Genomic DNA, 104,928 nt, shown 5'->3' with positions numbered 1-104,928 from the left:
AGTTCATTTGCTCTTCCCCTAAGTTCATTGAACATCCTTATAACCAATGTTTTGAACTTTACATATGATAGATTGCTAGTCTCCATTTAGTTTTTTTCTGGAGTTTCGTTCTTTAATTTGGGACTTGCTTTTTTGTCTCCTCACTTTGGCTGCCTCTCTGTGCTTGTTTCAGTGTATTAGTTGGAGCTGCTATGTCTTCAGATCTGATATTGGTAGAACAGCCTTATTTAGATGTCCTGTAGGGCTGAGTGGCACTGCCCCCGGTCACCTGAGCTGGGTGCTCCAGGTGTGCCCCCCCCCCCCATGGACAGTGTGGACCGTCCTGCTGTAGTTGAGCCTTGATTGCTATTGCCACATCAATGGGAGGGATTTATCCCCAGGCCAGTTGGCTGTGAGCACTAGCTGTGACCAAATGGAGGATCTGCTGTGCAGGGGTCCATCCCATGGAGCAGGACTCCCTTCAGTGGGGCTTTGGTGCCCGCCAAGTCCGCCCCTCAACTGTGTCACTCATGGAGGTGCGTCAGCATAGTCTGAAGCTGTCCACTAGGTGCACTGGCTCTGGGGCCTCCTGGGAAGTGCAGCCTAAGGTCACCTGCCACCTTTTTAGGAATGTCTGAAGCATGAGCCAAAAAAGGACATTTTTATGGGAAAGCCCCTGGAAATGGCTTGGGTGGGCCCACAAGTTGGGTGGGGCAGGGTCACAGGGAATCACCAGGGCAGGGTAAACTGTGTGAGCTAGGTTGACAGAGACTCAGATACGGTGCCCACCTGTACCTGCAAGGGAAGGGTTCAGCAAAGAAACAATGGCCTCTGTCAGCACGTCTGTCTGGGAGAGAAAGCTGCCCCCTCACCCGCAGCCCTCATCCTGATGCCAGACAGTTCAGTTCCTCCCTGTATGCCCCTGGCAGCTTTCAAGCTGTTGCCCAGTGCTAAAACTCAGAGCTAATGAGATGGAGAAAGTCTGGGGGGGGGGGGCCTTTCCCAGGAATGCCTGGGACTCCAGCAGCTCTCTGGCTCATTCAGACGTAACTCCAGCTGGTTTTCACAGCCAGAAATTACAGGGACTTCTCCTCCCAGCACTGGAACCCTGGGATGGGGATCTTGGTGTGGGGCTGGGACCCCCTGCTCCTGAGGGAGACCTCCACAGCCAAGATATCCCTCCCAATTTTTAACCATCATGTGTGGGTGTGGGGTAGCCCTTTCCTAGTCTCCACTCTCCTACCTGTCTCAACATGGCTTCTTCTTTATACCCTTAGTTATAGGACTCTGTGCAGCTAGGCTTCAGGCAGTTCTCAATGATGGTTGGACTGTAGTTTAGTTGTAATTTTGATGTGTTTTTGGGAGGATGTGAGATCAATATTAGATTTTAAACTAGGTAATAGGTAGCCATCAAAATTCAAAAGTTATGAAAGGAATGTAGAGTGAATCCTGGTTCCAAGCTGCCCAGGAACCCTACCTGACACGGCTGATGTCTCCAGCCTTGTATATATTTGTAGATACTGCTTTTTTCTTTTTTAAATACGAATACTAATAGACTATGTGTATTGAGTTGCCCTTTTTTTCTTTGTTTTGTTTTGCTATTACAACAGTGCTCTTAAGAATGTTGTTGTAAATTCCTGCCATGATCAATCAACCCTCAGTCCTATGAGATAGGTATTTTCTTGATTTTACATTTGGGGAAACCCAGGCTTAGAGAAATGCCTTGATCATTTTGTTTGGTTTTGGTTTTGGTTTTAAGTTGGCTAAATGGTGAACTCTGAGGCCCCTGTTTAGGGAGGATGGGTTTGGGCAGGACAACCCTGGTTAGACTGAGACTGGTGAAGCCCTGATCACTTGCTACCAGTTTGACCAGGGAGCCCGCTCCTGACACTGTGGCAGGACAGGCCAGGCCAGCACTCAAGGCTACTGGGAAGCAGGGCAAGTGTGGGTGTGGGCAATTGAGGAGCCACATGCCAGAGCCCTGTGTGGGCAAGGCAAGACACAGGCAGGTCAGAGTCTTCTGGAACTAGGAGACAAGGATGCCTCCCGGTCCCAAACCCTCACTCTCTAATTCATTAGAGATTCACAGCAGTTAACAAGCACCTCTGCTTGGTGGTGGGGGAAGCCCCCTCTAGATAGTGTGGTTGGCAAGAGGCCACATTTTCCTTATTTCCCTCCATATCACCTGCAAAGCCCAGAGCCTGGGGGTAGTGGGTGCTCAATAAATTCCTGTAATAATGAGTCAGCTGATTTGGCCTGACAGCCAGGAGACTTGGGTTCTAGTCCCAGCTTTCCCTTACCTGCACGATGTCCTGAAGTTAATGGCTTTCTCCTAGGGCCTCATTTCCCTTATTTGTTAAATGAGGGCTCTTTCATTCTGTAATGCTAGGCATTCGGCTGGCAAGAGGAATTGCGATAACACACAAAGGATTATTAAAACATAGTGTGCTTGTCAACTACATCTTAATAAGGCTGAAGAAAAAACACATCATGAGATCTTTAATGAACATAATCAAGACAACTGCCAACACAGTATTACTGAATGGTTCCATTTCCTGCATGCATCAAAGCCCAATCAAACGCGAACAGGAGTTGCAGCCAAGAAAGTAAAGGCTTATTTTTAAGGGAATGGCACCACAAATGGTGTCACATGTGAGCTTGTGCACAAAGACCTTGCTCCCCAGTAGTTTCCAGGAGATGGGTTAAATATGGGGAAAACCATTAATCATGGTAGCCAAAAGAGTTGGAGTGGTGGGCTCTACTGACTGGTTGAGGCCAGGGCAGGGAATAGTTCATCATTGTATCAGGTCCTGATGTCAGCCGTGGCATTGTTCTGTCTGGTTTCATGAGGGCATGGTTTGTAGGGTCACTGCACTTTCATGAATCTGGGGGTTGACACACTGAGATCAAGATGTTATCTTTAGCTTGAAGGGAACTCTTTCTGTGGTCAACAGACCTGGGGCTTTGTTCTGAAGAGAGTTTGGTGCTGACCAGAATCTTATGTTCTAAGAGCCTAATGAGTAAGGGAAGCATCAAGGGATGGAAAGGAGAAAGGGTCATATTAAAGAAAGGAACTTTCTGCATGGTTACAGCAGCTCAAACAGAGTTAAGCCAAAAAGAACCTGAAAGCTCATGGAGCTGGGAAGAGTGGGATCCGGGTGCTTACCTGATGTCAGCAGGGATGTGTTTCTGCTTTTCTGGCTCTGCCGGCCTCTGACTTAGCTTCATTTCCAAACAGAACATAAACAGCTGCAGGCTCATATTCTTTTTAAATGCCATAGTGTGCATGTTTTCTTTAATGTATGTGGTTTGAATTCCAAAAGTTCCTAAGAGTATATGGAGGAAGTCTCTCTCCGACCCTGTATCCCAGCCACCCAGCTTCTGCCCCTCAACAACCAGCCAGTCCTCGCAGTTCCCTGGGCCTCCTTCCAGAGATGTTCTGTGCATATAGATTTCCACTTCTTTACACAAAGGGAATCAAACTATATCTGGGTCATGTAACTTGGGGATCATTCCATAACTGTATAAAGTTTGCCCTTTTTTGCATGGTATTACACTGTAACATAATTTAACAAATCCCTTGTTGATATTTTGATTGTTTCCAATTTTTTGCCAATACAAGAAAGCTACAAAAACTAATTACACATTCCCATTTTACCTGTGTGCAAATATGTAGGGCTAATTCCTAGAAATAAAAATCCTAGGTCAAAGGGTGTGGGTATTTGTGATTTTTATTGATTTTGAAGGATATTGCCAAATTGCTCCTTGCGGATATGTTACCAATTTTTTCTCCCATCAGCAAACAGGTGAGGCCTGTTTACTTAAACTCATACCCTTTCCAACTTTTCTATGAAATTTTTTTTCGTCATTACAAATATAAATTAAACATGATTTGCATTTTTCTTTTTAGACTTTATTTATTTCTAGAGAGAGGAGAAGAGAGGGAGAAAGAGGAGAGAAACATCAATGTGTGGTTGCCTCCAGCTCGCCCCCAGCCAGGGACCTGGCCCGCAACCTAGGCATGCGCCCTGACTGGGAATCGAACTGGCGGCCCTTTAGTTCACAGGCCGGCGCTCCATTCACTGAGCCACACCAGCCAGGGCAGACTGCATTTTTCTTATGGTTATTGAGGTTAGGCAACTTTCCATATATTTGACAGTTCTTTTGTTTCCTTTTCTGTAAAATGTCCATACATACTTTTTGTACATTTTTTATTGGGTTGTTTATAGACATGTAGGAGATATTTATATAATAAAATTAGCCCTTTCTCTGCAATATGAATTATAGTTGTCCAAGACTGTAATCTTTTAATTTTTTCCTTGTATACTTTTTAACATTTTAATGTATATTTAAACATTTTAATGTATATTTAAATGTAGGTCTTCTCTTTTATGACTTCTGTGTTTTGTTATCATACTTAGAAATGCCTCCCTCGTTCCAAACTACTGTGGTATTCTTGCCCAAAATGCATTACTTCAATCTAATCATGATAAATCATTGGACAAATCCAAACAGGGACATTCTGCAAAATAACTCACTAGTATTCATCAAGTGTGTCAAGTAAAATAAACAAACAAAACCAAGTGAGGAACTGTCTCAGATCGGAAAAGGCTAAGGAGACATGGCAACTAAATCCAGTGTGAACCCTGGCTGGTGTGGCTCAGTGGATTGAGTGCTAGCCTGCAAACCAAAGGGTCACCGGTTTAATTCCTGATCAGGGCGCATGCCTGGGTTGGGGGCCAGGTCCCCAGTTGGGGGTGTGTGAGAGGCAACCACACATTGATGTTTCTTTCCCTCTCTTTCTCCCTCCCTTCTCCTCTCTCTAAAAATAAATAAATAAAATCTTTTTTAATTTTAAAAATAAATAAAAATAAATAAACCCAATGTGAAACCATGGATTAGATCCTGAATGATAAAAAGGGCATTAGTTGGAAAATGGCATAATTTAAGTAAGACTTAGAGATTAGTTAATAGTATTATATCAATGCTAATTTCCTGGTTTCAATAATTATACCATGGCTATGTAAGATGTTAATATCTGGAAAACTGCATGAAGGGTATACAGGAACTTTGTACCATTTTTGCAGTTTTTCTGTAGGTCTAAAATTATTCAAAATAAAATGTCAAGATTTCTTGGAGTGTATGGTTTAATTTTTTACACTATAATCTTTGATCTATCTGTAATATTTATGTAAGGTATTGAGCCATATTTTCCCCCAGATGGTTACTCAGTTCTTTTATTGACTAACCCACTTCCAACCCCACCCCCATGGTAAGAACACAACATGAGGTCTTCCCACTTACCACAATTTTTGATTTTTATTTTTTATTGAGTTTAGAGAGAGAGGAGGTGAGAGAGAGAAAACATTGATTTATTGTTCCACTTACTGATGCACTCATTGATTGATTCTTGTTTGTGGCCTGACCGGGGATCAAACCCACCACTTTGGTATATCAGCACAACTGAGCTACGCATCCAGGGACTAACCTTACTTTTTACCACTGACATTTTTATTGTTTATTTATCTATTTTAAAAATTGAAGTAAAAAATACATTTAAAAAATTTCCCATAAGTGCACAGTGCAGTAGTGTTAAGTTCATTTGCATTATTGTGCAAGCAATCTCAAGAACTCTTTTCCTCTTGCAAAACTGAAACTTGGTACCCCACCTCCTCCTTCCCCCAGCCCCTCGCAACCACCATTCTACTTTCTGTCTCTCTGAATTTGACTGTTTTTGGTACCACATATAAGTGCAACCAAGCAGTATTTGTCTTTTTGTGACTGGCTTATGCTGATTAACAAGCCACTAATTTCACAATAAAATGAAAACCTATTTCTGATGCTAACTGGCAATGCCTTTCGTGTTGACTAAGAAACAACTAGCTGAAGTACTTGTAGTAGCTACTTCTAGTACGGATGCGGGAATCAAGGCACAGAAAGGTTAAGTGTGTTGCTGATCACACAGCCAAGAAGGGTAGAGGGTGCACCTCGAACCTAAAATTGGCTCCACAGCTTGCTCCCATAGCTTTTGCCCTGGACTAGAGTTCACATAGGAGAGTCAAGACTTGGAAACCAGCAGCATCTGATTGGTGTTTGAAGACAAGAGGTAGATGAAGTCACATGACTAGTGACCACCAACATTTAAGGGGCAAGCAAAGGAGACACCCCAGCAGTATGTCCCCAATGACTGACACACTGTCAGTCCTCAGCATTCATTGGATGAGTCTGAGAAGCAGCAGCCAGAATAGTGGGAGATAAACTAGGGAAACCTCTTTTCAGAAGCCAAGGGAGGAAAACTTTTTAAAAGAGAAGAGTGGTCAATATATTTATTATATGCTGGAAAGGGGTCAAGCTAACGTCTGAGAACTGACCTCTGGTTTTAAACAAGGGACTCATTGATGATGAGGGGCAGGATGTGCTGACAACTCTGTAACAACCAACTCTCCAAAAAAGTATCCAGTTATGTGTGTTTATTATAAATTTTACTGATATAAAGGATATATAACAGAATGTACAAATAATAAGACATACAATATTTTAAATAATAGATTCCATTCTTGTATCCATGATTTCATGAATAGAGTTGTATCCTAACTACACGTGTAGTTCCAACATGAATATTGGTTGATATGTTTATTCACATTTTCAAGTAAGAAAAAGTGAAACAATGAAGATATGTTGAAACTTCTGATCTCTCAATGACTTGAATGACTTCTTTGGTATTCTTGTCTAAAATGCATAAACTCAATCTAAACATGAGAAAACTGTGGAGAAATCTGATAATAGTTTACAAATCCCAGAAGAATATTTCCTCCATTTTTTTGTGCTATTCACAATGCAACAGTTACAGACATGAAACTTCTAAATACAACCTGCATTATTAGTATTTTCTCCATCACTTTCTTAAATCTGTACAATCAACAAAGTATATGTTGTGTTTGCCAATTTCTACAGTGTAAAATACTCCCACCAAGGCCAATTTCAAACTTTTAGCTAGATGTCATTAAATGGGTTCGGAAGAAATACACAATAATAGTACAACATTATAAAGTGTCTCTACCATACAGATAAAATAAATGTAAATAACCTTAAAAGCATATAATAGTAAAATGTAAAATGAACAGGAAGTAATGAATTTTGAGTATTTATTACCTCTATTTTAAAATTAATTTATTTAATTGTAAGTTTACATAATTTAATTTTTGAAAATAGTTGCACTTAACAACTGGTTTACGATGTTTCTGTAAAGCAAAAAGTTGGTTTTCACAAATCACTAGAACACACCCTGGGTAGGGGTGAAAGCCAGACTGGAGTGGAATATGACTTTCCTGGTCAAGTCTCTAACCATTGCCAGCCAGTGTCCACCTCCCTTGCCCTCCCTCACAGTCTGCTCCCCTACCTCTCTGCTCTAGCCACACTTCAGGACCTCACTCAAATTGCTCCTGTAGAAGCAACACTTCTGCTACCTTGGGCAAATTAATCCTTACTCCATAGCATGTGTAAATCTCCTTTATAGCACTTGACACAAGTTGCTATTAAATTACTCTGGAAGTATCGGAAACTGTTTCTTTTCTGTCTCTATGAGTCATAACAGCTGTGATGGCCATGGCTGAGTATGGACCATATTCACATTGGTTCCCTTAGTAACTACTACAGTGCATTGTACATGGTTAGTGCTCAAGAAGTATTCATAGAATGAATGCTCAGGATGAAGAGCTGCCAGAAGAAATATATGGTTGGGAAAGAAAGGTTATATGTGTGAGGCATTACCTGGGAGGCAACGCCAGAAAGCATCTCCTTGGATGCCTTTAGAATGGCCTGGGCTCCCCACCTTCCCAGTATACACTATACCAGGAAACATGACTCTGAGAACTTCCATCCTGTGACAAGTTAGAACTTTATACCCTTGTAGTTTGTATTATACCTAATAGTGTGTACATGTTTTAATAACATGTTGTCATGTGTTAGTACGCAGAAGTGGGGTGATGTTCCCCTGTGAACAACAGGTTTGCCAGGCTTCTGGGTGAGAGCTCCAACCACCAGAAAAGACCCCCCCGGAAAACAAGTGGCCCTTCTTGCCATACTGAAATAGATTTGACAATAAGGTGTTTGTGACACTAAGTAGGACTGAAAGAAACAACCATTTCATAGAAAAACCAGATACACAAAATCACCTGGCTCCAATATTTTGAATTTAGATATAAAATTCACTGGCAGTTAACATTTCTGGAAAAACCCTGATGTTCTCTACCCGTTAAATCAGCTCAGAGGTAAACTTTTCATAATAATGAGATACCTAATCTAAAAAAAAAAAAAAGGAAAACCAACACAAGCAGCTCTCAATCAAACCTAAAAAAGTCCTCATTACAGGACCTACTAGATAAATCCACTTAATACTGATACCACTGAAACACACAAACGAAACTACTTATACAAGGAAAAAAATTAAATGATCGCCAGGAAGAATCAGATAGGAGCAATCAGGGTGTTGCGAGCCCTGACTACGCAGAGACGTTAATCACGAATCATGCGAACTCCAATCATCATATTCAAATCTGTTCTCCAAATGGAGAAACAGGTAAGGATTATCCTACCTGACGATAACTAACACGTTGGGGCGTTCCGAACTCCATGAAAACCATTCCGCTTACAGTTAGGGTGAGAAAATAACACATAACCTGAACTATCTAAAATTTAGATTCTTCCTTTCTTGTTACATTTATTTGCAGATCTTTCAAAAACAGTTTATTTCCCCATTGGGCTGCAGAAGGAATAAAACGATTCCTCCCAGAATGCTTTATTCACGAGTGTGCAGCACTAACTTAGCACCATTTATTTACATATCTCCGCCCACTTCCTTCTGCCAGACCTCTACCGTAATAACCAAAATAAAAGCGATACATATTATCTTACAATCTGCAAGGCTGGAAAACAGCCTTCCGTTTCTCTAGTAATTTGACTACCCCAATTCTCCCCTGAAATTTTTATAAGTTTTGATGTTACTCTAAAATAGATTTCATTACAAAGCACTAATAACGCGAATAATTCCAGACCTGACATTTAATTAACACTAAAATCCTTCACCAAGTGCAGTTTTAGGGGGCTTCCTCCTTCCAGGAACGGTGACTGGTCCCTTGCTTCTCCAACTTTCTTCCAATGTTCCGACAAAAGTAATCAGAAAGGTTTCTTTTTCAGCCCAAAGACGCTGATGAATAATGCCACTTCAGTGACTGCTGGGAGGGCACTGTGAAAGTTAGGTGGTCAGTTTAGGGCCGCTTCCAATAAAAATACCCAAATCCTCAAGCCAGAGACCCACTCCCAAAGTATAGGTGAGACAGGACTTCAAAAGACCAAGCTTGAGCTGATTAGGTGGAGTCAAGGGCTGGGTGGGGGAAACCTTCAGATTTAGAGTGAACTTCCCCCCCACCCCAAACATTGGATATTACTGTACCTGCAGAAGACAAAAATGTACCAGTACATGGTGCACTCCCAACGCTCAAATATGAAAAAGGATAGGGCCACAGATGCACTACAGTGAGCCCCGATGGCTTGGGAACACACCTCAGTCAAGGAAAGCCTTAGGATGGATAGGTAGTGATGGGCCAGAAAAGGTCAGAGGCAGGGCTGGCATCTGCACTCAGGTTCACTTCTTGCTCCCTTGACAATAGCAGCCCTGCCTTCTGAGGTTTAGGATAGCCATGTGAGTAGAGGCCAGAGCTGAGCCAGCTGGGATCCCAGGCTACACCCATTCCATATCTAGAGGCCAACCTGGACACTTCAGATGAGGTAGGAATGGGCTCCCCATCTACCACACAAGAATGCTCAGTGACTTGATACATTCTGCTGGTTCACCCTCCAGCATCCTGGTGCTCTTGGTCCAAATTCAATTGTCAAGAGTCTTCTCTGATCCATCTTCCTCACTTCCTCTGTCTTTTCTGAGTTCCTATAGTGCTCTGTATCTTCACACACTCCTATAGCACAGTGCTTATTACACTGAATTACAGGGTCTGCTTCCTCTTCAAGGTAAAAAAGCTGTTTTACCCCATTTGGGATATTCAGTGCATATCAGGGGTTTAAATGATCTCAGATTGTATTAAATCTGCATTGCCTAAGATCTTTCAACTGCAGCAAGATTCTGTTTGCTTTCAAGGGCGGACACTATTGTGTCCCAAAGTGCTAGTTAGGTGGCTGAAGGGAGTCTTGAGGGAAATAGGCCTTGTGGGAAAGGTACGCAGGCAGAAAGGATACAGAGGAGGCTCTGGGTACTGTTGAACATGGAAACTCCTGAGAAGAAACCGATCAGCTCCACTGCAAAGAGGCCCAGAGTGACAGAGAGCGCTGCCACCAGCCTGCAGAGAGGAAGGGAGTTGGCTCAGGCCTTCTGGACTTCTAAGACCCGTCCACTCCCACTACTCCTTAATTCTGACACACACACACACACACCCCCCCACCAAGTGCTCACTGAATGTCCTGCTTCTCATACTCCTCGGGGGTGAACGTGAGAGGCAAGCAGGCCTGGATGTTGCTGTCCTGGAGAGCAAGCCGGGCAGAGAGGAAAAAAAAAGTGAAAGAGGAGTGGGAGGACCCGACCGGGTCAGGTCCTTGGGGACGAGAAGGGTTGGGCTGGGATCACCCGAAGTGGGAATGCGGACGGGAGGAGGGTGGTCGTGGGTCTTACCCGGGACCAGAATAAGGTGATGACGACCACCATGTGCGCCAGGAGCGTGAGGAAACGAGAGGGCACGAGTCCCGAGATCTGGCCCATGGCCCCCAGAGGCAGGGGCACCGCCTGGAGCAGAGGCCGTGGTTTCTAGGGTTGGAAGCTGAGCGATGGCCACTTCTGAAGTCTCCCAGGAGAACTGGCAAAATTCATGCGCCTCTTCCCGCCGGCGTTGGCACTGCCCAGTTGCCTTGGCAACCGTGTAAGAAGGCGCGCTAGGAGCGGGTCTTTGAAAATCTCGCGAGATCAATACATTCTCTAGCGGCTGTGAGCCAACTGGAGAGCACAGACCTGGGCTCCGTTGGGGGTGTTCCCAGCAGGTAGGCCATCGCGAACCTGCTCCCGGTGCTCTGCTTTAGACAGCTGTGACTGTGCGGTGTGACGCGGCCCGGCATCGCCGAATCTAACCACGCAGGGCTGGCAAACGGAAACCCGCCCTGCCCTAGGTGCGGACACCCCTTTCTCCGCGTTGCCCACGCTAGGAGCAGCCCGGCCCCCTGCCCTCTGCTCCCGCTATGTTGCTCACAATGATCCTCTGCGTAAAAGTTGCTCGCCGCAGACCTCCGTCATCTGCACGCTGGGCTTAGGGCACTGCTATGCCCAGGCAAAGGCACTCTCCCCTTCACTCCTCCGCATCCCTCTAGCTTTCCACTGCCCTGGGCCAGAGAAGAGGAAGGGAACGAAACATGGAAACATGGCTGTCCCTATATTGTTTGGCTGTCGCTTATTGTCACGGAGCCCCTGATGGTCCCAGGACCCCAGATCCGAAATTTCCCTGATTCTGGCCCACCCCACCGGACTCTCACAACAACTTTGCACAGTTTGGTGAGGGATTGCAGAGTGCAGAAAATGGCCAGCTGTCTTGAACTAGAATGTGGAAGAGAGGTGTGTTCTGGGAAGAAAGTAGACACCGCCTGGAAAGGGGGGTGGGGGTAGGGCGTGGAGGAAGAAATTAGTACGCAGCGTTCCTGGGAGGCAAGGAGGAGGTGGCTAGGCAGACTCTACTCCGATTTCTTTAGCTCTTCGGGGTGTGGATAAGGTAGGATAGTAAGAAGTTAGGAAAATTCCCTGGCAAGTGGAAAGAAGGAAACAGACAAAATAGTTAAACAAGACCAGGCAATTAACAGGCCGCTAATAAATTGCAACATCTTATCTTCCCTAACCAAGGACACTTAGGAGCATAGTTATACCTTTCCTCTCCAACCAGAGAGTGAGCAGCTTGAATCACCCTGGTCAGAGAGATAGATAACAGAGACCCAGTTGATGTCATTAGTGCCAGCCAAACCCCAGGATGAATGGATTTAGGGAAATAACAAAAAATGCCCAGTTAGAGCCAGACAAATCCAGGATGAAAGTAAAATACTGAGCTGACCAGAGAATAATCCCAAACTCCCCTATAACCCCATTTTGATGCATCAACATATTAAAGACCATACCTGGAAAACTATGAAATATCCTGTTGAGATATTCTCTCCCCTAAAACTCTGGACCCAATGGGTTCTCAGTGCCTCTCTCTCTCTCTTGTACTTTTTCTTTCTTTCTCCCAAACTCTAAGGGCCCCACTAGACTTGGAACTAGGGGAGCAGTGGGCAGCAACAGCTCGTCCAGGGCTAACACCCTGAACCTATTTCTAAGGACTCTCCTCTTGCCTCTGTAACTTGTTTCCTGAGTCCACTCAGCCCAGTATGGCTCACTTCTGTAACTGTGACTTCCTTTCCTGAATCTAGGCATCTCGGTCTAGGTTCACTCCTGTTGTGATGCTTCTGCCTCTTCTACCTTAAGTCTTTCCTTTGTTTCACTGTCCCCAGCTTCAATAAACATACTATCAAAATCACCTGCACTAATGTCATGAAATCTTTTCTGCACAAAGTGAAGAACCCACACATTCCAGACTATGCCAGGGCAGACCTGCCTCAGTCCTAATGCAGTTGTATCCTAACTACACGTGTAGTTCCAACATGAATTTTGGTTGACTTGAATGACTTCTTTGGTATTCTTGTCCAAAATGCATAAACTCAATCAAAACATGAGAAAACACTGGACAAATCTGATCAGTTTACAAATCCCAGGAGATTTGTCCCAGTCCCTGTCTGGTGACATGGGCACCTGACTTCAGCCAGCTGCAGTCCAAGAACATCTTACTATGGGCAACCTCACTAACCTTTGGGCCTCAGTGGGGATCCCTGGAGAACGGAAACTTCTCACCTGCAATTATTATTGCTCAGAGTCCAATCCCATCCCTGTGAGGATGTCCCTGTCCCAGAAGAACCATCTCTCTTCCCACTCTATCTTAGTGCCTTTAAGCTGGCCTAAACTACAAGTCTAAGAGACATTTCTGACTTACTACTTATTCATTCAACAAATATTCATAGGCCAGCTAGTAAGTGCCAGGCTCTGTGATGGACTCTTGTTCTTGAGGAATAAGAGGGAAGTGTCTATCTTCATGGAGTTTATAGTCTAGTCAGGAAGACAGACAACAAACAGATAATAAATCTGCATGATAATACGTGCTGTAAATACATTTATTTTATTTTTTCAAACTATAAGAAAACGTTTATTTAAATAGTCACAGAGGTAGAATAAGTGAGATGTAGAAGAAATGGGCTCAGGAAACAAGTTACAGAGGCAAAAGAAGAGACCTTAAAGTTTAGGGGAAAGAGAGGCAAGGAAAATGTGCCTGGTGGAAGGGGGCAGGGAAAACTATTGGTGTGCTTCATAGAGAGAGCTGCTGTAAATAAACATTTCAAAGGGAAACAGTAGAATAATACCAATCAAGGAAAGGCTCTTTGAAAATGGGTCATTTGTTCTTAATCTTTGTTTTAGGAAATGTGGTCAAAATTGAGAGGAAACACATTTCTCTCTCCCAGGCCTCCAATGTAATAAATGGATTTTCTTTTCCTAAACCAGTGGGTGAAAAAAAGTCAGAACTCAAAGACATAGTCAAAAGATATTTCCTCAGGTCACTAAAGACAAAAACAGGAACAATTCCAGATTAAGGAAGACTAGAGAGACATGACAAATTTAACATGATAGTTTTCATGTGTTATTCTATGGATCTGGACTAGAGAAGAAATTATAGAGGACATTTGCATGAGAACTCTAGCTTAGATAATAAATAGTATTGAACTATGTTAATTATCTTATTTTTAAAAATAATTCTACCGCCTTTTTGGAAGAAAATGTTCTTGTTAGAAAACATACACTGCACTGCTTAGGGATAAAGTGGCATTGTGTGTAATTTACTCTCAAGTGGTTTAGAAAAAATATGTGTTTCTGTACTGACACGCGGACAATAATAAAACAAACGTGGTGTTGATGAAGGCATGTAGGAATCCTTTGTATCACTTTTGCAACTTTTTTGTAAATAGAATTATTTTGAAAGGTTTTACATGATGAGCCCTTTTAAAGTTTTCCTTCCAGGTCTTACACAGTATTATCATTGGGATATTAAGTTGCTTCATAAAAAGAAGAAATAATTTTTAGGACTGAGGGTTTCTAAATATTGGACCACTATATACTGAAACCATGTAATGATATTTTCATATAAAACCACCTCTTTGGAGGGCAGCACAGCCTTTTCCTCATAATGGAGACAATAAGATCTCTAAAACTCATAAAATAAAAATTGCAATCATTTAGACTTTTCAGAGGAATTAATTTTATAAAGAATGAGGGGTTCAGCAAAGTATTATCTACTCAAAAAAATGTTGGATGATAATAAAATATTACCCATACTGGTTTCTCAGCTGTCAGATATGTAAGGGAGTTTCTCCCTTTTAACTATTGAGCCATTTCAAAGTTCTGAAAATATTTTCAAACCTCCTCCATGCTAGGGGGACAGGCAGACTCATCAAGTACAGTGGACCAAATTGCTTCTCTCCCTTGAGGTGACCCTTATCCTTATGAGACTCTCAGAATGACTAACAATGGTGACATCTAAAGTACAATGAGAGGTGGGCTTCCGGTACTCTCCAACATGGAAATTACAGCGGAGCACACACGAAAGTGTTCTTAGCACAAGCAAGATGCAAGGACTCAAGGGCTCCTCGTGCTCCTCTTCCCTCTCTAACTTGCATGACTTTCTTCCTGGGAATAGAAAGCCCAGGCCTTCAGAGCCAAGTTCCCCCAGTGACAGTTCATCAAGTCTGACTGTTCACAGATGAAGGGAGCACTGTCATAACATGAAAGTGAGGAAAGACCCAGACCTCCTTTTGCAAAGTGAGGTCCTTGGGGGAAAAAAAAAAAAAAGAATGCAGAGCAGTCAGCTGACTGAAAATCTGGGGAAAGAGCATTCCAGGTGGAAGAACAGCAAGTGCAAAAGTCTTTAGGTGGGAACAGGCCCAGTTTGTTGAACAGAATAGAAGCGAGTGTGTCTGAACCCTAGCAGTGCAAGGGGAAGAAAAGATCAGGGTGAGGTGAGATGGGTCCGATCATGTCTGGCCTTGCGTCCATGGGGAGAGATATGTTCAGATTTGTATTCTAGAAAATGTCTTTGGTTGCAACACGGATAATGGATTTTAAGAAGATTTTAAGCAGAAGGCTAGTGAAGAAGCCACAGAGTCATCCAGAAAGGACAGGACAAGATTGGACCAGGATGGTGTCAAGTATAGCATGAAATGGAAGGAACCAAGAAGATAAGAAGGTCTGAACATGGGGCTGTGGGTGGGTAAAAAAAAAGGGAGGGGTGCAAGGGTGACAGATTTTGGGCTCCAGCAGCTATAAATTTAGGGGATTATTCTGCTTCTAGTAGGCGTCCTGCCTGGGGATCTGCTAGATAGTAAGAACTGGGTAGTCACATTTCACACTTCACACTGTGAATTCATAAACAGCGAGGAGGCATTCAGGTCTGTCCTGTCATTTTCCATGACCTTGATTCACGGAAGCCCGCCCTGAAGGTCTCAAAAACATTGAGTTTTGGAGCCGGCCTGTGGTCATAGAAGGTACTGCGGGTGACTGGGTGTCCTTCACTCACTCTGGAATCCATCCACATGTCATAACATTTGAACTGGTCAGACAAGAATTCAGAAAAAAAATTATCATGGAAAATTTAAACATATGTAAACATAATTTAAACATAGTATAATGAGCCCCTTTGAAGTCTACTATTCTGCTTCAACAATTACCAACACGTGGTCAACCTTGCTTCCTCCATACTTTCCCATTCAGCCCTACTAAGTTATTTTGAATTAAATCCCAGACATCACCAAATAGTTCAAATTGTCCACCCACGTATTCTTTGTAAAGTTGGAATCAGGCCCAAATAAAGTCCACACATTTTACTTGGTTAATGTGTCTCCTAAGTCTATTTAAATCTTAGATTCTTCCTTCTCCCTCCTCCTTCATGCTGTTTTATTTCAATTTATCTGTTGAAGACACTGGGCCATTTATAGGCTGTATTCTGGCCCGGTCATTTGACTTATTCCTCTGTCCCTGTGTTCCTTGTAAACTGGTTGTCACATTAGTCTCATGTTCAATTTTCTGGCAAAGATACATCATGAATGGTGGCTTGTACTTATTCCATTACAGGAGGGACTTAATGTCTGCTCCTCTCTCTTTTTCTCATGTTAAATCTGAGCAGTGGGTTCATATTGAGGAAACCATTATGAAGTTCCCCATCACTTTTCACGTACAGGTTTAATTGATCATCACTGCCTACCTCCACTATTTTATGAGGGGTTATAAATAAGGATGTCCTAATTCTATCATTCCTTCTGCATTGATCACTTGGAATTCTGATATAAATAAGAATGTGTCCTCATCAACTCATTGTTTACATTGAGATACAGGACATACAGGAAAGGCTGGATAAATACGAGTTTCCCCCCATGTTTTCAGAACAATTAGTTGCTTCCCCAGCATCCTCCATAACTGACAGGTTAGTTGTTTTTAGCACCATTGTAGAGTTGTAGATTTTATCATCTTTTGTATGTTTCAGTCCATTGCAGTTATAATTTTTGATGCTCAAGTTGTCTCTGTTTTGACTAGTGGGAACCTCTTCAAATTGCTCAATAGTGCTTCTTTTCTGTGTGAAATTCATGCAACATAAAATCAATCATTTTAAAGTATAAAATTAAGTGGTATTGAGACACAAATAAGGAAACTGGAAATATAGGGCAACATATTTACCTGTCCCAGGTCAATGGTCCTGTAATTGATGACACCAGGCCTCAAACCCAGGCTTAGCTCTTCACCACCAGTCTCTTAGCTCTCACTCACTAGTCCTCATTATAATCTGTAAACATTTGGTTTATTACTTTACTCATTTATTGTGTCTCTTCTACTAAAACACAAATGAGTGCAACACATAAATGAAGTTTCTTGAGGTCAAGGGGGAAAAAAAAACAAAGCAAAGCCCAGGAGGAAAGCCCATGCCCATGCCCATTCTGAAGTCTGTGTAATAGCTGGGGTGGGGTGAGGGGTGAGGGGAGTGGTCAGCAGCTGCTGAGCTTCAGTCAATTGTCCTGAGGGGTCAAAGTCCAGTGTTGCAGGATGTGTGTGTGTGTGTGTTTTAGTGAGAGGCCCAAAATCCAGATTCTTATTCCAAATATAAATGTTGGTATCCAACTTAAAAATAAGAAAATGAGGAGGAAAAAAAGAACCTTGATGATGATAGCATACAGGCCTCAGGTCACCAGCTTCCAGTCTCTGGATCAGTGCTGTCCAATAGAATTTCCTATGATGATGAAAATATTTCATATTGTCTCTGCTCAGCATGACAGCCAGCTGGCTCCATGTGGCTCTTGAACACTTGAAACATGCCTAATAAGATTAAGGAACTGAATTTTTTAAATTTAATTTAATTTGAATAGCCCTATATTGAATAGTCACCCTAGTGGCTACCATATTGAGCAATGCAGCTCTGAACAGAATAATTTGTTGGCTTCTAAAGTGTGGAAACTGGTGGGATGAATGGAGCAGTTTTAAACATTAGTGAGTACTCTGAATGATGACATTGGATTGATCATACTTCACACCTGCTGCAGAACCTCTCTGAGCCTAGAGATCAAGTCCACATTCCCCATTACCATGTTGATGGACCCAACTTCCATTTCTAGCAAAAATTTCCAACTCACCCATGCTTTTCACCTACCCAGACATGTCAATTTCCTTAATAAGCCAGGATCTTGCCCAGTATAGTGCTTTGCTAAAGCTACCCCTAAATTTTGCAAATGCTAATTGAATATGCACTATATTCCGGGGGTTGTAGTGTGTGGTGGGAATACATATTTTCTACTCCTGAGTAACTCAGAGTGTAGTTGAGGGGAACATTCAAGTAAACAATTTAAAGATAGTATTTTAAGTGTAATCTTTGGGAGAGACACAGGAAGGGCTTCTTCCCCCAGTTGGGGGGTGAAGTAGAAGAAGAGAGCTTCTGAACTGAGTCTAGAGGGTTATGTAAGGGTCAGTCCAGGTAAGGAAGGACTGGGAAGACCATTAAGCAATACTACCACAGATAGTGGCACAGTGACAGTTGGGATCAAGGTGAGTTTAGCAACTGTAAATGAGTCAGCATGGTTGTCACATGGGAGATGAAGAGGCAGTGGCTGAAGAATTAGGCAAGAACAAGATATTAAAAATAGTAACAACTATAATAATCGTGTGATTATTACTGGCCAGGCTCTGAGTACTTTATCTATAGTAAATAAACTAACAGTAATCTATTGTAAACTTCACTGTTTTACAGATGGGGACATTGATACAGAGGGAGGTTCAATAATCAACCCAAGTTACATAACAAGTAGCAAAGGCTGCACGTGAACCCTGGCAACCTGGTTCCAGAGCCCACATGCTTAAGAAGCTCTTGGCCCTGAGAGGGCCCTGGCCGGGTAGCCAGGTGGTTAGAGTGCTGTCCTGATACACCGAGGCTGTGGGTTCCATCTTCAGTCAGGGCACATACAGGAAGCAACCAATTAATGCATAAATAAATAAAACAACAAATTGATGTTTCTCTCTCTCTCTGAAAATCAATAAATAAAAGAAGAAGAAGGAGAAGAAGAAGCTCTTGGCCCTAGGGACCAGCCAATAAGTTAGGACTTAATCCCAATTTTAAGTCATGTTTCCATTTAAAAAAGATGATTCTATTTGGCTCCTTTGGAGGCAGAGAAATCATAAAGGGGTCTGTTACAATAATTCAGTGAGAGATGCTAAGGGGATGGCAATGGGAATGAGGAATGAGGGCTGACAGGAGAATTATGAAGGAAAATGGAATTGACAGGATTTGGTGACTAGAAATGAGAAGTGAGGGAGAGGAAGAGTCAAGGCCACTGACTGGGAGTGCAGGACTAGAAAGAATGACAAAGTCAAGTGAAGCTGTCCAGCAGGCACTGGCTATCTGAATCCCTCAGCATACAGGTGATGCTAAATCAAGGGAAGATGTGTGAGAGAGAAAAGTCAGAACTCTGAGGAGAAAGAAGGAAAAATAGACGGGAGAATTAAGAGCCAGGGGAAGGCCAGCAGATGAGAGTCAAGACAACCAAGGGAGAAAAAGGCTCTTAAAGAAGATGTTGCCTGGGTCGAATAATGGCTGCAGGCTTTGACATCTTTGTAGTCCTTAATAACTTTCCGGAGAGCCGCTGCGCAGAATGTGCAAATATTCTTTTCCTAGAAGGAAAAGAGTGAAATACAGCATGGCCTCTTTCGCCATATCGGCGTGTTAAACTCTTTCTGTCCTTCGAGAAGCAAATGGAATTCTCTCCCAGCTTCTGTTCTAGTAGCCCTCTTCAGAGGCTCCCAACTCTATTTCGCCTGGGGAGGTTTTTTTTTTTTTTTTTTTTTTTTAAAAGACTGCTGTTAATGGTGACCAAAATCAGAACAGTGATTGTCCCTAGAAAGGGAGAGGCGGGGATCGCTTGGGAAGGGACAAGAAAGAATTTTCTGGGGTGAAGAAAATATCCTATATCTTGAAAAGGTTCTAGGTTGCCTTTGTCAAAACTCATCAAAATACACACTTAAGATCTATGCATTTCATTTGTACGTAAATTAATGTTAAACATTGTCAAAAATGACAAAGTTACCGATTTCGGGGTTCTACTCTGGACTTTTAAATCGGACTCTTCGAATCTGGAGCTTGAGCGTGGCTGTCTGGGAGGCTCCGCAAGCGATTGTAATGTGTGGTCAGGTAGGACACGCTTCGCTGGAGTAGCTAATCTCAGCGCTTCAGGGACCCTGGACTCTGGCATGGCTCTGTCATTTTGGGTCTGGTATCCGTCCTTCCATCCGTTTCTGCGCAGGTCCGTCCCCATTGTGCTGTGAGTTGTGGGTCTCCCAGGAAACCAGCTCTGGGCCACCTGCTCGTCTGCAGAACGCCCGGAGAGCGGTGGGAGGGACCGTTGAGCCGGGAGCTGGTGTGCCCTGCTGGTCCTACAAGGGGGGTGAGAGAGCGCAGGCACCAAACCACAAGTTCAGGGAGGTCTTAGGCTCTTGTTTCTCTATCGCTAGGACCCCGGTCACCTAGGAACCAAGCCATTAATTCGTTATGAGAAAATCTGACAACGCTTGTGGCCGGTCGACCTCGTGGCGCAACGGTAGCGCGTCTGACTCCAGATCAGAAGGTTGCGTGTTCAAATCACGTCGGGGTCAGTTTTTCGATTCTTTTTCTTTATTCCCATCATTTGCTACTATATTCGAGCCTCAGCTTCCCATAGGAGAAGACGCACCTTCTGGCGGCCAGGAGGAGACGGCTCTTAGCTCCAAGCTCCGCGCCGTCCCGTCGGATGAGCCCGACAATCTCGCGGTGGATTTTCCTGCAGGTCCAGTATCATGGATCTGGGCTGATTGCTGCGTTCCTGAGGACTAGTGCATGTTCCAGATCGCTCAAGGCAGAAAGTCGGGCGCTTACTCAGGCGAGACGTCGCTGGGTCAATTCAACGCCCTGCGTATAGTCTCCGCAGTGCTGGGCAGGATCTCAAGGAATGAGGCTCTTTCGCAACGTGAATGGACCCATTTTTTAAACTGAAGAGTAACAGCTCAGACCTCAGAGAGAAGAGTCGAACGCAGTGCTCTGTGGACGAGGTGGCCGAGTGGTTAAGGCGATGGACTGCTAATCCATTGTGCTCTGCACGCGTGGGTTCGAATCCCACCCTCGTCGGCCTGTGGTTCTTACGTTTCCCTCTGGTTTTGGAGGAAAAAAAGGAAGAGTTTCTCTTAGCTGTGTCCACGTTCAATTTCCGTGTTACCCACTTCATTCTTTCTCACTAATAATCAGTGCTGTGTCACTCTTTCATTCTTTCTAGCTAGCAGTCGTGATTTTTTTTTCTTCTGCTGCATTTTCCAGGATACGCAAAGTTTGGTCCGAAAATTAACCCACCTATCATGGAGCTGACCTGGCCAAAGAAAGAGGATTGGGTAACTTAGCGTTAGGCGCCGTGGCTTAGTTGGTTAAAGCGCCTGTCTAGTAAACAGGAGATCCTGGGTTCGAATCCCAGCGGTGCCCAGGTGTGTCTCTGTTTCTTTTGCTTACAACACTGCGAAAGAGGAGTCGCTGAGCTTCCTGGCACCCAGCATATAAAATTTCCTTCATATCCATTCTCAACTCCGAGAATCAATCAGCCTGTGTTTTCAATTTGTTTGTGTTCCTGAACGCTACGTACAAGTTGTCAGTGTTGAGCTCTTATTTGCACCTCAGCCTGCTACCAAGTGCTAAAGTCGCATTATCTGTGCTTGTTAGTGCTGTCTTGGCCATTACTTCCTGAAATGCTTGGTGATTTAGTCTTCGTATCTTGTTCCTTTCTCCCAAAGCAATCATACCTATTTCAGAGTTTTTCTAGACGAGTTTCATCAGTAATGGAAATTCTACACAGTATTATATACCACTAAAGAACCAAACTGGCCGGTTAGCTCAGTTGGTTAGAGCGTGGTGCTAATAACGCCAAGGTCGCGGGTTCGATCCCCGTACGGGCCAGAGAGGAATATTTTTAATGACCTCACTGAGTAACATTTTGTTACTGAGGAAGGCTTATGTAACTTTACGTATAAGAGAAACGTTTTGAGTCACAGTGCTAGTTTTTTCAGGAAGAGGAGGAAGGTTCAATGAAACTGGAGCTCTTTCTGTGATCTCTCTTTCTAAATCTCCTGACCATAACATGGTGGCTGTTGGAACTTACTGTGTGAACTGTAAACAGAAGGGTGCCAGAAGTCGGAACAAAGATTTCTCAAACCATACATGTGGCACTGATCAGTGCAGTGTGGGATATGGGGTCAGAAATGGAGCAAACAAGATTTTCCTGTCTTTCGCCACAGACAAGATGTCCAATTCACCCAGTCCCTGACTATCTACGCTAGGATCTGAGAAGACAATCCCTTCCCTTTCTCTTCTGGGGCGCCATGCTTCCATTTCTGCTTTTATTGGATCTCTGGGCCATACCTCTGTTCTGCAGTTCCCCTCAGACCTGCTGTCTAAGAGCACAAACCATATCTTTCCCATATAGCCTTGAACTCCCACCTCACTCCCAGCACCAGCCCCAATGGAGTGCCACAAAAATGATGTACCTTTATTCCCATTCCTTTGGTTCATCAATCCCTGTAATGCCACACAGACACAGCCTCAGCCTTAGCCTTAGCAGCAGCAGCAGCACTTTAATTCCACAAAAACTCAGAAAGCCAAAACTGATTAGAACACTCCACAACAGGTGGACTTCAAAACCAGCAACAAGTCTACTGAACCCTGAGAGCATTGAGACCCCTCCCAACTCACCCCCTCTACCATGCAATGCATTCCTTCTAGCTACCCCCTGGTTCTGGCTGAAATGGGATGGTGGGGGGCCAGCAGGCAGAAGCAGGAGGTTATCTATCTGGCAGGTGTGCATTCTTGTCTGCATGGTGTGTGGCCAAGGACCACTCAAGCTCCCATTGCACTAGATGTGGCCACTGGAGTCAGAGTGGCCACAGTGGGGGCTTGGGCATCTGTTTCTCCTTCCTTGATCACATATGGCAGTCATGTCTCCCAGGTCCAGACCTGAAGACCTGAGTTCCCAGGTACGGTGCTCTAGCTAGGGGAGAACAAAGTAGGTACAGATGGCCAGATGAATAGGAGCTGAGCATTATCCCCTCCCACCAGGAAAGCCTTTAGAACTTTCCCATATACACCTGCTTAAGACCCAGCGAGTGGACGCTGGCCTACTAAATGTATCCGAAAGAGCTTCCAGTATATTGGTCTCCCCACCAGAGTTCCTTGAAGAGTCCTTAGGATCCTGCTGGGCCCTGGCTTGGTCTCTCTTGTCCTCACAGTCACTTGCACAGAGCCTCCAACACCTCCAGAGTGCGTCGGATATCCCGGACTTGGCGCGCCAGCCCCTGCACCGGCTGCAGAGCTCTCTCCAGCTCCTCGCAGCGCGCCAGCAGGGTGTACATCCCCTTGATGCTCATGTCCACGGCTTCACCTAGGGAGTCCACGGCGTCGCGGTAGGTCTGGATGCAACCTACGCTCAGTGCTGTCAGCTCCTGCACCGCGCCACCCAGCCCGCGAAGTAGACGGTCCACCCTGCTGCCCAGCTCCCGACTCAACCGCTCCAGGTCCCGCAGCACATCAGGGTCGATGGGGGGAATGGCGGGAATGGATGAGGGCACTGAACAGGGAGGAGCAGGGGCAGGTGATGGGGCTTGCGATGTGCCGCTCAGACGGATCTTGAGTTGCAGGTTGTTGGCGACAAAGTGGGTGAGGTCGCCCTGGCGGCTCACCGTGCCTTCGAGCTCCAGGGGGCTGGAAATGGTGGCGCGACGCCCGCCTCCCGAGCCAGACTCTGCACCCACCGAGGACCCGGAGCCGCCGCACGCCCCGCTCAGCCCGTCCAGGCTGCGGCTGTCCTGAAGGCGGCTGGAGAACGATCTGCCAGCCCTGCTGGCCGCCCCCTCGTCGTTGTCGTCCTTCTGCTCAACATCCATCCCGCTGCCTCCCTGACTCCCTAGACGGCAGACCCTTTCGGATGCAGGCTTGTCCTCGGGCGGCTCAGGGTCCTTGCGTAGGGAAGACCTGTGTAAGTCGTGCTCGGGACCTGGCGCCCCCCGGCGGCTCGCGGGTGCACAGGGCGTCACTGCGCGGCCGGGCTCGTTCTCCGGAGCCTCCTCTTCAGGCCACTGGACGACGCTGCAGCTCGAAGTCTTCGGTCGGCTCGAGCCTCCAGCGTTCTCGGCCTCTTCCTCCCCCAACACCCGGAAGCCTGAGGGCGGCTCGGAGGGCGTTCGGCCCGGTCCGCCGCCGAAGATCGCTGCTTGCTGACCCCCCAGAGGCAGAAGATCTGCCTCGGGCCCAGGCCGCCCCCGGGACGACTCCATACTGCAGTTGGGGGCAGGAACCGGGGAATTGGTTCACCCCGGCTTCCGAGGCATTGGCGGCGCCTTTAAGGGGCGTTGGTAGAGGCGAGCCGATGAGCTGCGGGCTGACAATGGTAAGGACGGGAACAGCACTCTGATTGGTCGTGGCGACCAGGAAGTCCCGGAAGAAGAGCTGTTATTAAACAGCCGTACACAAGTGAGAGCCAGCGGGGTGGAGATAAGGAGGCGACAGCTGCTCTCATCGCCCTGCCCTTTGAAAAAGTTGTGGGGGCGGATCTTAAAGAAGAAGGTCCTGAAATTCCGGAGTCCTCCAGGGGCCGGACTCAGACTCTCTCACAATGGTCACACCCACAGATGTTGCTTAGCAACCACACCACGTAAGGATCAGACTTAGGGTTCCTAAGAGAGGTTCTTCGGGTGGAAATAGTATATCCTGCTTGGACCATCGGGATTGAAACGCGCCTGGTTGATGAGGAAGGATAAAAATTCTCAGCAGAACAGGAATGGTTCGTACCGTCGTCCTCGGGTCACGGACCTAAGCAGATGAACTATCCAGAGCGACTTACGGAGGACAGCGAAGCGGATTTAAGGACTTTCCTGGGCTTTTGCCACTCTGTTCTTCCTCCTGCCCCCTCCACGTTTTAGTCTCTTCCCTGGAGGATGGCATGTGATTTTGCCACTAAGTAAAATAGTCAATAAGTGAATGTCCCTACATGAAGGTCAGATCCCTGGTACCATTCTGACCTCATCCCTTCCTTCTCTTCCCCTTACTGGCCCTGCTGGAGCCACACAGGCCTGCTCCTCACTGTTCCTCTGACAGGACGGAGAGGCTCCCGCCTCAGGGATTTACACTTGCTCTTTTTATTTGAGGCTGAGTCTACCAAGAAAAGTTTTCAGCTTGGATATTCCTCCTTCTCCCCTTTAGGTTCTTATTCACATGCTATCTTTTCAGTGAGGTCTCCCCTTACAACGTGTTTAAAATTGCACCACTTTACCCAGCAATTCCCAGTCTACCTTCCCTGCCTGTTCTCTGTAGCACTTATCACCATCTGACATACTATATATTTTGCTTACTTGCTCATATAAGCTCCATGGGGGAAAGGCACTTTTTTTTTTTTTTTTTTTTTTTTTTTTTTCCCTGGAATAACATCGTTTTTATTCGCCTTCATTTCCTCGTTTGGGAAAATATAATCTATTCCATCCAGGTGCACTGTGTGGAGCTTGCATATTCTTCCCTTCTTTAGGTTTCCTCAAGGACCCAAGTTTCTTCCCACATCCCAAAAGATAGGCATGTAAAAATTGGTGTCTATAAATTGCCTGAGTGGGTGTGGCTATGAATGGGCCCTGTGATAGAAGGGGCCCCTGTCCAAGGTTGGCTCAAATAGGCTCCTGTCACCTACAGCCCTTAACTGGAATAAGTAGGTTGGAAAGTAATCTTACCTGTTTTTATTTATTCCTTAACTTAAAAAAAAAAAAGTGTGTATAGCTCATATTTATTTCAGTGTTTTATATTAGAAGTGTTGAGTGATGTTTTTGTGACCAAAAATAGACCATAGGAACTTATCTCTTGGCTACATAAATTAGCCTATGGCAAAATTTTGTCACAGTACTCAAGAACATATGACGTTAAGTGAGGATTTACTGTAATTTATGGCATCTCCCCTCCCTGCCCTGGTAGTCTCTAGGTCACTTTTTCCTCTTGTAGATCTTGTGTGCTAGCCTCAGGAAGATGGCTGGGGGCAGGGGCGATGAGTACTGCTCAATGAGACCCATAAGGTGGTTGTAACTGTCTTCCTCATGCTGCATAAACACAGCCTGCAGATTCTGCTCCTCGTAGAGCGCCTTCACTCGGGCCACCTTCTCAGCCTCTTTCTGCCCATAATTCTCCTGCAAGATCTGGCGCTGTTCCGGAGAAGCCCGTTGTAGACACTGAACCACCAACCAGCTGCATTTGTTGTCCTGGATGTCAGTGCCAATCTTGCCTGTCACACTGAAGTCCCCAAAGAGGTCAAGGTAATCATCCTGAATCTGAAAGAGCTCCCCCATCTCCAGCAGAATCTTCTTGGCATTGGCATGTTCCTTCTCCCCATCAATGCCCGCCATATACATGGCAGCTGCTACAGGAAGGTAGAAGGAGTAGAAAGCTGTTTTATACTTGACAATAGATTTGTATCTCTTTTCAGTGAATCTGCCAAGATCCACATTGCCTTGTGGGGCTGTGATGAGGTCCAGAGTCTGTCCAATCTCAGTCTGATAGGAAGTCTGCAGGAAGAGCTCGATCAGGTTCAGGTAATAGGGCTGCTCCCGGCAATAAAGCTTCAGCAGTCGGTAGATACATGCTTCCAGAAGCATAGCATCATTGATGGCATCCAAACCTATGCCTGGCTTCTGATACCAGCAGATCTGCCCCCGTCGGGTAAGGGATGAATCCATAATGTCATCTGATACCAAGAAGAAAGCCTGGAGCAGTTCCACACACCAGCCCACAGTCATGGCCTGCTGGAGACTATCAGCATCCAGCTTTCTTGGTTCCACCAGATCCTGGAATGTTATCAGCACTGTCATACCCCGCTGGTACTTGCCTCCAATGACATTGTACTCCAGGACCTCCTTGAGCCGGGCAATAGCATCTCCTATTTCTGGGTGCCCCGTGTCATCCTCAGTCAGGACCCTGACAATCTCGGAGAAGTGCTGGATGAAATCCTTCTTTTTTTGGTCATAAACATCCAATTTCTGGTCTCCATTCATTCTGAGGGAGGAGTAAAGTACTCTGTTGCTGGATGCCGGTTCTTCGGCACTTTGTTTTGTGCTCACTGTATCCAAAGTGTCTCATATGTATTAGATGCTCAATACATATTTATTAAGAAAATGACTCCAAGTCATCAAGTTCCCCTTTTTTGACTTGAACTCTTTCAAGGTATGTTTCCGTCACTTGCACCCACAATCTTGACTAATATACTATGAGACCAATCGTCCACTTTAAACTTTTCTCCCTTTCTCTGAGACTGACCTTCTGCCTTATATTCCTTTTACCCCTCAGCAGATGGATGCTCTTTACTCAGTAAGTGACAGAAAACACAAGATGAACCAACAAAAAAAAGGGGAGGGGATTTGTTATGTCACGCAATAAAGGTCTTGAGTGCACGTCAGAGAAGCCTGCATTCGGTTCTCTGAAGCTGTCCTGAAGGGCTTGGTTTCTGTCTGTGAGGCAGCTTTATCCCAAGTGGAATTCCTCATGGTGTCAAAATGGCTATGTCATTTGTCATTCTTTGGGGGTTATATTAGTCTATTTGGGATGCTATGATAAAGTACTATAAACTAGGCTTCTTAAACAACAGACATTTCTTCCAGTTTTGGAGGCTAAGCCTAAGGTGCCAGCTGATTCAGTTCTTGGTGAGGCCCTACATCCCAGCCACCTTCTAGGTGTGTCCTTACATGGTGGAGAAAGCTAGCTCTCCTCTTGCAAAGACACTAATCCCATCATGAGGGCCCCACCCTCATGACCTCATCTAAAACTTATTACCTCTAAAAGCCCACCTCCAAAGTCATCACATGATGTTAGGACTTCAACATGTGAATTTTGGAGAGACAAAAACATTCAGTTCATTAACAGGGGTAATTTTTCATTCTTTTTGGCCTCTCAGGATCTCCATCTCAACATATGAGAACTCTTCCACATCATTAGGCAGAGGCCATCTCCTACTACAAAAGCCAGAATACCAAGCAGTCCTTTTCCCAGCTTCCCTAGTACACAACTCAGGCTCCACCATGGTCTACTGGACCACCTCTGCAGTGAAATTCTTCCTGCTGTGCAGACTCAAAGTATGGTCCTCCTAGAAACTCCTGACACTCCTAGAGATTCTGTGGATTGCCCTGGATGCTTAAAATAAGGTCCTTTTCTGCTTCAATTAACCTGGATTATTTTCTGTTGCATGTATTGACCTTATAACAGACAGCCAGTATTTCTTCAGGAAAATGGGTTGGTTTGGGAACAGCACAGAACTGCAATTTGGGACGTGGGGTTAATGGCAAACCACATGCAAGTCCAGGGAAACAAAGTAGAGGAACTGCTCTTCTATGGATTTACAAGGGGCTGTTGTAAATGAAGAGTCCATTGGAGGAAACTGGAAGTTGGAAGTATAGTGACGTTTAATTGGCTGAGTTATGACAGTCTCCCAGCCCCCCTCCCCCACCCCCCAGTTTATGTAGTAAAGCAGTACCATGTCCTGTCTGGGAGCAAGGTATGTCTCTTTCTTTTGGGGTCAGTAGTGTGTTGAGTGACATCTGCATGAAAATTCTTTCAGCCTCCTGACTCCATTTGAAATGAGGTCTCTGTTTATTAATTTTTACACGTGCAACAGGAACCCTGGCTGATACACTCCCAAACATTCCAGAAGGGGAGAAAATAGCTTCCATGAGTCTTCACAGAACAAGGATGCATCTTTCCCCAAAGCCCCAGTTAATCTCCCTTCACATCTCATCAGCCTAAACTGGTCCATATACCCAACGTAGTCACTTTGGCTGGTGTGATACCATGTTCGATTGACTTTGGCCTGGGTCTGGAAGCATTCACTCTGGCAAGGTGGTAAGAATTAACTGATTAGGTTAAAACAATTATTCTCCTCTTAGATCTAGGGGTAGGGTCAGTTCCCCCACTCTCAAGTAGCTGCAACACAATGGAGGAAGGAGGAGAGGTTGTGGGTGAATGACCAGTGTTCACTACATTAGGGGTCAGTAAACTATGGCCGATGGGCCAGATTCTGCTCCCCACCTGTTTTAGGTGCCTGTGAGCTAAGAATGGTTCTTTACATTTTTATTTATTTATTTATTTTTAATTTTTATTTTTACTGTACATTTATTAAGAAAAAAAAAAAAAAGCCGGACAAACCCAAATTATCCAGGTAAATAAACTCGATTCTTTCTTTCTGTCATATCTGATATTATAATCTTCTATGTAAGTTTTTAAATTAAGTTAATCCTATATGCTTGTGTTGTCTGATTTTATTATGTGCCACCTATTCATGGCTCAAAACTTTCCTAAGCAAAATAAACACAAATATTGAGAAACAAAATTTTACCTTATGTAGAAGAAACCAAGCAAGCTCTATTCCCTGCTTAAGTGTTAACATTCTTATTTTTCAAATCTTATTACTTAAAACTCAAGTGTAGCTAGAGGTTTAATGACACCAGTCCTGTTATTTCTTGCCATACGTACTACAGAGCAAGAGTATTTACAATAATGAAGTGGCTGACACATATTTGTTATCAAAGTATGATTTGGGAGTTTTTTACATTTTTAAAAAGTTGAAAAATAATGTAAAAATATGAAAATTTATATAATTATATGAAATTTAAAATTTAATGTCCATAAAGTTTTATTGGCATCCAGCCAGGTTCACTCATTTGTGTACTGTCCATGGTTGCTTTTGTGCCATAAGGCCACAGTAAATGAATTAACTCATTTGTGTAAATTAAAACAAAAAGTTTTAGAGATAATAGAGGGCTCAAACCCAAGCCCTGAGGAAGTGAAACCTGGGGCCCAAGGAGGATTAGGAGTCACAAGCCCAGGGCATTTGCATGGCAGGCTTGGTGGTAAGGGTAAAGGAGAAGTGGAGCAGGGGAAAGCCCATGTGTTTGGAATTTTAAGAACACCTTTGAACCCTGACTGGTGTGGCCCAGTGGATTGAGCATTGACATGCAAACCAAAGGGTTGCTGGTTCGAGTCCCAGTCAGGGCATGTGCCTGAGTTGAGGACCAAGGTGCTGGTTTTAAGAGGCAACCACACATTGATCTTTCTCGCTTCCTTCTCCTCTCTAAAAAAATAAATAAAATCTTTAAACAAAACAAAGCACCTTTGAAATACTCCTGCTTGAAAGAGAAGCCATAATGGTAATTAGAGAATACTGAGAACAGAAAAATACAAAATACTATATTCCATATCAGACCTGTGTGATGCAATGAAATGACACTTTGATGGATGTCTGATAGCTTTAAGTATTCACACGGAAGAACTTGGAAATGGATTAGTGACCTCTACAGACCTATATATAGGGGATTGAGCAAATAAGACAACTTCAGGGACAGTCAAAAGTTGCATGAGCCAGCTTGGCTAGCATCTCATAATGAAACATTGGACATTGGATGTTGACCCTCTAGATTTGCAAGGTCCATGAGCATAGAGGATTTTTCTTTCTTTTATTCACTGCTTTACCTCCAGCCTCTAGAATGAAGGCTGGAATGTCAAAGGCACTCAATTACTATTGTCAAATGAATAAATTGAACCAAAAGTATGACATAACTACATTAGAAGGATGCAGGGACAGGACATGTGTGCATAGATATAGAAGCAGAAGGGTAAAATAGTTAATCCTTAAGTTTCATAGCAAGTAAACAACAGGTAATACCTAAAATGGAAACTTGTGGAATAGCAACAGAAGCATGTGATTTGGAAATTAAGATGGTAAGTACTAAAAGCAAAGTAAAACAAAACAGCAAAAAGATTTGGAATTAGATGTCTTGAGGAAAAGAGAAATGAGCAAACTGCTTTTTTTCCTCCTTATAACACCATTCAGTTGTTTTAATCTATGGGCACACTGAATGGATTGCATGGTGGCCCCCAGAAATATGACTATGTCTTATGAACCTACAAATGTGCAGTTTTTTGGATAAGTGTCATTGCAGATGTAATTAAGGATCTTGAGATCATCCTGGGCTATCTGGGTGAGTCATAAATCAAATGAATTATGTCCTTCCGACACAGAGGAGAGACAGAAGAGGGGAAGGCCCTGTGAAGATGAGAGCAGAGATGGAGTTATGCAGCCACAAACTAAGAGATTCCTGGAGCCACCTTAAGCTGGAAGAGGCAAAGGTTTTTCCCTAGTGCTTTCCGAGCGAGTACCGTACTGTGGACACCTGGACTTCAGACCTGCCAGAGTACAGTGCCATTGTTTTAGATCACCAAGTTTGTAGTACTTTGTTACTGAGGCTCTAGGAATCTAATACATCATGGAAAACTGAGGAAAAAAAATCAGAAAATTTATTGATGTATTTCACCACACTGATTAAAAGAGCAAATAATCAATACACGAAAAGCATTTAGTGAAAAGTCAATACCTACTGATACAAAAAAAACCAAACCCCTAGCAAAGTAGAAAGAGAACAGGCCTCCCTTAACCTGCTAAAGGATTTTTTTAAGGCTATACTTAGTAACAGCAAAAACTGTAATTCTTGTTCCACTTTGTAATATATATATATATATACATATAAAATAAGTGTGTGTGTTATGAAAAGACAGGATTATACCATTCTAGCATGGTATTAACTATGGAGTTTTAAAATTGGGCTCCCCTTACTAGTTGTGTGACTTTTGACAGACCATGTGTCTCAGTTGCTTTACCTGCAAAATGAGGGTAAACCTACTGCAAATAATCTACTGAGCAGTGAAACCTGAGTCAGAAATGAGACACCATCTGTACTGTTTCTATCCACTCCTGTATTAGATCCCAACCAGAGCAACAAAATAAACAGAAAAAGACAACCTCTAGGGAACAGCCCTGTTCAGTTGCTCCGAGGTTGGCAGGGACTGAACTGGGAGAAAGACTAGAGGTCGGACGATTGAGTGAGAAGTAAGAGGTGGGCAGAGATCAGGCTTAGCAGAGTGGGAATCAGAGCAGCGGAAGGAAAAGACAGTGGGGACAAGGTGGTTCGCAGCTGACCAGGTTGGTATCAGAGCTGAGGGCAGATGCTACCAGGGTCTCGGGCATGCACCCAGCATGGGCAACTCCCCAGCCTAGTCTCCACTTGTAAACATCTATACTCATCATTATAAAAAGTTTCACACTTTATTAAATAAAAAGGAGGTAGAAGACAGTTAAGGGAACAGGCCAGAGACTCCTCCTTCCAACTATACATATACAGGTATACAGACACAACTGAGTAAATGACAGGGATGATTCAGGGGACAGACCGAAGGGCTGAGGGTGGCAGCACCCTCCGAGAGTGGGCCCGGACCCAAGGGTGGGCTGAGACCTGAGCCAGGGGCAATCGTTCTGAGGGGTTGTGTTTGAGCAGCTTAGAAATGAGGTCCTGGGCTCCCATGGGCACAGAAGCAGGGAACTTCAGGTCCACCTGCAGAAGTAGAGAAAGAAGAAAAGACCCATTAGTTTCATCCTGGCTTTTTCCTTGACTGCTCATTCTATTTGGACAATTACATAGGCCCCACAATGACATTCTTTGCACTCTCAGCCCACAACCTCCGCAGCCAGCACTAAGCCCCAGCCAGACAGTTGCAGTCAGCCCTCCCACCTTGACGATGCGCCGGTAAGTTTCATTGTGTGAAGCACTCTCAAAGGGGGGGTTCCCCACCAGCAGTTCATAGCAGAGTACTCCGATGCACCACAGATCCACCTTCTCATTATGTGTGCGCCCCTCAATCATCTCTGGGGGCAGGTAGTCCAGGGTGCCACACATTGTCTTCCTCCTGGGTGGGAATTCCAGACACAAATGGCCTCTCCTTTCCCGGCTGCCTGACGACAGGGAGCTGGGACCCGAAGATGCACCAGGGGAGTGCTCCAACCTGGTTCTGACAGGGCTTTTGGGGTAACAGTGAGGGGAAGATATAAACCAAAGCTGCAGAGGTGGGTTTACACCCTGCCTCAGCATTTCCACACTGAGGGATGTGTCTCAAAATAATCAGATAAGAGGGCAATGTTCACCTTAGAATTAAAGGAAAAATTGGAGACATTTTTAATGTCTATCAAGCATGTCCTGCTTAAATAAATCACATTTCATCTCTACTATACAATACTAAAAAGCCATTAAAAATGACATGGGAGCATTCTCAATATGGCAAGAAGGTCCCAATGTATTGAATAAGAAATCTGGGCAACAAAACTATGAGTCCTGTACTTTTGTAAAGATATTGTCGTGTCTATATATTTACAAGAGGGCAAACCCAAATGTTTCTGGGTAACAAGATCTGGAGTGGTTCTATTCTGAACGTCCTAGCCTCACGCCCAGGGCTGGCCTCCTGGTACACCATACCTCAGGGAGGGGGCATGCACAGACCAGCCAAAGTCAGCAATCTTCAGCTCTCCCTGGAGCCCCAAGAGCAGATTCTCCGGCTTTATGTCTCTGTGAATCACCTTCTTCCCATGGCAGTACGTCAGTGCATCTGCCAGTTCCTCCATGATCTGGAAGGGCCAATGACAAATGGTCAGACAAGGATGGGCCTCCAGCTGCAAGCAGCATCCCCCCAGCCTCAGGCCTGCTGTGGGCATCCCAGGTGCCCACCCCTTCCCAACCGTGGCTGTTCGCTGCTCGTCAAAAGTGCGGCTCTTCTGTAGCTCCTTGTAGAGCTCCCCGCGGGGGGCATACTCCAAAATCAAGTAGATCCTTCGCCGGTCGTAGAAATAGTTGTAGAGACGCAAGATGTTAGGATGCCTGGAAAAGAGAAAGAGAAGGCCTCAGGCCGCATCCTGGCACGAGGAAATGGGAAAGATGACGGGTCCATGTGGGGTAAACTGGGGTTGGACTTGGACCAGGCTAGGGACACCAGGGCTGCAGGTGGTAAAGAGGAAGCAGAGAGAGCTTTCTGGATTCAAGGCTCTGGTTGGAAATGAAAGCTCAGTGGGGCTAAGTGGCCACAGCTACAGAGAAAACAGACTGGCAGTGGTGGGGGTAAAAGGGGGAGGGGGGGTAGCGGCAGCGCGCAAAGGGCTCTGGCTCAGAGCGCATTGACCGTACTGCAGATGGGCCTGGATTTCGATCTCCCGGCGAAGCTGGTGCTCCACACCCTCCTTCTCTATCTGAGACTTGAAGAGGACCTTGAGCGCCACGATGAAACGGCTTTTCTTCTCCCGAGCCAAGTACACATTTCCAAACTTGCCTTTGCCCAGAGGACGCCCAATCTCAAAGTCGTCGATTGTGAAGGTCCGCCTAATTAGAGAGTGAGGGGGAAGGCAGCTGAGCACGGGTTTGTGGGTCACCTGAGGTGCTGGCCTTCTCTCTGCCCCTCAGCCCATCCCTCCCTCAGCCCCATTCTCTTCCAGGGGAGTTGAAGGTGGATCAGGTTTTCTTTCCTGCATCGCTATTCCTCCTGCCCTTAGCTTCTTCCTCCCTCATTTCCTACCTGTTCACTGTCCCACCCCTTCTCGTGCCACCCCATGGCTTGGGCACTTACATTAAGTTGGGTGTCCCACTGCTGTCCTGGCCAGAGGCAGCTAAGAAAAGAACAGGCAAGTTGAGGCTCTCCTTTGACATTTTAATCCCTGCACCCTCCCCAGACTCTAGTCCCCTCAGGTGAATCCTCTTCCCCTTACCCCAGTTACCTGTGGGCTGGGCATTGGAGCGGCTCATGAGGACAAGCGAAGATGGGGTGGTAAGCTCCTTCCGGAGGACTCTCTGTGGCAGGGTGTTCAGGCCAGACTGAGCCTGAGAAGGAGCACAGGGAGCGCTGAAGATGCCTTTGTCCCAGGGACCAGGTTGGAATGTTCTGCAATCAGCATTTCAGTACTTGCTATAGAGCCGCCCACCCATCCACCCAACACCAGTTCAGAGAGGAGCACTGAGACCACAGTACTGCTACTCAGCCCCGAGAATCTGCTCAGAACCCCTTATAAATGGGTTACTAATACACAAGCTAAGCCAGCTTAAGATAAGGAGCAAAGACTTACTCCAACACTTAACATTTCACCTCTTTGGCACTGGCGGACACCACATTCTCAAGCGTGAAGCTGTCTAGCCTCTAACAGTCCTGTCCCTCACTCGGTCTGATTCACCCAGCTTTCCACCCCAGGGGGCGGCAGAGGGCTGGGGTAATGAACATCCACAATTCAAGGAGTTTTAGCACAGAAACATTCTCACAGTTCCCCCCAAATCTGAGTCTTTTAAGGCTTGGATAAGGTCCTTGAGGCCTTGAATGTTCAGCAAATACCCGTATTTACCCCTTTGCAACAACAGGCTTTAGGGACACCGAGGGGTACTCTGATGACCTTGGACCACTTCTTATTTTCAAAGTCTGGCTAATATACAAAAATTTCTTTTGGGAGTGACCAATGTACAAGTGACAACGGTTTCTCCTTCAGCCTCCGCTCTTGACAGCCTCACTCAGTGTTCCATGAGGGAGGGAGCTGGTGAACAAGGGGACAGACTGATGGACCCTCCAGGATACCCAAGTCCTACAGGCAGAGCAAAGCCTCTGTGGCTCCTTCCTTCTTCTTTAGCCAAGAGAGGAAGAAAGCCTCAGTGCCCCTTAGAACCTGTGCCCAGAGATATTAGTATAGAATTTACAAATAAGCCAGTTGAACAAAATAGAGAAAGAGACCCACATACATGTGAAAATTAGATATAATAATAAAGGTGGCATTTCAAATCAGAGGGTAGACTATTCAATGAAAGTGCTGGGACACCTTCAATTTAGATCCTTCTCTCACACCAGTCATTAAAATAAGTTCCAAATTATAAAGTCAATTTTTTTTCAGAATTTTCAGGACAAGGGTTGGGAATCATGGCCTAAAGGCCTAACCCTGCCTGCTCAGTCTCAGTTATCATTTGCATACAAGTAGGTTCAGCCCTGCAGAGGTCCTCACAGACTGGTCAGATTCAAGTTGGCAACACTTGTCAGGATGTGGCTGCAAATAACCAGACCAAGGTTGGCCTGCAAACTCTTGGAGAATAACGGAGAAGAAAGTGCTTAGAATATCGCCCTGTGCAGGACCTCAAATCTCCAAGCCGTAACTGACCATGCGGGTGGGGGGAGGGTAAGTGGGAAAGCCCTTACCGTCTGCCGGCAGTAGGGCCAGGGGTAGGCGTTCTCCTTCTGAGTCATCCTTAGAGCGAAAGGGGGAGGAAAGCTGAGCAAAGAAGGGAAACAGAGCCGTGAGAAGCAGGAAAGAGAGGGAGCGAGAAAGGGAACGGTCGGACCGATCTAGCTGAAAGCGAATGCCCGGGGCTGGTGAAATGGAGCACGCCTACGCGTTGGCCGCCTCACGGCTCACCCCGGCTTAGGCTCCGACGCCCCTGCCCTTCTAAACGCCCCACCCCTTTCCAGGACCCACTCTCTACCCTTGAGCGCTCAGCAGCCGTACGGTGTTTGAGCGGGCCCGCCCAATGGACCCCCGACCTGCCTGATCACCTGCCCTTTCCTGGCACGAAAGAAGGTCAGCTCACCTGAGGCCCGTGGCACTGCCAACCTCCTGGGCGCTGGCAAACAACTGAATCGTCCCAGCCGCGCCCCCGCTGAGGCCCTTTCAAATCTCCTGCCCTGACCCTATTGGCCGAGCGCGCGTCTATGCTCAGTTCTCATTGGCTGGATGTCCCATGACGTTGCCCACGGGGGCCCAATGGAGGAGGCGGGATGAGAGCAGCTGTATGGTAGGGTTCTGGGTTAGAAGGTTTCTTACTCCCCAGCTAAATCGTCCTATATCTTTAAAAATAATTTTATATCTTTAATATAGCTGGAATGTATCCCTGTGTATGTATGAACTAGGGTCTAACTTTGTTTTCTGCCAGATGGAGAACCAGATATGCCAGCACCATTTGTTAAGCACACTACACCATTCCCACAGGAATTTAAGTGCCACTCTTGATATATGAAGTCATCGTAGATACTTAATCTATCTCCTCTGGACTCTTCATTCTGTTACATTGTTTGTTCGTTTGCTTGTGTGTTTATTCTTGTCATTACTTTAAAAAAATTTATTTATTTATTTATTTTTAGAGAGAGGGAGGGAAAAAAGAGAGGGAAAAGGAACATCAACATGTGGCTGCCCACGCGCCCCCAACTGGGGACCTGGCTCGCAACCCAGGCATGTGCCCTGACTGGGAATCCGAACCAGGGGCCCTTTGGTTCACATGCTGGTACTCCGTCCACTGAGCCACACCAGTCTGGGCTAAGTTATCCTCGTTAAGGTAGACCTGAGGTAACACTGCAGAGTTAAGCAGGGCAAGATGTGGCTGCCCTCCTCCATCCAGACTCTCCTGATCATCCCCAAGTTAAACATCATGATATTTCTTCATACGTTTTGAGATTTTGGTTTGTAACTTCATCTTGGGTGGAATACCTTTTTGTTTTTATTTTGCTTTCTCTTTCTTTCTTTGTGTTCACCTCTCCCTGACGTACAGTTTGGCCATTGCTATTACCTTGCCTCCTTGCTCCTAGTTAAAATTCAGGTTCTTATAATGGCATTTTTGGGCTCCTGCCCCACTGTTATATTGAAGGTATCTCAAATAAAGTCCCTGAGGGGAGGGCAAATTGGTTCGGTTTCTTGTCTTGAAGCTACATCCTAGTCCTCCTGTCTTTTTGGGCCTGTAGCTCCAGGTAGGGAGCTGGCAGGTTTTACAGCCCCCTTTTCTGGTACGGGGATATCATTGCAGCTCTGAGTCCAGATCCGCGTCCTTAATCAGTCCCTACTTCCCTATAGGACTTTAACCAGGCTGCTGCCGCCCACCTGCAGGCCCCCAGCCCTGCATATCTGTACTGTAGGCTTCAACACCTGGCATTTGTGGCACTGGGTTGTTTTATTTTTTCTAAGGCTGGTTATGCCTTTTATTTCACTATTTTAAATATTTTTTTCTATCAGTACTATGTATTTAAAGCAAAAGGGGCTAGAATGGGAATTCAATGTGCTGTCTTTACCAAAAAATCCAGCCCTTTTCTGAATACCAGGTTAGAAGATACGGTAGAATAGTATTCTGAGGCAAGGCATGAATAAAACAACCGAAGCTCAGCTTCAGTGTTGGGAAAACAACAGGGAGTGGTGGTGTGTGTGTCAAGTACATGCCTGAATGGCGAAGGGAATACCCAGCACTAATTGATCGTTACTATATGAAAGTGTAGCCTAAGTATGGACAGATACTTCCATTTCTAAAGAGTAACTAGAAATCTGGATCTACATGTGAAATTTACTTAGTTTTAAATGTTGGCAAATAAGTCACCAAACAAGTCTGTGGGCTGGATTTGGTCTGTAGACGGGCATTATTCAATCCCTGATGTACCCAGAGCTCTTCTGGACCATAAACCACACTTTACAATCATCCTTCCCTTCCCAAGGCCCCTGACCTTATGTAGTCACTCATCAGATGAGCTTTTAGGGAACAGCATACTGCAGGGTGTAGCCATAAGACCATAGGCTTGGGTGTTGCTGGGTTGTCTCTAGCCCTGTCACTTGCAGTCTGTGTTGCCTGACAAAATGCTCAATCTTTCTGCGTGTCAGCTCTAAAGTGGGCATAGCTTATACTGTCGTTCAGGTTGCTGTCAGCATTACATGAAGTAAGGTCTCTAAAGCACATAGCACACAGCCCTCAATGTTAATTATTATTATGACTAAGAAGTCAATTGGCCCCCGTGGATGAGAAAAGGATCCTCTTTATGAACCAATATCAACTAATAGCTATAGAAGGAAGGATAGAATTAGAAACTTACTGTTTTGTAGCCCCTTATAAAACAATTAATCCAGGCAAGCTGCTCTCGTTTGGACGGGCAGCAAGGGGGCAGGCAGGACTGCCTGTCAATTGCCTGCCTCATACGCCTTCCTCTTTAGGGCACCAGAAATTCTGGGCTGTTGTTTTGCTCAGTCATCAGTAGTTCTCGATTCCAGCACACAACTTCTGCAAAAATGGCGAGGGGATTGTCTGTCTTTGTCTTGCACACATGACACAGTGACCACACAGAGTGGCAGAAGGTGGGGCCTGGGCCAGGGAGTGCAGCAAAGAAGAGGGTGAGGCACAGATTCCAGACTAGGCAGGTGGGTGTCTGCTAGTGTGGGTGATTCAAGTTCCTTTCCAGCAGTTCAGGGAACTGTTAGTTAAGGAAAGAAATGGCAAGGAATAAATTTCCCACTGAGAAAGACGAGGTCTGTGGGGTGGCTGGACTGGATTTTTTTGTTTTTGTTTTTTCCAGTATACTGGAAACAGCAAAAATGCACGTGGGTCTGGACTTCTAGTGACTACTGAGAAGTCTTGATAAGGTAGCATTTGTATTTAACACCCTTTCATTCTATTTCAAGTTGGCATGGACAGAACGTCAGAGATTATTAAAATATAAAAAGGAATTTTGGACTGATATTTTGAATATAAGAAGGCGATAAGAGGAGTAATAATCAATTTAAAAAGAAAAAAAAAGAAAGATTGCTTTTGCTTGAAGAAGTAACACAGCCTTTTGGACAGTGGTACATTTGGTGGTACAGCTATGGAGAACCATTAACCCTGGAACTGGGTTAACAAAACAACCAAAATGTCTACCTTTAGAAGATTGTTTAACACAGTAGTCCCCTCTTACCCACCAGGGTTGGTTCCAAAACTATCCCCCAGTGGATGCTTGAAACTGCAGGTAGTACCAAATCCTATACAGTAGGGAATAATGACAAGAAAAAGATTTGTATATTTCCAATAGAGACACAATCCTGCAACCATTGTAGGCCTAACTATATAGTACACATCAGCAAAATTGTAACCTTTTTCCTCCTGAATATCTTTGATATGCAGTTTTTTTAAAGTACATAATTTTATATATTTTTCTTTTAAATATATTTTATTGATTATGCTATTACAGTTGTCCCAGTTCTTCCCTCTTGCCCCCCCTCCACCAGTACCCCCATTCCCCCGAGCAGTACTCCACCCTCAGTTCACGTCCATGGGTCATACATATAAGTTCTTAGGCTACTCCATTACCTATACTGTTCTTAACATCCCCTTGTCTTTTTTGTGCCTACCAATTTGTGCTTCTTAATCCCTGCAGTATTTTCCCATTTCTCCCCCTTCCCGTTCCAAACTGATAACCCTCTAAATGATCCCCATATCTATGATTTTGTTCCTGTTCTTCTTGTTTGCTTAGTTTGTTATTTGGATTCAATTATTGATAGTTGTGAATTTATTGTCATTTTAATGTTCATTGTTTTGATATTCTTTTTCTAATACAATTCCCTTTTGCATTCCATATAGTAATGGCTTGGTGATGATGAATTCCTTTAGCTTTACCTTGCTTGGGAAGCACTTTATCTGTCCTTCCATTCTAAATGATAGCTTTACTGGATAGAGGAATCTTGATTGTAGGTCCTTGCTTTTCATCACATTAAACACTTCTTGCCAGTCCCTTATTGCCTGCAGAGTTTCTTTTGAGAAATCAGCTGATAGTCTTATAGGCACCCCTTTGTAGGAAACTCTGCTTTTCTCTTGCCACTTTTAAGATTCTCTCTTTATCTTTAACCTTTGGCATTTTAATTATGATGTGTCTTGGTGTGGTCTTCTTTGGGTCTAGCTTGTTTGGGGCTCTCTGTGCTTCCTGGACTTGTATGACTATTTCCTTCACCAAATTAGGGAAAGTTTCTTTCATTGTTTTTTCAAATAAGTTTTTGATTTCTTTGCTCTTCCTTTTGGAACCCCTTCCTTCTGGCACCCCTATGATTCGGATGTTGGTGGGTTTAAAGATGTCCCAGATGTTCCTAAGCCTATCCTCCTATTTTTGAATTATTTTTTCTTTTTGATATTCTGATTGAATGCTTTTTCCTTTCACTGTTGGTTTCTTGTATATTTTTCTTTATTACACTTAATACAGCCTTAATTTCTGCCTGGGTCTTTTTTATGCCATTGAAGTACCCAAATGAGTTCCTGAAACATCTTGATAACCAGTGTTTTGAACTGTGTATCTGATAGGTTGATTATCTCCATTTCATTCAGTTCTTTTTCTGGAGTTTTGTTCTGTTCTTTCATTTGGGCCATATTTCTTTGTTTCACCATTTTGGCAGTCTCCCTTGTTTGTTTCTGCGTTTTAGGTAGAACTGCTTTGACTCCCTGTCTTTGTAGTGTGGTGTATTGTAGAAAAGCACAACTGATAAGTTGTATGGGTGGAGCCTGTTGCTCTGTGTAGGGGAGAGCTGCAGAGGGGTCAATCCTGCTGCCTGGCTCTGGAGTTTGTCCCCGTAGGACAAAGTGGGTGGCACCAAATTTCATTAAACTAGTCAGAACTGTAAGCAACTTAAAAGAAAACTTTATTAGCTCTTCATATATTATTATTGATCTTTTGTGTGAAAGAAAGCCTATTAGTATCTTTTTTCCTTTTTATTGAATTTATTGGGATGATGTTAACAAAATCATACAGGTTTCAGGTGCACAATTCTACAACTTATGAATTTTTTATTGTGTTGTCCAAAAAGTTCATTACATTTTTTCCGTATGGTGGCTCTAGCAGTGCTTAGTTTTCTTTCAGTTCATTCCAAAAAATTTTGTTAGAATGTATTGTGACAGCTGTCATATCAGCGTGCATTTAAAAAAAAACTTACCAGGCCTGTGAACCAAGTGTCGCTGGCTTGATTCCCAGTCAGGGCACATTACTAGGTTGCACATCAGGTCCCCAGGCAACCACACAGTAAAAAAAAAAAAAAAAAAAACTTACCAAAATTGGTGAATTTTGGTGCAGCCATTTAAATATTGAAGATGGAAGGAAAATGCTTTATTATTTCAAGAAAGGTAAAAATGCACCTGAAATGCACAAAAAAAGATTTGTGCAGTGTATGGAGAAGGTGCTTTGACTGATCGAACATATCAAAAGTGGTTTGTAAAGTTCCTTGGTACTATTGACATTTTGGCTAACTAATTCTTTGCTGTGAGGTTGTCTCATGTAGCGAAAGATGTTTAGCAGCACCCCTGGCCTCTACCCACTAGAAGCTGATAGCAGGAGATAGACAATGTACTCAGAATATCCAAATCAATGAAATTATTGGTGAAAATGAAAATCGTGTCTTATTCTACAGAAAAAACATAATGAACTTTTTTTGGCCAGCCCAATATTTCTGTAATTTTCCATTTAATATTTTCAGACTGCGGATATCTGAAATTTCCCTCAGGAAGCCAAACTACAGAGAAGGCAGAACCACTGTAGTTTACAGAGTTCCTCGAATTTTAGGTGTTAATTAAAATTATAGTTATAAGGACTATAGGAATTATATTTCTATTAGGATGATAATTAAACTTACTGGAATACATGATTATGGACACTACTGGGAGTTAAATTGCCAAAATTTAAACTGGTTTAGGACAATGAATATAAATTACTATTACTGTACTTTAAAATTATTCATTATTGCGATATTCTTTTCAATATAGAACATTTATTGCTCCAAATACATTTTGTGAACAGAATTGGGGACTGATCATGAACAATCTTTGTGTTAGAATACCTCAAATATATATGAGATTAAAAGTATTACTTTTGTAATTGGTTGATTTGACGGAAACAGTTAAGATGAAAATAAAAGATCCAAAATTTGTATCTTAGGAGAAAATTCAGACCCTTGAGGAAAGAAAATTTCAGAAACAATGAGGTTTATGTATTTCTTATCTAATAAAACTAGTTTTGTATCCCGCCCCCCCTTCCGGAGAAGGGTTATCGCAAACTTACTAGATACTGAAGACGTTTAGCTTTAGTGACCTCGAGATTTGAACAACGCAGTCTCCTTACCCGAGCTCAGACACATTGCCATTGTACCGCAAGACCTTTCAATTCACCCATCTTGATAGTTTGTGTGAACAGACCCATTGTAAACAATAAGGGGCAGAGTTTTACCTTCCAGCACCTCCCCTAAGATTTTGTCAGCTTGATTCTCCGAGCTAGATGCGCGCGCATATAGGAATTAAACCTCCTACCCCCGACAAATTGTGTTTAAGCATATTTGGTTTAAAGCCCAATTTTTTAACCTTAAGACATATTGATCTCACCCAATATAGAAGCGATTTTATGTCTTTTGGGTTTATTTCTGGGGATCATAAAGCCATTACGGTGTCGCTGCAGTTCTGGCACACTACAAATTTTAGATTTAATCTCGCTCTGCCAGTAAGTCAGAAAACCCCGTTACCTAGCCTTCCTTTACCTAGATTTCTGGTCTCGTGGGGTAACTGGAGCGCGCTAGCGGTGATGAGGTCAAGCTTCTGACACCTGCATGCTCCGAAGACAACTTCTTTGTCGGCCTCATTCGTATCCACCCTTCACTGGGCTCCAGTTCAACACCGAAATCACCTCATACAGGCCTCAACCATAACAACGTGTGTAAACCTTAAGTAATTTAGTAAAGAGTATCTCTCCCGTTAGCGTTGGTGGTATAGTGGTGAGCATAGCTGCCTTCCAAGCAGTTGACCCGGGTTCGATTCCCGGCCAACGCAAGTCTCTTTTTTAAAACCTTTCCCCTCTTTCTCTGAGTTTGGCCCCAGTGCCACGCGTGAATTACCTGAAGTGACTAGCTCTCCGGTGTTATGGCCCTCACCCCATCCTTCCCAAACGAGCGCTCTGTAATCTCCGCCGGGGATTGTAGGCTCTGCGTTGATAACCGTGCCAAACCACAGACACAAAAAGGAGGCGAAAGGAATCGAAAAACTAGTCTCAAGTCCCTGGCTGGTGCAGAGCGCGAGCTCAGGACCGCGCGTGGCTGTGGGCGAAAGCTGCTTGCTCAGTTTCAAGCTGAGACTGGGAACGCACGTTTATATCGGGGAGGAGGCACCTCAAAGGAGGTCACGGCCAGCTGCGGAATCACGCGGGCTGTATCAGTTTTGTGCTGTTGCTCATCTGTGTTTGTAAGTTTATCGTCTACGAACACATCCTAATAAGCCTACGGAACGGTGAGAATAATGACTCATAAACATATTGAATGGAAGTAAGACATAAACTTGAAATTTATGATAGAATGTGAGCTCAAGTCAGGACGAAATTATTTATTTCCTTTCCTTTCTTTTCCTTTCCTTCTTTTATTTAAACAGGAAATAATGTATAGCATTTTAATTTAACATGTACACCACTAGATTTTCTTTAAATATCAAGTCAAATCAGTTATCCAATTTCCTTTAGTTGGATGGAATTTCGCAACACTAGATTACTTTTCAGTATTTCCAAGTAGGCTGTCCGTATCATTTGGTCATAAAATTCTTCCTCCTTAAAATTATGTTCATTTTATTTTCATTAAACTTTATTTTCCTGATTCTTCTCTGAATGTGGTTAGTTGGTTTTTTTTCCCTTCTTCAGTGACTGAGCTTTTCCTCCTATAGGCAACAGGAATACCTTAAATGTAGGTGCTTCTCAAAGTTGAAAGCACAATACTCATTCTTTCTCTGTTCTATCATCCCTCCTGTGACAATTTTCTCCACTCCCATCACAGGAGCTAGAAACTGAATGACAACAAAGTCTAGTCTCTTTAGAGTTAAATTTTATCCCTAACAAAATTTTCATCTTTTCCCTAAAACTCACTTTTTCTTTTATGATACTCCTCCCAGTTGATGATATCAATGTATGATACTTTCAGTGAAGCAGAAATAAAGCTATGATAACAATATTCAATTTCCCCATGTCTCCAAACCTCATAGTACATCTTTAACCAAATCCCATAAATAAATACTACCTCTGAAAGGCCCTTTTCATTATTTTCCTTCTCTTTTCACTGCTACAAATACTCATGTCTACTCATTTAGATTATTAAAAATGTCATCCTCTCTCATTATCTGAGTGATTGTCTGTACGTATAGGCCTCACTTAATCCTGTCTGTATCGCTGCCTCCTGAGACTCAACGGTTTACCTGAACTAAGTGGCTGGGTTGGTGAAGTATGATGTGGTCTGTGGGCTTCACTTTAAAACTGGTTTTTCTTTTCTATCCTAATGGCTTGGACAGAAAGAGCTCAGAGGTCTGAGAGGGGAGAAACCTAAAATATTTCCCTCAGCCCAAACTAAGTATAATGGGCAAAAGGGTTTTGGACAAGTGAGATGTGCCTGGCACACTTTCTTCCAAAGAAGCCCTTCTTTTCCCTAATGTGGGACATTAAAAAATTAATACCTGCATTTTGTCATCTATTGGTTATGGATTGAATGATGCCTTTTAACCGTCGCCAAATCTGTTGCCCCCAGAATACAACAAGGATGCCAGCCTGTTAAATCAAGCACGCCGTTGTCCGGGGACAGCCAACCAACCTGGAGTCTGCAAGATCCTTTCCCATGTGGGAAGGCCACCCTCCCCTCCACACCCCACTCTTATTAGGGATTTCTGGACCCAAGGGTGGGTAGGACGACGACCATGTCCAGCTTAAAGCAGCTAGAGGAGCCCAAGACCTTCGCCCATTGTCCTTTATAAGATTATAAAGGGTCTTAAGTCTGAGAGGGAGGGATTGCTATTTTTTATTGTTAAAACAATTAATTAATTAATTAATTTTTAAAAAAGAAGAATATATGAAAGGGTGAAGCGGGAGAGCTTGTATGTATGACCCATGGGCATGAACTTGGGGGGGATTGCTGGGGGAGGGGGAGTGCTGGGTGGAGGGGAGCAAAGGGGAAAAATTGGAACTATTGTAACAATATAATCAATAAAATACACTTTAAAAAATTTTTTAAAAAGTCATCCTCTGCCCTCAATTTGTCTTAAAATCTTTCTTCATGTATGCACTGATAACTTGCTGAAGCACAGATGCAATAATGTTATATGTGGGTAAAAAAATGGTTTGTTGCAAAACCTCTCAGCATAATATTCAGTGCCCTCCAAATTTCAACACCAACTTACAACTTCAGTCTTGATTTTCAAACCCTGTCTAACTTGCTCCCAAAGTATTAGTGACATGGACCATTAAAATTCTCCACAACTTTCTCTCACTCTTGCCTTTCCTGATAATGACCCCATTCCTGAAATGGCATTACTGTCCCACATTGAAACTGTATACATTAAAAAACAATTTTTTTTTAATTAAACTTACTTTTCAAAGAGAGAGACACAGAGAGAGAAACATCAATTTGTTGTTCCGCATGTTGCCACAATGCTCTAACCAACTCAGCTACCTGGCCAGGGCTGTATGCATTCTTTTTTTTTTTTTTTTTTTTTTTTTCATCAGCAAAGTGAGCTGTTTATTCACAAGTCTGCAGAGTCGGGTGCACAGCCAGCCATGCGTGCCCAAAGTAGACAGAGTAAACTGGTTTTATACCAACACTGTTAGCTCCCCCTCTCCTCTCCTTCTCCCCCGTTTCTCCATTACTGGTTAATCGGGTTCACAATCTAACGTGATTAACTACTTAATTAAGGGTGTGATTAGCTAAAGATAATCTAATTACAGGTCTATCTCCAACTTATTTGCAATGTTATCTAGCTACATCTTCCCATTTCTCTGTTTTTGGTGATGACAGTCTTCCTCCTTTTGATCACAGAGATATGTGTAAGGAGTTGTGGAATGTCATTTCCTCATCCTTTTTCCATGATTCATCTGTTAATTATCTCCTGGTTTGAGAGTCACTGGCTTCTTTGTCCCTTACGTTTATCACTACAGATTCAAGTTTCCTGTTCTTGAATTTCACAGAAATGGGATATAATGTTATACATTCTTTGGTTTCTGACTTTGTTAGCTCATTACCATGTCTCTGAGATTTATCCATGTTGTTAGGTGTAATAGCAGTCATTTTGTGTGCTAGTTGTTGTGTGATTATGCCACAACTTTTTATTCTAGTACTGTTGGGCATTTGGGTTGTTTCCATTTGGGGGCCACTTCCATTCAGTGGTATACCAAATGTATTTTGACAATCAGACAATCAGATTGTTTTTACTCCATCTTACTATTCAACAAAATTACAGTGCAAAAATGGAAAAAAGAAATGGATGAATAGTTTTTAGCTATGTTTAATTTCTTTTTTCTGAAAAGCAAACAAGCTATAGTATTGGTCTGTGGCTGTAGCAACTAACAGCATTGTGGTTTCTGTTTTAGAGACTTATCCAATTTGATCAATGACTTTGTCAAAATGTATGTTATATACCAGATTTGTCACTGTATTTTTGTATATAGTTCAAGAAAGGACATTTTTAAAATTTAATTTTAATATCGAGAATTTTCTTTCGTATAAAGCAATGACCTCTATGTAATAACTAGTTAGGAAATGTCTTGAAGATAAGTTTTTCAGAGAGTCATAAAAAATCCCATTTCACAGTAAATTAACAAAAAAATTACAATTTATTTGTTGGTTTGGGAATCATTCTTGTGAGTTTCAAATGTCCTCACAGCTGAAAAATTTTAAGGAGAAAAAAAAAATCCCAATAGCACACAGAATGAAGGAACTGAAGTAACTCAAATTGTATTCCTTCATTATTGCAACGACTCTGCTATCATTTTTAAATTCAAATCTGCTATCTAACTGAAGGAACATGTGGTACAACCGCAACTGGAGAAATAAACTGTGCCTAGTGCAAGCTTGAATGGTACCCCACTGAGAGGCAATTACTCAAAGGAATATCTGTGACAGGGTGCTATGGCGGTGGACCACGGGCAGAGCTGGGCAGCTCCAGAACTGGAGCTTTTGGAGTTCACCTCCATGTGAAAAGAATTGTTGACTAAAGCATGAACAACAAAATATGCTAATTTGTATTTTAATATTAAAATTTGACAGTAACCATAACAATTATTGAAAACTTTGACTAAGAGAAGGATTTTGGGGGGCTTGAAATTGCTAGTACATGGTGACACTAAAAAGGAGCCTAACTTTTAGTCTTTTTTAAAAAATTGTTTTCAGGTTTTTTTTCAGTCTAGCCTTGTTGCCTGTACCTGGGCAGACCATCCCTGCCCCCTCTCCCCAGTCCTTGTTCACACTGCTCTTGTAACAGAACCTCTGGGCTGCTGCGATTGAAACAGACCCACAGGTTGTTTAGTTAGGGGCCCGATTGCCCGCCGCCAGAATTACAACTCTCAGTACTAGGGTTTAGTGAAAAGAAGAAGAACTGTTTAACAGTTAAATAGATTTAGATTATTTGCGGATTTCTGCTGTTGAGTCTTATGTTCTCTAAAATACCCACAAACACATAGTTCTGCCTCCCCCTACCAAATCAGGCCAGCCTTAGAAAAGTTGGAAACACCGTTTCCCTACTTCCTAGGCACAGTTCAGCTTTACCTGTAGCTGCCAATCACTCAATTCTGATTGGGGAGGTCCTTTCTGCACCTTGGCGCCCTCCAGCTTTTAATCCAGAACCGTGTGGATTCTCAGCCTCCTTGTAAACTGCCTTCCTGCAAACCACGTGGATCTCCTCTTCTTCTCAAAACCACATGGAGAAGGCCTCTTAAAGCGGCCTGGAGAGCCCTCTCAAAACTGCATGGAGAACTCAGCATCTTTAATCTGCATGGAGAACCTAGCTTCTCAAAACCACATGGAGAAGGCTCCTTCCCCAAGTTGCATGGAGGGAGCACGAGAGAGAGAGAGAGCAACCTGGAGAGCTCCCTCTTCCAAACCACATGGAGGGAGAGAGTGAGAGCGAGAGCACAAGCATGAGCCCCGCTGTATGCATTCTTAATACATTGTTGACTGGTTACGAAAAAACTCGTAGGTGAATGCTATATAGTTTATCATACCAAAAAAGGTTATTACAAGTTATATAGAAGATATGTACAAAGTTTAATTTCAATACACTATGTATAAAGTACATTGAAGTTTATTTAGATTGTTTCATTTTCATATTCAATTACAAAAAAATAGGTGATATTGTTACAGAACCCCTGGGCTGCTCCAATTGAAAACAAACCCACGGGCTCTTTAGTTAGGGGCCCGATTGCCCGCCGCCAAAATTATAACTCTCAATACCAGAGTTTGGTGAAAAGAAAAAGAATTGTTTATTTAACAGTTATATAGATTTAGTTATTTGCGGATTTCTGTTGTTAAGTCTTATGCTCTTTAAAATACCCACAAACACATATCCTTGCCTCCCCCCCTTCCAAACCAGGCTAGTTTTAGGGAAGTCAGAGAAACCGTTTCCCTACTTTCCCAACACAGTTCAGCTTTACCAGCAGCTGCCAATCATTCAATCTGATTGGGGAGGTCCTTTCTGTGCTGTGGTGCCCTCCAGCTCTCAATGCAGGACCGCCTGGATTCTCAGCCTCCTTGCAAACTGTCTTCTTCCTGCAAACTGCGCGGATCTCCTTTCCTCAAAACTGCATGGCGAGAGCCTCTTAAAGCAGCCTGGAAACCCCTTCTCCAAGCCACATGGAGAAGGCCCCTTCACCAAGCCACGTGGAGGGAGCACAAGAGAGAGCGAGAGAGCGAGAGCGAGCGCGAGCGCGCGAGTGAGAGTCAGAGCGCCAGAGCCAGAGCGTGAGTGAGAGCCCGAGTCAGAGAGCGAGAGTCTCAGAGAGCACGAGTGAGAGCCAGAGAGAGTCCCAGAGTGCCAGAGCGAGAGCCAGAGCGCCAGAGCCCGACCGAGAGCTTGAGAGAGTCTGAGCTAAAATGTCTGCAGCTGCTTATATATCCCTGACTGCGTCATCTGACGCAGTGGGCGTTGCAAACAGTTCTGACCATTCACAGAACCTTACGTAGGCTCTGTGTGCTTTCTCCATACCGTTCCCTGGTTCAAGACTCCTCCCATCTGCCTGAGGCTTTGGATGCATTAAATCCATTTGCATAAGAAAGACAGTAGCCACCAGCCTCAGGCATGTGGAAGCATTTGAAAAGCTGCTTACTTCTCCCCATCCCCCAGCAGCAAACTCTGGGGATTTTTGGACTCCCCTGTTTCTGTAACAATATGGGATAGCTTTTGTATAAAATTGCCACTCAACAAGTTACAGAACAAATGTCTGCTCCCCTGTGAAGCATTATTTTACTCTAGTTTGAATTACTTCACTCTTTGTCCATACTCTTTTAAAACTTCTCTTAAAGCATTCTTATTACAGTCTAGATCTAGTGTTTGTACCCTAAATCAAATTATTTCTATTAAATTTTAATAAATTATCAATATATTTATTTTAGTTTTACTCTGAGTATAAATGACATGAACAGAATAGCTTTCCTTAAAATCAATAAAAAAGACTTTTTAAAAACATGATAGATACTATTTTGTTTTTTTAAAAACTCAAATTCATTTTATAACAATTATAGATTAAACTTTTAATTACATCTTTCTTAAAAAGCTGTCAAATTTCCATTTCTTTGGGAGATATTTTCATCAGTGTGCTGTTCAGTTCCACAGGTTAAACTTTCTTCATTATTATTAAGAACTTCATACATATTAACGAGATTGCCATTCATTGCTTTTTCGACTTTTTGAAAAGACACAGGCAAGAAAACTTGCTAGACTAAAATATTCACAATGATTGTACAGAGAAGCCTCTCAAAGTACCAATGACATCAACAGGCATATCCTGCCACCCCTTAAAAAGAATAGCTGAACAAATTAAAGCTGATGTAAAAAGACCTAGTAGACTGGAGTCACGATGGAAGGGTTGAATATGTCCAGGGCCCTCCGTTCAGGTAGTCGATCTGCGTGCTCACATGCACCGTGTGGCTCAGCAGCAGAGCCCAGGCATTGTGAATGTTGCAGCACAGGCTCGCAGCAAACAACTCTTAGATAGCAATGCCCAGGCCCTTAACACAGGAGACAGAAAACGCTCCGATCACAAAACAGATAATCTACAGAGAATGTTTGTCCATCACGAAGATTAATATCAAAGATAATGACCGCAAGTATCGCAAAGAGCACAAAACCTGGATCCCCGAGCATGTGGGACATTTCATTTAAAGTCTCGATCTTCTCTTCTTTTGGAACATGAATGACCAAGTATTCTAGATCCTAGGTGCCTGGTGCAAAGGCATCCACTGCAAAGTTGTCTACCTCACCCCCTTCCATTTGATCGCAGGACAGAGAAATGCTGGTGCTGGAGGCAAGAAGATGCACTTTTCAAATCCCAATTGGTAGGTCCACTGCCCGGCTTCCCCTCCGCTATCCTGCGCTGGTCACCTCCGCTCACACCCTCACGCAGGCTTCCGACGCTGTCCAGTGAAAGGTGTAAGCATCCATGGGCTGCAGCCGTGCGCCCCGTCTCCTCCATGGAGTAGCACCCCTTGCAACTTGCTCCGGGCAACCTCCAACCCCTGTGGCCACCGGTACCAAGGATCGCCCTGAGTTCCTTAATTTCCTTTCTCGTATTCTTTTTATCTCCAACTCAGGGCCCAGGATGAGTACCTCTTAAATAACTAGGATTTAAAGAAATAAATAAAAAACTGAAAAGCCACTATTACTTCTCCCCGTCGGGGAATCGAACCCCGGTCTCCCGCGTGACAGGCGGGGATACTCACCACTATACTAACGAGGAACAAGGTACTAGGTGGCTTTCCTAAGTCCTTGATCTGATTTCTTCACCAAGCTCAATGAGCTAAGGCAAGGTTACTAGTATTTCTGTCCTTCGACCACTGAAAAATATTGACCTGAAACCTATGCACGTTCTAAACCACAACAGAGCGCGAATCCCCCGAAGGACGGAAACGAGGAGTGACCGAGACAGAGGCCTCCAAGACTGCAGAGACCTAAATTCTGAGTCCTTGGGTTCGCCCCTCAACGCCACTGAATAGGCCCCAGCCCTTTTTACTGTTATCCCCAGCTGTAGGTTGACCGGCATCAATGGAGCCCAAAGCATGCTCTCGCGGCCGTAAAGGGACACCAAAACGAAAGGACGGGAGCAAACAGTGTGTTTTACCCCGTAAAGTACCAATGTGTCTACGGTGTACTTCGCACGTCAAGAACGGCTCCGTACTGTGAGCTTCTTTCCGCCACCGGGGCCACTCAGGACAAATGCGCTCTCTGCATTTCCGTTCCAGAGCCGTACGGGAACAAAGTACGTTCAAATACTGTAGCAAGGTACCTTGGAGTAGTCTAGTCTCCGCAAAAGTCTAAATAGGGCTCGTCCGGGATTTGAACCCGGGACCTCTCGCACCCGAAGCGAGAATCATACCCCTAGACCAACGAGCCCACACGAACTGTTGACTGCGGACACCTTTAGAGGTCGCACTAGGTTTCCTTCAATTCTATGGCCACAAGTCTTCGTGGGAACCCCATGAGTCGTGCTCAGGCATCCTCCACCCTGATGCTGAATACTCTGGTACAGGGGTCTGCATATCTCTAGCTGCTCGGGGTCCGCGAGCTCCGATTCTTCCCAGGAAATAATATCGGGGAAGTGGAAGACAGTACTTTCGGTCTCACTCCCGCGCAGCCCTTTAGGGCTGCCGTGAACACCCGAGTTCGCGTTCCCACCAGTCACTGTCTCGCTGCCATTCCTTAACTTTGGGTCTTGACTCTTCTCGCCTCCGCCCACCGTCCTCGGACGCAGAGCCCCGGCACAGAGCTTTGAAGACAGTGATGGAGTTACCTGGTTGGGGACAGTTTATGAGTCCTGAAATCCCTAGGCGAACACCAGCCCCCTTTTCAGTCCCTGCATCTGTCTATCCTTCTGGCGTAACAGGCAAGATCAGGCCCAGGCTAGAACATTTAGTAACCCACTGTCTTCCAAGACTGTGTGGTAGTGGAATAATGCCTGGGGCCAAGAAGACCCACGGAAAAGGCGTCATTGAAATGAGTGGCTGGCGGGGTTGGGTAGGGGAATCAGCTTTCCCACCTGCGTGAATGCGGGGTGGCACCAGGCCCTGCGATCAGGACGGTCCCTGAGGCCTAACACCCCTACCAGCGCTGGTCCCAGGACTTTTCGCCTGTGTAATCAGATTACTCTACCCTCCCAGCTGGCTTCCACTCTCCAGTCCTCTCCTAGGGTGACCGGAAAGGAGTCCCTCTTACCTGCCACCTAAGATCCCCAGAAGGTAAGTGCCTGCTTGGTATGGTTCAAAGCCAGTAGAACCTGACTGCTTAATACATTCCCTATGGTCTCACCTGGGGACTGCCAAGAGTCCTGGCAGGACCTGGTGGTTCAGCTGCAGGCCCCGCGATTTGCCTTTCCTCAGCTCGGTACCAGCTCTGGGGAGTCTTCCCAGCAGGAATCTGGCATGTCCCATACTCAACACCCTGGCAGCATACCTGGGCTGAACCATCTTGTTCCATACCCAAGTCATGTAATTTACGGGGCGGGGCCCTTCCTAATTACAGACCCACAGATACTTTGGTGATGGCCAACTTCAATGAAGGGTTCAGCTTTTTGCTTTTTCTTTCCTAGGTGTCCCTGGCCAGAGTGTGGGGGAGGGCGGTAGAGAGCAGCCTGGCCTTTCCTGTCAATGTCCCAAGGCTTTCAGGAGGGTGCAAAAAGGGCTCAGGCTCATCTTCCAGCATCTTCTTCCCCCCTACCCTTATCCAATTGCCGACTCCCTCCTCTTCTGCTCCAGCTTTTCTCCAAGTTTCCCATCACCTCTCACCTGGTCTCAGTCACATAACCTTTACAGAGGCGGAGGCCTAAATCCCTTAAAGCTATGGTCCTTTTTTCTGGAAAAATCCATGCATTATCAGGAAGTTCACAGATATCCTGAAGCCCTCATCCATGGACGCCATTTTGGAATCCAAGAACTAAAGTGTAAACAACTGATTATTGTTTAAAATTTGGTGCATGTATTTTATATTCTGACAAGAGTCAAAAATTTACACAGAAAGATTAAGTTCAAAGGTAAAACCAAACAGTCAAAATAGTTTGAAAGAGACTGAGTGGGAAAGAGTGAAATGATATTTTTGGTGAATTTGAGATGGTAGCAACCCCGCACCTCCAGTACTTTCTTAAAGTAGAACGCTGGCATCATCCTGAATTTTTTCTTCTTCAGACTACACATTCTATCAGTTACTGAATCCTATTGTTTTTTTTTTTTTTTAATAGTAATCATGTCTCAAATTCATCCCCTCCTCTCCATCCCTCCTACAACTGTACTGGTACAAGCCTTTGACATTTCTGTAACCAATCCCCCCTCCCCCACCCCATACGCTCTGATCTCTGTGTTATTCTTCTATGTCACATTTATTGAGTATATTATATAATTTAAGTTTGAAAACATTATTGTGTTATTTGTTCCCTCCTGTATTCCCAGGGTCTAGAACAGTGGTTGTTACATAGTACACTAGTTGTTTAATAGAACATATGGCAAATTTCCACATGGTCTTTAAGATTTAGCTTATCTCCTCCAGAAATCCTCTCCTTGACCACTCTCCACTCTCAGGCCCAGTGAGAGGCCATTTCTATTCTCTGTTCTCACAACACCTTCACATTATGATGTGACTGTGTCTTCCTCCCTATGACCTGAGAAAAGGGGCTGTGCTTTCTTTATTTGTTTATGCACAGTGCTTAGCACAAACCTGGTCTCAGTGGTGCTGCATCATTTACTTGATCTATCACCTTCACATAGCAATTCCTTCAAGCCAACACTTTTGGTCATACATCTTACAGTGGTTCTCAGGCCAAGGAATGGTGTCCAGACCTTCTGCCTATCTTCCAATGAGGTATAGGCCCTCCCAACGGCCTGTTTTTAGTTCTTACCTCCTTCTCCACAGCATTTACTTCTGCCCTCACTAGCCTAGCTTCACAAACGGGCCCTGCCCGTCCAAGGGGTCTGGAGACTCCACCCAGAATGCGCATTCTTCTACTCCCACCCTGTCCCAGCCCTTCAGTGTCCTCCTGCAACAAACTAGATGTTGCCAGGCCAGTCATCTCTGCTACCTACTAACCCTGAGTACCAGCTTGTGGGGGCAAATGAAGGTAACTAACTATATGTGAAGGGCCTGGTACGAGAACTGCACATAGAAGATGCACCCTTCACCCCAGTTTAAAATTTTATTTATATATATTTCTGAGGCTCTGAACTAAATTGGAATATGATGAACCAAAAAAAAAAAAAAAAAAAAAGATTGAGAGAGAGAGAGAGAGAGAAAGAAAAGAAAAAAGAAAGAAAGAAAAAAAGAAAACCCAAACCAACTCAGGTTCTAGCGGACATCCTAGGGTATGGCCTGGGAGATGGGGTGGCTCCTCCTGCAGGGTTTGCAGCGTCGCCTGGCTAACCCACCAGCACTAGCTGGGTGTGACATCAGCGGGGCAAAGGAAGGTGTAGGTCTCCTCAGGATTCCCGCCCTGGTCAGAAATCAAGCTTTTGGAGTGATCGTTTCACGGAACTGGCAGCTCCTCTCAGCAAGAAATATGAATGTTCTGAGTGCGAAACTGTATAACCCTTCCGTCCTCTACTAAAAAACAAATTAATTAATCCATTGGGGGATATGGATTCAGTGACAAAATGTAAAAACAGACTGTCCTCAGAACTGGAACACAAGGCACCGCTGGGATTCGAACCCAGGATCTCCTGTTTACTAGACAGGCGCTTTAACCAACTAAGCCACGGCGCCGAAGTTGTTGTAGAAGCTCCTGATATCACACTACAGGAAAATAGCGCTGGAGCCTGGCTACATCAACACTTTCAAAATTTTCCTAAAGTTAATTTTGACATATCAACCAGATTTAGAGTCAAACACCCATTAGTGGGATGCCCCCAATGTTGAAGGAAGTAAACCAAAGATCTCAACCGTCACTGAAAGTGCGTGGTTGGGGGGCTTTCCAAAGTCGAAGATTCCGGCCACCAGAGGATTTCTTAAGCACCGGTGAAGAAAAATACACAAACGTAGTCGGCAGGATTCGAACCTGCGCGGGGAGACCCCAATGGATTTCTAGTCCATCGCCTTAACCACTCGGCCACGACTACACACACGTGGTAATATACCCTGTGTGAAGGTTTTCTTAGGTCGTCCCAGAAAATGCACCCTCTTTCACTGATCCGTGGCTCCAGGGCTAGGAGGCTGACAAGTGCAAACACCAGGGCAGTTAGAATCGGAATCGACCCTTCGCTCGCGGCCCTGCCTTTCTGGGATCCTCGTCCCGGATCTTCCCTTTCTCCCACCGGCCTCCAGCAATGCGTTCCCAGGGAAGAGAAGCCGCGGAAGCCGCGGGGGAATGCTCCGTGCGCCTCAGCCCAGAGAGCACCGTTCCAAAGCTTGGAGCGAGGCAGCAATTCAGGTTTTGAAAAGTAGCGGGTCCTGTGTCGTTTGCGATCAGGAAGCAACTGGCTCTGGGCAAAAAGTTATTGGTAATAATACGTGTAGAACAGACGGGGGGAATGGGGGGGGGGGAGGGAAAAAAAAAACACACCTGGCCCGTACGGGGATCGAACCCGCGACCTTGGCGTTATTAGCACCACGCTCTAACCAACTGAGCTAACCGGCCAGCCACACAAACTGATTTTCTAAAATATGCCTATATACATTACACAATTACGTAGGCAACCTAACAAATTCCATGAGGAACTGGCTATGTACTAAAAGCCTTCCGAATACAAATGGAAAGCGATCTCTAAAAGGCCAGGAAGGAATGCCCTCTGAAAAGCTTTAAGAGGTTCTACCTCTTCATTGAGCAAGCAGCTCCCAGGAAAGAAATGGGAGAATGCCAACCAAATGCATGGGCACCTCTAATTGATCCTGCAACTCCTTGGTCTGTGGGTTCTGACTTAGGAATTTCTACTGGTCTCATGGTGTAGACCAAGGATCTATCTGCCTTAGGTCTGACCCACAGGAATCCATCCCACAGCACTGACCACTTTACTGGGGTTCCATGGTATAGGTTCCTCAAATGCCTCTCCTAATGCTTGGCACTCCCCCGAACCCCACCCCCTTATACCCATCTTGTACTTTCCAACAACTCTAGGTTTGCATACTTGACTTCTTCCCCAGCCCGACCTTGCTGAGACCATCATAGTGATGTTTACCCTGCCTCCAGCTTGCGCCAATTTACTCCCTTTAGGGACTGACATTTAGTATCATTTCTTCTCCTGGACCAGAGACTCTTAAGACCAGTTTTGGCATTGGGGGAAAACAAGGGTGGAAATGATGGTAAACAACAGGGCTTCACACACAGCACAAATGTAAAAAACATCACTAGAGCTTTATTGCAGTCTAAGTGGCAAGTCTTGTTTCTCTTGCCATGCCACAAAGACAGAACCCAGGTGCTCAAGACCACCTGTGAGTGCAGGTACCTTGATCCCAACAGGAAATATCAACACCATAATTTGCATATTTCCACAATATCCCCAAGGCAGGCTGGCACCAGAAAGAATACGAGAGGAGAAATCACAGTAGGGTAGCAGTTAGTTATTACAGGATCAGGGGTCCTAGTTCAGTCACCAAGGTAAGGGCCAGGACACGTGGGAGAAGCCGGGGCCAGGCCTCAAGTATTCTAACAGGATAGGAAGAACTTTCAGGCCATTGTTGCAGTTCAGGTTAGCAGGAGGAAGCAAATGCCCCCAGGGAGCTGGAATGCTCTGTCTCCTGGAGAGAGAGACATGACAATTGGATCCTGGGATTCACATGAGTCAGGAGAGGGAGCTCCCCACATTGGAATCGCTGTAGCCGAGAAGGTTCTGAGACAGGAAGAGAGGAAAATACATGTCTTATGAATGAGGTTTTTAGTCCCCATCCACCATTCTTCACCCCAACTCCAGAAGTGCCCTATCAATCCCTTGTAGCTCTTCCTCCTGGGACTTATTTATCTACATCCCACCTCCTTACCTAAAGGGACAATCTTGGAGGGTTTCCTCTTGAGCTCAAAAGAAAGCACAATTGGGCGAAGGACAGAGAGGCTGGTACAAAGTGTCCAGAGGAAGAGGGTCAAGGGCTCATGAATCTTGGCTGAGGACTAGAAAGGGAAACTCAGGATTAATCAGAACTCAGCTCCTAACCATCCACCAAACCCTCGGGAACCTTCCAGCCACATCTCACCTCAGGTTGGGCTCCAGGCCCTATAAATTGCAAGGCCACTTTCCCTGGCCCTCTGACAAACTCTAGGAGGGAGGTCCACTCACTAGGACACAGCCCTAGTGCTGCTGCCACATGGTGATTCCTACAGGTCACCACAGCTTCGGCAGTCCCATCCTCCACTAGGAGCCTGGAGTGGGCGTAGGGGGTGAGAAACAGAAACTCTCAGAGCAAATGCAGGTACCAGTCACTTGAACCCAACATGCCTCCCTCGCCACCGTTTCATTTTTAACTCATTTACCCTCACTCATTCATTCAAAAAGATGTATCAAGCAATTCCCACAAGCCAAGGATTATGTTAACAAAGGGGCAGCACAAAGGTGAAGTCATGTAGGGAAGTAAATGGTGTGATGGGCACCCACTCTGTGCTCACCTGATGTCGGCCTGGCTTATAGATGTCTGAGTGGGGCAAGTGGAACCCTGATGCGTACACCTTCCCTGGGGTGAAAAAAGTGATTAGAAAAATCCTCTTGGTCCCATCACATCCCTCTGTCACCAAGCACTCAACTCAGCCTGCCCCCTCCCATACCTGGAGGGAGAGGCTGGTGCAGTGAGCACACACCCAGAGGAGCTGAAGGCTGAAGACAGAAACAATATGACAAGAGGCGATGGCCTGGAATGGGGCCTGACCACCCCGCAGCAGTTCGGCTAGGTAGATGTGGGGCAGAGGAGCACTAAACAGAGACGGAGAGACAGGTGTCAAGATACAGTCAACGGGGTTCTGAAGGCAGGGTACGCTTGGGAGGACTCAACAGGCATAGGAATGGGGATAAGTGGCTTCTGCGCCTTTCTGGAAGCCCCAAACTCCCCATTTTGATTTCTAATCTCCAACTGTCATCAATTATTTTTCACACTTGAACAACCAAGATGTTAGCCAAGAAAAGATAGTTGCATTTTAGACTGAAAAGCCTTTAAAAAGAGCCTAGAACACTAAATACTTCTGGGTAAAATGACAGGTACTGGGCATTTTTATTTGGGGCTCTGACTTAACACATCCTGCTAGGATTGGAGAAGACTAGTTATGGAAAAACTCCTAGAGCCAGAAACGTGTGTGGGATGCAGACGTGAGGCTGCAGTGTGTGGGGATCAGAGCCTGGGGCACTGACCGGACTGTGGTTTCTGGAGGAAAACTCAGGACCTGCACAGAAGTGGATGGCCGGAAACAACAGTAAACATTGTGGGATCTGCAAGTGGAAGAGGAGGAGAAAAAAAGTCAACCTGAGGTTGGAGTTGGGACTGCATCCCAGGCTTGGCCACACCCCCGAGGGATGCACCCTAGTCCCGGCTGTCAAAGCAGAGGGAAGGCCTGGTCTGGGACAACTCATGAGAGCAGAGTGCACAAACTCCAGAGTAACATAGTGAATGTAATATCAGAAAAGGAGGCATGTTGTAGCACAGGGAGGGGTGGCCATTCACGAGAACCACAGGAACAGGGAGAGGAGAGGCAAAGCCAGCTAAATAGATCTTCACCTGGAAACTCTTTTCTCCAGCTGGTTAAAGTAGACTCGGGCTCCTGGAAGGAGTCCCAGTGGGGGAGGCAAGTGTGGGGCTTCGATATATATGTCCAAGTGAGGGGGGAATTCACAGTCAGCAGTCTCTAAAGCGACGGTTATCTTCACACACCCTCTCCTGGCCCCAGTGCTCCCTACAGAAGGAAAGGGGAGGGGTTAGTGGTACCTGTCTGGATCACAAGGTCCCATCACTCCATTTTATACCCTCCCCCAACAGAGCTGTCATTACCAGGCTTTGTCTGGAGAGTGGCTAGAAGTGGGTCACACAGTGTCCGTGACAGAATCTCAGCTGAGAAAGACACCAAGGCATCGGTGAGGCTGAAGGGTCAGAGAAATACAGTGAGAATGGAGGCATAAGAAAGCAGAGAGAGATTGGAGAGTCAGGACCAAGGACAGAAAAAGTAGCTAAAGTTATCTGCTAGAATGTCACCTATAAGGTCCTGAAAAATCTCACACTGTGTTGAATCACACACTAAAAGTAGCAGGGTTTATGGGAAAAAGACGGTTGTGGCAGATCACTCAAAACTTATACAACTTTGTAACCAGAGGCCTTACCAAGAAGTGTGCCAGCAGAATTAAATTTCTACTTGTGTTTACCCCTGGAATCTCAGTCAGCCCAACATTTGCAGCTTTATATGCTGGAGCTCATGCTCGCTCCTTGAAATCATAGGTCCTTGAAAACATTCACTTCTAGTACAGACCAGCCTCATAAAAATTACACATACAGTCCAGTAGTCTTGTTTGTTTAGCACAGGGGGAAATACCTCTGCAGCCCCTTCGCTTGCATCTGCAGCTACCCCCAGAAGCTTAGGGGGTAGGAGAGAAAAGAATAGTTGTTCCTAAAGCCATAAGCCAGCCACTTCTTGTACTAAAAGAAGGCCCTTTTCTATAGAATTTCAGCTTTTATCCTTACATTTTAAAAAATGTTTCTTCCATTTTCTCTTACTGCTAAGACTTTTCCTGAATTGTGAGAATGCCTGCTCATGATCACTTCAACACAATAACATGCTGGGGGGAAAATCAGGTACGAAACACAATTTCCATCTTACATTTACATCTTCCTATAGGAGCTAAATCACAGGAAGGAAGCACGCTATAGCAGAGAACCGACCGTTCACCAAACCTAACCACAGCAGAGGAAGAGAGAACAGCCCAAACGAGCTGGAGAAGCTGGCAGACATTTACTTGCCACCGAACAGGTCGGTCAGTGAGGATTCGGGCAGTGCCTTGTTGATACTCGGCACATCTGGGGTATCCTGGGAGCCCTCCAGTTCCAGGGTCCACTCATCCTTGACAGTGAGGCAGGAGGTACAACCAGCCAACTCCAGAGGATGCTGCGATACGCAGGATGAGCCACCCGCCTCAAACAACATTGGTGTCTGCCAGGGAATGAGAAGGCAATGGTCTCTGAGTGTGTCCTAGTCCAGAGGAAGGTTCACAAAATACTATGACCCAATTTTGTTCTCTCTGGGGCCTGGTGAAGAAGTGACCTAGACGCAGTCAACCCTTCTACTTGATCTAGATCCACCGTTCTGCTAGGAGACCTAGAGAGTGACCAGGCACTGGCACTTCCTCTCCAGACCCCCCGCGAAAAGAAGCCTTCTAGGGGAGGGTACGATGAAGCAGGGCACTCACGGGAGGGCCAGGAGCTACGAGTCGGTACACTTGTCCAGGGTGCAAGAACTCAAACCAGCGGACTGAGGGCCCGAGAAAGATGAGGAGAACCTGTGAGGAAGGAGAGCAAGGTCCTGGGGTTCCAGACAGGAACTAGCGGCACAGGTCAAGTCCTAGGCCCTTGCAGTCCCGGCTTACCTTCTGATCCTTGTTCTCATCTCCCTTGAGCTCGGGTGCGCCCCATCCAGTTCCCTCCGTCCTCTGAGTGCCCCCAAGCCAGCTCCCTGATACGTGGAAACTAAGGGTGGGCTTGGGCACCTCTGGACTAGCTCCTGAGGGGGCACAAAAGTTCCTCTTCATCAGTGCCTCCTTGTGGGAGAGCAAGAACAGCCGGCTCTGTCCTGTGTGGGAACTCTCGGGGAGGGTGGGCTCTGTCTGAGGACGTGTTGAACAGGTGGCTGAGTGAAGGAAGGGTCTGGGCACACGCAGGATCAGGGCATCGGCCAGAGAGAACTGGACGTACACTCTGTTGGGAGAGATGTGAATAGGTTTCTTCGTGATACAAGAATCAGGTGTCGTGGGCCCCAGCATTCCAACATCTGCGCCAGGCCCTTCTCCTTTTCCTCAGAGACTCGGAGCACAGCCAGGACCCCAAGAAGCTAACCTGGCCTCCTGCATGTGGATGAAGCCTGTCATGCTCAGCTGCTTCCAGGAAGGAAAGTTGCTTCTCACATTCCTCTCTATGATCAACTGGAACCTCTCTGCCCGCACCAAGCAGCCTAGAGGAAAGAAGGTTTCTATTTTGACAATGGGAAGTGAAGCAGACCACCCTGCAGATCTTGCTGCCCAACCTAGGCCTGACCTGACCTCCACCTCAGAGGGATGACGTCTCCAAGGGAGAAACCATTCCATCCACATGTCCATCCCACCCTTGACCTCCAAGGCCGAAAGGCCTCAATTCTACTTTCTCACAAATCCATAAATGCCTGCTCCTAGATCTAAAAAAACCCTTGCTTCCCAGGATTTCTTTATCTACAAATCTCAGTAAGTTCAAATACGACCATTATTCTTTCAAACTAAGAGTGTAGGCAATGGGAGCTGCAATCCTGGGGTGCATGTTAGGCGCTCTGGAGGGAGAAATGGGTGTTGGGAATTGGAGGTCTGGCTAGGGAACCCCTTGCTCCTTTTCTCTACCTGCCAATTCCAGTCTTCCAGAACTTTCCCCAGGCTTGATTAACTTGATGCTGTTTCAGCATCTCTAGAAAATCCCGCAGGTCCTTCCCTCCCAAACCCCCTGTTCTGAGACCCTCTACTCCACCACCACCTTCTCTCCACTTCTGAACTCCAAACCTATGAGCCGGGGGTCAGTGATGGGTTGCGAGTGCTCGTTCAGGAGTAGACAGGGGAGGGAACCCGTTTGGTCCCGAAGTTGTAGGCAACCATTACGAGATGAAGCCACCAGAACCCCAACTAAAACCTGCGGGGAGATGAAAGCCAAGGTACCAGGTACTTATTAAGCAAATATTGAGCATCTATGATGCATCAGGTACTATGTTAAATGTTAGCTATGAAATAAACAGAAAAGACCTGGTCTCTGACCTCAAAGAACTTATATTCAGGTTGGGAAGACAGATGTGAAAAACACACACATGTGTTCACATGTATGGTTGTGGGAAAGTGTTCAAATCGAGGTGAGAGGACCTCATCAGACATAAGAAGTCTGGGTTTTACTTTACGTGCACTGGAAAAAACAAGAAAAGAACTTAAAGCAAGAGAGTTTTGTCATCCAAGTTACATTTTACCACACTCTTTCTGGTTGCTGCAGGGAGGGGGCCGTCCAGTTAGAAGGCTAGTCGGTCAAAATGACAAGAAGTGACTATGGAAGTGGTCATGTGGATGGCAAAAGAGGAAATGCCCCAAGTCCAGTCCTGCTGGATCCCCACTTACCTGGGCTGGATGGAAAGTGGAGGGCAGCAGGCGGAGCCAGGACCAGGCCAGGCGCTGATTGAGCTGGCAGCTGGTTAGGTGAGAAACCTCTGGGGAGGACAGAAGGGCCTTAGGGTCAAAGGAGGCCCAAGCTCTGCGCCATCCTTCTTCTTTCAGGGTGACCAGGGTGGGGAAGGAGCAAGGAGTTTGCAGCCGAGCATACTGTCAGAAGAGAAGAAAAATCAGATCAGGTATCCCACGTGCTCCCCACCCCCACACATGAGCTCTGCCACCCATCTTTCCCCCACATCCTCAGACCTTCTGGAGCGGACAGTGATGTGGCTCTCCAAGGATCTCCTTGTGTACATTCCGACTGGGGGTGCACGGTGGAGCCAGAACATCCAGGACAGGAGCCAGGAGCTGGAGTCCCAGGCTGGGGCTCCCAGGAGAGACGCGCTGCAGGAACTGGCGGTGCCTCAGCACGTGGGGACACAGCCTTGGGAAAGGAACTGAGTCACTTACCCTGAAGACTGCCTCTTCCAGGATCCTGCTTCCCTTACAGAAGAAGTGCCCCACTCCCACTGCCCCCCCAGCCCAGAACCTTATCCTGCTCACTTGCTGGCCAGCTCCTCCAGGGCCTTGGTAGCCCACAGGTAGAGTGGAAGCCCTAGCTGACGTTCCCATACCAGCTGCTCATACAGAGAGGCCCCCCAGACTTGGGGGCAAGATTGGGTCTCAGGCTTCTGACGAGAGAAGCCCCGAAGTAGAACAGCACCACGGAGACAAGGGGCCAGCACCGGCCTTCTGGTCCCTCCCCCCACTGACTGGAGGAGGTGAACATCCTGGAGCTGGGGGAGGCAGAAAAAGTGAGAAAGCAGAGTTGAAGCCAACTCAATGACCACAGTCAGAGTTAACTGCAGAGTTCCACTGCCTGGGTCCCAAGAGAAACCCAATTTGTCCTATACAGGTGATTTGCGCTCAGCCTCCATCACAACCTACTGCCCTTGGGGTAAGCCTTCATCTCCCACAAGCTCCACCGAGTCTTTCTGTGGGCCAGGGGGCTCGTGGCTGCGGTGGCCTGCCTACTCCCTGGGCCGCCCGACATCATTCCAGCCCTCACTACGCCTGTGCTTCAGCTCCACCACCTCCTCCTCCTGCTAGAAGGCCCTTCTGTGAAGGAGATGCTCTGGTCCCAAACCCTCCCCCCCATGCCCCAGCCTCTCCTTTCTGATCTGAGCTGTCATCCAAATCATTCTTAACAAACACACATGCCCACCCATACACACGTACTATTTTTATATTTTTGCTGTAAAGGCTCCCACCCTGCTACAAAAAAACACACCAGTGCATAAAGGTCAGTGAAGCTGCTGAGAAGCTTCTTTTTGCCACCAGTTCCAATTCCTCACATACCTCCAGACAGACTCCCGGTCGTAGCACCTGCCTGAGGCCGTGGACTTGCTGGTAGGAGAGGCAGAGCCCCAGTTGCCCATCCAGCTCATACAGGCCAGCAGCCTGATTCAGCATGCCAGTGACCTTTCCCTGCAAAGAGGTCAAAGAGGTCAAAGGGTTAGTTGATCCCCATTTCCTTCTTCTTTGGAGACCCACATTCCCTGCCCCTCAAGCTCTGATCTCTCCCTCATGCTCACTGTGTAAGATAAGAGTCTGGAGTCCCGGACAAGATCTTTTTGCTTCTTCCTGTCTTGGATGTTGCTTGTCCCGGGGAGTGGCTTGGGGTCAGCCTCCAAGAGGGGTCCGCCCAGCTCCAGTTGCAGGTCCAGCTCTCGCACACATTCTGGTTTCAGTGGCAACAGGTGAGAGGAGGAAGTGGTCGTCCAAACATGGTAACGGTGACCGTGAATCTTGGATACTCGCAGCTCGGTCAGCACATAGGCCCTACCAGGCCAGAGGGCTCGGTGCCAGAGCAGCTGGGCAGGGACCTGGCTTGTGCAGAGGCAGGCAATGTGGTACCTGAGATGCTTCTCACAAAGCTGTCCTTCTGTCAGAGGCCCTTTCCATCATGATTTGACCTCAAAGACCTGCTCCTCATGAGCTTTCCTTGCCTCATCTTCCTTGTTTGTCAATTAAATCTTAATCCATAGAATGTTCAGGATCTCTCCTCTCTCATAGGAGATGCCAAATGTTTCCCAATCCCGCCCCCAAGATACAAACCACCCCTAAAGCTTCCTTCCGGATACATAAATATTCCATTCAGAAAATTATGCCCTTTTTGCACTCCCCCTATCCCACCCTATAACATATAAACAATTTCCACTTATTTAATCAGTATGCACTGGATACTATGTATCCAGTATTAGGATAGATGTTAAGGGAAATATAAGAGACAGTTTCCTCTTCTCCAACATATTTCAAACCACTAGGGAAACAGAGACACAAACCCAGGTAATAATAGGGAGCCATGTGTGATCAGGTGACAAAGAGAATACACATTTGCTAAAGTCTCAGAGAAAGAAAGAGGTCAGGATGGACTGGAATGATTGGGAAGGCCAAGTGAAAGAAGTGGAGTTGAAGGACATCTCTGGTTTGTTGAAGTGGAGAGCTAGAAGGGCACTTCACGCAGGAGGCAACGGCATGGAAACGTTCGGAACTTAGAACAAGCGAGGCAATGACAACACTGGCCAGGGCGGAGAAAAAGGAACGTTCTTGTGAGTTGCAGGAGACAGGATGGGAGAACCGAGGTAAAAAAAAAAAAAGCCCCAGAGATAACATGCTGAAGACTTTCTTTTATAAGAAAATGAGAAATATCAAAGTAGGAAAATAAAAATTGACACCTGACAGCAGGGCATCATATAGAACAGAGAAGGGTAGTTGTTGAAGAAATTTAAGCCCAAGGAAAAAGGGGACTGCTCCTAAATGTGCCATCTTCTTGGGCAGGCTCCTCCTGCAGGCGTAACTGCTTGCCGCCATGCCCAGGGCTTCAAAACACACCGATGGCCAAGACAATTGAACTTCTGTCTCTTGTGCTCAACTTCACAGACCTAGCAGCTAAGGACCCTCAATCAGACCTTGGACATCACAACTCATACGGTATTATTGCTAAGACCTCACTTAAGCTTACTGCTTATGCAAAATAAATAGTTAATAATGGTTTGACTGAACAAACAAATGAATAAATGCTGGTCCTTCTGCTCTCCCGCATTCCTCTGAGGACCTCCAGTATCGAAGCCCCTTCTCCGTTATTCAGACACTGAGATCCTCCTTTCCTCGGTTCCAGCACCACATTGCCACAGCTACTTCCTCAACTCCTTTTCTAATGCAAAAAAACAACCTGAGGAAGACAGACCCACGCCACCCCAGTGCCAAACACTGGCGGTGATGCTGTCCAGCTGGACCCTGTCACTGCTTAGCACTCTCTTACCCCCAGCCACCTAGCACAGCAACTACCCTGAACCGTTACTCCTTGTTTCAGAGTCCAGTTCTCCATTTTCAAGAAATGACCTCACTCTTCTAACACAGCAAAAACTCACTGGGGTCATCTAGAGCGACAGTGTGTCTCCAATGTCTCTTCAGCAGCCCATAAATATGCCATGATCACTCCTCCCCTGAACTCCCAGGCTTATTCCAAAGCCCACCTCTGCACCCTCACAATGTCTTTTGCATGTGCAGGTACCTACCACAGCATGTATGATCCTGAACAATTAAGAGCTTCCAGGAACAAGAGCCATTATCTTATTCAGTGTTGTGCCTCTGAACTGACCAAACTGTCTAGCACTATAGTACATACTGGATAAAGGCTGAATTTGGGACAGGTGGTTCTCCAGTCCTGAACATCCTCCCCTCTTGTCTAGTGATTTAAATCCTGTCCACCCTTCAAGACCCAGATCAAGTCTCAACTCACATAAGGCTTCCCTCCATATAACAAACTACCTGACCTGCGACAGGAGTTACAAACCATGCCACACATCTTAGAACTTACATACTGTTTAGTATTATTTTATTCTTATTTTATAAATCAATACTATATAACATCTACACTAAGATTGTAAACTACCGAAGGGGCTTACCCTACTTCAGTCACCCTGCAGAAATTCAAGTGCATTCCAGAGATTTCTCCCTTGACACCTTGACATGTAGTACATGAATGAACCAGTCCTGCCCTGCACAGACTTTGAGTGGTTTCTAGGAGACTTAAAATATTCTAATGTAAAGAAAATACGATACACGAGCACCTCTTTAACCCAGGAGGAAAAAGCAAGATCAGAAATTTTAGTGGCTTCTAAGAATTTTTAGCTTTAGCATTTTAAGTTCCATTATACTTTAATCACTGTTATTCAAGCTGATGACACACACAGACACAGTTCAGAATTCTAATAGTGCTAATAAATTTCGGTTTCTTTTTTTGATATGCATGTTTAAAAGCCTTTTCATCCTTTAATTGTTTTGAATGCTTTTGGAACCTCATTCAGGTAATTGTATAAGTCATAAAAAATAATTAGTGTAAAAATTAATGATATTAAAATTTTGCCAGTTGACAGAATCAACAATCAGTACCAAGTTGTTAAAAAAGCGCATGTATTCAATGTCTCAGTGGTGTCCAGATAAATATTTTTCTTGCTTATCCTTCCAATACAGGGGAAAAACAAGTGATCCTGGCAGACTTGCAAAATGTCACACACAATAAAAAAAGTTGTCTACTCAAACTGCACAGCAGGAGAGTCTATTCCCTGTTGCCTATACACGGGAATGACATTACCTGGAATTGCCCCTCAACATAAACTGTTTCAGGAAACAAACCCTCCCCCCCAGTTGTCTCCCTTTCCTACATGGCTCTTCATATGTTGCTACTTTTCCTATTAAAAGTTCTAACACCCTTCTGCATGCCCACGCCCCTGAACTGACCCTAATCCTCACCTGCACAATGATGGATACATGGCTGCCCGCTGGGCTGCCAGCTGGGGATGATTCACCAAGAGACAGAACAAAGTAAGCTTGCTTTCGAATTTTCACCAGAGCACTCAATCGAACTAGCTTCCCAGCCAGGTTTGGCTGCACAAGTTTGAGCTTGCCACTAAAGAAGGTAGAATGAAGAGAGAAAAAAGTGATTATTTCTCTTATTTCCCCTACAAATGTCTCCCCTTCCCTGTAAAGAATAACCCAATAGTGATGTAAAATTGCTATTTTTCCGTAGCTCTTCCAAAGAGGCCCTATTTGGAACATTCCATCAGTATTACTCTCCACACCTTCTCTCCTTCTTTCCGCTGACCCCCCCATCATGCTCCCAGGTTCAGACCGGTCCCTCTGCCCTAGAGAAGGAAGAATTACCTGTGCCTGAGGAGGCAGGCAGCAGCCTCTGGGTAGAGCACAGGAATAGGGGCAGGGGGGCCAGTACTGACAGTCAAGGGGAACACCGGCACGGGGACACCCCAGAGCTCCAGGTGCCCTTTCCCTGAGGAATTCCACTTGGCAGGAGGAAGGTAACTCCAACTGGGGAACAGAAAGAGGTGGCCCAACCAAGAAAGATCCAGATCGATGAGCTAGAAAACACCAAAACCAAGGGTTAACCGGATGGACCCCAGTCTTACCAGGATCTGAGGCATCCGACTTTCCCCTTCCTACTCACCTCGCAGCCCAGGATACCAGTGTTATCCTTCACATAGAGGCTTCCATCCCTGCGCTCTGGTTCCAAGTCCCCCGATAAGTCTGTTAGCGTCCCTAAAAGTAACAGCCGCTCCCGGGGCAGGGGCGTCCCACGTAGTCCAGCCTCTTGGGCCCATGCTTGGTAGGCAGTACTGCTCCAGGACAGGTGGCTGCAGCATGGGAGACGCTGGTGGCTTCTGAGGTCCTGCACTGAGACAAAGCTGTAGAACGAAGGGAGCCAAGTCTTGCAAAGCTGTGTCCAAGCCTAGGAAATTACCCTCAATCCTGATAATTCCCCTGGTGTCGATGGGAACATGGACTAACAGAGAAGCTTGACTGAATGAAGGGGAAAAAGCTGGGGCAGGAGCCTAAGAAAATGAGGATGGGATCTGGGTTCAAAGCCTGGGTAGTAGCCAGGGAGAAAGTAGGGAAGAAAGTCTATGCTGAATAGTACCTTGAACAAGACAGTGCCACAGAGCGGACCCAGAGAAATGAAGTGGGAATGCAAAGCGGCCTGAGGAGGTGAGTGGGGGGAGGGCAGTTTAAAGATACCACAAACAGCTCCCTTGACAGTATCTCAGCTCTTAAATCCACAGAAAATGTCAATGGGGCCACATAGGCATCTGCCTAATGACTCTACCCCAATGGCCCCAGCCAGGTGTCCTTCCTCATCTGGAATGTCACAGTGCTAGAGCCTACTGGGGAGCGGAGGCTGAAATGGGAGTTGGTATCAAGAGTTTCCAAATCTTAAGAGATACGTGAGGTCAGCCCTTCTTAAAGTGTTATAATACTGCTGAGTCGCTATCAGTTGTAAGGTATATCATAAATAATTTGATAAATAATAAGTTATCAGAGTTGTGATAGACTAACATCTTTGAATATCATTATTCCACACATTTGCATCCCCATGATTTTTGAGTGGAAATGAAACAGGATAAGGTCACAAAACAGCACAATTTACCCTTGTTGTACCATGAACATCATCCATGTATGAGTACTGAAGCGTGGGAATGCTGTTCTAGATGGCCCACTCCTCTGCCACATATGCTTCATTCTTTCCCAGATGGCTTTGGAGCAGATAAAAGGCAAAAACACAAACTCAAGTGTGTTGAGCCTGTTATGCATATACTATATTGGGTCCATTCACACGTGACATTGTACTGAGTCTTCACCAAACCCCTCATAAAACCACAAACAAAGAAACGTAGAGAGGTTCAGGTTCACAGTGAAGGAGGTGGCAAAGCCACCGTGCCTCACTGAAAAGTCCATGTTCTTTCTGTGTTTTCCAACTTCTCTAAAGGCCCAGGAAAAAGCAATGGGAGAGAGCTGTTTCTTTACCCTCAATACAGAAAAGAGAAAAAACAGGGATCATTTTCCCCAGATTCTTTAGGGTCTGGGTCAAGACTGAAGGTGATAACCTCAAATACTTTGCGTTTGTCATTGCTCTTTAACTTTCGAGGCCTAGCATACTGCCTGGCACATAGCAGGCACTCAATGAAGAATAAATAAAATTAATAATATATTTTTATCTTTCAAATTTCTATGTCAATTTTACATTTATCTTGAATAATAAGAAACTTCAAGGTTCCAGGTCCCTAAAAATTGCTGATTTACCACTTTTTCACTTTTCTAGTAATGCCAGAATTTTAAGAGATTTGGCTGTTCTTGTAATTATACTGTGATCACTGAGGTCACTAGGCACACACTCAACTCACCAGTGGGAGACCCTAACCCCAATGCAGTAGACTTCACGGATGTCTCAACTCCTTCATCTACAACTAGTAGTTAAGTAGTTCCCTGTCCCAGGATGTTTCCCACACTAGCCCCGAAGCTTTCAAATGAGATCTCATTCTATATTTAAATAAATAATGTCATCTTAACAGTTATGAACATGAATTGCAGGAAAAGAAAGGGAAAACGAAGTCCAGTGGAGTTGAATGAGAAGAGTTAAAAGCCCCCAGGTAAGAGGGCCCTCAGAAATTACTTTGGATTTAAAATATCTTTTAATGCCTATAAATAGGCATTTAAAAAAGGGTAAAAACCAGATAAGAAAAAGGTTCAGGATACAGATGTACGTTGGTATGTGTGTCAACTGGTGCGACTCCATTGGAGGGCAATGTGAAAACAGATAGTGAAGCTGATGGTGTTTATACCCAATCAGCCTGCCATTCCTTTCAGGATGCTGATTACCTGAGAAGGGGTAGGCAAGAATCGGATCAGCATTGAGCCCTGAAAGACTTCACTAAATCTGTAACATTTTACTTCTTATTAAAAAGAACTAAACCAAATATGGTAAAATGTTAAGGTTTTTAAAAGTTGAGCCTTAAGTACCTGGCTAACTACAATGCCAGTAAGTACACTGTTTAGTTCAGCTCTTTTTTGCAGGCAAGCCTTTCTCAGTGAAGACTGAAGTGTGTTAATTTACCTTCCGGTGGACCAGCACTTTTGTTTACCACTGGTTTATTTATTTGGTTTGCAATTCTTTTTGTCTTTATTCTGAAGCTATATAGTTGAAGTACATTTTTCACCGTTCTGTGTGAAAAATAACTTATGAGTAATATTTTAATACACTTGTTTCTCTCAGTATTCCATTTTAGAAATTTCCCCCCATCCTTGTTTATTTTAATCTTCTAAAATTAAATTTATTGGGGTAACATTGGTTAATAACACTATATAATTTTCAAGTGTACAGATTATAATTCAACATCTATGTACTCTATTAGGTGCTCCCCACACAAAGTCTAATTTCCTTTTATTTCCATGTATGTGACCCCTTTACCCACTTCACCCTCCCCCCACCACCTCCCCTCTGATAATCACCATTTTGTTGTCTGTATCTATGAGTTTGTTTTTGTTTTACATTCTGCAGGAGTGAAATCCTCCAGTTTTTGTCCTTTTCCATCTGACTTATTTCACTTAGCATAATACTCTCAAAAATCCATCCATGTTGTTGTAAATAGCATTATTTCATCTTTCTTATGGCTGAGTTGTATTCCATTATGTATGTATATATATCACATCTTCATCATCCAATCATCCATCAATGGACACTTACTTTCATGTTTTGACTATTGTAAATAATGCTGCAATCAACATAGTGGTTCGTATGCCTTTATACATGTGTTTTCATATTTTTCAGGTAAATACCCAGAAGAGGAATTGCTGGATCATATGGTAGTTCTACTCCTAGTTTTTTGAGAAACCTCCATACTGTTTTCCATAGTGGCTGTACTAATTTACATTCCCACCAGTAGTGTACAAGGGTTCCCCTTTTTCCATATCTTCTCCAACACCTGTCACTTACCATTGGTTTATAATGAAGTCCATGGATGAAAAAACTTCACAGACTTTTGGAAATGGTGTTTTGGATAACACAGAGTACAACTAAGTTGTCTTCTCACCAAAGATCCCCTGCCTTTACTGACTGAGACATACTGCCAGGTTGAGTGACGTGTTTCCCAAACTACAGGCAGATTAAGGGAGGGCCAGGGAAAAGGTATCCTGCTCTCAAGTAAGTTTGGGAAATGACAAATTAAACAAACCTAAACAGATTTCTACCTTTTTTTTTTTTTAAAGATAAATACACAGTGATATGTATACTCACATATTATAGAATACCATAGGGCAGTTACCATAAATGGGTTGTCAATAAGAATAATTCTCAGAAGCATAATGTTAAGTGCAAAAAGCAAATTGCAAAGGACTTATATAAATGGTATTTATATAAAAACTAAAGGCATGCAAAACTACTGTATATTGATTAGGGGTAAATATGTGTAGTAAAAATACTATAAAGATATCCACATGAATACTATACTTCATTTTCAAGATAGTAGATATTTCTTTTTTAAAGATTTTATTTATTTTTAGAGAGAGGGAAGGGAGGGGGCGAGGGAGTGAGAAAGAGAGGGAGAGAAACATCAATGTGTGTTTGCTTCTCGCATACCCCCAACTGGGGACCTGGGCTGTAACCCAGATGTGTACCCTGATTGGGAATGGAACCAGTGACCCTTTGGTTCGAAGGCTAGCACTCAATCCACTGAGCCATACCAGTCAGGGCAAGACAATGGACATTTCTAGGAGGAGGTTTATTTTTGTAGGATTTTCAGAGCCTTTAATATGTTAATGAGTCTCACAACTCTCCTAGAATAGCTTATTATATCCAAAGTCTCTCAAATTTATTTAGCCATGAGCTTTCATTTTGAGAGTACATCTATTAAAGCTGGGGACAATGAAACAAGGAAGGGCTTAGGATAGAAGAAGCAACAGGAGAGAGAGCCTAGGTGGGGCTGCTTTGGCTTACTGAGAAATCAGAGAAAAGGGAGGTTCAGGGGGGTTAGCTTGGGACGAGCTGCTGCTGCCTGTTGCTCCCCTGGTTGCAAGTCTCATGGGGTCCCTTAGAGTTTAGGAGAGGCACACCTGTGGGGGAAGAAGAAGGGGGAAGGAAAAGGCGCAGGTGTACTCCTGGGAGGGAGAGCGTGCCCACAGAACCCTTTTCTTGTGCTGCTTTATTAATATTGCCTAGAACAGTTCAGGAAATAGTAAACAAAAAAAGCAAAAATACCTTCAGAAGGACTCAAACTAAGATGGTCTTAAACACAACTATCTACACTTGGTGAGTCATTGTTTCTTAATACACAAAGTGAAATAGTATCAGCTTTTCTCTACACTTTGAGAGTTCTTTCTCCAAATTTTCTTACAATCTTCTCCTTGTCTTTTCCCTTCATTTCCTTGCCTCTAAACTTCACTTAAGCCAATGTTGGAAAACTATGGGAAAAGCAAAGCAGCTTGATGGAGAATGAAAAAGTTTGGCAGAAGGGAGTTGTGTTCACACTACCTTTTCTTCCCCTTAGCACATTTACCCTCACTCTTCTCAGGTCCTTCCTTTTTAACTCCAAATTGAACTCCCCCTGAACCCCACCTCTCCTTACCTGTAGCTGAGAGGCAGTGTAAAACCCTGATTCTTCCCCTGAGACAACCAGGTAGTCTTCACACAGTCAATTACCAACTGAGTCAACTGGACATTAGGCTCCCTGTCAGCTGGACACAGGGTCTCTTGGATGAAGGCCTGGGCAGCCTCAAGCCAGGTTTGTTCCTAAGGAAAGTGAATCTGGTTAAAATATCTTCATGACAATCCTACCAACCAAGGAAATTTTGGAAAGAATAAAGGAACAGAAAAAAAAAAATGTCAAGAAGGCATGTAAATGAAAAGAAAATGTAAAGGAGTTCAGAGCTTAAAGAAACCTTAGAAGTCTTTAGTCCAGCTATATAATCAACTCAGACAGCTGGCCATCCAGCTTTGGTCTTGCCTTTTTGTTTAACAATTTGCACCAATCCCTAAAGTGCTCAACTGGAATTTTTATTCCTCTGTGAGCCCTTCTCTGACCATCCCAGGCAAAATGCTGCTCCCTCCTTAGAGCTCCCACAGTAACTTGCACATACCTTTATTAAGCGCAATGATTACCAAAGAGGATGGAATCCCATTTTATGTAGAGTTTGGTTCTAAAGCCAGCAACTTGAAAAAGACTGGTCAATGCACCCTTTAAAAAAAATCTCTTATGTTGCTCATAAAGAACAGGATAGAGTACTGTATAGCAATATATATGGAAACAGAAATATGGCTAATAATGAATAGTACATTAAAAAAAACATAAGTAGAGTATAATTTTTTAAAATTCTCATCCAAGGATATGTTCTCATTGATTTTTTTAGAGAGGGAGAGAGAAATATCAATCAGTTGTCTCTTGTACATGCTCCCACTGGGGCTCGAACCCATGACCTAGGTTTGTGCCGTGACCAGGAATTGAACCCAGGACTCTTTGTTGTACAGGATGACACTCAAACTGAGTCATCTGTTCATTTGAGTTCCCATAAGCTAAATACCTATATAATACAATCCCACTTGTTTCCTGTTCCGCCTTTTCAGCTAAGATGTGGGCTTTCTAAGAAGGACGTGAACCATCTTTGTATACTTGTCACAGATTCTGAACATATACTTGCCTCTATGTAGATAACTCTAGGGCATGGGACCAACTTGGCCTACTTGCAGGGCTGGGAAGCTTTATTTTATAATTCTGATAGAGTTTAATACTTAGGGGAAGGACCTTAATCCTTCTTCATCCCCACTGATAATTCTAAACCATTATAGCTCTATGCCTGCTCCTCCAGTGCTCCCCTATTAGCCTTGTGATCAATCCTCCACATTGTTAATCTTTAGCAAAAACCAGTCTTCAAGTTCTAGATGACTTCAGTGTCCTTGAAGTAATCCAGACAGCTCTGCCATTGACTTTCACCTTCACTCCACCTGTGCCAAACACTCATTCATGGTCAGGGTTGTCAAACTGGACCAGGTCATCACTGAGAATTGCCCACCAACAGAATCAAAGCTCAGACTCTGTTACTGTTTGTCTTCCTCTTTTGGTCATCTTTTTTAGCCCCTACTCCTCTGAAAGCCTATCTTTCAATTGCCTGGTACATTGAACACTGCTGTTTCTCAAAGTCATAGCCAGAACTGTCATTTTTATTAAAAATGCAGGTGATTTTTTAGGTGATCTCATCTACGACATCAGAATGGGGTGGGCAGAGTCTGTATTTTAAAAAAGCTCCTCAGATTGATATTGACATAGGCTGAAGTTGGAAAACACTATATAGTTTCCTCTCAATGACCTCATCCACAGATGCTGACTACTTTAGTAGAGCTAAATCTCTACTTCAGCTCTAGTTATATCCATGAATCTATCAGATTCTCCACCTGGCCAACCTACAGGCACCACATATGCTCAACACTGGCTTTTCACAAAATCCACTCCTCTTCCAGTGTTCACTAACTCAGCAAATAGCACCCTGAACCAAATAGTTCTACCCTGAAACCTGGATGTCTCCTTAACTCCCTTCCTTTCCCTACACAGGACCTAAGTCCTTTAGGTTTTATCTCTTTAATTATATATATATATATATATATATATATATATATATATATATATATAATATTTTTTTTTAACTCTGCCTTCCCCTCTGGAACCTCAACATTGCTGCCATGGTTGGGATCACCATCCTCTCTCATTACATACATTTCAACCACAGCCTTCTAAATAGTACTCTCTAGCCCACTCTCTACACTGCTACTTCGGGAAATGAAAACACAAACCTCATCCAATCATTTTTCTGCTTAAAGTTATTAATAATTCCCGACTGTCCTCAGGTTAAAGTTGCTGCTTAGCAAGATTTACGAGACTGTCTGACCCCTCCATCACTACTCAACCGAACTTCTTGAGATTTTCAAAGACATCTTCTCTACCTCTTGCCTTTAAACATGTTTTTACCTCCGCCTGGAAACCTCCCTCAGTGCTTTCTATGCTTTGCTAACTCTTACATGCCCTGGATCTCTAAAGCTTTACCTGAATATCAGTTACACTGCGTCAGGGGTCTCGCCGTGAGCCTGCTCCTGGCTTCCCACTGGGCCTGTAGCCTACAGAGTGGACCGAAACGTGTTTACGGACCACAGCGGGCGCCGCAGAGCCAGTGAGAGGGGTAGGACTAGCAGCCTCACAGGTTCCTCCTCGCCCGGCGGCAGCCAGCGAAGTCAGGGAGGCAAAGAGTCAGGTGGGAAAAACACGAAAAGAAAGAAAATCGGGACAGACAAGAAAAAGGACCAGGGACGAACACCAACACTCACGGAGTCAAGAGCCTGAGCGCGGTTATCCGCCATGACACACCCGCGGCTTTGGCTCAAGAAGTAAGCAAACCGCCGTCAGCGCCGGAGCTCATAGGAGGGCCTGTCTGTGACGTCATCAGAGGGCGCGCCCTCGGCTCCGCCTCCGGCCCCTCCCCGCCCAGCAGCTTTCGGACCTCTCGGTGCCCCTCCCACCTCTGTCCCTCTGGCACCGCGGTCACCCTTCCTCAATAACATCCTGTCTAGCGTCCTGGGGTGGGGGTGGGGGTGGGGAAGCTCGGGACCTCGAACACAGCCTGCCTGCTTGGTAACTCACAGCATCTTTAGATGTCCCTGATCTTGCCAAGCAGATAGAAGTGTTTCCTCCCTAATGCAGCCAGAGTACATCGTTCATACATTGCTATAATTCTTAACTGTTTACTCGACTTGGGTGTGAGAACCTGGGAACTTTATCCTATTTATTCTACTTATCTTCGTATTCTGGTGCCAGCTCCTTTGGGAACAGTGCTCATTCCCAAAAGAATTGAAAAACGTATAGCTACCTACAAAAAAAAAAAACCCTATTTTTGGATATTTATTGAAGCTTTTTTCATAATTGCCAAAACTAGAAAGCAACCAAGATGCTCTACGGTAGGTTAATGGATAAACAAATTATGTTACATCCAGGCAAGGAATATTATTAAGCACTAAAAAGAAATGAGCTATCAAGTCATGAAAAGACATGGAGGAACCTTAAGTACATATTACTGAGTGAAAGAAGCCAATCTGAAAAGGCTGAATACTATATGATTCCAACTATATGACATTAAGGAAAAGGCAAAACTATGGAGACAACAAAAAGATCGGTGGTTGTCAAGAATTTTGGGAAGACAGGGATGAATAGCCAGAGCACAAAGAATTTTCTGGATTTTGGGTGATAATAATGTGTCAATGTAGGTTCATCAATTGTAACAAGTGTTACAACTGGGGATGCTGTTGGGGGATGCTGATAGTGCAAAAGGTAGGGCATGAGGTTGGGGTAAATGGGAAATCTCTATACTTCTCCATCCAATTTTGCTGGGAACCTAAAACTCCAAAAACCAGTCTGTTAAAGAAGTATTTATGTAGCCGTGGCCTGGTAGCTTAGTTGGTTAGAGCATCGTCCCTATATGCCAAGGTTGCAGATTCCATACCCAGTCACGGTAGATACAAGGATCAACCAACAAATGCATGAATAAGTGGAGCAACAAATCAGTCTCTCTGTTTCTCATTCACTCTATTAAATCAAATAAAAAATAAATATATGTATATGATAAAAAAAGAACAGTGCCGTTGCTAAATAAGGACATGATAAATATTTTAGTCAAATAATGAAAGGTTCTGCTCTCCCTAATTCAGTCAACCAACCAATCATCTCCTTGCTTAGTTAGGCAGTGGAGTCCACAGAATTCATGCAACTATGTGCCAGGCAGTGTTCTGGGCTCTGAGCATACAGTAGTGAAAACACATAAAAATCCCTTCTCTCGTGGAGCTTACATTGTACAACAAGGAGACTTAAAGTAAAAAAAAAAAAAAAGTAAGATGTGTGGAATGTTCATAATAGGTATAATAGAAAGAGAAATAGGTACTGCAGGTGGTGGGGTTTCTCTTTCACACAGAGAAGGCTTTACTGAAAAGGTGACTTTATAGTGAAGTCAAGAATTCACATGATGGGGGGTGGTCAAAGAGAAAGAAGGGCCAGTGGGAACCAAGCACAAAGACCCTGTGGGGGAAAGGCAAGAGAGTCAGTGAGGCCGGAGCAGAGGAGAGGTTTAAGAGATAGTGCTCGCTTTGGCAGCACATATACTAAAATTGGAATTATACAGAGAAAATTAACACGGCCTCTGTGCAAGGATGACATGCAAATTTGTGAAGCGTTCCATATTTTTTTGACTGTGAGAGTCAGGGGGGCAGTGGAGAGAAATGGGGGATAAATTTGGGCAACTGTAATAAAATAACAATTTAAAAAATTAAGAAAAAGAGGTAAAGTGAAAGAAGGCATTTAAGGCCATTGTGCACTTACAGTTGCATCAAATCATTTTTGGAACAAGATAGAATAAACATTGATTATGACATAGTAAGTATAAACACTGGAGACAATAAGACTCCTCTAGTTATTTAACAGGAAAATAAAGACTTTAATTCTACAAGTTATGGCATCCCCTACTTCAACTTCACTTTTTACAAACCGTCTGTCACACATACTCAGAAAGAATCAGGAGGCTTGACAAAGCTTTATTCAGGGGTCTCAGTGCTTGAAAACTGTAAACACAGCTAGGCAAAAACCTAGAAGTGTTCCAAAGAAGAAGGAAAAGTTAAGAGTTCTTACAGTAAAAAGAACATTGTTGAGAATGATCAGTTCTGCATTCTTAGACCTAGGATTCATCCAGAATGGTTATTAGTCAGGTAGGTGTCAGGTGGTCTGGACGATGGCTGACAAGTGGTCTAGAAGATGGGTGCCAGGAGGTCTGGTCACATCCAGTTGTCTAGAAAATGGATATTAGCTGGATGTGTGAGTCCTTTGGTGGGCTTTCCAGAGGTTTGTCTGGAAGTCTGGTGTGTCTATATATATATCCAGCCACTGACGCAGGGCTGGAAAGTTCAAAAAAGTTTAAGTTCCCAGGATAGTTAGAACAAGAATAGAGTCTTTCCACATGCCTCAACCTTCATAATGTTAATAATTTTAGCAGCTTGGCTCAAGTGACTTCATTTTATATATTTCCCATCTTCACTCTTCTCTCATCTCTATTGCTTATTGCATGAACTAGTTGAATTCTTTATAAAGAGAATCTTCATTTGCAATTATGTTCCATCATTATGTCACAGATGGGTTTCTTTCCTTTCCACCAAAACAATAACAAATACCCCAGAGAAGCTGAAACCTCTCTTTCACTCCATTCCAGCCACACTGGCCCCCTTATTAGAACATTAGTCAAAGCCTAGTTAAAGTCCCAAACCTAACCCTTTTGCTTTTAGTATTTTCTCAACTCTGGAATACCCCTCTCTTTATTAAATCCATAAAGATGTGCCCCATTTCCTTGGATTTACTTCTGGTAGTTTCTGCCCTGGCTGGTTTAGCTCAGTGGATTGAGCGTCGGCCTGCGAGCTAAGTGTCGCTGGTTCGATCTTCCAGTCAGGGTACATCAGAGAAGGAAAACTCTGACTCCAAAAAACCTCCGCTGCCTTGCGGCATACCTCTTCAGGGGAAAGGCTAAGGGAGTAAACCCCGACAGAAAATCCGGAGCCGGAGTCCCTAAGGCGGTTTGACGTTGTAGTCAACACCGGCAACTCCTGCGGCGCACCTGAAGCCAAGCTGTATTGACTCCGTCTTTCCCTTGGATCCTTCAGCTGCGAAGAGAGGGGGGGTCTGCTGCATGGGCAACAGCAGACCCTCCATATTACCCTGCCCAGGCTCTGTAGCTTCAGCGTCATCGCAAGATGTCGATTCAACACGGGAGGAGACAGATACTACCATGTCACTCCCGAGTCGGACTGCACAGCCATTCTCGGCGGTGCAGATAGACTCTTAAGAAGCTATACCATCGTCTCTCGAGACGGACGGCTGCCGACGACGACGACTTCTGGTAGTTTATAGAAAGGAGAGTTATTTTTAGGCTATGGTGATCAGAGACAGTTGTATTGGACACTTCCACTGGTGTGATTTAATGTCAGTAGCTTAATCTGGTGGCAGCATGCAGGACCAAATGAGAGGGGAACCAGAGAAAAGGAGGCCACTGAATTAAATCAAATAAATCGGGTTTGATTTAATAAGTGTCTTAAAGGAAAGTGTTGGTTGGAAAATGTTAGGGAAACATGGAGAAGAGGAGTTGGTCTGTCAGAGAGGGAGGGAAGTGTGGAGGATTGGGAGCTGTCTCAGACCTGGTGATTTTGAACAGTCTAAGCTTGTCCAAAGGACAGCTGGAGATATGGGACCAAAGTCAGGAGAAGGATCAGGGCCAAATGGTTGCATCTGGAAGTCACTATATGGAAGTGAAAGCTGAAATGTTATGGTACACTGGGAGTGCTAAATGTGGAGGAATCAAGACCAGACAGACAGACAGACAGAGAAGCAAGCAAACTAGGGCTTCCTGAAGGAGCTGAAAGGCAGGTATGAGATGGAGCAGGGAGTACCTGGAGGGAAAGAAAACCAGGAGTGATCAGATGCCAAGGATCAACATGTGGCCTCTGTCCGAGGTGAGCCAGAGAGTACTTACTTCAACAGCCCGGAAGCTTACACACTAAACAGGTAATAACTGCCCCATCTGCAGCAGGGCTGGAATTAGGGTCAGGCAAGTGAGGCACCTAAAATTTATTAAAATTCGCACCCTAGGTGCCTCACTTGCCTTACCCTAGCCTTGGCCCTGTACTGAAGAGAGGACTGAAAAAAGAGGTAGGGATGACGATAAAGATTTTCACTTTTTACTCGGAACATTTCTGCTTGCTTGAGTCATTAAAAAGACCATTGCCTGGGTATTGTGTTTGAGCTGGTGCACCATAGCAGCTTCCTTGCCCTTGGGCTTCAAGCTAGCTTTGGCTAATAGGAAATCAGGAAGAAGTCTGTAGAGAGGCACAAGGACAGAAGGGGAGAGAACCCAGTGTTTATTCTTTTTCTCTCACAACACTACTTGTGGCAGTGGCTTCACTTGTCCTGTTGGATACCCTTCTTTCAAGGTCCATATGTCTAACACCATTCATCCCTATGTGCCTCCGTTAGGGATAAAGAAGCAAGCCAGTGACTCTCAAACCCGTAGGAAATAATTAACAGATGAATCGTGGAAAGGGGGCGAGGAAATGACATTCTGCAGCTCCTCACACATATCTCTGGGATCAAAAGGAAGAAGATTGTTGTCATTAAACACATAGAAATGGGAAGATGTAGATAACTAGATTACTCTTAATCACACCCTGAGTCAAGTAGTTAATCGTGTTAGATTCTGAACCCAGATTAACCAGTAATCTAGAAACCGGGGAAAAGGAGAGGGGAGGGGGAGCTAATGACATTAGGGAGGGGGAGCTAATCGCTTTAGTATAAAACCAGTTTTCTTTGTCTACTTTGCACGCGCAGCATGCTCCTGGCTGGCGGTGCGCCTGACTCTGCAGACTCGTGAATAAACGCCTTGCTTTGCTGCTCAAGTCCTGTGTCCTGCTGTTTTATTGTGAGTGTTTCTTCAAGTCTACAGGTGGTAACCACTCTCTGCTGCTGCCAGGCTCTGGGTGCCCGACTGTACTTTGTTGGTTCCCTTAATCCTGACCTCAACTCTATAAATAGACTATTAAATTCTTATTGATTAAATCCTTTCCCATGTGCCATCTTTTTTGTGATAGGATCTTGACTAATACAGACATATATTTATGTATCATCAGGACTTAAAAATGTATTGGGTTCACCAAAAGTCCATTAATTTTTTTCCATAAAATAAAAGACACCTTTTAAAAAATTTTCACCAATAACTTTATTTTTTTTAATTTATTTATTTTTAGAAAGAGGGGAAGGGAGAGAGAAAAGAGAGGGAGAGAAACATGAATGTGTGGTTGCCTCTCACACACCCCCAATGGGGAACCCGGCCTGCAACCCAGGCATGTGCCTTGACTGGGAATCAAACCTGCGACACTTTGGTTCACACACCGGTACTCAATCCACTGAGCTACTCCAGCCAGGGCTTACCAATAACTTTATTTATTTGGATATTTTGAGTGTGTTGGCTATCTCACACGTAGTATAATGTTGATTGTTCTCAATGTCTCGATTTGATTGCTATCAACTTCAACTTGTCTACATGACCATGGAGCATTGTCCAGCGAGAAATCTTCACAAAACTTCACAAACCACTTTTGACACGTTCCATCAGTCACAGCACCTTCTACATACACTGCACAAATCTCTTTTTGCATTTCAACTACATTTTTACCTTTCTTGAAATAATAAAGCATACTATGCCGAAAATGTTGCTTATTGCCTTCCTTCTTCAATATTAAAATGACTACACAAAAATTCACCAATTCTGATGTTTTCTTTTAAATGCACACTGATACGACAGCTATCACAATACAATCCAACAAAAGTGTTTCGAATAAAGTTAAAGACAACTAGAGCCATCTCAGTGGGGAAAAATGAACTTTTTGGCCAAACCAATACGTACGGAGAAAGTGCTAGGAAGTATTTGAGTTGCAGAACTAAGGAGCAAATCATTGCAATGAGCCTCCGCGCCTTTATGGGTGCTCAATAAATGTTTTCTATCACCATTATTGTTACAATAACGATCAAGAGTATAGAAATTAAAAATATATGCCCCATGCACTCTTTTAGGAATTAAAAATTTTCATTTATCCAGGAAAGATAAAAGAGAAAGAAAGCCAAGGGAGCAAAGTAGGGAAACAGTCCTGAACGTGGGTGATGCTTCTCATTCCGTTTCCAGCATTCACTGTCTCCTTCACAGTTTGCATGGGGACAACAGAGGAGGGGATGTGGAACTGACTGTATTGTCACAAACTTCAACTCAAGACAGATTCGCGGGATCAACTGGGGGAGAAACATCCGTAACAACAGAGGTTTGCGGCAGCCCCGCCCGCGGAGGGAGTTTGGGGCGGGGTGACCTTAGGCTCCGCCCCCGCCCCCCGCCCCCCGCCCCCCGCCCTGCCCGCGGCGGACGCGGGTTACGTATCGAGCGCGCCGTGTTTCGAGGTGCTCTGGGGCCTTGAGAACCACTTCCACGTGCGTATAGGCAGCGCGTCGGTCGGGATTCCCCTACTTGTCGCACCCCATCGCCACTCACCCCAGGCCTGATCCAGGCGGCTTCAGTATCCCCAGGGGTCCGACTTGCTTCCGTCTGGGGCCCGGCAGTATGCTTTAATATAGGCGTCCCTTGGACGCCGCGCAGGGGAGAGGCCTCGTAAATTCATCCTCTCTCAACACCAAAAACCTGTCGACCCCTTACTTGGTGTAAGGCAGCATGCTAATCTTTGGGGACACAGTCCTGATGTAGACGGCTCTGTCCCTGCGCTCTTGGAGCTTCTATTTCATAGGACGAAAATCAAGTGGTTTAATAATGATTTCAGGATGTGGTAATTCCCGTGTAGAAGTGGTATGGAGGACAACTGTGAGGGGCCTGTCTTTACAAAGGGTGGTCACCATGGGGTGGAAGAGGAATCCATACTGATTTGGCAGAAGCACCGTTGACCGTTGACCGAAATGAGGCCTGGCCTGAAAGAGGGGGATGGGCTGGTGAGGGATGGAAATCAATAGTTCAGTCAGTCAACAAGATTTAGATTTTTTCCTTTGTAAGCCGCAAGTATTGTTCTAAGCCTTGGGAATCCAATGCAGATAAGACAGCTATAGTCCGTGCCCACATAGGGATTTTGTTCTAATGGAGAAGGTAGAGCTAAAAATGTCAGAGAGCCATGAGTACTATAGAGGAAATTACAGTAGGGTCATCTGATAGTGGCTTCTTCAGCATAGTTGGTCAAGGAAATCCTTTTCAAGAAGGAAATTTTCCTGAAATATAAATAATAAGAAGGAGCTAGCCATGCAAATATCAGGTGAGAAAAATGCCTACAGAACTGAACTTGGCAGTTAGAGGACTAGAAGAGAAGTCAGCATGGGGGTGTATTGTGGGTGAGGAGAGTGGTGTGAGACAGTGTTGAAGAGACTGAAGAGAAAGGCAGTGGCCAAACCAGGTATGCCAAGGTACTGAGTTGGAACTTCCCACCATGCGTGATGAGAAGCCATGATCTCATTTATGCTAACATGTGGCCGGTGGGTGGTGGGTGGGGCAGGAAGCCAAAGCATGGATTCGGGTGAATGATAGTAGTGACTTGCACTAGAGTGATGGTAGCAAAGCTGAAAGGAGACAGATTGGAGATACGTCTGGAAATAAATTTGCTGGTGGATTAGACAGGAAAAGAAGAATTAAGGTTTACTCCTGGGATTTTGACTTCAGCCACTGAATGAATGGTGGTGTTTACTGAGATGGAGAAGACTAGGGGAACAGCAGGTCTGGAGAAACGTTAAATCAAAATTTCTGTTTTGGCCCAAACAGGCTATCATCATTGTTTCGGAGACATTTATGTGGAGATGTCACGTAAACATTTGCGTGCACTAGTTTGGAGTTTCAGGGAGAGTTAGGGTTGAATAAAGCTATGGAATCTGTTGGCAGATATTAAAACATGTGAAATTGCCATTTTTGGTAAAAATAATTGAATGCTGGCAATTTCATTGGTTCAGTCTATTACATAGTATTTATTTATATACTACTTTTTTTTTAGAGTTGGGGGGGAGAGAGAGAGAGTTTTTCCGCTTATTTATGCATTCATTGGTTGGTTCTTGTATGTGCCCTGACTGGGGATCAAACCTGCAACCTTGGTGTATCTGGACGTTGCTTTAGTCACCTGAGTCAGGGCTGTTAGCTGATATTTAATGCCACACGTCTGGATGAGGTCTCTTAGGAGAAGCATGTGGAGGGAAGAGAATGAAGGATCCCCCTAGGCATCCAACATGCAGAGGTCAGTAGAGGAGTAGGAACCAGCACAGGTGACTGGAAAGCAGCAACCAGAGGGGAAAGGAATATCAGGAGAGTGGTGTCACTGAAGCCAAGAGAGGAAGGTGTTTCAGGAAATAGGCAATGAATAAGTCAAATGCCGCTGGGAGGCTAAGATAAGTTAAGTGACCTCTGGATGACAACATTGCAGTCCTTGGTGACTTTGACAGATTAGTCAAAGTCAGCTTTGAGTGAGTTAGATTTGAGATGCCTAAGACTTAGTTGTCCAAGTGGAGAAGTGGGGCAAGGAGCTTCCCTTTCTCCATCTTCCTTGGGAAGAGGCCATGTATACCTGTGATCAGGGCTCAATGAATGGCACCAATGAGAAGCACTGAACACTGGCAGTGAGGGGAGCTTCCCGGAGGCAGTGAGACCTGTGCTCATCTTGAAGAGTGGGGAAGTTTGGATAGGATGAGAATAGGCATAGACATTTTAGGAGGGGGTGAAAGAATGGAAAGGAGGCCAGGCAGGGTTTGGTGAGTAAAGCCAGGGTCCTGCTGAGAAGCACTGGGATCAGAAGTTGGAAGGTAGTCGCGGATAGCAGTGGAGGGCCTTTGAATTTCAGGCTCAAGCCTTTGGGTTGACTTTGAGCAGAGTTGTAATAGTTTGAAGCACTGAAGTAAAGGAACTGTTGTTATTCGACTTCACCAATCAGGCCCCATTCAGCTCATCCTCCAGATTTACACTTAGATGCCATTTCTCCCAGAAAGACTTCCCGACTCCTAAAGTGCTAGGTTGGTACCTAGGTCTTAACCACACCAGACTGGAAATATCTGAGTACTTGCTTGTCATCCTCAATAAAATATAAGCTTTATGAAGGCAGAGGTGGTGCTTGTCTTATTTACAGTTGTGTTCCTAAGAACTTGCCTGTGACCCAGCAAAGGGCTAGTGGCCAAGGACCACATGTCGAGGATGTACCTGTACACCTGGGCCCCCCATCACCAAAGTCCACATTTTGCAGGATTAGTTAAAACCCACGAGGTTACATTTTCAGGTTACCTTGTTTCTCTGAATGCCCCTTTTACATTCCCATCAATCCTTAAAACTTGAAATCGATTCAGCAGCTGGCTACAGTTAATGTTATTTTTTAGGAACCAAATTCATCTTTCCAGCAAGGACACCTGAAGAGATGTCCTTAGTCCTTCACTTCTACGTCTGTCCCTCTGGCCATGAAGGTGCAGCATCTGGCTACATCCGAAGGAAGCTGCAAGGGAAGCTGCCAGAGCTGCAGAGTGTCAAGACTGAGCTGTGCTACAATGTCAACTGGACAGGTTGGGCCATGTATTGGACTCTTGAGGGAGGTACCCCAGTGCTCAGGGCAGTGTCTCAAGGTATCCTTGCCCTGTCTCCCTGCAGCTGAGTCTCTTCCAAGTGCTGAGGAGATGAAGAAGCTGATGTGGCTATTTGGCTGTCCCCTGTTACTGGATGATGTGGCTCAGGAGTCCTGGCTCCTTCCTGGCTCTAGCGACCTGCTGCTGGAGGTTGGGCCCAGGCAAGTGTCTCCCCTGGGGCAACTCCTTCCATGTTTCAGGCACATGATCTCTTTTAAAACATACTTTACACCCCTTCCACATCCTTTCCTTTGCTTCCTCCTCTTGTGATCCTCAGGAAATTTGTTCTTCCTTTGCTCCCTCCTACTCCCCGCCTAGAAAGCCATGCTTATGCCTGTCCCATACAGGAAGATGTCTTTGAAGACTGATCTAGCTCCCAGGCATGTTCTGGAAATAAAACAGGTTGCATTCTGAGAAATGGAAATCGAAGCATTCTGATGCTGACAAGACAGTGATGGCTTGATTTGAGTGATCTTTGAAAGCAGGTTTACTAGTGCCCCAGTCTGAGACTGGAGGCCGTTGGTGGGAATAGCAGGGATGGGAGATTGGCTGGACAGCAGTGTAAAATCTGCTTTCTCAGCTCTCGGGTCCTAACAGTCTGGCCCACTCCTCAGGCTGAACTTCTGCACCCCGACATCCACCAATATTGTGTCAGTGTGCCGGGCTGCTGGGCTGGGGGCTGTGGACCGTGTGGAGACCACCCGGCGCTACCTGCTCTCGGTGAGGCACTCGGCAATCAGGGCGGGGGGCCAGGAGGAGGACATGGGCCAGAGATAAGAGATTGGATTCTAAACTCTAGGGAAATAATGCAGAAGCCGGAGGAGGAGCTCCTGTCTTTGGGCCTGCCCTGTGTGTGGCTTATGCACTGCTTGACGGCACGTGGTTGAGGAGTGAAGGGAACAGAACTCCAGCCTGTGTGCCCCTCACTAATCTGTGCATTCTTACATCATGCCTGGAAGGGATGTCATTTTCTAATCTGAAAAGAGGTGCCATGTGGGCTAGCAGTGGGCGGGCCCTGCAGGCTTGGAGGATGGAGATGGATCATTTTGTCCATTCTTCAGCTTTCCACCCTTGGCCCTCTGTGTGTATCCCACCCCTAGTTTGCTCACCCCATCTCAGCTGACATGGAGGCCATCGCTCTGCTGACCCTGTATGATCGGATGACGGAGCAGCACTTCCCCCGTCCCATCCAGAGCTTCTCCCTTCAGAGCATCCCAACATCCCTTGATGGCCCAATCAACATACTGGAGGAGGGCCGGCCTGCCCTGGAGAAAGCCAACCAGCAGCTAGGTAAACATGGAGGAAGGCCCAGGCTAGGGTTGCAGGGGTGCCGAGACCTGGGAAACAATGACCTGAGGCCAACAGTCACTTCTTCTTGGGCTTGTCTCTTAGGTCTGGCCCTAGACTCCTGGGACCTGGATTTCTACACCAAGCGCTTCCAGGAGCTGCAGCGGAACCCTAGCACTGTGGAGGCCTTTGACTTGGCTCAGTCCAATAGGTGGGAAGCAAGGGGAACGTTCTGAAGTGTGAGCCAGGGGTGGGGGGCGGAGGGTGTTGGAAGGGAAGACCACAGGGGCCAGCTTTCATGGCTCTGTCTTGCCTTAGGGGCCTCCCTGAGTCTGTTAGGGCCTGGGCTCCCCATCCACCCAGTAGTCTACATTCAAATCTTGGTTTTCTCTCCACTTTGGAGCTGGGCAATCCACAGTGACAATGTTTGAAGACTATGGGAATATATTTTGACCTATTATCTAAGTAGGAATTGACTATAACTTTGCTATTAATACTGGTGACAAGACGTGGCAAGGCCTGAGATGGGACCTCAGGTTTCCACCCCGCCTCCCCCTCCCTGTATCGTCCCCTGCAGCGAGCACAGCCGACACTGGTTCTTCAAGGGCCGGCTCCACGTGGATGGGCAGGAGCTGGCACAGTCACTGTTCGAGTCCATCATGAGCACCCAAGCTTTCTCAAACCCCAACAACATCCTCAAGTTCTGTGATAACAGCAGGTAGGCTGTGCACCGGGCTGGGGTAACCTCAGGCCTAGGGGAGGGGAGGCCCCAGGCCCTGGAAGGGTAAGCACAGATCCTAAGAAGGAATCAAAATCCAGATGGCTGTGTCCACAGTGCAATCCAGGGGAAGGAAGTTCGATTCCTGCGGCCCAAGGACCCCACACAGCCAAGCTGCTTCCTGCAACAGCAGGGGCTCAGACATGTTGTCTTCACAGCAGAGACTCACAACTTCCCCACAGGTGAGCTGGGCCCTAGGAGGATAGGTCAGAGAAGGAGGGTAGGGTAGGATGAGGCTCCCAAGGTCCCTGGGCTGGGCCTGGGAAAATTAATTGGGCAGGCAAGTTGTTTTTATTTTCAATGGGGTGGTCAGAGCTGGGGGTTGTCTTTTCAGTTACCCACACCTCTGCCCCCTCTCTTCACAGGAGTAGCCCCCTTCAGCGGTGCAGCCACGGGCACAGGGGGCCGGATTCGGGATGTCCAGTGCACCGGCCGTGGGGCCCACGTGGTGGCTGGCACTGCTGGCTATTGCTTTGGAAATCTGCACATCCCAGGTCCCATCTCTTTCCTTTCTAGGCCACTCCCCTTTCAGATGCCTTGTCCTGGCAGGCACCGAACACTTTTCTCTCTGAAGTCAAAGGTCATCCTGGTTATCTTTTCTTGGGATGGAGGGCTCTAGAGGAGCTGGCCTTTCACCAAACCATGGTCATGAGGACTGCAGGCAAAGGGCAACTCAGGTCACCATTCTGGCTTTGCAGAACCACACTTATCTTATAAACTAGTATTCACTTAGCAAGAAAGTGTGATGCTGGGTTGGTCTTACAACCACCAGCTACCCCCAAATGCAGTGTCTTAGAAAGCCTTAAGAACTCTGGTCCTAGATGTCAGAGCAAAGGCTGGTGTGGGAGGTGAGGAGCAAGACCAATGCTTTATGACAAACTCTACACCTTCCTAGAACGGGACTTCCTAAAATGGAACATGCTACCTGTGCAGGTAGTCCTTGGTGGCTTAGACTCCTCTCAAAGGCCTGCCTCCTCTGTTGGCTGTTTCTACAGTCCACCCAACTTTCTCTTTCCCTCCAAGGCTACAGTCTTCCCTGGGAGGACCCGAGCTTCCAGTATCCTGGGAACTTTGCCCGACCCCTGGAGGTTGCCATTGAGGCCAGTAATGGGGCTTCTGACTATGGCAACAAGTTCGGGGAACCAGTTCTGGCCGGTGAGGCTGGGGGAAGGCATGGGGGTATAGACACCTAGTCCCAGAGGTGGGGTGGGGTGTGACTGAGTGAGTGCTGAGGAGACTGGTGACGATCCTGTCCCCTTTCCATGTGATGTTCATGGTCCAGGCTTTGCCCGCTCCTTCGGCCTCCAGCTCCCAGACAGCCAGCGGCGTGAGTGGATCAAGCCCATCATGTTTAGTGGGGGCATTGGGTCCATGGAAGCAGAGCATGTGAGCAAGGAGCCCCCCGAGTCAGGTAAGAGCCCACCAACTTATTCCAGATCCAGCCAACTTTCTCTCCAGCATGTGGCAGATACAGAAGGGGAATTTAGAGGACAATTCTGTGGTTAGTTTTTTAATCTTCCAGCTCATGTCTCTTCTCCCCAGTACAGGTTTTCAGGGCAGCACAGGGTTTTATGCCAATGGGGCCGTCTCAGGCTGTGTTGCCTCTGTCTCCTGCCCAATTTATTTCTGCGTGGCAGGGCCCACCCTGCTAAGTCAAGACAGCCAGTGTTTATTTAGTACCTGCTGTATGCCATGGGCTTTTATCTGCTCGCTCAGTTTAATCTGGCAAACATTGATTGAACACCCATCACGTGCTAGGTGCTGTAGTGGAATGAAGATAAGGGCCAGGTCCCATTTGTTGATTGGGTGACTCAGTCACATGGTTCAGAATTTCAATGGCAAAAGAGGATAGGTAATGAAAACGCCTTTTCCTGACCTCCGGCTACCCAGTTTCCCTCCCTAGAGATTACCAGTGTTAATTAGTTACTTTTGTTCCCTGCCAGAAGTATTTCCTGTGTGTGTACACAGACCCATATGTATATTTGCCCCCTTTAAAAAAAAATAGTTCCTTTTTTTTTTTTTCTTGAGGGAAGGGAGAAAAAGGGGTTAGAGGTAAGAGGGAAACTCCCAGTCCAACTCAAGGGCCCATAGGAACAAGGGAAAGAGGAGAGGGGTCGAGGGAGAGGGGGAAAAGGGGAGGGGGAAGGGGGGAGGGGGAAGGGGGGAGGGGGAAGGGGGGAGGGGGAGTGGAGGCTCCCAGTCACCCAGAAGAGCCCTTAGGAATTGCCTCCTCAGCATTCTATTTGATTATAGTCATCATAGTGTGCATGAAGTGGTAACTTATTGGAGTTTTTGCTTTTTTAAAGATTTTATTTATTTTTAGAGAGAGGGGAAGAGTGGGAGAGAAACATCAATGTGTGGTTGCCTCTCTTGCGCCCCCAACTGGGGACCTGGCCTGTAACCCAGGCATGTCCCCTGACTGGGAATCAAACCAGTGATTCCTTGGTTCGCAGGCCAGTGCTCAATTCACTGAGCCACACCAACCAGGTCTTATTGGAGTTTTGATTTACATTTCTCTAATGACTAATGATGTTGAGCATCATTTTAGATGCCTGCTGACCATTTGTATATCTTCTTTGGAGAAATGTCTATTCAGATCCTTTGCCCATTTTTAAATAGAGTTATTTGTCTTTTTTTTATAGAGTGGTATCTATATTCTAGATACTAGACCCTTATCAGATAAATAACATGATTTGCAAATACTTTATGCCATTTTGTGGGTTGTGTGTTTTTTTGTTTTTTTGTTTTTTACTTTCTTCATGGTGCCCTCTGAAGCACAAATTTTTTCAACTTTGGCAAAGTACAATTTAATATTTCTTTTGTTACTTTAGTGTCATGACAGAGAAACCAATGCCTAATGCCAAGGTCATGAAGATTTACTTGTATGTTTTCTTGTAATATTTTTATAGCTTTTAGCTCTTACACTTAGATCTCTGAGTTTTTACATTAATTTTTATATATGGTATGAAGTAGGGGTCCACTTCATTCTTTCATATGTGGTTATCTGGTTGTCCTAACACCACCTTTTGAAAAGACTCTTCTTTCCCCATTGAATTGTCTCATTGAATTGTCTTGGGACTCTTTTTTTTTTTTATAATGCTTTAAATTTTTTTTTTTTTTTGAGAGAGGGAGAGGTAGGGAGAAAGAGAGGAAGAGAAACATCTATCAGTTGCCTCTTGCAAGCCCCTAAGAGGACGACCTGGCCCACAACCCAGGCATGTGCCCTGACTGGGAATCGAACTAATGACCTTTTGATTCACAGGCTGGCACTCAATCCACTGAGCCACACCAGCCAGGGCTGTTTTGGGACTCTTGTCAAAAATCATTTGGCCATAAATGTATGGGTTTGTCTATGGCCTTGACAGTTCTAGTGTATTGATCTATGTATGCTATAGATCTATATCTGTCTATCCTTACCCTAGTCCACACTGTCTTAATTACTATAGCTTTGTAGTGAATTTTAACAGCAGAAATGTTACTTTGACTGTTTGAGGTCCCTCATATTTCTATAGAAATTTTAGAATCAGCTGATCAATTTCTGTGAAAAAGGTGGCTGATTGTGTTGATTGTGCAGATCTTTTTGGGAGTATTGTTATCAAAACAATAGTAAGTCTTTCAGTCTATAAACATGAGATCTCTTTCAATTTATTTAGATCTACTATTTTATAATTTTCAGTGTAAGTTTTACATTTCTATCGTTAAATTTATTTCTAAGTATTTTATTCTTTTTGATGCTATTTAAATAAGTATGCATATGTCTGTATCTTGTTTTTTTCACTTAGCAATGTATCCTGGAGATCATTTTATACTGATGAAGTCATATTACTTCATTAAATTCATATGTAATTCTTTTCTTTGGTGGCTTAGTGTTTCATTGTGTAAATATACCATAATTTTATTTAGTCAGTTCTCTGTTGTTACCATTTAAATTATTTCCTAATTAGGTAATACAAATAATGCTGCAGTGTTTAATTTTGGACATAGGTGATTCTGTACCTGTGCAAGCAAATCTGGAGGATAAAGTCCTCTAAGTGGAGTTGTAATTTTGACTGCTCTATCCTAATATCAGCTTCCCTTTATCCTCCCACATCTTCATGCTCGTACTTCTTTTGCTTGCTTCCCCAGTGTTCTGATTTTTCCCTCCTCCTTGCAGGCATGGATGTTGTAAAGTTGGGGGGTCCTGTTTACAGGATTGGAGTTGGGGGTGGAGCTGCTTCATCTGTTCAGGTAAGCAGGAAAGCCGCAGATGCAGACTCCATGATATCACCAGGTCCTGTGCGTGGATGGGGTGTGAGAGCTCCCAGCCCCCCTGAGCTGAGCGATGCCCTATGTTCCCACAGGTGCAGGGAGACAATGCCAGTGACCTGGACTTTGGGGCTGTGCAGCGGGGAGACCCCGAGATGGAACAGAAGATGAACCGTGCGATCCGGGCTTGTGTGGAGGCCCCCAGGGGAAACCCCATCTGCAGCCTCCATGACCAGGGCGCTGGTGGCAATGGTGAGAGAAGGGGCTGGGACAGGGGACTGGCCTACCTGGTCTTCTGCCAGGTTCGGCTAAGAGAGAGGCAGCAAGAATCTGCAACCAACCACGCAGCTCTGGGTCCCATTCTCCACCCCCATATACATCTGGGCAGGCTCAGGGCTGGGGATGGAAGCCTGCTGCCACGGGTGGTGAGGGTGTAGCAGTGATTCACACAGGGACACACAGAATATGGAGGCCAGGGATGGCTGTTTGTTTGCCTGGTGCTGACCAGACCCAGATCACCACCTCTTCCTGCAACCCTTTTCACCAGGCAACGTCCTGAAGGAGCTGAGTGACCCAGCTGGAGCCATTGTTTACACCAGCTGCTTCCAGGTGAGGCTCATCCCCTGGAGTGTGGCGGTCCAAGTCTCTCCACCCCTGGCAGCCCCAGCTGGCCCAGCCATCTTCCTCCACTCCCAGCAAGAGCATGAGACTTGGGAGTACTCGCTCATCCTTCTCTTTCCTTCTCCTTCATGGATGTGCAGCTTGGGGACCCAACCGTGAACGCCCTGGAAATCTGGGGGGCTGAGTACCAAGAATCTAATGCACTTCTGCTGAGGCCCGCAGACCGGGACTTCCTGAGCCGTGTCAGCGCCCGGGAACGCTGCCCAGCTTGCTTTGTGGGCACCATCACTGGAGACAAGAGAGTGAGTGGGCCCCCATAGCGTGCACCGTGGGTGGGCTGGAGCTGCCTGGGTACAGCAGGTGGCAAACACAGGGAGCAGGAGAAGGTGGAAAGGGCTAGGAACTCACTAGGGGGCGCCAAACAGGGTGGCAAGAGCAATTCTGCCCTGCTTTCTGAAGTGCTCCCTGCCAGTCTCGTTCCCTCTGGGCACTGTCCCTGTGGTCTACAGATAGTGCTGGTGGATGATCGGCAGTGTCCTGTGGGAAGAAATGGCCAGGGCGATGCCCCCTTGATGCCCAGCCCAACCCCTGTGGACCTGGAACTGGACTGGGTGCTGGGCAAGATGCCTCGGAAGGTACATGGGGTTGGGAGAGGAGGCTGTGTTTCTCCCTTTCTGGCCCATTTACGCTGCGTGTGCTTTGTCACCTATGTGCCCAGCCCTCCCTCAGGTGCTTACACCCCTATTGCCATCTGCGTTGCAGGAGTTCTTCCTCCAGAGGAGTCTTCCCTTGCTGCAGCCTCTGGCCCTGCCCCTGGGGCTGAGCGTGCGCCAGGCCCTGGAGCGGGTTCTGAGGCTGCCTGCTGTGGCCAGCAAGCGCTACCTCACCAGCAAGGTCCTCCCTGCACTCCTGCCCTGCCCCTCAGCTCACCTACCCCTGGCCTCTCACCTTGGGGGACTGGAGTGGGAGTCCACCAAGCCCAAGGGAGAAGGAGCAGGGCAGCGACCCTGATGTCATGGCCCCTTGCTGCCCACCCTCAGAGCCAACCTCTTGTCTGCATGGTCGGGGCATGCCAGGCCTTCCACCACCCATGTGTCCCTGTCCCCCGTGCTCTAGCCAACCCCACCTGGTTCCACAGGTGGACCGCTCCGTGGGTGGTCTGGTGGCACAGCAGCAGTGTGTCGGGCCCCTGCAGACTCCTCTAGCAGATGTGGCAGTTGTGGCACTGAGTCACCAGGAGCTCATAGGGGCTGCTACAGCCCTGGGAGAGCAGCCAATCAAGAGCCTGCTGGATCCCAAGGTTGCTGCCCGGCTGGCTGTGGCCGAGGCCCTCACCAACCTGGTGTTTGCTCTGGTCACTGACCTCCGGGTGAGTCCCCCATTGCCTCTGCCATGGAGCCTCAGGCCTTTGGGACACTTCTTCACCCACAGTTCAGTTATCCCCCTTGCGCTTCATGCTTGTGGCCTCCCAGTGCCTCTGCCCCCACCCCAGACTCCCCGTCTCTTCCCCTCTAATGGCAGGTCTCTGCCACTTCCTAGGACGTGAAGTGCAGTGCGAACTGGATGTGGGCAGCCAAGCTTGCAGGGGAGGGTGCTGCTCTGGCTGATGCCTGTGAGGCTATGGTGGCAGTGATGGCGGCTCTGGGTGTGGCAGTGGACGGTGGCAAAGACTCCCTTAGCATGGCTGCCCGGGTTGGCTCTGAGACTGTGTTGGCTCCTGGTGAGGGCTGGGGGCCACTGGGAGAGGGTGGGACCTGCAGGGCCGGGCCGGCACCTTACTCTCTTACTCCTTGCTCTATAGGGTCACTGGTCATCTCAGCCTATGCTGTCTGTCCAGACATTACAGCCACTGTGACCCCAGACCTCAAGTGTCCTGGGGGGAGAGGTATGGGTTCTTCCTCTCATCACTGTAGTGTGTATTCAGAGCCTGGGTCTTTGTTTGGGGTCTCCATTGTGAGTGCTAAGCTCCTACCCCATCTGCGCACTGGGATTGCGGCGCTTTCTGGGACTAGTGGTCTGAGTGTCCTACCACCTGTTAGGAATGTATATATGCTCATGAGCGCCGCAGGATGGGGTCTCCTGAGCCAGCCACCTCCCCTTCCCCCTTCTCGGCCCCTCCAGGCCATCTGCTGTATGTGCCCCTGAGCCCTGGGCGGCACCGGCTGGGGGGCACAGCTCTGGCCCAGTGCTTCTCCCAGCTCGGTGAGCAGCCTCCCGACCTGGACCTTCCTGAAAACCTAGTGCGTGCCTTCGGTACCACCCAGGGGCTGCTGAAAGGTGAGAGAGGCCCTGGGGTGGGTGGGGTAGGTGGCCAGGTGTGGCAGGCATTCCCTAGCTGAGCATAGGAGGGTGGGCAAGAGGGAGCAGACGCTCCTCTCTCTGGTGCTCTGTGTGCCCACGTTCTTGCACGTACTCTCTGCCCTCAAGCAGGGTGCGTGGTTTGTCCCTGAGGTTGCTGAGCTTTTATCCCCTTCCTCCAGACCGCCTCCTCTGTGCAGGCCATGATGTCAGCGATGGGGGTCTCATCACCTGCCTGCTAGAGATGGCCTTTGCTGGGAACTGTGGGGTACAGGTGGATGTGCCTGCCTCTGGGGTTGATGGTGAGGAGCCTAGGGTCTAGACTCAGGCCTGGACTACCTGCCCCACCCTGCAGACCCCGTTTCCTGTTAAAGAATATAATGTCCCCAACTCCTTTTCCCCTGAGACCCTTGCTGTCTCCTCTGCCCACTGAGCCAGGTAGCACCCACTGCTCCTGGCTGTGCCCCTCCGAGACCTCCTGTATACCCTGATGCCACATCTTTGGTACCAGTCTCACAGGCCTCACCGCACCCCAATCCCTGCCTCTGCTCCCTCAATCCTCGGCCATACTCCCTTGACTCCACCTCTGAGTCCGTATCAATACTCTAGTCACCCTGACGCCCCCATTGCTCTCCCAGTGCTGCCTGTGCTGTTTGCCGAGGAACCAGGCCTGCTGCTGGAGGTGCGGGAGGCAGTCCTGGCCCACGTGCTGAGGCGCTACCGGGATGCTGGCCTCCGCTGCCTGGAGCTGGGCCGCACGGGTTGCTTCGGGCCACAAGCCATGGTGAGGAAGAGCGGGGTGTGGTTCTCCTCCTCAGAGCCTCAGAGCCTCGAGCCTTGGGTGTCTTTGCTCTTGGCCTCTGATGGATTTGCCACCCCTCTAGGTCCGGGTATCGGTGAATGGGGCTGTGGTTCTGGAGGGGCCTGTTGGGCAGCTGCGAGCCCTCTGGGAAGAGACGAGTTTCCAGCTGGACCGGCTGCAGACAGAGCCGAGCTGTGTGGCAGAGGAGGAACAAGGGCTGAGGGAGCGGACAGGGCCCCGCTACTGCCTGTTCCCCACCTTTCCCAAAGCTTCTGTGCCCCATGAACCAGGTGAGGAAGTGTGCGCAGAGGCTTGACTTCCTGGGCGCTCTGGGCCTACATGTCCAGGCCTGCTCTGGAGAAGGTGTCTGGGGGTGGGGTGGGGTGGGGAAGTAGCCCTCTATAACAGACACTTCTCCCCCAAGGTGGTCCCACCCCCCGAGTTGCCATCTTGCGAGAGGAGGGCAGTAATGGAGACCGGGAGATGGCCGACGCCTTCCACTTGGCTGGTTTTGAGGTGAGCAGTGTGCCTGGCAGAGCTGGGCTGGACCTCAGACTGCGTGTCCTCTGACTCGTGCCCTCCCTATCCTGCCAGGTGTGGGATGTGACCATGCAAGACCTCTGCTCTGGGGCAATCAAGCTGGACACATTCCGCGGTGTGGCCTTCGTGGGTGGCTTCAGCTACGCAGATGTCCTGGGCTCTGCCAAAGGTCGGTGTGCAGCTTCTGCCCACTTCCTGCCCACACGGCCCTGAAGAGGTGCCTTAGCTCCCCTCTTCCTTACTGGGCCTTGGCCTCTCACCTCCACAAGACCAGGGAGAGTGCATTCATTCTGGGCCAGGTGCCCGCAGAAGGCCTGCAGGTAACTTAAGTGAGGCAGGTGGCTGGGTGGGACTGCGCCGCCTCGGCTGGAGGGCACAGGTCCTGTGCAGTGGGGCAGCTGCTGCTCATCTCCAGCAGGTTATAGTGTTGGAAGCCTGGCTCGGCTTGGCTAAATCTTTATGTTTTAAGAGAAGCCAGAAATCCAGATTTTATCTGAATTCTTATTTTTAAATATTAGGCAACTAAATAAAGTTTTGAAAATGCTCTGCTGTTCTAGCGAAATCTCATCATGGGCCATGTCTGAATTCAGCAGATAAACCATTTCTTCCTCGACACTTGCCCTGAGCCCTGCGGTGGGAGGCGGTTCTGGGGGCGTGTAACAGCGCATGTTGGGAGGGAAAGCAGCTGCCCCCCTTCATTCCAAGTCTCACCCCAACTTCCCTGTTTCCTCCCAGGGTGGGCAGCTGCCGTGACCTTCCATCCACAGGCCGCAACTGAGCTGGGGCGCTTCCGGAAGCGGCCCGACACCTTCAGCCTGGGCGTGTGTAACGGCTGTCAGCTTCTGGCTCTGCTGGGCTGGGTGGGAGGCAACCCTGGTGAAGAGGAAGGGGAGGTGGGCCACGACACCGGCACAGCCCGGTCGGGCCTCCTGCTTCGCCACAACCTGTCTGGGCGTTTCGAGTCTCGCTGGGCCAGTGTGCGGGTGGGGCCGGGACCGGCCCTGATGCTGCGCGGGATGGAGGGCGCCGTGCTGCCGGTGTGGAGCGCCCATGGTGAAGGTTAGGCTACAGGAGGGCAGGGGGCGTGCCTGAGGCAGCGGTGGGCAGAGGGCATGAAGGAACTTGGCTCTCTCCCCTTCTTCCCTCCCAGGTTACATGGCATTTTCCTCTCCGGAACTTCAAGCCCAGATCGAAGCCAAGGGCTTGGCTCCTCTGCACTGGGCAGATGATGACGGGAACCCCACAGAACAGTACCCCCTGAATCCCAATGGGTCCCCAGGGGGAGTGGCTGGTGTCTGCTCTCCTGATGGCCGCCACCTGGCCCTTATGCCTCACCCTGAGCGGGCGGTGAGGCCCTGGCAGTGGGCCTGGCGACCACCTCCATTTGACACTCTGACGACCTCCCCCTGGCTCCAGCTCTTCATCAACGCCCGCAACTGGACTCGGGAAGGAGGCTGCTGAGTAGGCCAAGGAGGCTCCTCTGGGCCTCGTGGTTTGTCCCTGGGGTGTTGTTGCCTTCCCCCTCATCACCTACAGAGAAGCATCCCATGTTATTTTCAAATGTGTCTTGGACAGACTGGGACCAAAATGCCAAAAATACCTCAGCTAATTACCAGTCTGCCCATTTTTCCCTTATGCTGTTGGATCTGTTTTTGGTTCTTCTCCTGTAATATGTTTTGTCCTTCATGAGCCCAGGACGCAGCATGTGGTTCAGGAAAAGAATCTCCAGTGGAAAGTTAGGATTCAAGGGGAGGAGGTTCTACTGGCCTACTTCCTGTCCTGCAGCAATCACTACGTGATGCCTCACGTCACTCAGCTGGGCTCAGAGGGGTCTTCTCTGCCCCTCCCCCCGCCTCATTTGGGTTTAGAGGGCAGAGCCATGCAAAAGCATGCAAGTCAGGATGTCAGCATTCTTATCTGAAAAACAGCAGAAACTTTCTGGATTCCTTGTTTAAAATGCAGCACTGTGCTGAGTGTAAGCAGTTGTTTGCAGAAGTTTCTTTGATAGGGTCTCTGTCCTCTGAACTCAATATTCCTTATTTTGCTTCTCCTAGTTTAACAGCTTCCTTCCTGACAGAAGTGGTCAGCACTTTCATTCCTAGAACTGAGCCTTAAGTATTCATTCATGCATTCATTCATTCATTCCATTGATATTGGGTGATCTGCTGCAGTGCCAAACCCGTCACTGCCCCAGGGAATTTATATCTAATGGAATTTAAAACAGCTGAATATGGCATCTGCCATGAGCCAAGCATATGCTAGATAATTTATATCTATCTAAGTTATTTCTCACAGAATTCAGCAAGGTACTAGATAGCCCCATTAAAAAAAGAAAAAGAAAAAAAGAAAGAATTGTTAACTGGCCTAGCAGTCACACAGCTTGTAAGTGGCCGAGCCAGGAGCCCATGCTCACCCATACTGGGTCTGCTTCCCACTGCCCTGCAGTCACTGCTCGGGGGACAGCAGCATAGCCAAGAGTTCCTGCTGACAGCTATCCAGTGCTTCCTTAACTCACAGGACTACAGAAGTCACTTCCTGTGGCCGCTCTGGTACATGACTCAAGTCAATTTGCCCCCAAATAGTTCATCTTGATGCAAGAAGTATCCGTGGGAATGGAGACTATTATCTCAGATCCTGGAGTGTATGGGGCCTTGGGGGAAGTACGGGGGATAGGTCACACCTCTTAGAGAGTAGCCACCATAAGGGAGACTGGTCATAGTAGGATTTAATTTATGGTTATGGAGAAAGTAACTTTTATTGCTTTGCAGACTGACCTGTGCTGAGCAGTGTGGGGCTAATAAGGATAATTTTGGGCATTTGAGTATTCCCAACATTGGGAAGCAATGTGTATGTATATATGAAATCTATAGATAATCTCAAATGTACAATTTTGGGCTGATACGAAGAAGACTTAGATGTCAAGTTTACTAAATGCTTTATGTACAAGTAGGATGGTATGTGATTACCTGATAATTGGTTATAATAGGTAAATTTATATATTTTGTTGGTGGAGCAGTTTCTGGTTTGGATCACCCTTGCCAAGCAAGACCCACCCTCAGACTGCCAGGACCACCAGGTCCACTCAGCTTTTCATCTGTTTTTATCCAGTAGCCACACAACTGCCCTTCCTGGCCCCTGACCCAGCTCCTGTCTCTCCCCACTGCTCTCAAAGCCCCCTAGCAAACTCCTCCAGGCTCTTCTGCCCCTCCTTTCATGGAACACTAGCTATCCTCTCTGAAAACCTCTCCAGGAAGTGGCTTTTATTCTCAAACTTCACCTCACTTCTCTCAGGCTGGGGAGTTGGAGTTAGGGTTCTCCCTGTATCGCTTCCAGACTATTCTCCACCCTCTTCAGAGAAAATCTTGTCCATTTTAGGTTTATGCCATTGTGTTCTGCTGACTTACCCATCACTCCTTGTGAAAGAGACTGCCAAATGCTCCCCTATATCTGATTCCCCCTCTAGAAATAGAATCCTCTAATACTTTAGCAGGGTTGTGGCTTCTCAGAGACATCTAGCTTCCCTTACAGCTATGACTTAATTGTGGCCACGGGGTGAGAAAACGATGTATACAACTTCCAAGTGTTCTTGAAGGGTGCTGCTGCTTTCATTCTTGCTTCCTGCTGTCTGGAATGAAAATGTGAGGGCTGGAACTCCAGTACCATATTGGCATGATGTGGCCTTGGGAATTGGCATCATGCAGAGCAGAGTAGCAAGATAAAAGACTGCATTTTCTGGCAGGAGTACATATGAATCCTAGACAGGCTGTACTGGATATTTTAAATGTAGGAAATAAACTAGTATAAGCCCTATTAATTTTTTAAAAGACTTTATTTTTATAGAGAGGGGAAGGGAGTGAGAAAGAGGGAGGAAAAACATCGATGTGAGAGGAACACCCATTGGCTACCCTTCATACATACCCAGACTGGGGACCAAACCCACAACCCAGGCATATACCTTGACCGACCAGGAATCAAACTGGTGACCTTTTGCTTCACAGGATGACACCCAACCAACTGAGCCACACCTGACAGGGCAAGCTCTGTTAATTTGGATGTTTTCTGTCACTCTTAGCCCAACCATACTCTTTAACCCTTCCTAATTCCCCCTCATTCAAGGGCATTGGTCCCTGGTTCTTCGTCTTGTTCTCCACCTCAATCCCTTCCATTATTCTGTATCCATGTCAGTGATCTTTTAATATCCTAAACTTTTCTCCAGTGACTTCCTCCATTCTCCCTGAGGCAACCTCCTTCCTCATCTTGGGTTTTGTCATCACCTAGATCTGCTCTACCTCCACACTCAACGTTTTCAACACCCTACTGTTAACCATAACCTCCATCTTGCTTCTTCATTTTCAGTACTCTGAGATCTCAAAGTCGTCGGGACCTCCAGATCCTGGATCCCATCTCTTCTCCTTATCCAGCTTCCAGTGATAGCCTTTTCAATGCCCTTCAACGTGAGCCATTTTCCCCTGACAAAGGGAGGGTTTGTGCAACTTCATCTGCCTGGGCGGGCTGGAGGAGCAGCCTGTGGCTACAGAATGGGACAGAGAATATGACACACAGCCCCACCCAGTCTGTCATTCAGGTTAGAAAATGGTCAAGGGCCTCCTCCCACGGTGTGCACATGGAGGGAGAAAGACTTGGAACAAGCAATTTCAGTTAAGTATCTTTTAGGGGAAGCTCGGGGTACCATGGGAGCCCATAGCAGGGGATGTGGCCCAGACTTTCAGGATCAAGGAAGGATTCCTGGGTTTGGCTGAGACCTGAGGGATGAGTAGTAGCTTTTTACAAGAAAAGGAAGTGAGGGCACTCTAGGAAAGTAGAACAATATTTGCAAAGCCTCACAAGCGAGGACACAGTGAATTAAGAAATTGAACGAAAGTGGGTCTGTCTGGAACATTAAGTAGAAATGGGAAGTGGGACAGGTACTAACAGAGCATGTTAAGGAATCTGAACTTCATCCTTAGCGCAAAGAAAAATGATTTGAAGGGGTTTATGTAGAGGATAAACATGAGTAGATGTCCATTTTTGAAAGATCACTCCAGCTACAGAGGAGAAAGACAGGAGAGGATGTGGGGAGTCCAATAAGAAGGCTTTGCAGTCTGTTGGCAGAAATAATGCTAGCCGGGATGGGGTGGTGGCAGTAGATATGGAAAGAAATGGAAGGATTTGAGAGACAGACATGAGGACACAGAATCACCAGAACTGGATGTTAGGGGAGAAGGAAAGAGGGAAGAACTAATGCCCAGACTACTTGCTTGGATTACTGGGTGGGTGATCATTTCATTCGCTGTAATAGGAACACTGGGTGGTGCATGTTTGGGAGAAAGACGGTGTGCTTTGCTTAAAATGTGCTGAGTGTGAGGCATCAGTGGGGCATAAATTGGAGGTATCCCAGAGGTGGTCGGACGAGGTCTTGTGTGGACGTGGAGATTTGGGAGGTGCTGGTACATGCATGGGTAAGGGTGTCTAGGAGGATTGTGTAGGGCCTGGTAACCCAACATTTGCTGGTAACCCAACATTTGAGGGGCTGGTAGAAATGGGTGAGGCTAAGAAGATGTGACACCACTAACTTTACAGTTGAACCAGCTGAATGGCTTCCCACTGCCTGCGTCCCTGGAGTATTCTGGGATGCCCCTGGGAAGGTTTCCAGGGCAATAGAAGGAACTAGGGAACCAGCCTGTTTTCCTCCTTCACCACCAAATCCCAGACCTTGGCTTCACCCTGAGGCAAACTCCTCTCTTCCCTCCATTCTTTCTTAACACAGTACAGAGGGCTCTCCCCACTCCCAAATACCTCACCTATTATAAGGAAATGGCCTTGGCTAAACAGAGCAGGTTAAAGAGCTTTCTCCTCATACCGCTGGAATATGGGCTAAGAAACAGGTGTGAGGTGCCGGAGGGCATGTGTCTGTTGAGAAGTCAAAACAGGACGGTCAGAAACTTGTCAGGGGAATATGTAACTCACACTGAGGGTGGTGGGGATATTCACAAGCTCCAGACACTGAATCCTTAGGAAGAAATGTTAATAGAGCACCGACAGATGGTACAGTCTTCCCTGCACCCTGGACTCCACTGTGGGGAAATGGGGGACAGAGGGTAAAGTGCCCAATCTTGTGACTTTGGGGCAAGAACAGAGGACCTCTCTCCTCTTTGCCCTTCTCACAACCAAACCTTTCATCTTCCTCCTTGTCATTGGTGTCTCCTTTCTTCTTGTCTGGGCCTCCATCTTTAAAATGGCTCTTCATTTTTTCTCTACGCTTTGTGGATCTACCCATGTTATTGCTTCCGTTGCATATCACTTATCTGGCTTCAGCTCTTCCTCTCCTACCTCTACCAGATTAGCACAGACCCTCATCACCCTGAACTTGAGTTACTATAATGAGCTTTTGTTCCATTTCACCTCCAACTGGTCTAACACCAACTGGGATGTACTATAATACCATTCTGGTCCTGACCATCAGGAGTTAGCATCAGATTCCACAATGTAAGGGCTCAGTTTTTTATAAGATTGCCCTAATCTCAGATGACAGTTGTAAATCTCATGGGTCCCCAGTTTGCCCACATTTCTGGCCATCCGGCTCTATATTCAGGGGTTCCTGTGATCCTTATGGGTTCAAAAGTTACAAGAATAATTCTCAGAACTCAGGGAAGTTCGATACGTATGATTACTGTTTCATTGTAAGCATACACATTGGCAAGGCCTGGAAGGGGCCTAGAAGCACACCTTCCATGCCCTTTCCCCAGGAGTAGGGGTGTACCACCTTCCTTGCACATTAATGTGTTTACCAACCAAGAAAGTTCCCTGAGCCTCAGTGTTCAGAATTTTTATTGGGTTGATAAGAAGTGGCTCAAAGTGCAAACCTTCTAATCACATGGTTGGTCTTCCTGGTGTGGCATACCCCCATCCTGATTCTTTCCTTTGCATGAACTATCTAGTCATTTCATTAGTATAAACTATTTGGCTTATCATGAATAACGAAGAACTCCTATCACTAGGGAAATTCCAAGGACTTAAGTGCTTCCCTCCTAGGAACCAGACAGTCGAGTTCTTTATTGTGTAACATTTCTTAAGTGGTCTTAATTAGTAAGTAACCTCCTGTCCCTTAAGCAACACCCATTTAATAAATATTTATGGACCACGTCCTTTACAGCTCACTGGGAAAATAAAGTGCCCCTAGTGCTTAGAATTTACTGGGGATTAGCTTTACAGTACAGTGGGGTGCCTGTGTGGGGACAGAAAGGCCAACAGCCACGGGAACCCTCAGAAGCAGCTAGCAAGGAAGGAGGGGGAAAAGAAAGTTCTAGGCAGGGAGCACATGTGCCAAAGGCTGGGGGCATGAAAGAGGCTGACTCAATCAAGGGGCTGACAGAAGTTCAAACTGCCCTGCATGCAGAGTCTGAGGGGAGAATGGTGAGATAGGGAGGGTTCTGAGTGACTGCTACAGCATCATCCCGAATACAAGGACACACTAATCTTCCTCAGACACTGTCTTCATGACATCAGGTCTTTGTCTAGAAATCTCCTGTGGCTATCACTAATTGCCACAGGACTCTGGGCATCTCTCTGAAGCAGTTTTCTCAGATGTACAGGGGGTGGGGTGGGGATTAATGTCTATCAGATTACAGGACGTGAACCATATGCCCTTGTTCTCCTCACTCAGGCTGGAGGCTCAGAAATAAGCACCAGGTTTGGCATGTTTTTGTAACCTCCCATAGAGCCTACTGCATGGCTAGGCACACTGTTCATAGCCGGGTTTCTTAAGCTCCAGTCAATCAACTTGGATGGAAAAAAAAAACCCACTACATTTATTTTCAAGGACCTCTTAACTGAAATTTAGCATTTCCTTACATTGTGACTGTAGATATCAAAGCAAGGTAGTACCTGCAGACCAGGGATGGTCACAACCGCAATCACAGATATTCTCCCTCACGTGGGAGTTGTTGCAGATCGCTTGAACTATGGTTTATGTGCATTGCTGGTTTGACATTACACTTGTTAGACCCACTGCTAGATCTTGTTAATGTAATAACAAGTGCATTTTTACTGTATCAAAAATCTGGGATTTTGATAATTATATTTAAATATTTTCATTTCCTGTGTATTTCTATATATTTCATTTTATGAATTTAAAAATATTTTTCCAAGTAGTGGTCCAGGGGCTTCACCAAAATGCCAGGGGGGGTGCATGGAGGAAAATAAGGTGAAAAACTTCTGCTTAATAAAAATATATGTTGCTCTAACTCTTCCCAAAGGGATTCTTGACTTTGGGTGTGGAACTGTCTCTGTGGAGTCTTTCTCAGGAGGTCCACTTCTTGGTGCCCTCAAAGGCCCTGGGACATCTGTTCCCAAAGCAAACAACTGCATCAACTGCATGTAGGGCATTAGATAAGGGTATGTCCCAGGAGCACAGAATCGATCAGTTGCAGGCCTACTTCAGTCAATGAGCTGAGAGCTGGACACACCCTCACATCCTCAAGAAAAGTGGCTGTGGGCCATCTCAGCCAATGAGATTTGTCCCACGATGCTCATCATCCTAACCACAGTGTCTGGCTAATGGTCTGGGAAGTGGCTAAGCAAGAGAGCCGGCCAAATAGGTACTTTCAGATTGAATGTCAACTAATCAGCCCAGTTAGATCTTGTTTCTTGGGGAGTTTGAATCT

The 104,928-nt window shown here is 45.9% G+C and overlaps 6 protein-coding genes, 12 non-coding genes and 1 pseudogene across 19 annotated transcripts; 7 read left to right on the top strand and 12 right to left on the bottom strand.

The window, feature by feature from the left end:
* Positions 1 to 8,444: 8,444 nt before the first annotated feature.
* Positions 8,445 to 8,580, bottom strand: LOC149997634 (U8 small nucleolar RNA). Its single transcript, XR_016507310.1, has one exon. It is a non-coding gene; the product is annotated as a U8 small nucleolar RNA (small nucleolar RNA).
* A 444-nt stretch (positions 8,581 to 9,024) lies between these two features.
* TMEM107 (transmembrane protein 107) lies at positions 9,025 to 11,128 on the bottom strand. Its single transcript, XM_090292332.1, has 5 exons — positions 10,658 to 11,128; positions 10,442 to 10,509; positions 10,228 to 10,328; positions 9,431 to 9,527; positions 9,025 to 9,223 (listed from the first exon to the last, which is right to left on the bottom strand). The coding sequence occupies exons 1-5, from the start codon at positions 10,742 to 10,744 to the stop codon at positions 9,154 to 9,156; spliced, it is 423 nt and encodes a 140-aa protein (XP_090148458.1). The 5' UTR covers positions 10,745 to 11,128; the 3' UTR covers positions 9,025 to 9,153.
* Positions 11,129 to 20,206: 9,078 nt separating this feature from the next.
* Positions 20,207 to 20,278, top strand: TRNAW-CCA (transfer RNA tryptophan (anticodon CCA)). Its single transcript has one exon. It is a non-coding gene; the product is annotated as a tRNA-Trp (tRNA).
* Positions 20,279 to 20,704: 426 nt separating this feature from the next.
* Positions 20,705 to 20,786, top strand: TRNAS-GCU (transfer RNA serine (anticodon GCU)). Its single transcript has one exon. It is a non-coding gene; the product is annotated as a tRNA-Ser (tRNA).
* A 271-nt stretch (positions 20,787 to 21,057) lies between these two features.
* TRNAT-AGU (transfer RNA threonine (anticodon AGU)) lies at positions 21,058 to 21,131 on the top strand. Its single transcript has one exon. It is a non-coding gene; the product is annotated as a tRNA-Thr (tRNA).
* A 394-nt stretch (positions 21,132 to 21,525) lies between these two features.
* TRNAI-AAU (transfer RNA isoleucine (anticodon AAU)) lies at positions 21,526 to 21,599 on the top strand. The gene has a single exon. It is a non-coding gene; the product is annotated as a tRNA-Ile (tRNA).
* Positions 21,600 to 22,253: 654 nt separating this feature from the next.
* On the bottom strand, positions 22,254 to 24,103 carry BORCS6 (BLOC-1 related complex subunit 6). The gene has a single exon (XM_090291069.1). The coding sequence runs from the start codon at positions 23,966 to 23,968 to the stop codon at positions 22,925 to 22,927; it is 1,044 nt and encodes a 347-aa protein (XP_090147195.1). The 5' UTR covers positions 23,969 to 24,103; the 3' UTR covers positions 22,254 to 22,924.
* A 1,486-nt stretch (positions 24,104 to 25,589) lies between these two features.
* Positions 25,590 to 26,754, bottom strand: LOC149997627 (farnesyl pyrophosphate synthase). Its single transcript, XM_090291042.1, has one exon. It carries the CDS (start codon positions 26,714 to 26,716, stop codon positions 25,655 to 25,657), a length of 1,062 nt encoding a protein of 353 aa, XP_090147168.1. The 5' UTR covers positions 26,717 to 26,754; the 3' UTR covers positions 25,590 to 25,654.
* A 5,036-nt stretch (positions 26,755 to 31,790) lies between these two features.
* Positions 31,791 to 36,214, bottom strand: AURKB (aurora kinase B). 2 transcript variants are annotated; one of them, XM_090291869.1, is made up of 9 exons: positions 36,137 to 36,189; positions 35,748 to 35,820; positions 34,297 to 34,399; positions 34,149 to 34,188; positions 33,713 to 33,904; positions 33,271 to 33,409; positions 33,011 to 33,159; positions 32,273 to 32,447; positions 31,791 to 32,095 (listed from the first exon to the last, which is right to left on the bottom strand). In XM_090291869.1, exons 2-9 carry the CDS (start codon positions 35,793 to 35,795, stop codon positions 31,922 to 31,924), a joined length of 1,020 nt encoding a protein of 339 aa, XP_090147995.1. In that variant the 5' UTR covers positions 35,796 to 35,820; positions 36,137 to 36,189; the 3' UTR covers positions 31,791 to 31,921. The 2 variants fall into 2 exon arrangements, with proteins under 2 accessions (XP_090147995.1, XP_090147996.1); XM_090291870.1 differs by lacking the exon at positions 35,748 to 35,820 and having other exon boundaries at positions 36,137 to 36,214.
* Positions 36,215 to 43,048: 6,834 nt separating this feature from the next.
* Positions 43,049 to 43,120, top strand: TRNAG-UCC (transfer RNA glycine (anticodon UCC)). The gene has a single exon. It is a non-coding gene; the product is annotated as a tRNA-Gly (tRNA).
* A 6,728-nt stretch (positions 43,121 to 49,848) lies between these two features.
* Positions 49,849 to 50,774, bottom strand: LOC149997624 (magnesium transporter NIPA2 pseudogene; annotated as a pseudogene).
* Positions 50,775 to 50,966: 192 nt separating this feature from the next.
* Positions 50,967 to 51,038, bottom strand: TRNAD-GUC (transfer RNA aspartic acid (anticodon GUC)). The gene has a single exon. It is a non-coding gene; the product is annotated as a tRNA-Asp (tRNA).
* A 581-nt stretch (positions 51,039 to 51,619) lies between these two features.
* Positions 51,620 to 51,691, bottom strand: TRNAP-CGG (transfer RNA proline (anticodon CGG)). Its single transcript has one exon. It is a non-coding gene; the product is annotated as a tRNA-Pro (tRNA).
* A 3,274-nt stretch (positions 51,692 to 54,965) lies between these two features.
* TRNAT-AGU (transfer RNA threonine (anticodon AGU)) lies at positions 54,966 to 55,039 on the bottom strand. Its single transcript has one exon. It is a non-coding gene; the product is annotated as a tRNA-Thr (tRNA).
* Positions 55,040 to 55,310: 271 nt separating this feature from the next.
* On the bottom strand, positions 55,311 to 55,392 carry TRNAS-AGA (transfer RNA serine (anticodon AGA)). The gene has a single exon. It is a non-coding gene; the product is annotated as a tRNA-Ser (tRNA).
* A 444-nt stretch (positions 55,393 to 55,836) lies between these two features.
* On the bottom strand, positions 55,837 to 55,910 carry TRNAI-AAU (transfer RNA isoleucine (anticodon AAU)). The gene has a single exon. It is a non-coding gene; the product is annotated as a tRNA-Ile (tRNA).
* A 693-nt stretch (positions 55,911 to 56,603) lies between these two features.
* On the bottom strand, positions 56,604 to 75,908 carry CTC1 (CST telomere replication complex component 1). The gene is made up of 23 exons (XM_090291419.1): positions 75,815 to 75,908; positions 73,071 to 73,234; positions 68,123 to 68,360; positions 67,825 to 68,036; positions 67,414 to 67,570; positions 64,191 to 64,481; positions 63,955 to 64,083; positions 63,160 to 63,392; positions 62,863 to 63,040; positions 62,566 to 62,766; positions 61,969 to 62,095; positions 61,283 to 61,397; positions 60,817 to 61,144; positions 60,640 to 60,729; positions 60,190 to 60,383; positions 59,234 to 59,322; positions 58,964 to 59,138; positions 58,600 to 58,677; positions 58,023 to 58,167; positions 57,867 to 57,931; positions 57,458 to 57,623; positions 57,248 to 57,374; positions 56,604 to 57,099 (listed from the first exon to the last, which is right to left on the bottom strand). The coding sequence occupies exons 1-23, from the start codon at positions 75,845 to 75,847 to the stop codon at positions 56,960 to 56,962; spliced, it is 3,675 nt and encodes a 1,224-aa protein (XP_090147545.1). The 5' UTR covers positions 75,848 to 75,908; the 3' UTR covers positions 56,604 to 56,959.
* A 1,703-nt stretch (positions 75,909 to 77,611) lies between these two features.
* On the top strand, positions 77,612 to 77,718 carry LOC149997617 (U6 spliceosomal RNA). Its single transcript, XR_016507372.1, has one exon. It is a non-coding gene; the product is annotated as a U6 spliceosomal RNA (small nuclear RNA).
* A 7,742-nt stretch (positions 77,719 to 85,460) lies between these two features.
* Positions 85,461 to 98,608, top strand: PFAS (phosphoribosylformylglycinamidine synthase). Its single transcript, XM_090291478.1, has 27 exons — positions 85,461 to 85,634; positions 85,720 to 85,855; positions 86,309 to 86,414; positions 86,795 to 86,984; positions 87,087 to 87,192; positions 87,559 to 87,699; positions 87,817 to 87,941; positions 88,125 to 88,253; positions 88,783 to 88,914; positions 89,042 to 89,170; positions 91,913 to 91,986; positions 92,100 to 92,256; positions 92,552 to 92,613; positions 92,766 to 92,927; positions 93,135 to 93,260; positions 93,388 to 93,519; positions 93,764 to 93,994; positions 94,165 to 94,345; positions 94,427 to 94,510; positions 94,747 to 94,902; positions 95,106 to 95,225; positions 95,562 to 95,707; positions 95,808 to 96,015; positions 96,150 to 96,241; positions 96,320 to 96,434; positions 97,001 to 97,324; positions 97,416 to 98,608. The coding sequence occupies exons 1-27, from the start codon at positions 85,493 to 85,495 to the stop codon at positions 97,724 to 97,726; spliced, it is 4,017 nt and encodes a 1,338-aa protein (XP_090147604.1). The 5' UTR covers positions 85,461 to 85,492; the 3' UTR covers positions 97,727 to 98,608.
* Positions 98,609 to 104,928: the final 6,320 nt, after the last annotated feature.

Source organism: Furipterus horrens, unplaced genomic scaffold (assembly GCF_987537825.1).
Source record: "Furipterus horrens unplaced genomic scaffold, mFurHor1.1.pri manual_scaffold_11, whole genome shotgun sequence".
Lineage (NCBI taxonomy): Eukaryota > Metazoa > Chordata > Mammalia > Chiroptera > Furipteridae > Furipterus > Furipterus horrens.
Note: the sequence above shows the minus strand (reverse complement) of the source record. Positions and strands in the feature narration are given on the sequence as shown.

Bases quoted from the DNA above. Each gene is read 5' to 3' on its own strand.
- CTC1 (XM_090291419.1), bottom strand. From the start codon at position 75,847: ATGGCGGATAACCGCGCTCAGGCTCTTGACTCC. The intron at 63,041-63,159 runs GTGAGCAGGATA...TCCTTTCCCAAG, and splicing joins CTGGAGGAGCTGGCCAGCAA to GCTGTGTCCCCACGTGCTGA. The intron at 60,730-60,816 runs GTAAGCCGGGAC...CCTTCCTCACAG, and splicing joins ATGAGAACAAGGATCAGAAG to GTTCTCCTCATCTTTCTCGG.
- TMEM107 (XM_090292332.1), bottom strand. From the start codon at position 10,744: ATGGGCCAGATCTCGGGACTCGTGCCCTCTCGTTTCCTCACGCTCCTG. The intron at 10,510-10,657 runs GTAAGACCCACG...CTTGCTCTCCAG, and splicing joins TCACCTTATTCTGGTCCCGG to GACAGCAACATCCAGGCCTG. The intron at 10,329-10,441 runs GTGAGCACTTGG...TCCTCTCTGCAG, and splicing joins TATGAGAAGCAGGACATTCA to GCTGGTGGCAGCGCTCTCTG.
- AURKB (XM_090291869.1), bottom strand. From the start codon at position 35,795: ATGACTCAGAAGGAGAACGCCTACCCCTGGCCCTACTGCCGGCAGACG. The intron at 33,905-34,148 runs GTAAGTGCCCAA...CTCTCTAATTAG, and splicing joins AGTGGGACACCCAACTTAAT to GCGGACCTTCACAATCGACG. The intron at 33,160-33,270 runs GTTGGGAAGGGG...TGGCCCTTCCAG, and splicing joins ACGAGCAGCGAACAGCCACG to ATCATGGAGGAACTGGCAGA.
- PFAS (XM_090291478.1), top strand. From the start codon at position 85,493: ATGTCCTTAGTCCTTCACTTCTACGTCTGTCCCTCTGGCCATGAAGGT. The intron at 86,985-87,086 runs GTAAACATGGAG...CTTGTCTCTTAG, and splicing joins GAAAGCCAACCAGCAGCTAG to GTCTGGCCCTAGACTCCTGG. The intron at 97,325-97,415 runs GTTAGGCTACAG...CTTCCCTCCCAG, and splicing joins GTGGAGCGCCCATGGTGAAG to GTTACATGGCATTTTCCTCT.
- BORCS6 (XM_090291069.1), bottom strand. From the start codon at position 23,968: ATGGAGTCGTCCCGGGGGCGGCCTGGGCCCGAGGCAGATCTTCTGCCT.
- LOC149997627 (XM_090291042.1), bottom strand. From the start codon at position 26,716: ATGAATGGAGACCAGAAATTGGATGTTTATGACCAAAAAAAGAAGGAT.